The 144179-nt window shown below is 43.6% G+C and overlaps 3 protein-coding genes across 5 annotated transcripts; all 3 read right to left on the bottom strand.

The window, feature by feature from the left end:
* Positions 1 to 55379: 55379 nt before the first annotated feature.
* Positions 55380 to 76791, bottom strand: smek1 (SMEK homolog 1, suppressor of mek1 (Dictyostelium)). 2 transcript variants are annotated; one of them, XM_080744051.1, is made up of 15 exons: positions 75653 to 76791; positions 74491 to 74546; positions 74294 to 74392; positions 73012 to 73629; positions 70403 to 70480; positions 69644 to 69760; positions 68604 to 68720; positions 67362 to 67493; positions 66442 to 66544; positions 65704 to 65862; positions 64727 to 64896; positions 63991 to 64133; positions 61753 to 61943; positions 58266 to 58477; positions 55380 to 57193 (listed from the first exon to the last, which is right to left on the bottom strand). In XM_080744051.1, exons 1-15 carry the CDS (start codon positions 75792 to 75794, stop codon positions 57065 to 57067), a joined length of 2466 nt encoding a protein of 821 aa, XP_080600177.1. In that variant the 5' UTR covers positions 75795 to 76791; the 3' UTR covers positions 55380 to 57064. The 2 variants fall into 2 exon arrangements, with proteins under 2 accessions (XP_080600177.1, XP_080600178.1); XM_080744052.1 differs by having other exon boundaries at positions 63991 to 64130.
* Positions 76792 to 77332: 541 nt separating this feature from the next.
* erh (ERH mRNA splicing and mitosis factor) lies at positions 77333 to 80617 on the bottom strand. Its single transcript, XM_080744032.1, has 4 exons — positions 80490 to 80617; positions 79925 to 80012; positions 79575 to 79695; positions 77333 to 77756 (listed from the first exon to the last, which is right to left on the bottom strand). Exons 1-4 carry the CDS (start codon positions 80490 to 80492, stop codon positions 77654 to 77656), a joined length of 315 nt encoding a protein of 104 aa, XP_080600158.1. The 5' UTR covers positions 80493 to 80617; the 3' UTR covers positions 77333 to 77653.
* Positions 80618 to 104821: 24204 nt separating this feature from the next.
* LOC308300531 (uncharacterized protein) lies at positions 104822 to 111061 on the bottom strand. Of its 2 annotated transcripts, none has more exons than XM_080744382.1 (3): positions 111035 to 111061; positions 106213 to 106431; positions 104822 to 105259 (listed from the first exon to the last, which is right to left on the bottom strand). In XM_080744382.1, the coding sequence occupies exons 2-3, from the start codon at positions 106363 to 106365 to the stop codon at positions 105029 to 105031; spliced, it is 384 nt and encodes a 127-aa protein (XP_080600508.1). In that variant the 5' UTR covers positions 106366 to 106431; positions 111035 to 111061; the 3' UTR covers positions 104822 to 105028. The 2 variants fall into 2 exon arrangements, with proteins under 2 accessions (XP_080600508.1, XP_080600509.1); XM_080744383.1 differs by having other exon boundaries at positions 106213 to 106488; positions 111035 to 111052.
* Between the last annotated feature and the right edge of the window lie 33118 nt (positions 111062 to 144179).

Raw genomic sequence — 144179 nt, 5'->3', positions numbered from 1 at the left:
GAAAAAAAGGAAGTCTAGAGTTTACAGAGGAAAGTTCTCTTTCTTTTCCTGGACAGCTGAGTGTCTTATTATGGGATTAGATTTAACCAGTGGCCCCCCTCCCAGGAATGTGGAACAGAGGGCCTGGTGGTGAGGGGTGGAGGACGTCGGTGGGGTTTTTTGGGCGTGGATGTGAGCAGAGGGTGCTGAGGCATACGGCTTGGCCAGGCCAGGGCGGGGTGGAGGAGAGCGGTCGGGTTCGGGTGGGTGGGCGGTGGTCGGTGGTGGTGGTGGTAGTGGGGGGGGGGGGGTTCAGCGAGGCAGTGTGTGTGCGCAGGGGTGTCGCAACAAATTCTGGGCCCTGGGTACAAGGATTCACTCACATTTTGTGCTTTAGCTATTGAAAAATAGCAGATCTACAAGCTCGGCACCGAGTGCCGCGCTGCGAGTTTGTAGATCTATTTTTGAAAAATCATGAACATTTGTGCAAAGTCTTTGAATATTTCAAATCCTTCTAAGGTTTTTTGAAAAATATATGTTTCTATGTCAGTGGTGCCCAATCTTTTTCATGTCAAAGACCCCAAAATGATATGTATTTGGTCACGGACCCCCCCCCCCCCCCCCCCCCCCCCATCTCAAAATATTTAGTTCTAGGGACTCCCAGAAGCTAAATTTGAGTTGCACACATTTTCACAACTTTTCAAAAATAGCAGATCTACAAGCTCGCAGCGCAGCACTCGGTGCCACGCTGTGAGCTTGTATATCTGCTGTTTTTCAATATCTATAAAATAATTAAGGCCCCTCCACCTTGGGCCCTGGTAACTCAGTCCAACTCCCACCGCCCCCCTTTGTGACGCCCCTGTGTGTGCGGGAGGGCTTGGCAGCGTGCCCAGGCTCTGGGTGGAAGCTGCAGCCGTGGGGGCCCTTGTGGAGGCTTGCCAGCACTACAATTACTCCTCATTCCGAACAGCTGGCACATAATGGCCATTCAGGGCACTTGTAGGCCTTTTCGATAGGATAGGGACACAGAGTTCCCCACACCGAAGCCGGACCCTCCTCTCGCGTGCCTCGGTGCGGCAGCATGGCAACCGGAGATCACCCCACTACCACCAGCCGGGCAACGCCGTTCAATGCCACACAGAAAACCCCGGAAGGGAAGGCAGGCACACTGGGGGCGCAGTAATGGATGGACTCCAGGTGACACTGCTCAGTCTGTGGGCACTTGGGACCTAGGGATGGGACGATAAGCGATAGTATCGTTTATCGTAGGGGTGGGCGATATGGTGATAATTATCGTTGAGACGATACAATGTGTCCACGATATGCCTTTTCAGAGGTATCGTATATATCGTGATACAATTGAGGGAGCCTTGTAAAAAATCCTGTTTCATCGTTAATACAGAGATTCATTGCAGAATTCAATTAAACGTTTTTTCATATCGTCCACCCCTAGTTTACCGTGATAAAAAACACTCCGAATAATCGTTTCGTGGAGATTTAATTTATCGTGATATCGTCCTCCGTCATGCACTGCATGGGATCAATTCACCTTCTATTTACCGAGGTGCATATCCGGTACCACTTAAACCCTCTATTGGTAAAAAGCAATACAGTCTTTAATTCACACTCTACCAAATCTCTTTGCCAAAAAATAGCCGATCTGCAAGCTGATCTGCAATTTTTGGGCAAATGTTCCGCCCCAGGATAATGGCCGGTTGTTTGGGATATTTTGATTATCGTGATAATATTGTAAATGGCGATTTCTTTGGTCATAATTAATCGTTATATGACATTTTCATATCGTTCCATCCCTACGTGGACCGTGTTAAACAACACGCTGAAATGCCATGCGACCAAGAAGCAAACGCCGACACACAGCGCAATCACCGGCGCGCCCCCACACATACGCACACACGCTGTACCAACCGCGCGCGCACACATCCAGAACGCATCAAAGTACATAAGGATAGGCCGCTGTCTGCGTTTGATCCGCAGCGCTAACACACTAATATGCTAGCAGGCTGGGACTCGCGACTGGAGCGCGGGGGAATTCTGTGTTTATAAACCCCCGGTCCGTTTGAAACTGCGTCCAAGTTTATAATCCACCCACTGTGTGGCGGCTTTGTGCTTTTCCCCCCCTCAAAAGCACTCACACAACGTAAACACAACGTTTAAAGGGAGATCTCTTTTTTTTCTTTTTTTACTTTTTTTCTTCTTCACTAAGGCCTAAAACAAAGGGAGCACAGGAAATAGACTCCCCGTTCAAGAGGAAAACAAACAGGCTGCCTGTCAGTCAAACTCATATGGTGCTGTGATGTCACACACACAGAGAGACGGAGGGTCCACTATCAGCCCACCAGACGACACACATGATGTAGGGATGGGACGATACGCGATATTATCGTTTATCGGGATAAAAAACACTCACGATAATCCTATCGTGGATGTTACGGATTTCTATAGTATTGCTATAGAGCGAGTGTGTAACGGCACTCTTAAAGGGCCTACACCATGCTTTTAAAACTATATTTTTTGTATAAATATATGCTCAAAATTGAGTCTAAGACAGGTTTTAACCCTCAAAAAACACTCTGACCATTCTTTTTGTTTGTTCTAGCTCTACTATAATGAGGCTCTCCAGCTGCAATACCAAAACGGCCTCTGTTTGCTCAGGGGCGCATCTAGTGGGGTTTTTCCAGAAAAAAAAGAAGTTTTTTGAAAAAGAAAAAGTTTTTTGAAAAAGAAAAAGTTTTTTGAAAAAAAAAGTTTTTGAAAAAAAAAGTTTTTTGAAAAAAAAGTTTTTTGGAAAAAAAGTTTTTGAAAAAAATTTGAAAAAATTCTTTTTTTGAAAAGTTTTGAAAAAAAAATTTGAAAAAAAGTTTTTTTTGAAAAAAAAAGTTTTTTTTGACTGCATTGCATTTTTTTGAAAAAAAAAAAGTTTTGAAAAAAAAAAAATTGAAAAAAATTTTTTTTGAAAAAGAATTTTTTTGAAAAAAAAAATTTTTTTGACTCTGAAAAAAAACGGGAATCCGTGTGACGTCACACGGATCAACTCTCAGAACAGCACTGTTCTGAGAACCTGTGGAAAGCTTTTCATCTCTGTCTTCCCAAAACCAGAGAAAGACACAATGTACAGAAATAGGACTTTGTGAGGATAGAAGGTGCCAGTGGGACCCCAAAAAAAGGTTTTAAAATAGAAAAAGTGAAAATTCATGGTGTAGGTCCTTTAAAGGGTCGCTTGGTATCTTAGAGCTAGTCTTATGACTGATGTCCAGGGGGCCCAGGTCTTCGTCGACAAACTAACTAGATTTCTATCTAGTTTTAGCAGACTGACGTCCAGGGGGCCCACGTCTTCGTCGTCAAACTAACTAGATTTCTATCTAGTTTTAGCTGACGTCCTTGAGTCGCTAATGAATCTCTGAATCTCTTACGAATTCGGGGTGTTTGAGATCTATCTATACTGCTATACGCTTCGAGCACAAGCCTACTAAAAGCTTGCTCCGTCATGCACTGGGATCAATTCACCTTTTATTTGAAGAGCTCCATATCCGGTACCACTTAAACACTATAATTGGTAAAAGGTACTACTTATTAATATACGTACTTGATATAGTCTTTTGTCACTCAAAATAGCCGATCTACAAGCTCACAACGCGTCGCAGCGCAACGCATTGTGAGCTTGGCAAATGTTCCGCCTCAGGATAATGAAGTTTCATTATCGTGATAATAACGTAAATCGTGATTTCTTTTGTCACAATAATCGTGATATGAAACGCTCATATCGTCCCATCTCTAGATTCTCTACACACATGGTGACTGTATGTACATGGGACGCGCTACAGTGTAGCGCTGCATCCGTTAGCAATACAGCTGACTTCCTCTATAGGAATCCCTCTATTTGTCAGGTGATAATGATGATTGATGTCCCCGGGGTGCACTGCTGATGGAGCGCTGATTCAGATCGGCTCCTTCTTGCGGCTGTCGATGACTCCCCCCAACCCCAACCCAAAAAAGGGATCCTTTGTGACTTCTCTGAACACCGCAACCTCAATTCCACCCTCGGGAGCGTCGCGCACAGGACGTCGCGTAGACCATCAAAGGGGAACGTGTAGGATGAGACAATGTTATCGACACCATTGTGTGCACGCGCGAGAGTGTAGGCGCACACATTACGCCCTTATGCAACTTATGAGGGGGGGTAGGGGGGGTCGCGGTGGCAGATGAAGGCCTTATGCTGAACATTAGAAAACACTTAGGCCATCTGAGGCGGTTTAACCGGCGTTGTTCCACTCCACTTAGGCAGCGGCAAACAAGGGGATCTGCTATACGCCGCCGCTAAGTCAACACAGGCCTTTCTCCTTCTCCTCTTTAAATGTGATTAAACATTTTGTTTGTGTCAGTGTGGGGACCATCTCGCTCTGGTCTTGATTTGAGTCGCCCCGGTAATCCCCTCTCTGTCCTCCGAACTAATTCCCCCCACCTATCGCGGTCCCACGACGATCCGATCGCTCAGGATGTAAGTTGTTTCGTATTTTTGGGACAAAAATAAATAAATAAAGCGGGGAGAAATGGGGGGAGTTGCATGTGGGGTTTATTGCGACCGTCAGGTCGCAGCTACTATCAAAACCTCCACCAGCTGTTTGTCTGTCAGTCAGTCAGTCACGCCACATCACGTCATACTTTTCCTCAACATATATATCCGCCACCGTTGCCCCTATCCTTGCCAAACTTTGCACACACACTCATTGGCTGCCAAACCACAACCTCCACCCCTCATGTCTCACATGGCCCTCTTCTAGCGCCACCATGAGGCCGATTCTTGAAAAACACAAGAAATCACGCAAAGCGGTACACAGTATCTCTACAGTCATGTCATCAACATGGATCTGTCCCATTTCCCATATTCCCTATCTGATTGCCTTTTGCCTACCATTGCCTTCTAAAGTTTGTGTATGCGACCTGACGGGCACTTATCTCCCGATTTAGGGAGTCTTACTGGTTTGAATATCAGACATTATTAGTGTGGTTGCCTACAGGGCACAATATAGTTCTTGTCCAGCTTTCTTTGATCTAGAGCAAGTCAGTCCCTCCGGTCAGAATCACCGGCATAGGCGACCACTGATTCTGAGTGGCTAAAGAGTGCAAGTTGAAAGCTGTTTTGGGGTCTCTCGTTCTAAAGAGCTACTAACATCCCATCGCCAGGGGTCATCGCCATGCTGGCTTGTGGTGGGCATTTTTGTCAAAATTCTATTTTTGCCACAGACATACAAAATGAGTACATAACATAATACGTAACATACAGTAATAAAGAGCTAGCCCTAAATTACAATTACAGATCTCTGACAGAGATCTGTAGTGTACTGTTCCATTTGTACACTCTGAGTTAGGGTGGTCCTTGACATATAAAACGTTAAATTGAGAACCACTGTCTTAGTGGACTCCTAAACGTACCATACACGGTGTCATAGTAGATCAGTGTCATACATATTCTGAAGAAAGCCCAGGAGACGTTCAGTAATTGGGTCTTGCGATCAAAATAAGAACATTATAATGGTGCGTGAAAACACAATCAAACATTTGCCACAGACAAGGCCCAGTCTTGTCCGTGTATGGACACACTGAATGTCGCATGGCTGGAGAGCAAAATGCTCAGGATTCAGGAATCATCCTCCGGCGGCGCTCCAGGGCAGACCTGCTATAAGAGCTCTCTACCATGGGACCGTGCCAACAACATCAGCTTACGACCGACCGTAATGTGATTAGAAACACACAACATTAAGTCACCACTCGCCTGGAAGCAGAGCCATGACTCCGATGACTATGGGTGGGATTATGCTGATGTGTATGTGTAGGTGTGCACGTGTGTGTGTGTGTGTGTGTGTGTGTGTGTGTGTGTGTGTGTGTGTGTGTGTGTGTGTGTGTACATGTGTGTGTGTGATAGAGAGAGAGAGAGAGAGAGAGAGAGAGAGAGAGAGAGAGAGGGGGAGAGAGAGGCTGAAACAGAAAGGCAAGTAAGGTGTGAAGCCTGATTTATACCTCTATGTGAGTGTCTTCACACTGCGATGTGTTGTGGGCTTAAAGCAGAGGTCTTCAACAGGGGGTCTGGGACCCCTAGGGGGTCCTCAGGAGTTACTACAGGGGGTCCTCCAAATCTTCCAATCCAATATTTATATTAACAACTTGAACCCTTATGTCCCTATTCAGAGAACTGTAGCCAAAATAGCAGATCTACAAGCAGGCTATTTTCGGCAAAGAGGTTTGGTGTAGAGGGGGAAAAGAGCAGACTAAGTACAGAGTGAAAGGTCAAGTTTATCAAGTATTGGTATATCGGTTCAAGTGGTAACATATCTGAAAACACAAATTGTCATGAATCCAAAATACACTGATGATTGTGCTGTCAAACGATGAAACCATATTATGGAATCTATGAAAAGGTAGTGGGGGGTCCTCCCTGCTTCATTTCTCTCTCAACTAAGAGGTCCTTGACATGAAAACGTTGAAGACCCCTGGCTTAAACGAGTAAATATGTTCACTGCCTTTTTGCATTGAATGTCCTCTTTCCCCTTTACACTGTATCATTGTCCCCAATGATCTCCTATTGTCTTCTCAGATTTCTGCCTCTCTCTCTCTCTCTCCCTCTCTCTCTCTCTGGCTCTTTTCATCCTCTCCTCTGTATCAGGTGGCCAGGCCTCAGCATCTGCCCCGTTGGCAGTGCCCCCCGCCCGTGGCTGCCAGCCCAGCGCTCAGAAGAAGGCCTGCTGATGTCATAGAGAAGCTCTTTCATCTGGACCCGCTCCATTCAGCGACGCCACTCTATGCCCTGCATTTTAGTCCGAGGCTCCCTTTTGTGCACACGTACGTGTGCGACTGTGAGGGTCAGTGTGTTTGTGGGCCGTCTGCATGGCGAGTGATCTCTATGAGCGTGTTGTTTCTCCCCCGATACAAAACTGTATGCCACAAGCCACAAGCGCGCGCTCACACACACACACACACACACACACACACACACACACACACACACTCGGCTATTGTTGATGGCGTAGGGTATAAAGAGGACGTTCTGTTCACGCCGGACAGATGACACAGTCAGCGACAGGCATGTGACCATGCGGACAGACAGCAGCCCTCTTGGTGCTAGTATTCATTAGCGGTTGGGAGTTATTAGGCGATTTAGAAGACACGTTACGTTAGTGTACTGTGAGTGAATACAAATCGGAGAGAGAACAGAATGTCAGGAGGCGAGGAAATGCCAGCGTTGTGACATGTGATGGCTTGGCCCTGCGAGGACATCTCAGAGCTGAACATACATGAGACTCTAAAGACAGCGGCGTCAACCATGTGAACAGCCTCTGTGTTCCAAGAGTTAATCGACCTATAATTGACTTAATCGATTATTACAAAAAAATATTTATACAATAATCGATGAATAACTGATCCCGGCAAAACTATTGAAAAAATCACACCCAATGTGAAGTGAGCGGTGGTCGTGCTTGCATAACGTCTTTGAGTCTAGGATGTACAGGCTATGCTACACACACACGTTTTGCTATGGCAAAACGCTGAGGAAAAAGGCTACAGACATACGACATATGACATCACTAGACAAACATGATGCTACGTACAAACATTTTGCTATGGCAAAATGCTGAGGAAAAAGGCTACAGACATACGACATATGACATCACTAGACAAACATGATGCTACGTACAAACATTTTGCTATGGCAAAACGCTGAGGAAAAAGGCTACAGACATACGACATATGACATCACTAGACAAACATGATGCTACGTACACACATTTTGCTATGGCAAAACGCTGAGGAAAAAGGCTACAGACACACGCACAGCCACATATAGGAGCGGTTTGCACCGCTCCTATATTTGTGGAAATATTGTGAAAATATCAGATCTGCTGTACATCTACAAGCTCACAATGCGTTGCATAACATTTTATTGATCCAATATTTTCACTATAGTAAGACGCCTAAGGCCGATTCTGTTAGTGTGGTTCTCCTAACAGGGCATCATCTGGGATACAATCCCTTTTATGCCCATATATGTAGATCCTAACAGAATCCCTTTTATGCACATATATGGAGATCCCTGCTCTGAGTATCAGACATCACTGTGATGTCACCTGTTTATGCCCATGTATGGAGATCCCTGCCCTGAGTATCTGACATCACTGTGATGTCACCTGTGATGACACAGTGTCAGGCATTACCCTCTGTGTTGACACGGACGAGCTGTGATGGTTCTGATAGTAAACTACGACCTAAGGTCGCAATTATATGACACTGTTATCAGACAAAGTCTAAAATACTGCTAAAGTGGTTAATCGTAAAAGAAAACTAGAAAAGATGCAATTGGAAATTACAAGTGTGGTTGCTGACATGACTATATTCTACAATAAGCTAACTGTCATGTGAAGCTCAACCAATTGATTCCCTATTGATTCCCACTCCCATTGATTCCCTATTGATTCCCTATCCCAGACAGAGGTTTGTCTGTCTGTCAATTTCCAATGGCGGCTGAAAGGTTACCCTAGTAATAATGCGTTGCCCTGTTGGGCAACCACACTAACAAATAATCATCCAGGTCTTGGCCACTGCCCTCTGCCACATCATACCACTGTCCACATCCACCCATCCATCCATCCACCCACCCACCCACCCATCCATCCATCCATCCATCCATCCATCCATCCATCCATCCACCCACCAATCTATCCTACCCATCCGCCCGCTTACCCACCCACCCATCCATCCATCCATCCATCCACCCATCCATCCACTCATCCATCCAGCAGCTGCTGCTGTTCGCACCCTTCTCCCCCTCCCCCTTCTCATCAAGCCCTCCAGAGTCAGCAATCGGCCTCCAAAACAAAAGGGCCGGCCCTCTTTAAACAACAGTCTGCGGGACACTAAACAAAGAGCAACTTCAGGGCACGATGAATAATTAACCACTGCCGTTCTGGAGCTGAACTGAAACATGGGGAGGTCAAGCAAGGGCAAAAACCTAAACCTGGCTCTCTCTCTCTCCGTGTGTCTGGGGAGGTTTATGATGTCTGGGTCCCAGGGCAGGAGCATGACTGCCAGAGCTTACGGCACTAATCTAAGCGAGTTATTCAACCCCTTGGAGATTACGACCCGAACGGGGGCTTTGATGTCATATATTGTTATGGCTGTGAAGGCATCTGACCGCGTTCCACTGCTCCGTGCGTGTTGGTGTGATTATACGACGGCGTCGCTCGTTACGTCGACCGAGTTGTTTCCGGCCGCGGGCGTCTGTGTGTGTGTGTGTTGTTGTTTACCAGGCGGGATTAACCACATATGGCCCCATTTTCTACTGTCAGAAATGTGCAGATTGAAACAGCCCGTCTACTAGCTTGTGCTTGCAGACAGGCTATTTACATTATTCTTTGAGAGTTTATGAAAAATGTCAGCCGTAATGTCGAGTCCAAAATAGAGAGGCCAGGTTGAAAGTGGTTAATGGCTTTGCTAACCACAGTGCAGCTCAGATCTTTTTTTTTTATATCTTCTATTTTTGAATATGCCACATTTCATAAATTAAAGATGACTCTCAAGACAGACGGGTCGGACCCTCCTCTGCTGTATGAACATAAATGTGTCCATTTATGTTCTTCATTTTAAGAGGACAATGAACAGCAAGCCATGAGATCGAAATGGGTTGTTTAATTGTGCGGTGGAATCATAATGTACTGCTCAATCTACAGCAGGGGTCTTCAACAGGGGGTCCGGGACCCCTAGGGGGTCCTCAGAGTTACAACAGGGGGGCCGCCAAATCCTTGTGTGATAGGATAATTGTTTTAAATTAACAACTTTGAACCCTCACATCCCTATTCTGAGGAGAACTTTAGCCAAAAATAGCAGCTGCGCGAGGCGTTGAGAGCTTGTGGATCGGCTATTTACGGCAAATATGTTTGGTGTAGAGGTAAAAAATAGCAGACCAAGTACAGAGTGAAAGGTCAAGTTTACTTAGTAAGTACTTAAATGTCAGAAAAAACTCATTAACACGAATCCAACATGGACTGATGACAAACAAGTGCTGTCAAACAAGTCTATGAATCTATCTATGAAACACAATTTTATACAATATGTATTGGGGGTCCCTGCTTCATCTGTCTCTCAGCTAAGGGGTCCTTCGCCTGAAAACGTTGAAGAAAGACCCCTGATTTACAGGGCACAAAGCTCATTTGCACAGAGACAATGAAGAGGTCCATTCTTTTCTGTTCTATTCCAGTCCGGTCCATCTTATGCTCGTTACGCGGCATCCGATCCAAGTTAGTGTGTTTGTATATGTTCCCGGTAAACAGGAACATACTCAAACAACACCCACTTATGCATGAAGAAAGAAAACAAACACAACACAGACACACACACTTGCTTCATCTATTTCAAGGCAGCACAAAAAGCCCTGGGAGCTGCGTGGAGAGACCTTGTCATCGCTGTCACACAGGTGACATGTCACCGCCGTCGTCACATGGTCTGTGTCAACGCCGTCGTCAGTGTAACCACTTCCAGCTGTCACATAGGATGCTGGGTATTTCCACCAAGCATCCGCCTGGCAACATGGCAGAGCGCACAGGGAGCTCGCTTCCACAGCGAGCGCTCCCCGAGGAATTGTAATTAAATTTCATAATTACTTATGGGATCCTGTCAACCCCGTTGTTCGCTGTCGGAACAATGGGAACGCAACATAGCAGGCAACAGTATGTGGGGCATCTGTGTTGAGTGTGTCAGTCGGGTGTGTATAATATTGTGCGTGCGTGTGTGTGTGTGTGTGTGACACTACTTGTATTACTACGCTTATAGTAGAACTAGCCCTTACCCGTTCAAAGATATGAGCTCCAAAATGATGTGCAGTGTGTGGGTTATGGGATGTGCACTGTGCATACAGTATATGAGGGATGGAAAGTAACTTTAACTGGTGCTTGCATGATAATATGTAGGAGCATCAATGTAAGAAATACCCGTTTCGTTTAATGGCTACCCCCCCCCCATCTCCCCCCCGCCTGCCTGCACACACACACACACACACACACACACACACACACACACACACACACACACACACACACACACACACACACACACACACACACACACACACACACACACACACACACACACACACACACACACACACACACACACACACACACACAGCTGGTTAAACATGTTGCCTCATGCTAGATGCAGAATAGATTAGCCTCAAGCTAGATGCAGAATAGATAGTAGATACACCATAAAAATGCTAATATACAGCATACGATTTGTGAAAGTGACAAACGGGCTTCACAGTTATGTTAGGTGTGTTCATATGCTAATTGTGATGCGATTTCAGATCAATTGCTCCAGCCACTGAGGAGAAACGCTGTGACAGACACTCACTCAGACACTCACTCAGACACTCACTCAGACATTCGCAAAATTATAGTATAGATAGGGGTCTTCAACGTTTTCAGGCCAAGGTCCTAAGGATCACTTAGTTGAGAAATAGATGAAGCAGGGACCCTCACAACCTGTTCATAGATTCCATATAGTTTCACTGTCAATCATCAATGTATTTTGGATTCATGTCAATTTGTGTTTTCAGATATTTAACCATTTGAACCACTTGACCATTTGAAAAATAGCCGATCTACAAGCTCACAACGCCTCGCAGCGTGAGGCGTTGTGAGCTTGTAGATCGGCTATTTTTGGCTAAAGTTCTCAGAATAAGGACACTAGGGTTCACGTGGTTTATATAAAAAAGGAGAAAAAGGTTTCTATCACAAAAGGATTTGGAGGACCCCTTATACTTATAGTAACTCTGAGGACCCCCGGACCCCCTGTTGAAGACCCTTGTAGTAGAATTTGAGAAATTGTGAGGACCCCTTTCCTAGTCCTCAGAAGAAGAGAAAAGTCTGTTTTATGGTTAAAAAGGATTATTACAGTTAGGTTTTGGATGGGATCATTTCCAGGTCATGGTTTAAGGGTTTTAGTGCTGACGCCATGCTGATCTATACTTAGCAGGCTATTTTCGGGCCAATGCCGCGAGCTAGGGTTAAAAGTGGTAAAAATAGCGTTCATAAAATCGCAGTCGTACAATGATGCCCTCACAAGTAGTAGCAATACAAACATGTGTGTGTGTGTGCGTGTGTGCGCGCGCGTGCGTGCGCGTGCGTGCGTGCGTGCGTGCGTGCGTGCGTGCGTGCGTGTGTGCGTGCATGCGTGTGTGCGTGCGTGCGTGCGTGCGTGCGTGCGTGCGTGCGTGCGTGTACACACTAGGGATGGGACGATATGAACATTTCATATCACGATTATTGTGACCAAATAAATCGCGATTTACAATATTATTGCGATAATCAAAATCCATTCTCCTGGTTCGACACGTTGTGAGCTTGTAGATCTGCTATTTTTTGGCAAAAACATTTGATAGAGTGAAAAAAATTATGTATCAAGTACGTATATTATCAGTATATTTTACCATTTTCAGGGTTTAAGTGGTACTGTACATAAAAGATGAATGATGAATTGGTTCCAGTGCATGACGGAGGACGTCATCACGATAAATGAAATCTCCACAATAAGATTATCATGAGTGTTTTTTATCACGATAAACGATAATATCACGTATCGTCCCATCCCTACTCTATGCTTTAAGAAGAGCCACCATTTCCCTGGGGTAATAAATGTACTATTACCCCCCCCCCCCCCCACACACACACAAACACACACTATCTCTCTCTCTCTTCCCCATCTCCCCTCCTCTCCTCCTCTTTCCTCTCCTCTTGCCCTCTCTCTTTCTCTGGCCCATAAAAGTCATTGACCTTGGGGGAATTCTTCTGAGTTCCACCAGTTTACCGTATCCCTGGAGTTTCATTGGTCCCATTGTGCTTACACTCTGCGGGGTCAAAGTTCGCCGCCGGAGGTCAGCGTGCAGTGAAATCCCCCCCACCCACCCCACCTCTCCACCCCACCACCAGACAGATCACTCAGTCCTTGAGACCACTTGGCCCGCGGGGGCTAATGTCTGAAAATGGCACCTATCGCTTTTTGGATCAAATTGATTCTCTTCGAGCTATTACACAAACTCAAAGGAGCCGTTGTGTGGCAGTGATTTACAGAGGCGGTTACACGAGATAACAAAACAAACCTAGATTCACAGACGGCAAAACAAAACACACGAAAATCGTTATTTTGCCAAATAATAAGATGAATGTGCGATCTGTCCTCAAGGTGCTCTTGAGCAAGGCACGTATAATTGATCCAGTGAAGCTGCTCAATAGCCTACGATAGAAGACGGCTGTAGCTGAACGTACTTAGCGAGTCCCAGGTGTGAACGAACGTTCTGCTGAAGAAAGAGAATGAAAAGCCTGCATGCTCAGCAAAACTCTTCAGGGGGAAGAAAGAGAAATGTTACAGAAAGAGAGAAATTGATTGTTCTATTGTTTCAGATGGAGTTATGGGCTGGATACAGTTTGTTGTGTAAAGTGTTGTTGTCGTGGCACCGCAAAATAGCGCATCTACAAGCTCACTAGCCTCGCATGGCCAGACGAATGTGCCATTGCAAAGAAAAAATGCCCTTGGCAGATTAAGTCTGGCCCTGCTCAGTTATTCAAATATTTCACGGCTCACACGTCGTGAGGAACGAACCAGGGCCCGGTATGGAAATGTAGGGTGGATGTATCACCTTTGCGTTACTCTGATTGGTTGTGGGGGTGAATCTTTTTGTGACAAAAACTGAATAAAAACTAAACTATGATGACTAAAACTACGACTAAATATTGGTACTGTGGGAGCCAACACACGGGCACCGGCCGCGAGGACGTCCCACAAAAACATACGTGGACATACTCAAGGAAGACGTAGGGACACAGAACACCAATGAGCTGGCCAGATGTATGGAGAACCGAGATGACTGGAAACAACGATGGAGGGCTCGTCTGAGGACGACCTAGATAGATAAATATATTGACAATTCCGTCAACAAATGTTAGAGAGGGACTAGTGGAGAAGAGATCCAGTAGAACTAATGACAAGTCATTTCATGGGGGGGGTTGCGCTCTGAAAATAGTCAATCTACAAGGTCACAATGCGTTGAGCTTGTAGATCGGCTATTTTCAGCATGCAACTGAATGTAAAATGAGCCATTACGATGCCATCATGGCCAGCCAAAATAGATATGTCGACAAAATCAACTGCATATTTAGTAAAACTAAAACATTTCAGATGACTAAAATGTGACTCTAAGACTACGTGGAAAAAGACACTAAAACTAAATCAAATTTTTCTGTCAGAATCAACTCAACTAACCAGGCCACAGTAGAGGCTGCAGGCTACAGGAAAAGGGGGCCACAGTGTTGGCACAGTTGGCCTCCACTAGATTCCCCCTGTATTCAAGTTCAGCACAACAGGGAAGTGATATAATCCCTTTCTGGACACCGGCCAACGTCTACCATCCTGTGTACCTCCAACACCTTTCTGCGCCCGCCGCGTGGCGTGCGCGCGTGTGTGTGTGTGTGTGTGTGTGTGTGTGTGTGTGTGTGTGTGTGTGTGTGTGTGTGTGTGTGTGTGTGTGTGTGTGTGTGTGTGTGTGCGTGTGCGTGTGTGCGTGTGTGCGTGTGTGTGTGCGTGCGTGCGTGCGTGTATGAGAGCATTGTGTTGCTGTGCATGTGTGTGTGTGCATGTACTCACATCTAACTATTAATTTACAGAATGTCTGTCCGCCGTCTGACCGTCTGTCTGCATGCTGACATCACTGATACTAAACAGTGTCGCCACCATGGTAAAAATGCCCAACTGACATCACTGACTGACATCACTACAGTGCCCACATTTGTAGATCACAGACATCACAGACTGGCCTGTACACGGAACACCAAATATGGGCATAAAAGAGTGCCAGCCAGCCAGACTGTTACAACGGGTATTGCACAACTTGACATCGATGGTGACTATTCTGCCCAACGGGTCCTGGTCTGGGTTCTCCAACATTACTTCTGAGACTCCTACATTCAATCCCTCATCGCACAGCCCCGGGCACAGGACTATAGTTATGCATATTATGCATATCATCGCTGTCGGGTGGAAACCTCGTATCTCCAAAAAAACGAAATCATTACTATTCAGGAAACAGAAACGGTCAGAAATAGTGAAAATAGCCGATCTACAAGCTTACAATTAATGCATTGCTGTGAGATTGGCTACCGTGTCTCCTAGGGTAGGTACCCTCACAAAAAACATGCAGTAATCCTGATCTCTAAACTACTACCCCCTAGCCAGCCAGGGCGTCTGATGGAGGGGAAAGGAACTGGTTGGAATAACGTATTCCTTTCTCATGCTGCGTCCAGCTGGGGAAACTCCCCCCTGTCAGGTGAAAAGAAGTGGCATGGACTCATGCATAGAAGGAAGCATGAAGTCAGTCCGTTGCTCTCCCCAGGTTGGCAGAGGGAGTGTATCGCCCAGGACTTAATTTAAATAAAATAAATACAAAAGATTGAGATACAAGGTTTGTCCTTGATGATAGCGACGATAGAGTGTGTGTGTGTGTGTGTGTGTGTGTGTGTGTGTGTGTGTGTGTGTGTGTGTGCGTGCGTATGTCCTTGTGCACATGAGTGTCCCCCGCCTGTGCCTGCCTCTCACTCTCTTTAATATGACGTGTCGTGATCGTACTGTTATATAAGTGAGATGGATCATTGTGAGACTTGGGGGTGGGGGAGGGGGTGGGGGTCGCAGCCAGCAGTACCCCCGGGGAAGCAGGCTGCATTCCAGCGTGCCCCCCCCACCCCCACCCCACAGGAAAAGCCTCCCCGTGGGCCCTGCACGCGACAGGTGCCGACTTAAGAGCCCTCTCCTCCTCGCATGTCCACTTGTGCCCCCTTTAACACCCATTACCACCAGAACACACTGCCCACATTCTGCCCCCGCACCCAGCCTGAAGCCTCCTCCGGATTTTAGTAAGAAAGGAGAGAGAAAAAGAATTATACGTTCATACAAACAAACACGCATGCACAGACGTTTAGGCTGACAGACAGATGTATGCACACAGACACACACGCAATCATGTGCACGCGCACAGGGGTGTCGCACCAAATTCTGGGCCCTGGGTACAAAGATTCACTCCCATTTTGTGCTTTAACTATTGAAAAATAGCAGATCTACAAGCTCGCAGCACGTGCAAGTCGTTGAATATTTCAATTCCTTCTAAGGTTTACTGAAAAACCTATGTTTCTATGTCAGTGGTGCTCAAACTTCCCAAAATGATACGTATTTGGCTACGGACCCCATCTCAAAATAATTAGTTCCAGGGAACCCCCAGAAGCAGAATTTGAGTTACAAATGTTCGCTTTTCACGACTTTTCTACAAGCACGCAGCGCGGCACCAGCTTGTATATCTGCCATTTTTCAATAGCTAAAGTATTAAATAATTAAGGCCCCTCCACTTTGGGCCCTAGTAACTCAGTCCCACTCCCCCCCCCCCCTCCCTTGTGACGCCCCTGCGCACGCACACGCACACAGAAACACTGGCCCCTCTGTGGTACATCCGTGGCCAGCTGTTGTCAGATTGCTAGATTGATGTGCTCTGCATTGCAGATGAATTTCTGCCCAGACACATGATGCACAGTGAAACACCCTCAGTATTAATGTGTCCACTGGTAACGCAGAGACAAATGTTCAAATGTAACAATGTGTGACAATCGCGGGATTAAATTAACTCTCAGGATTATACAGTGGTAGGCTACAGGGCAGCTACGCCCCCCCCCCCCCCCCCCCCCCCCAAATACCCCAACACTGCGTCTTTCACTTTACTTCCCGTCCTGTTACTGTGTGTATTCTCTCCTCTTCCTATAGACCAGGGGTCTTCAACGTTTTCAGGCCGAGGACCCCTTAGTTGAGAGAGAGATGAAGCAGGGACCCCCACAACCGTTTCATAGATTCCATAGTTTCATTGTTTGACAGCACAATCATCAGTGTATTTTGGATTCCCATCATTACCTAATAAACTTGACGTTTTACTCTGTACTTGTCTGCTCTTTTTCTACACCAAACCTTTGCTGAAAATAGCCGATCTACAAGCTCACAACGCGTTGCAGCGCGAGGCGTTGTGAGCTTGTAGATCTGCTATTTTTGGCTACAGTTCTCAGGATATGGACACTATAGGGTTCAAGTGGTTAATATAAAAACGATTTGGAAGATTTGGAGGACCCCCTGTAGTAACTAGTCTGAGGACCCCCTAGTGGTCCCGGACCCCGTGTTGAAGACCCCAGCTATAGGCCCACTGCTGTTTTCATTGCTGTCGGGGCAGAAACATCCCCATATTTCAATTTTTTGAAACGCCCTACACTTTGTCATACTACGCTACGCAGTGTCGCCCAAAAGTAGCACAGATAGCCGATCTACCAATGGTAGTCCCGCTATTTCTGAATCAGAAAAAGTAAACAGTTTTGGACATAGGAGGTCTCCGCCCCGACAGCAACGATGTGCATTCTGTCCCAGGGACGTGCAGAGAATGTTAGAGAGGCAGGGGCTAAAATTTCTAAAAGGGCCTTTTGGTGAAATTATCGAAAATAGCAGACCTCCAAGCTCACAACGCGTCGCAGCGCGACGCGTTGTGAGCTTGGAGGTCGGCTATTTTCAATGCTTGATACCATGCTGAACTAAGCATAATCAAGTCAATAATGAAGATGTGGCGTAGAGCATGGATTTCTACACAGTGAGGGCAATTCTTTCAACAAAAGATGCTACATTCAAGTTCAGCAGAGTTTTGGACAAGGCAATTCTCTTGAACGCTGCCTTCAGGTATGGCATGGAAAGAGGGGCATTTGCATGTCTTTCACCATAGTAAAAAACTACATTCAAGGTCTGGAGAGGGCACTTTTCACAGAAGGGATAAAAGGGCAGGGGCTCAAGCCCCCTTTTATGTCTATGTGTGCACGTGCCTGTTCTGTCCTGATGCTGTACTCGTCTGTACTGTTTACTCTGTTACACCTCCTGCTCTCATCCTCTCTGCTCTGACAACTAGACTGCAGCCTCCAGCCTGGCTGCTCCTCTTTTCCTTCTCTCTCTCTCTCTCTCTCTTTCCAGCTCTTGCTCCAAGTCCCAACGCTCCCCATTGTCTCTCTCTCTTCCCTGTTCCTGTTCACTTCACCATTCTATACATTACCTCCACTGCATTAAAACCTCCCTCCCTGCCTTTTTTCTTTGTCCCTCTTTTTTCCACCGCAGTCTCTCTCTCTCCATCCCCTCCCTTCCTTACCCACTCTCTCTCTCTCTCTCTCTCTCTCTCTCTCCTGTCTCTGTCTGGTGTGTATGTATGTATGCCAGCCCGTTGTAGCGGGAGAGTGAGTGAGTGAGTGAGGGAGCTAGTCCCGAGACTCCAGGCGGTTGTGTGATGTTCTCGCCAGCCGCTGGGACGACGGCGGTGCACACCGTGTCAACGAGGACAGCGTGTCTTGTGGGCTAACCGTTCAGTCAGTCAGAACAGGGCGAGAGGGAATGGGAAGGAAAAGAAAGAAAGAAAGAAAGAAAAAAAAAGCAGGGCTGCGCTGCCACCCTGAGGCGGCCGGCGGTATTGCCGCGGCTGGGGTCAACAAGGGGAGGAAGAGAGCCACAGAGAGGCTGGGAGAAGATGATGAAATACTGGCAGCTTTTCAGCAATGGCTGAGCCTGAGCCCCCCCCCCCCCCCTTGCTAGCTATAACAGCGGCTGGGTTGGAGTGGGTGGGGCATGCGGCTGTGAGCTCATTGCTACTGCTACTAGCTCACAGCCGCGGCAAGCTATTATGCAAGAGAAAGCGAGGCAGCGAGGGAGGGAGGGAGGGGGGGGAGGGAGGGGAAAATGAGGAGGGGAGGGGAGGGGGAGGTAGAGAGGGAGGGAGGAAGAGAGGGAGAGAAGGAGAGAGGAGGAAAATATGAGGAGGTAGGGGAGGGGAGGGGAGGGAGGTAGAAGAGCGGGAGCAATGCGGACGACTGGAGGTATAATGAGGATAGCGAGGTGATGCACAGAATGTCCTTTCCATCGGAATCGCACACGCACGCAAGCACACGCACACACGTGCAGTCTGCGGTTCCTCTCTCTCTCACAGCTCTTTGTTTCTTCTGACTGCGTGCCAACGAGGGCAGGGCAAAAAGTAGTCCTTGCTGCCTGGAGCAGTAATCATCACAAAGACGAATGGCAACGTCCCCGAGGCACAGTGGGGACCTTTAGAGCAGATAAATGGCTTTAATTAATCTCCTTGAACATATAGCTCCGAGAGATGTTAATCGATGAAATATGATGAGAAGGAACATACTCGGGTTGCGAGAAATGGATATGCAAATTGTCAACTGCGAGGCAAATTCATTCAAATTCCTCTTTTTTTATTGTCTCCATCACGCCCCATTCACAGGGAGTTCAAAGGGGGGGAGTGCATCGCAAGCGAGGACACGCTCACAAAAACACACACAGACACACAGCCACACACACACACACACACACACACAGACACACAGCCCGAGACCCGGTGTAATTCAGTCTGAAGCGGGAGTGACAGTTCACCAGCACGGGATCCTCGCTCATGGCGGTCCCCCACTTGATTTTCATATTCATGGCATAGTGATGGAGAAGACGAGAGGCGACAGGTGCAGCAGGGGGTCTCGTGGGGCAGAACGGGGAGCTGGTGGAAGGTTCCCGGTTCGGTCCCACGGCTGTCAAAGTGTCCTTGAGCAAGACACTGACTGAACCCCCTCACTACTCCCGGTGAGCAGGTTGGTTGGTGCCTTTGCGCGGTTGCCTCCGCTGTCCGCATGTGAAGGAATGTGATTGGGTGTCGCATAAAAATGTAACGTGTGACGTGTTCTGTTATTGCGTTGAGTGTGAAAGGGTGACTGTGAGTACATTTGAGCGGTCTAAAAATACATATCGTCGTTGTCGGGTGGAAACCTCGTATCTCCAAGTTTCAAATGTGTACGTTCTTTTGTAAAGTAAAGCCCTGCTTCATCATACAAGGCCGTCACACAAAGGTAGTGAAAACAGAAGATCTACAAGCACACAACGCCTGCTTGTAGATCGGCTGTTTTCACTAGTTTAGTTCATTTTTAAAATGCTAAATGCAAAACGGTTTTGGACATACAAGGTTTCCACCCGACAACGGCGATATACAAGTTAAACGGACTAGGGGGATATGGAAAGGGACTGTCAGGTTCAGATGTCATTAGGCTGCTGTTACACAACATGGAGAGGGGACACAGGCGGGAGCGCAACGCCGCTAAACTGGGAGGTGAAGTGAGGTGAGGGGAAGGGGAAGGGGAGGGGGAGGTTGACGGAGGACAACGCACATCGCTTTACATCGCTTCCACTGCAGTGATGGCGCTCATAAACACATTTCCAGGTCAATTCAGTTCAGTTTATACAGCAAGTAAATTCCTTACTAAAGCCAGAAGTCTTTTCCCATTTAAGGTTCCTGTGTCTGATCGTACAATTATAGAAAAAAGAAGATGGGCTCCAGCATTATTAGGAGAGCTGCAGCTTAAGACCGTGAATGGTTCTTGATGTAAAGTGAACTGAGGTGACAGAGACAATCCATCTTTCTTAGCTTTTGTAAAGTTTCTGGAACGGAGTGACTCACTCCATCGCCTCATATGAACTACTGTAGTCACGTCCTCATCGATTCTGCCCCACTGCATCAGATAGTAAATTAAACCCAACGGCTCGATACACAATATCTTACATCTAACGCTTCACAAACATTTAATAAATTCAATTTTCCACTTGGCTTGTGTGCTCCTGTATATGTGCCTCCTACTGTGTGTGCGTGGATGTTAGCAGCTCTCCTGGGTTTGCATTGTATTGTATTGTTTCTCGGCTTTGTTTCTAATGTACTGCAGGTCATCCTTGAGTTTCAGACCCTGCTACCTCTCACACACAGGTGTCAAGAGGCTTCTGTGTTTGTGTCTACTCTGTGCTACCGCCTCTGCGGAGCCCTGTCCCTCCAATCAGCACTCGGCCCGTGAGGAGCATGGGAACGCTGGCGATGGCAATGGACAACATAGCACCATCAATTAGGAGACAATGTCTTCAAGGACTTCCAGGACAAAAAAGGGAAGACAATAAAAGGGGGTGAGGGGGAAACAAAACAAAGTTTCTTTCCACGGCCGTCCGCAAACGGCCGTTTAGATGTTCCCGGTTTCGTGGAATTGAGGCCGACAGGACTCCTTCGAGCCCAGTGGGGTATTTATAATTTGTTGAGGGAGTTTAGGGCTAAAGGAGGAGACTCGGAGAACAATGGCATTGTCCTTGTTGCACTACGAGGCCCAGGCCGCTGCTGTAGCTGCCTGCTAGCCTGCAGATTGTTAGTGGTAATTTGCTTTATGTTGAGCAGAGGGGGATCAGGAAGGAAGCGAGGCGTGTGTTAATTCCTCCGCGGGGATCACATGCCCTTATCATCCTCCAATCAAAACTCTGTCGGCGGGGCTTACATAACCCTTCCTCGGCCCGTCGTTGCCGACTGAGACCACCCAGGGATGGCCCGCACTGCCGTGCCAAGTGGGTCACCGGCGGCCAACTAACTTATGCGATCAATTGGCATCTTAGGTGGTGGCTTCGTCAAGTCTAGGCCTAACGGTAACGTCCAGGCTGCGCTCGAGCTCGACATTCGCTGACTGGCCCGAAGTGCACCAACGGCCCCAGTAGACGATCGATATGTTGTGAAGGGTCACCCAGGAACGCCTCCAACTTCACGTCTGGCCAGTTCTCAGCAAGCACTGGGATACCTATTAGTTCTCGCCCCTTAGGTAAGAAATACCCGATTGATTATGAGTAGCCGACTAGCCGTTGATCAATAGCAGACAAACAATGGTCAGCGTGGGGCGAGCCAAGCGAAAGAAAAAAGATGTCCTTATAATCTGAAGTCTGCACCAACGCACGCAAGATCAATAATCTGTTTAAGGCAGTTTGATCTTGTCCACATGTGCCCAGTTAGGTTTAATTAATATTCTCCAGTTTCATTCAATATGACAGCGGAGAATACAAAAGGAGGAAAAAAAGGGGACAGAGAGTGGGAGAGTGAGGGAATGGAAAATTAGACACAGCTAATGCGGTAGGACAGTAGCTTTGTACTAGTCATTGTGCTGTCCACTGTGTGATCACTCCCCTCGGGCCTCTGTGCCCTTCGTTGGCGGTAATTTGCCATTGTCACATTAGGTTCATATCAAGCGCTCCTCTACAAGCCGCAGCATATGAAAAGGCCCGCTACGCTTTCCCAATGCTTCTTCCCCGTGGCTCCTGGTCGGAGGCCCAGCGGTGGGGCTCGTTGGCTGAGGCGGCCCGAGGTGACAGCTCTCTGTTTGGGGTATGGAAAAGGCTGCAGGGTGGTGGTGGGGGGGGGGGTAGTTCTCCAGGAACCTCCAGGAGTTCCCAAGCCGTAGTACCCAGCTGTGAGGGGGGGAAGGGGGTGGGGGGGTAGAGAGGGGCAGGGTGAAGCGCCAGTGGAGAGGGGGCAGGTGGAGGATCTGTTGGAGGACGCATTGTCACCACCCATCATCTTTGATTATGCTCCGTCGAGGGTTGAAGGCCCTTGACTCCACCCCCCCCCCTCCCCCCCCCTCCCAAATTTGGTTCTCGGTCTTTTCTCTCACTGTTGGGCAGAAACCTTGTATCTCCAAGTTTCAAATATGTATGTTTTTTTTTTTTTCGTAAAGTGAAGCCCTGCTTCACCATACAAGGCCGTCTTACAAAAGTAGTGAAAACAGCCGATCTACAAGCACACAACGCCTCGCAGTGTGAGTTCATTTTTTAAATGATAAATACAAAATGAACGGTTTTGGACATACAAGGTTCCCACCAAACGACGACAGTATTGAGGAAACCCTCACAGTGAGAGCCTCTAAACCTCGTTCAAAAACAGGATTCCGGGGTGTGGCGAGCACGTGAAGCTTTTTGCTCCGCCGCCACAAAGACATGTTGGTGGGTGGGAAGCTGGTAGGGCAGAGGTTCTCAAAATGGGGTCCAGGCCGAGACCCATAAAGGATCTATGGGTTGTCAAGGCCAGAAAGTATGTATTTTTTGCCATTCGGGCCTTCCCGCATAACTTCCGGGTATGATGATGATGTCATGCCTCACGTGCATACCCTCTATAGACACATACAGGTCTGCAACTCTAAAAGCTATGCGGGTCCTTGAAATGAAAATGTCTGAAAACCACTGTAGGGGCAGTGGTTCTCAACCTGTGGGTCGGGAACGTTTTCTCACTCATCAGTAAACAAACCAACATAAAATGTAAGTTTATGGAGGGTATCACATTTCTAAAGTTGCAATTAAAGGGCTTTTAAGACCTTTTTAATACATCTAAAAAAGGCAGAAATTGTGAAAATAGCAGATCTACGTTGCGAGGTGTCGTGAGCATGTAGATCTGCTATTTTCACAATAGAACCGTGTTAAACAAAATGTAAGGCCTCAACTCCTCCAACTTTAGGGTGGGGGGGGGGGGGGGGTGTCTCCCAGTTAAAATATGATTATTTTGGGGGTCACAGCCTGAAAAGGTTGAGAACCACTGTGGTATAGGGGATCATCTGGACTAGTAGGGACCGGTTGGTCAGTGTGGAGAGGATCTGGGGACATAGCCTCCATGCCCACTGCCCATTACACTATCCCTTGGTCAGGAGAAAAGAAGCGGCTGGTGAAAGTGGGGGTCAGCAGCGACCGTAGTACACACAGGGACTAAACTCTACCGAACTAAACTAAAACACCAGAAGGGTAACGTGAAAGCATCTTGGACACATCACAGCAGTGGTTCTCAATGTGGGGTCCGGCCCGGGGACCCCCAGGAGTCCTTGAGGGTCTCCTGGAGGTTCCAGGGGGTCCCCAGCAAAATGAGGAACAGTTTAACCACTTTAACCATATTAAGAGTCGCGTTGAGAGATTTTATATTGTATATCTTTGAAATATTTTTGAAAAATCTTGAAGCTCCTTTGAAAGCTTTTAACCATACAAATGCCCTCTTATGGGGTACTTATCTAGCTGCCGCCGTTTTGTTTCAGTGGAGTTGAAACACAAAAGATGTAATGGAAAATATAAAGAAGTGAAAACAACACCAACATAAACCAGTTTGTGTTCCATATTTATAACGTCAAATATATATATTTTTTGGTTCATTATTTTTCTTTCTACTTTCTTTCGGCTTCCTACTTTTAGCAGTTTAACGGGTTGTCATTTTGAACAATTACCATTCTGCTGTACTATGGGAACATATTTTCAGATGGGGGTCTGTGGACAAATACTTGGGGGTCCTTGACATGACAATGTGTGAGAAGCACTGCATTACAGGGTGGGCAGCAGCAGAGAGGACAGCTCTCAACCAAGCGTTATGTATTATACACCAACGTTCTACTTGAGGAGTGGGGTGGGGGGGCGGTGGGGGGCCCCATTAGGAACTCCATGCCTTCTCTAAACACTTTGGAGGCTCATCCGTGGCAGCCGGAGCAGACCAGACACATTCATGCATGGCTTCCTTCTCCCGTATGTCACCGCTTTGATCTTCCATCCTCTTCTCCGGCAGTCCGGCGTGACTGATAATGTACAGTACATTACGAGAGAGAGGAGTGCTGCTCAAAACCCGAGGGGGGAACAACCATATGCGCCGGCCCGTACACACACACACACACACACACACACACAACCGTGCGCGCGCACCACGCGCACGCACATATGCCCCCATCACAGGCTGGTACTGACACCTCCCCGAGGGGTCCTGCTGTCGGGATGAGATCCTATACATCAGACCACATGGGTCATCATCATTAGACAGAGCTATATGGCACACAGAGTACACTCCATCACTCGTAAAAGGTATGTGTCTCACTGTCTCAGAGAGACACGTACAGGGGTGTCGCACGAAATTCTGGGCCCTGGGTGGGTACCAGGATTCACTGCAGTGAATGTTCTTCATATTTTGTGCTTTAACTATTGAAAAAAATCACACCCAATGTGAAGTGAGCGGTGGTCGTGCTTGCATAACGTCTTCAGACTAGGATTTGATTCTAGGATGTACAGGCTATGCTACACACACACATTTTGCTATGGCAAAACGCTGAGGAAAAAGGCTACAGACACACGCACAGCCACTCTATGGAGCGGTTTACCACCGCTCAAAAATAGCAGATATACAAGCTCACAGCACGGCACCGAGTGCCGCGCTGCGAGCTTGTAGATCTGCTATTTTTGAAAAATCGTGAACATTTGTGCAAGACAAGTCTTTGAATATTTCAAATCCATCTAACGTTTTTTGAAAAACCTGTTTCATGTGAAGGACCCCCAAAATGGTATGTATTTGGCCACGCCCATCTCAAAATATTTAGTTCCAAGGACCCCCCAGAAGCGAATATTTGAGTTACAAATGTCTGCTTAAAAAAATACATGTTTCAAAGATTTGCACACATTTTCACGACTTTTCAAAAAATAGCAGATCTTACAAGCTCACAGCGCGGCACTCTTGTAAATCTGCTATTTTTTCAATAGCTAAAGTATAAAATAATTCCAGGCTCCTCCACCTTGGGCCCTAGTAACTCAGTCCCCCCCCCCCCCTCCCCCCCACTTGTGACACCCCTGGACACATAGTGAAACAGTCTCTACCCCCTGTCACTGTGTCTCTCTGAGGGTGTATGGGAGAGAGAGAGAGAGAGAGAGAGAGAGAGACAAAGAGGAGAGAGAGAGAGAGAGAGAGAGAGAGAGAGAGAGAGAGAGAGAGAGAGAGAGAGGAGTGCTGAGTGAGAGAGCGTAACAAAGAAACAAAGAGAGAGAAATGCAAGCACAACAAAGAAAGGTAGGAGTCCAGACAAAGGCTCTCAGAGAGGCACTGCCAGGGAGACGGACGGACAGACAGTCGGACGGACGGACAAAGGGAGGTGATCCACCACTCCCTATGAAATCTACAGCAGTAAAAAATACAAAGAATTATTAAACTGTCTAGCCCTCCACCCCCACCAAGCAGAGCAAAGGCTATTACATTAATGACCGCAAGGCAAGCACAACAGTGATGTCATCCCATCTATATGTACTATTACGCATGCACCCAGATATGGCACAAAGAGAAATAGAGGGATGAGGAGAGAGAGAGAGGGGGGATGGGGGGGGGGAGAACAAGTGGTCGAGGGAAATAAAGATACAGGGTGAGAGAGGGGAGGGGGGCGAGGTGTGTGTGCTGTGCGTGTGTGTGCGTGCGTGCGTGCCTGTGTGTGTGTGCATGTGCACGGAAGAAAGGAGTGATTTAAAGGGAAACATTGACAAAAGAAAGAAACCTAAAGGGTCGTCAGAGACAAAGAGAGCCAAAGAAGACAATGCAAGGGAATTAATTTTGCGTAGGATTCCCCCCACCCCTGTTGCAACGCGCCGGGCCTTTGTTGTCACCTGGAGGCATGAAAAAAAAAAAGAAAACGCCATAACACAACACATTATTAGATAACACCCGCCCCAACCCCCCTCCCCCTTCTAATCCCTCCCCCTCTGGCCTGATTCACCAAAACAATGACGAAAACAACATGTATGCGGCGGCGCGTATGCATTTCCAGTGCCTCCTTCTTCCATCCCGCATTCATCATCAGAATAATAACAGCGCGCGCGACAAAGGGAGAGAGCGCCAATTAACACGTCCTCTAATCCTAATTGGCTAATTGGCGGCTGCCGATTGCTATCTCTATTTAATCTGTTGCATGGCGATGGTTGTGCGGGGAGGGGGGAGGGGGGAGGGGGGGAGGGGTTGTAGGCTTCTTCCAAGTGTGAATGGCTGAAATTAATTGAAAACGTCCATAGAATAGACCGCCGTTTCTCTACGTCTGGCCCGAATGGAAAGAAATCTGAAGCCCTGTATAGTACCATTTTCCGAACACTATTTTTATGGGTCATAGGTAAATAGCTTAAAATATACTAGCCTATATAATATAAATATATAATAAATATTTCATATTTATAACATTGTGTGTAACATTGTGTCCTACATTTAAAAAAAATATATATTATTTAAAAAAAAATATATGAATGCATAAAAGAAAACTAGTAAGACGCCCCAGGGCGACATGCAGGCGAGGTCACGCCATCTGGCCAGTGATGTATATTGGACCAGTTACCCATACATGGAGACCCCTGCATGATAGTCAACAATGCCAACCCATATACCGTAAATTCTCTTATGTGTCAAAGTTACTCCTGAAACGGGACAATTTTACTTTTGGTACTTTACTTGCATTTTGATGCCAACACTTTTGCACTTTTACTCAAGTACATTTTGAATTTCCGGACTTTTCTCTGTGGAACAGAACAAAAATGTGAGTACTTTTCCCTCCACTGTTTGGGGCAACCCGCGGGCCTGTGAAAACGGAGAGGCTCAGAGTGCGACCACCCCAGGGCAGCTCTCCGTGCCTCCACTGACACTGGGAGGGTGGTGAGAGGGTACACAGAGGAATGTACCGTGACAGAGGAAACAGCTTCTCCTCAGGTAGACCTTTATGAAGACAGCTAGAGAGGACCAGTGGTGTAAAGCAGTGGTTCTCAACCTGTGGGTCCGGACCACCAGGGGGGTCCCCAAATTATTTTGGGTGGTCCCCAGATGATTAGCTTAATGTGAAACATTGTTTGCTCACTCAACAGTAAACAAACCAACATAACGTGTAAGTGTAGGGTATCTCGTATCTGCACATTTCTAAAGTGACAATTTAAGGACTTTTTAATACCTCTAAAATGACAAATTAAACATTGGCCAAATTGTAAATTATTAGACGCAGAAATTGTGAAAATAGCAGCTCTACATGCTCACACCGCCTCGCGTCACAATAGAACCGTGTTATTGTAATGCCTCAACTCTTAGTGCTCTTCAGGGTGGGGGGGTCCCCAGTTAAAATATTATCTTGGGGGTCGCGGCCTGAAAAGGTTGAGAACCACTGGTGTAAAGTAACTAATTACATTTACTGTACTTGGGTGCAATTCTGAGGTATTTGTACTTTACTCGAGTATTTCCAAAGTTCAATACTTTTACTTCTGCTCCACTACATCTTTGAGGAAAATATTGTACTTTTACTCCACTACAATTATTTGAAACTTTTAGTTACTAGTTGCTTTGCAGATATACATTATTATAGGCCTATTAGAAAACTTACATTAATCACTTCAGCCCTGTTTTATACATAGGCTATTTGAAAATAGCCGATCTACAAGCTGCGACGCGTTGCGAGCTTGTAGATCTGCTATTCTCCAACATTTTAGGACTTTTGGTACATTGATTTGTTATATTTTGATGCCAATACTTTTGTACTTTATATCAAGTAACATTTTGAACACAGGACTTTTACTTGTAAGGCTGCGATATCCACTGATATCCAAACCAAGCTGATGAGATCAGAGACTAATTGAGTTACACACTACACAAGCGCACGCCGCACGCACACATGCTCACAGCCACACACACACACACACACACACACTTGCAGCTTACAGCACAGTCAGACAGAGCCAACTTGTAACACAGGCACCAACAACAATATAGCCTATAAAACGATCAATCCTCATAGCGAGTACAACATAATAGCCTATAAAGATCGATTAAACTCACCATGGCTGGTAATGTGTCCATCACTGCCAAGCTTTTCTTTAAGTCCTACTCGAAAAAGGTTTCCCAAACTGTCCAGTAAATCCACACCAAATCTGTTTATTCTCCTCCTTCAGCCATGTTTTGTTATTTGTGCATTTATTTGTGAGTTAATTTAGCGAACTGAACTCATCATCATCAGCTCAGAGTAAACAGAAGAACATGAAAACAAAGGTTTGGTTTGGAGGAAGTGCTTCCCGTTTCTCATTGGACAGTTCTTTGAAAGAACTGTCCAATAAGAAACGGGAACCACTTCCAGAGATGGGATCTATAGACTGTAGGGCTATGGGAAGCTAGCAACGCCAAAATAAAAGCCTTAGGTTTCTGAGGCAAGCAAGCAACCTCATCAGGGCCAGCAAGAAGGCTCTGCTATCTGAAAGAATACGCCTAGCAAGGCAAACTCGAGATCTGATTGGTTGGAAGAAGCTGACAATCTAAATATCATCCCCATTCTCCTGTACTGTGGCTGGTTTCAATGGACATTTTGAAGGCTCAGGGTGGAGATTTCTACCCGGAGACAACACAACAAAAACTCTGATTGGTTAAAAAAAAAAACAGGCTTTGTTTTTAGACCTGCAGGGAGTGGAAGCAGAGACCAGCCTGACTGAGTGAATGAGAGAGAATGATGGCAGCAAAATAAATACAATATGTTTGTGGAAAAATAATGATATATTATGAAATATAAATGTCTTTATCAGGCAAGTGCAGGGCCAGCAGAGAAGGCCTTGCACTTGCAGGCCCTGACGGCCCACCACTGGCGACAAGCGCCCTTGCCCTAAAGAGCAAGGTCGTGCCATGTCTTGGCCATCTGGCCAGTGATGTATATCGGACCAGTTACCCATAAATGGAGACCCCTGGAACCCATATATGGAGATCCATGTACTGTACTGTAGCCTATATGAAGATATGCTGTAAGAGCCCAAACATGCTTACTCAGTTATTCGTTATGTGAAAGTCCTATGATGTCTATGACATCATACCCTTTTATGCCCATACATGGAGATCCCTGTCAGTAGAACCAGCCACACAGATGGGCTGTCTTGGCCATATATGTGTTCAGTTAGTGTGGTTTGTGGCCGATGTGTCCTCCATATATGGGCATTCCCATATACAAGTCCTGGGCTTAATATTGATGACATCAGGGAACGTCATATATGGGCATAAAAGGGATTCTGTTAGTGTGACATCACAGTGATCTACAAGCTCACAACGCATCCTGATGCGACGCGTTGTGAGCTTGAAGATCTGCTATTTTCAAGCATTTTGTACTTTTACTTTTGGTACTTTAAGTGCATTTTGATGCCAATACTTTTGCACTTTTAGTCAAGTACATTTTACATTTTGGACTTTTACTTGTAATGGAGTATTTCTACATTGATACTTTTACTTATAATAAAACATTTGAGCACTTTTTCCACCACTGACACACAAACACGCAGGGACCTTGGTAGTGAACCGTGCCTATGCTCACCTCACTGTAACCTCAGGGGTGAGGAGGACTGTAGGAAAAATGCAGACCCCTTCCTATATCTGCGCTCACCTTTTGATCCTTCAAATGTTCCCAGGCTCTCTCACGCGGGGCGGCCGACACTGTCGACACCGTGTCAGATTAGCGCTCGCATTATCATATTTCACAAAGGCGCAAACTTTTGGACAAGCATTAAAACTGAAGTCTTCCTCCATTTTTGCTAAATCTTCAACGCTAAACGAGGCCCATTCTTTTTCTTGTCGGTGTCGGTGTGCCGACAGCCGCCTCCGACTTATGTATGTTTATGTATGAGCGCAACCAGCCAGTTCTTAGAATCCTCAGTTCCCGTGGGCATAATTACGGGGCGAAACACTTCCTGTTACTAGAACTAGCATCCCCAAAGCAGTGGTCCAGGGGTCCAGATGGGGGGTGGGGGGGGGGGGCTTACATGCATGGTGGCACCTTTATTATGGATCCAAAAGAGACTCAAACACAATCTTTACCTCAGTGGATCTCAAAGGTTTTTTGTGTGAAGGACGCCCCAAATTGATATGTATTTGGCCCGCGGACCCCCATCTGAAAAGGTTTTGTGTCAGGGAGAAGATTTTAGATGATTACTTTTTTTTTTCAATCTAAATGATAAAAAAATGAAGAGAAAAAAAGGCAGATGTACAAGCTCGCAGCGTGGCACAAGGTGTCGTGCTGTGAGCTTGTAGATCCGTTCTTTTTTTGGATAAAGTGGTTAAAATGAGTGTGATGCTACATTAACTACTTTTGCTGGGGACCCCCTGGGACTCCCCCCAAGGACCCCTGGTCTTTAAACACTATATTCTGGGCATGACATAAGAGCTCGTAGGTCTACTGGCAGCAAAGAGAGCTAGTATAGACCCCAGGGAAACCCCTGGGGAACCTGGTCAATGAAATGTATAGGGCAGCCCTTCTCAACCTGCGGGCCGTTAGTATGTGGGCCCCAAATATTTGGCAAAACACTAAGATTGTAATGATAATATAACACTAATATTACAAATATATTATAAAAAACATTTCCCGTATTATTTATCTTTAAAAAGGTGTTATAATTGTGATACTGATAAATATGAATTGAAAGTATATAATTTACTGTAGTTCCGTTGCTCCAAGCTGAAACACAATCGATTGATCATTAAAATAAACGAGAAAATAAAAAGAGAAATGCTTTCTAGATTTTTAAGAGGGCCCTGATGCATTAAAGGTTGATATATAGGTTTTTAAGTGGTGGCTTTTGTCAGCTTGCAGGCCGGGTCAGGTGCCAGGACAGAGCGTGCCTCCATCAGCAGAAACCACCTGGTTGTGCACAGTGGTTAAAAGTATCAATACTGCAGTGTAGAAGTACTCCGTTACAAGTAAAAGTCTGGAGTTCAATATGTACTTGAGTAAAAGTGCAAATGTATTGGCATCAAAATGTGCCTAAAGTACCAAAAGTAGAAAGTCCTCTTAATTCAGAATGGCCCATTTCACAAGTTTTAAAATGTCTAAAAATATTTTTAAAATAGCTTGAAAATATCTACAAGCTCACAATGCGTCACTTTGCGACGCATTGTGAGCTTGTAATCAAAATTTACAAAGTAACTAGTAACTAAAGTGTTCAAATAAATGTAGTGAAGTAAAAGTATCGGAAATTGGAAGTAATCAAAAAAAGTACAAATACCTCAAAATTGTACTTAACTCATTGAGTGCCTATCCCGAATTAGTTCGGGATATATGATCGTATCACAGGGTGCCTATCCCGAACAAGTTCGGGATATTAAAAAAAAAAAAAAAAAAAAAAAAAATTTTTTTTTTTTTTTTTTGAAAAAATTTTTTTTGAAATTTTTTTTTTTTTTTTTGGACCCCATCAAATCTGGTGAACATGATTTCAATCGCGATTTTGCATGTTCCACCCCCATACAACCCCATCTAACATACAGGGCAGCCATTTTTGTTTACATTACATGTAAAACATAAGGGCGATTATCTCAAGAATGCCTGAACGGATTTCCAATCGGATTTTCTTGTTTGAAAGCTGTGAACAAACTGCACAAATCCACTCTGGATTGCATTGGATTTTTCAGAGCTCATTCTTCTCTGTTTTTTTCCCATGCATGAGGTGTGCAAGGTTTAATCATGGCTAAGTTGACGAAAATAAGGCTTCTAAAATGCTTGGTAGCCAATAGCTAACTTCAAGCTAACTTCATCCTCTTCCTGTACATGCAGTCATGCACAAAGGAAAGTGTTCAGGCAAGTCATGGCTGCAGGGCTTCTGCATATACCAGCATATCTCTATGGGATTTTCTCTGGCCACTGGGCGCCCTCTAGTGGTGAAAGGGGTGGCACTAAATGAGTTAAGTACAGTACAGTTAACTACAGTAAATGTACTTAGTTACTTTACACCACTGGTTGTGCATTACGCCAGGCAGAAACATCTTGTATATTTCAGCTTGTAACGTTTTTTCAAGCCCTACTTCGGCGTACAAGATGACATGTCAAGCAAAGAGGGTCCAATCTACGAGCTCGTAGATCTCCCATTTCTGAACATTCTTGCTCCGTTGGCCTGAAAACAAGGGTTTCGGACGTGCGAGTTTTCCGCCCGACAGCAACGATTACCGACTCACCCGCGGCTACCCGGGGGCACAGCCTGGTAACCTGGTCCCCCCATTGGCTCCCGAGTCCCGACCAGATCAATCAAGAGAGTTATGCTTTGTGATGATGAAGGGCTGAGCTCATGGGCGACCCAGGAGAGCAGGATAAAACAACATGCATCGCCGGCTCCATTTCCAGGTATTTCCGGAGCGCTGCCGGTAACACACCTTGGGCCTATTTTACAGTGAACCTACGGATCGCCTTTCAGAGGCAGAGCGGCGTTATTTGTGCGCACGTGTGTGTGTGTGTGTGTGTGTGTGTGTGTGTGTGTGTGTGTGTGTGTGTGTGTGTGTGTGTGTGCAGGGGTGTCGCACCAAATTCTGGGCCCTGGGTACAAGGATTCACTGTGTGGCCCCTGTGCTTTAACAATTGAAAAATAGCAGATCTACAAGCTCACAATGTGGCACCGAGTGCCGCGCTGCAAGCTTGTAGATCTATTTTTTTAGCTATTTTACAAAAGCTAAATAGCTATAAAATAATGAAGGCCTCTCCACCTTGGGCCCTGGTAACTCAGTCCCACTTCTCCCCCCTCCCTTGTGACGCCCCTGTGTGTGTGTGTGTGTGTGTGTGTGTGTGTGTGTGTGTGTGTGTGTGTGTGTGTGTGTGTCTGTGTGTATACACACGTGCGTACGTACTTGTCCTCGCATACGCACGTGTGGCATGCCGGCTATACGACATATGTTTCTGATGAGTCAATATACCAGATCTGCATTTCAAATAACGTTAATGGGAAGCAGAAACGAGAGTGAACGAAAGAAAGAAAGAAAGGAAGAAAGAAAGGGAGAGAGAGAATAGCGGGGGAGAGAAACGAGAGAAGTATGGCATCCGTGGGCGGAGAGGGGGGGTGAGGGGGGGGGGGGTGTGTGTGTGCGTGAGGGGGGGGGGGGGGTGAGGGGCATTCCTGAGGCCTAGTGCTGGCGGGATGTGAAATTAAAAATATCCCCGGCCTGCTGGAGTCGTTCCAAGGAGGCTGGCTGGCTGGCTGACACACACACACACACACACATACATACACACACACACACACACACACACACACACACACCCGGAGAGCCCGTGCACCTCCGTACTCCCCGATCCCCGGTAAGCACTAACCTCACGGCCAATTATGCCTCCTGTGATGTGCTAGCGCTAAAGCCACTGCTTCCCCAAACACTGGGTCTGGGACCCGTATGTGGGTCGCGGACAGATTTTTTTTTTGTTTCCTACATTTTGTTTTGAATTATTATTTCAAAACATTTTCACAAAAACATTCTGAAAAAATTAATTAAAAACGAAATTCAGTATTTGTTTTCCTGCAGTAATTTCATGAAGAAATCAAAGAAAAATCAAGGAAATTCCATCAATTAGAACACAATAAGTAGTGAAATTAGCTGATCTAGTAGCTCGCGCAGCATTGTGAGCTTGTAGATCTGCTGTTTTCACTAGTTTGGGTCCTGGGCAAATGTCTCATTTCTGTTTTGAGTCTCGAGCATAAAAAGTGTGGGAACCCCTGCACTCCCACTACCTCACCCCACTGGCAAACCAAGCCAGGAGGGGGTGGGGGGGGGAGAGAGAGAGAGAGAGAGTGCTGTCAAAACGCTGGGATCAAACCACCTCCAAATCAAATGCCGGCTGTCACAATCACACACACACACACACACACACACACACACACACGCACGTGGAGGTGATGATTAATGGCTGGTATTCTCTGACCCAGAGAAGAAAGGGAAGGGAAACAGAGAGGAGGACGCCCAGATGGAGGAGTTTTCAACTCTTTACCTTACAGTACAGTAACACATGCTATGAAGACCAGGCGCTCTCCCAGGCGCTCACACACACACACACACACACACACACACACACACACTAGGGATGGGACGATATGAACATTTCATATCACGATTATTGTGACAAAAGAAATCGCGATTTACGATATTATCACGATAATCAAAATCCATTATCCTGGGGCGGAACATTTGCCAATGTTGCGACACGTTGTGAGCTTGTAGATCGGCTATTTTTTGGCGAGACATTTGATAGAGAGTGGAAAAAAAGACAGTAGAGTATCAAGTATATTATAAGTAACTTTTACCAATTATAGAGGGTTTGAGTGGTACCACATATGCAGCTCGGCAAATACAAGGTGAATTGATCCCAGTGCATGACGGAGGACGATATCACGATATATTAAATCTCCTCGATACGATTATCATGGGTGTTTTTTATCACAATAAACGATAATATCGCTTATCGTCCCATCCCTAACACACACACACTCAAAAATGTATCGTTGAGGGGGAGGGCAATTATGGCATAGTGAGAGATGAAAGCTTCGCTCCATTTAGAGAGCGAGGCTGTCTGTCTATTTTCTTTGCTTCCGTGCAAATTAACAGTGGATACAAGGGGTTAGCTATTCATGTGTGGCCCACTCGTTCTCTCGTTCTTCACACACACACACACACACACACACACACACACACACACACACACACACACACACACACACACACACACACACACACACACACACACACACACACACACACACACACACACACACACACACACACACACACACACACACACACACACACACACACACACACACACACACAGGGGTGTCGCACCAAATTCTGGGCCCTGGGTATAAGGATTCACTGTGGGCCCCCATGAATGTTCTTCATAGGGGGAGGGGGGTTTAACCCATTTAGACTGGGAACACATTATTTTGTGCTTTAACTATTGAAAAATAGCAGATCTACAAGTTCGCAGCGCATGTTCACGATTTTGAAAAATCGTGAACATAGGTTTAATGAAAAACCTTATGTTTGTATGTCAGTGGTGCTTAAACATTTTCATGTGAAGGACCCCCAAAATGATATGTATTTGGCCACGGACCCCTATCTCAAAATATTTAGTTCCAGGGACCCCACCAGAAGCAAAATTTGAGTTTCAAATGTCCGCTTAAAAAATACATATATTCAAAGATTTTGCACACATTTTCATGACTTTTCAAAAATAGCAGATCTATAAGCTCACAACGCGGCACTCGGTGCCGCGCTGTGAGATTGTATATCTGCTATTTTTCAATAGCTAAAGTATAAAATAATTAAGGCCCCTCCACCTTGGGCCCTAGTAACTCACTTCCCCCCCCTTGTGACGCCCCTGCACACACACACACACACAAAGAGAACAGAAAGCCTTTCTCCCACGCGCACACGCCACGCACGCTCACAGTGTGCGGGTCTCGCCACTGGCGTCCAACCGTGTTGTGCGGTGGAAACCAAACACTGGCCTATTTTGACTGGACGTGATCCGTGTTTCCGGGCGGAACGCTTGCCAGTGGCCGATTGATGGCTCTCACCCGGAGGGAGACATTTACAGGAAAAAGCCTCCTCCTGGTTGGAATTTGGACTTTTTTAGACTTTATTATATATATATTTATATGTTGGACTTGAACACTAGGGTCACACAGTCACGGCTACGCGAGGGCAAAGTGCTCCCCAAGTGATAATGAAGAGAATGTGTTCTGTGCATACCACACACACACACACACACACACACACACACACACACACACACACACACACACACACTAGTTGAATCCATATGAGTGGTAGAAGCTGTATAGTGTTGCATCTCAGTACTGTATCTTGCGTTCTCACACGCACGCACGCACACGCACACGTGCGCGCACACATGCACATGCACACACACACACATTCCTCCTTGGCATCAAGATGACAGGCCCACTGGCTTCCGGACTGGATCAATATAGGGATGGCTGGGGGGAGGATGGGGGGGGGGGGGGGGTGGACAGATAGATAGATACGGACGTGAAATAAAGACACCCAGATGAAAGCAGAACGCCGGTATTAGAAGAAAGCAACGACAAAAAGGGACGGGAAGGAATAGGGGAGACGAGAGAAAAGTGCAACAACGAAGGAGGAACAGAGAGAATGGACAAAAAGAAGAATGAGAGAAGAAGACAGAGGGAAAGATAGATGGAGAGAGGCAGGGGTGTCACACCAAATGCTGGGCCCCGGGTACGAGGATTCACTCACATTTAGTGCTTTAACTGTTGAAAAATCGCAGATATACAAGCTCACAGCTTGTATATCTTTTTGAAAACCTATTTTTGAAAACCTATGTTTCTATGTCAGTGGTGCTCAGACTTTTTCACGTGAAGGACCCCCAAAATGATATGTATTTGGCCACGGACCACCTTCTCAAAATATTTCGTTCCAGGGACCCCCCCAGAAGCAAAGTTTGAGTTACAAATGTTCTGTTAAAAAATACATAGCCCAGATTTGCACATATTTTCACGACTTTTCAAAAACAGCAGATCTACTGTTTTCAATAGCTAAGGTATAAAATAATAAGCCCCCTCCTCCACCTTAGGTCCTAGTAACCCGGTCCCACTTCTCCCCCCAACCCCTTGTGACACCCCTGGAGAGAGGGATAGAGATAGGTGCCAGCAGGGAGGGAGAGAGAGAGAGAGAGAGAGAGAGAGAGAGATCAGTCTCCAGGGACGGGCGTAGGGGTGAGTCCATCGATCCAGGACAGTGAGTGCTCTCACGTTTCACTTCCTCAGCAGTAACACAGGCGCTTGGCCGCGGAACTGAGCCCTATATCCCGTCTGGACAGGGTCACCTCCACTGCAATGGTGTGTGCACGTGCGCGCGCGCGTGTGTGTGTGTGTGTGTGTGTGAGTGGGAGAGAGAGAAAGGGAAGGGGCGTGGAAGAGGAAGACAGTAAGACCGAAAGGGGAGAAAGCATTATGACAAACCGAGTGGGAAACAATATGGAGGAATTGGCCCGTCGGTGACGAATCATGCGTTTCGACAAAAGAACAAGCGCGGCGCGTCGTTGTTTTGACACGCGGCGTCTCCGCTCGGCTCTCTCGTCTCTCCACACTTCTTGGCACACACACATCCTCGGTGTGCGGCGCGCACACGGAGCGCTCGTCACAGAGATCTGATATCCTGAATGAATCACAGTCGGCCCTCCGTGAGAGATGGGCCTGTAAAATAAGGAGGGGTGTGTGGGGGGGTTCTCCGCGTTTTCTCTGAAGCCGTCCACTGTCACCCGAGAGCCTGGGAGGAGACAGAAGGCCCCCGGTGGCTGTGTGACAGACGAGTGAGCATGTGGCATCTCTCTGACCCCTGGTCCCCAGAAACACCCCTCCAGCGCAACCCACCTCGCTCCCCACCCCACGCCACCCTGGTCGCTACCTATCTCTGGCCAACGGGCTGGCCCCGGGACCACGGTGGTCCGCCTAGGGCTGTCACGATTATGACAATTTACATGATGATTAATTGTCACTCAAATAATTGCGATTAACGATTTAATTGTGTTTTTGTCGTTGACAATTACATTGCTGTTTGGCTTGTAGGCTTTGAAGTTGCACATGATAGATAAAGATATGATGCATAACTTAAATATACAAAGGAATTAAGGACATATTTGACAACTTTACACTTAAAAAATAACATTGATAGTGGAAATAGCCGATCTACAAGCTCACAACGTGTTGCATCAAGATCACATGAGCATGTAGATCTGCCATGTCCACTATTTTTTAAATGTTTTTCAAAAACATTTTTCAACATGAAACGATTATGACGATTATCACAAAATAATTGCGATTATGTCTAGGGTTGGGTATCGTCTGCGATACTTTTAATGGTATCGGTTCAATGACGTCGATACTATCGGTATCTGTTCACGTAAAAACGAACGATACCTTGTTTCGATACTTTTGAATGCACCCCTTGCCGGTCGCATCTGTAACAGTTGGGCTTCTGAGAGTTTAATGACTGCTTTAGTAGGCTACACTTGTTACTGTGAAAATAGCCGAGAATAGCCTAACGTTTATCATTATGATAATGATCCAACGTCTATAAAATAGCCCATAGAAAAAGGCAAATAATAATTATAATAATAATAATAAATAAAAAGTATCGAAAATGGTATCGAAAAAGGTATCGTATCGATTCCCAGGTATCGAAAAAGGTATCGTAGGTGAACGATACCCATCCCTAATTATGTCAAATAATTGCGATTAGATGATTATGTAATAATTGTGACATCCCTAGGTCCGGCAGGCCACTGTGGGCCCCCTTTGTGCGAGTGGTCAAATCTGATCTGAAAAGGTCAGGTGGGGGTCAGATCGGAAACAGGTGAACTTTGACCCTGCGGAGCTGTGGTATTCTGAGAGAAAAAGGAGGAGGAGAACTTCAGAGATAGAGTCACAAAGGGTTGGCAGATAACAACCATATCGTCGTTGTCGGGTGGAAACCTTGTATCTCCAAAACCTTTGGTTTTGCATTTATCATTTTGAAAATGATTTAAACTAGTGAAAACAGACGATCTACAAGCACACAACGCCTTGTGTGCTTGTAGATCTGCTGTTTTCACTACTTTTGTGCGACAGCCTTGTATGATGAAGAAGGGCTTTACTTTGCGAAAGAACGTACACATTTTAAATTTGGAGATACAAGGTTTCCACCCGACAACAACAACCACATGACAAGCAGCGGTACGGCGATCTCAACGGACCACACCAAAAAAGACAAGAAACCCCTCCTTTGTCCGCCGAAGACAATCTCTACCAACATTTGTAGTCGCTCGCACGACACATTAAAGTAAACCACACCAGAGCAAGACGGGGGAAGACGGAAACGGAAAGCAGCGGAAAGAAAACTCTCCTTTGTCCATTGAAGACATTTTACCATGTTTTGTCACCGCAGGATGCATTATGGGACGAATGCCCTCAAGCCTGTCAGTTTGACAGTTATAGGCTGGGTCTGCATCACAAGCCGTCCCACCACCAGCTGGCTATATTCTCTCTGGTAGAACTAAGCACAAACTAGGTGTCACACTTTTAGATTTGTATTATATCGAAGTTCCTAAAAGCAAAATATGAATTACAAACTGTCAAACAGAAATGTATTGTGCGATTACAGCGGCAGCTGCAAACCAATTTCAATCAGTCTTCCAGACTACATGTTTCATTCAAATGAATGGTCTCCTGTTGTTTTAACCTCCTAGACACTAGAGGGCAGTGCTACGCTGCTGAATGTAATTAAACATGGCGGACCGCATTGCAAACAGTATTTCTTTCTTTCTTCCTAAAGCTGAAAAGTACCATATGATTCGGAAAACATTTGAAGGTTGATTTAGGCAATGCATTAACATAGACTTGATTTGAGACTGCCTTATTAATTATTTTATTTATTTATTTATTTATTTTTTTGCGGTGTCAGGCGCTCCAACAACTGACCGTGTGTGTATGTATGTCCGTATGAGGATTTCCTCAACTGCTGCAATACCGCTGGGTGACCTACCTTCAAGTGGCGCTATTGAGCAGCCTTGAAGCCTTACACACACACACAGCAACCCCTGTGCTTAAGTCAACAACTGTGCTTGGGCATGTCATTTCTCCTTCATACTGTATACTATACTTTCATACTGTAGCTTAATGAAATTCACTTAGCAAAGGCACCGTTCACTTCACACAGGGTGTGATTTTTACTTCGAGGACCAACATTACATTCAGTGTGGTCCTTATATAGCCGGAGAGGATACAAGATGTTCAACTCTGGTGACTTAACCCCGCCCCATTGCTGTGATTGGCTATAAGACACGCCTAGCCTACTGTATGTGCTATAGGAAATATGTCATGATATACTAAGCTGCAAAAACTAATTCTGGTCTTTAAACAGTTTAAAGCATTTGCTTCTCAATCTTTTTCATGTCAAGGACCCCCAAAGGGCCCAAATGAATACGCATCAGTCCACACAGACCCCCATCTGAAATCGTTTAGTGCCAGGGACCCCCCATACAAGATTTGTGTCGTTAAAACGTTCGAAAATAGCTTACATCCATGAGCTCACATACTCTCGAGACTTTTAGCACATGCCCATGCCCATAATACAGAGACGCCAGGTTGAAAGTGGCTGAAAAGAACAACTGGGTGGGTTTGAAAGCACATTACTCGCATCTCAGCTTATTTTAAAACATTTAGGCCTAGAATTATTGAATGCTTTAAATATTGAAAAATAGCAGATATGCAAGCTCACAGCGCAGCACCGAGTGCCGTGCTGCGAGCTTGTGGATATGCTATTTTTGAACAATCGAGATTGTTTTTGCAAGTCTTTGAATATATCTTTTTTAAAAGCGGACATTTGTAACTCAAATATTTGCTTCTGGGGGGACCCCTGGAACAACATATTTTGAGATGGAATGGGATGGGATGGGATGGGATGGGATGGGGACCCCCCCCCCCGATCTCAAAATATGTTGTTCCAGGGACCACCCAGAAGCAAATATTTGAGTTGCGGCCAAATAAATGTAATTTCGGGGGTCCTTGACATGAAAAAGTTTCAGAACCACTGATTTAGAAGAAGGATTTTTAGAAGACATTTATAGAATCCGGTCAAAAATATTCAAAGACTTGCACAAGAAAATCTCACGACAAAAATAGCAGATCTACAAGCTCGCGGCACCGAGTGCCGCGCTGTGAGCTTGTATATATGCTATTTTTCAACAGTTTAAGCATATAATTGTTAAAGTCGCTCACGTCTAAACCTTACACAAGATTCACGTTTAGGTCTAAACGGCTTAAAGGAAAGACTAAGTCTACATTCCCCCGCTGAGATCATTTCATATCCTTCCAGGAGGAGTCACGAGGGAAAGGCTGTGAGGAGGGAGGGATTGGTTTTGGACGCGGCCCAAAGCCCTTTCAGCACCAGTTGGGTCTATAACCCTGACTGACAAACATGGCCACCCAGGGGGGGCCCGGCGACATCCACAGTGAGCCGCTTCAGAGCCGTTTAGCACAGTCAGGGGCGTCACACCAAACTCTGGGCCCCGGGTACAAGGATTCACTGCGGGCCCCCCATGAATGTTAGCTATTGAAAAATAGCAGATATACAAGCTCACAGCGCGGCACCGAGTGCCGCGCTGCGAGCTTGTAGATCTGCTATTTTTGAAAAATCATGAAAATGTGTGCCAAGAAACCTATGTTTCCATGTCAGTGATGCTCAAACTCTTTCATGTGAAGGACCCCCCCATCTCAAAATATTTAGTTCCAGCTGGAACCCCCAGAAGCAAAATTTGAGTTACAAATGTTCACTTAAAAAATACACATATTCAAAGATTTGCGCACATTTTCACGACTTTTCAAAAATAGCAGATCTACAAGCTCGCAGCGCGGCACTCGGTGCCGCGCTGTGAGCTTGTATATCTGCTATTTTTCAATAGCTAAAGTTACTAGGGCCCCTCCACCTTGGGCCCTGGTAACTCAGTCCCACTTTCCTACCCCTTGTGACGCCCCTGAGCACAGTGTCAGATCCCAGTGCCAGTAGGACCCCGAGAGCAACACACAACCAGCGATGGAATTTATGAAGAAAAAACTACTATTGGAACAATTAAAGGCATGTAACAGGAAGAGGAAATCCAGTCCTCCCCCCTGCAGGATTCTCCACCATTCCTTGCTACTATTTCCCATAAATTCACACTCTAAATCAAGCCCGGCGAAATGATGACGGGACAGCAGCGTGGCTAACAGCTAACATCCTCTTTCTGTGTGTGTGTGTGTGTGTGTGTGTGTGTGTGTGTGTGTGTGTGTGTGTGTGTGTGTGTGTGTGTGTGCGTGTGTGTGAGAGAGAGAGAAAGGAGACCAGCTGTCAGAGCATAAATAAAAAAATGATGTGCCGTGTGTGTGTATTTGATACTTCTATATTTAGTATCCGAATCCTGAAAAACAATGGACATAGATAAAAAAGAAAAAAAAAGAAAAAAAAAACAACTTTGAGATGCAAATCAAAACCAAATGTTTCTAAAACGGTTTCAAAGACAGGCTAAAAAAAGCATGCTTTTTAGACATCGACCCCTCTGACAGCTTCATAGACAGCCCTTCATAACAACTTAAGAGCTGATGGTCTCAAATCTACATGCAATCTGCAAAGGGAGCCGTAGAAACTCAGCGTTCCCCTGCAACTAACATTACTAATCATGTTCAACCCAGATTTAACACTAAAAAAGGCTCTAATTCGTTCTCCAGCTATACCACCAATGTAGAACGCCCTCCCGCAGGCCTTAAAGGAATGCAAATCCCTAGCCTCCTTCAAAGTTGGTATGAAAAGTCACCTTCTGGCGGCTGCTACTCAAGACTTGTAAATAGACTATGCCCCCTCCTGTTTTTTTTGTTTTTCTTTTCACTTTTTTTCCTCCTTTTTTCTGCTTTTGTAACTGATGTTATCCTATGCAAAGTACTCTGTCTTTCAATGTTATATGAGATGCATAGTGTAAATAAGCTGTTAAGCTTACTAGGATCTCCTTTTAGTTGACCTTGCACCAGTGATTTGTGCTGTCATGAAACTGTACTTTTTCCTATGCAAACTTCTAATAAAGTCTTCAATCAATCAATCAATCAATCAATCCTGTTGTCCCAGGTCAGCTGAAGAGGGACAGAACTACGACGGCGTTCAACTGGTCTGAGGTCAGGTATTACACACAGGGAAACAAGCGTCTGAGTTCTGTTCTTGGAGTTGTGATGTGAACCAGTGGCTGACACTTCTCAGTGGGAGCTTATTTTTCTTTGGACCTATGGGACCCACGTGCAATCAAAACAATCTCATGCGTACACACCCACGATAGGCACCCACGTGTATACTATACACATGTGCATGTGCACACAGGCAGACTCACATACATACACACACAGACAGACATTCAAAGACACACACACACACATGGTTTAAGCATGCATGCATTACCAATTTTCTTACACAGTAATCTGAAATAAACATATTTTTTTACCCGTTCCTAGGCCAGTGGTTTTCAACCTTTTCAGGCCACAACCCCCAAAATAATCATATTTTAACTGGGGACCCCCCACCCTGACGAGCACTAAGAGTTGAGGTGTTACATTTTGTATAACACGGCTCTATTGTGGAAAAATAGCCGATCTACATGCACAGAGGCGTTGTGAGCATGTAGATCGGCTATTTTCACAATTTCTGCCTCAATCTTTGACAATTTCTCAGTGTTTAATTTGTCATTTTAGAGGTGCGAGGCGTTGTGTGCTTGTAGACCGGCTGTTTTCACTAGTTTAAATCATTTTAAAAATGATAAATACAAAACAAACTGTTTTGGACATACAAGGTTTCCACCCGACAACGACGATATTTGAACTTGGCTCTGCATAGAGAAGGGTTTGGTACGGTTCCTGCTCGCAAACTGTTGAAACTGCTGATAAAAAAAAGAAGGGGCATTTTACAGAAAATAAGATTGCAATTCGAGTCCTCCCTTTTTCTTTCACTGTCCCATTGTCCACATCCCACCCCCAATCTCTCTCTCTCCCTCTCTGGCCATCTGGCCGGTCAAATGTACGTCGCTCTCTAAGGTCAAGGCAGCGCTGGTCCATCATGACCCAGTCAATATAACTGCTGCACTTACGCGTAACAGAAGACAGTGATGCTACCACTAACCAGAACAGTCAGGTGGGGGGTCTTGGTCTGGGTGGCGTGTGCATGTGTGAGAGAGATATAGTTGTGACAAGATCAAACGATTCAATAACATGCAAGACTGTATCCATCGCTCCGACTGACTGTGCCCTTGAAATACTTTCTGGCTAAGGGAGTGTCTGTCTCTGTGGCTATGGCTGTGCGTGTGTGCGTGCGTGTTAGGGATGGGACGATACGCGATATTATCGTTTATCGTGATAAAAAACACTCACGATAATCATATTGTGGAGATTTAATTTATCGTGATATCGTCCTCCGTCATGCACTGGGATCAATTCAACTTCTATTGCCGAGCTGCTTATCCGGTACCACTTAAACCCTCTGTAATTGGTAAAAGGTAATTATAATATGTACTTGATAGTCTTTTTTTCCACTCTCTATCAAATGTCTTTGCCAAAAAATAGCTGATCTACAAGCTCACAACGTGTCGCGTTGCGAGCTTGTAAATCTACTATTTTTTGGCAAATGTTCCGCCCAAGGATAATGGATTTTGATTATCGCGATAATATCGTAAATCATGATTTCTTTGGTGACAATAATCGTGATATGAAATGTTCATATCGTTCCATCCCTAGAGCGTGTGCGCGCGTGCGTGTGTGTGCGTGTGCGTGTGTGAAACCATGAAAGGCTAACAGTAAAGTGTGTCACGACGACTCTGGGAGCCATTACGGCCCTGGCTCTTGACACACTGACTAACTAATGCAACGTATCCAGCAGGCAGCAGCGGTGGTGGCGGGGTTGGTGGGGTTGGGGTGCGGCGCGGCGGTCTATAAAAAGCGCAGTCAGAATGGGAGCAGAGCAGGGCTCCGCTGCCTGTAGCTTGGCTGTGATAGCGGAGCCTTTCCTGTGCCGGAGCCAGATAATAATGAAACGCTGGTGTCAAACAGGAGACAGGGGAAAGAATCGAGGGCCTGTGGAACAGAGGGCTAATAATAGCAGCTGAAAAACTGTGCTATTCCCCCAGCCCTGGCGCAGGAGGAACTATCATCGCACTTCCCAGCACACACGCCATGCGCGTGCATACACACACACACACACACACACACACACATGCTAGTGTGCACATCGTCACGGTCGGGCAGAAACCTTGTATCTCCAATTTTCAAATTTGTAAGTTTTTCGCAAAGTAAAGCCCTGGTTCATCATACAAGGCCGTCGCACAATAGTAGTGAAAACAGCCGATCTACAAGCACACAACGCCTCGCGGTGCGAGGCGTTGTGTGCTTGTAGATCGGCTGTTTTCGCTGGTTTAAATCGTTTAAAGAATGATAGGTACAAAACAAACGGTTTTGAACATACAAGGTTTCTTTCCACCCGACAACGACGACATGCACGTATACTGTACACGGTAAACACACACACACTCACGCACACAAGCTTGGCACAGAGTTTGAACAGTAACCTGATCGAGCCACCGCAGAAACCGAGGCAATCAAGAATCAAAGCAAATCCAGTGAGTGTGTGTACAGTACCGTGTGTGTGTGTGTGCGTGCGCGAGCGCGCCTGCCTGCTCGGTGAGTGAGGTGAAGATAAATGGAAGCAGAGAGGTTGGGAGAGAGGAAACCAGTCTTCCCTAAAAAGTGGAGCGTGCTCCTCTGATGTAGCCCTGCCAGAGAGAGACCAGAGGGAAGAGGAGAGAGAGAGAAAGCCCTTTTCATTCAGACAGAGGAGAATAGGGATGGGACGATACGTGATATTATCGTTTATCGTGATAAAAAAAAAAACACTTGCGATAATCGTATCGTGGGAGATTTCGTTTATCGTGATATATCGTCCTCCGTCATGCACTGGGGATCAATTCACCTTTTATTTGCCGAGCTGCATATCATTCCGGTACCACTTAAACCCTCTAAAATTGGTAAAAGGTACTTATAATATACGTACTTGATACAGTATTTTTTTTCACTCTCTATCAAAAGTCTTTGCCAAAAAATAGCAGATCTACAAGCTTTTAGATCGGCTATTTTTTGGCAAATGTCCCACCTCAGGGTAATGGACTTTGATTACCGCGATAATATCGTAAATCGTGATTTCTTTCGTCACAATAATCGTGACATGACATGTTCATATCGTCCCATCTCTAGAGAAGCTCTGTCTCTCCTCCCTCAGCCCCCCCGTCTTTCCTCAGACAGAGCATCTGAAGTCCATTCTCGTCCCCCTCTTCCCCTCTCCTTCAAATATAACAACATTTACCCCCCCATACCCCCACCCTTCCCCATCCTCCATGACAAGAGGGAAAGGCCTCTCTTCTTGCTCACTAATCGTACCCAGCCGCCGCGAAGACGAAAACGACGTGGAGAGAGGAGAGAACCAAAGGGAGGTAAAAAGAAGGAGCAGGGTGGAGGGAAGAAAGAGGAGGCCAAGGAAGAAGAAGGGAAAGAGAAGGGGAGAAATAAAAGAAGTGTTTGTTCAGTACCACAGGCTGACATATCTGTCTTATCTGCTGCCCAGCCAAACCATATGCCCCCAGGCCACAGAGACAGAGCGAGAGAGAGAGAGAGGGAGGGCAATGAGGTGTGTGTGTGTGTGTGTGTGTGTGTGTGTGTGTGTGTGTGTGTGTGTGTGTGTGTGTGTGTGTGTGTGTGTGTGCGTGCGTGCTTTATTTTGCTCGTTTGTTTATTTGCACACAACAAAGTCCTGGTTGTTACGTGTCCAGTTTTACACTCTCCAGAGGTAGTATAATATTAATAAGTATAATACTCAGGATTAGGGCTGTCACAATTATTACATAATCGTCTAATCGTGATTATCTGACATAATCGTAATAATCGTTTCCATGTTGAAAAATGTTCATACATTAAAAATAGAAAGTCAAAAATAATGGAAATGGCAGATCTACAAGCTTGTAGATCAGCTATTTCCACTATCAATGTTCTTTTTTATATAGTTTTTATGGTATAAGGTTGTCAAATATGTCAGTAATCTCTTTTTATATTAGGTTATGTGTCATATCTGCCATGTGCAACTTCAAAGCCTAAAAGCCAAACAGAAATGTGATTGTCAACGACAAAAACACAATTAAATCATTAATTGCAATTATTTGAGTGACGATTAATCGTCATGTAAAATGTCATAATCGTGACAGCCCTACTCAGGATTTGACTGCATATATAGAGTATAAAGGTAAAAGGAATAAGAGAGAGAGGAGGGGGCACACGCATGCCACACAGACAGTTATTCAAGGTCAGAACAGAAGCACAGGCCATTTTTTTGTTGTTGCTGAGGAAAGCGCGTGAGGTCAGTCAGAGCAAACAGCCAAGAGAGGGGATGAATCTGAAACCTGAGGATTTCTGCTCTGACCTGCTTCTTCCTCTTGCTTCAAAGCCCCTCTCCCCCCTCCTCCATCCCCTGTGGCCTACCAGTCGCCTGTTGACCACACACACCGCCCGGCACAGGGGCGTTGGGGGGGTGTGGGGGGGACTGGCACCGCTCGGGACGCCAAGCGCCACACGACACGAGAGTCGCCGTCCAAAAGGCACTCAGACACGGCAGCAGCGGGGGCTGTCAGGGTCTGGCGTGCGTGCAGACGGACACGGACGAAATGAAAAGAAAAGAAAGGGAAAATTAACAAAGCTGTTCGTGTGATCGTTTTGCGATTTCGTCCCTCCGGAGAGAAAAAAGGCAGAAATCGGGAGACAATAATACGTCAAAAGTCCCATAGCATAGTATTTTGACTGCTACTGTATTTAAGTAGAAGTTGGGGTATTTGGTTAGTTTTGTGTTACTGGTCCCGCCAAACGGTCTGAAGACTGCCAATACATATTGCTAGAGGTTTGATTTGTTAAGTCGAATGGGGAGTTTAAATGTACACACTGGTATCCTGTCTAGGTGACCGGGGCATTGTGTGTGTGTGTGTGTGTGTGTGTGTGTGTGTGTGTGTGTGTGTGTGTGTGTGTGTGTGTGTGTGTGTGTGTGTGTGTGTGTGTGTGTTTTGTGTGTGACTGGTCCCACATGTTCAACTCCGGCTGAACTATGCTTCTGATTCTCCTGTTTATTGACTGGAAACTGATACCTTTAAGGGCTCATTCATGCTACATTACGTGAGGTAAATTCAATAGGCCCAGCATCATGGCTGGCCGTTCACCCCTCTTGGGCCCTGGGTGATTTTACATGTCGGATGTCTGCCTCCCTCTCTCTCTCTCCCAGAGTAAAAAGTACTCACTCAGATATTTTACTTAAGTAAAAGTATCAAAACTGCAATGTAGAATTACTCCATTAGGGTGCCCTCACACCAAAATACCTAGAGTGGAATCCGCCAATGCATTTCAATGAGAATGGAGCGTTTTTTGCAGAAATCCTCTACTGGCAAAAAAACGCTCCATTCTCATTGAAATGCATTGGCGGATTCCACCCCATTGGTGGGCACCCTAAGGGTGCCCTCACACCAAAATACCTATGAGAGTGGAATACGCGTTCTGCCAATGCATTTCAATGAGAATGGAGCGGTTTCATGTCAGCAGAGGATTTCTGCAAAAAACGCTCCACTCTCATTGAAATGCATTGGCAGAACGCGGATTCCACTCTCATAGGTATTTTGGTGTGAGGGCACCCTTACAAGTAAAAGTCCGGAATTCAAAACGCACTTGAGTAAAAGTATGAAAGTATTGGCATCAAAATGTACTCGAAGTACCAAAAGTAAAAGTACAAAAATGTTTGAAAATAGCCGATCTACAAGCTCACAACGCGTCGCGATGCGACGCGCTGTGACGCGCTGTGAGCTTGTAGATAGCCATGGTATAAAATAGGGCTAAAGTGGCTTACGTATGTTTTATAATATTATAATTTATATCTGCAAAGTAAATAGAAACTAAAGTTGTCAAATAAATGTAGTGGACTAAAAGTACAATATTTGGATCAGAGATGCAGTGGAGTAGAAGTAGAAGTACTTAGTTACTTTACATCACTGCTCTCTCCCTCTCTCTCTCTCCCTGTTTTCACCATTGTGAGGCCGAACGGAGCCTGTCTCATTTCTCAGCAACACCTTTTTGGATCAAGCTGCTCTTATAGCAGATGCCCTGGAGGCCTGCGTGGAGACCGCTTCTTTTTTTTCTTTCTTCATTCGGTGTGAATTTTACACGCAACTTAATGAGTGTAGAAATTCACGCCGGCGGAGATTTTTTATCTGCCGGATCGTAATGTGTGACTCCACATGACCGGAGAGGCATTAAAACCTAACCCACTTGGAAACTACACCGTTACTAGAAATAGGTCTGCGTGTGTGCGCGTGTGTGCGTGCGTGCGTGTGTGTACGTGTGTGTGTGCATGCTTGCGTGCACACGCACGCTTGTTTTATGTCCAACTGGCTTTCTACAGCTCATGATGACCAGAAGGATTTACAGCATGCCTTCCCAGAACACCTCCTACCCATCTCTCTCTCTCTCACACTCACACACACTCTCTCCTGGGTGCAGAGGTGCGCTCTTTATCACTGTGACATTTACATTTAACACGCAGCCCAAACCCACTTAAGACTCACATCCGTGTTTCCTGAGCCCCCCTACCGAAAGCACAATACCAACCACTTAACATTTAGCCAAGGCCGATCGGCTCAGAATTCTTCTGCAACCCCCTAACCAACACTTTTTGACAGGAAAGCTCATCATCATATATCAGTGGTTCCCAAAGTTTTTTGTCTCAGGGAGGGCACCCCATAAATGTTTTTTTAATCCGAGGCACCCCTACATTACAATTTTCACTTCCAGGAGCACCTTATATTTATAGCATATCGTCGTTGTCGGGTGGAAACCTTGTATGTTCAAAACCGTTCGTTTTGTATTTATCATCTATAAAATGTACTAAACAAGTGAAAACAGCAGATCTACAAGCACACAACGGCTGTTTTCACTAGTTTTGTGCGATAGTCTTGTACGATGAAGCAGGGCTTTGCTTTACCAAAAGATGTACACATTTGAAACTTGGAGATACGAGGTTTCTGCCCGACAGTGACGATACTTTAGTGATTATGTTGCGAGGAAAACGTTGAGATAATTAGGCATTTTGGTTAGAACTGACTGAAAATTACTTTGTACTTCAAGTACTTCAAGTCTCGTGGCACCCCTGGACTGCCGTCACGGCACCCCAGGGTGCCCCGTCACCCACTTTGAAAACCCCTGTCATATACATCTCGGCTTGATTTATACTATCGTATGGTCGTGTGACGTGTCGCCCACCGATAGCAGAGCTATTAGTGCGACACCAATCTTACGACAGGACATAAAAATGAGGCATTAAGAGACAACAGGGTATAGTGCACAGGCCGCTTGCCTAATGCACGCCCAGAAAGACAAAGGAAGCAACGGCTTAGCTCTATATGGCATGTATGGAGAAACAGATGGATCTGATCTCAACTAAAGCCATTGCTGAGCTCCAATGAATGGAAGTTATGAGCCCCAGCGCTGAAAGGAATCCATGGACCCGCAAAAGATGTACTTTTTCCTTGTGTACAAAACCATATTTTTGTGTTATTGAATGTGTGCTTAAAAGCGGAGAGTCTCTGTAGAACTGACTGAGGTTTTCAGAGAGGTAAAGAAGAAAAAGAAAAACAGAGTTTGGACACACGTAAAAGAGGGCATGGATGGAAATGACAGTTTGGAAGGAAGGATTATAGCAGCATTGTTGATTTAAACACCAGGAAATACCTTAGTGTTGAAGCAGGAGGCAGGATCCAGTTCGCAGATGCACAACATATGGCATTTCTATTGGATAAGAAGAGATGGACATGATCAATGTGGGCCTGTATAGCGAAGGCGACAACTCCACATGCCCTTCAGGCCTACTTATGCCTGGATAAATTGAACCCTCTTATAGGCTATACCAAGGGTCTTCAACAGGGGGTCCGGGGCACCTAGGGGGTCCTCAGAGTTACTACAGGGGGTCCTCCAAATCTTTGTGTGATAGAAACCTTTTTTCTTTAACCACTTGAACCCTAGCATCCATATTCTGGGAACTTTAGCCAAAAATAGCCGATCTACAAGCTCACAACACCTCGCAGGCTATTTTTGGCAAATAGCTTTGGTGTAAAGGGAAAAAGAGCAGACTAAGTACAGAGTGAAAGGTCAAGTTCATTAAGCACTGACAGTTCAAGTGGTTAAATATCTGAAAACACAAATTGAATTCAAAATACACTGATGATTGTGCTGTCAAACGATGAAACTATTATGGAATCTATGAACGGGTCGTGGGGGTCCCTGCTTCATCTCTCTCTCAACTAAGGGGTCCTTGGCCTGAAAACGTTGAAGACCCCTGCACAAACAGGCCTACTTAGCCTATGCCTGGATAAATGGAACCCTATATACAGTAGGCTAGTACAGACGTCATACGTATGTGAAGTTAGCAGATGGGATGTGACTTAATTTATCTGTCACCCACCAATTAATCAACTGTATACAAATACAGCCTATATAGCTCGTGAGAAGTAGTTGTGGACTCTCTGTACTGTATGTGTGTAGGGCCCAATCTCACCCTTGCGTTAATGTAAAACACATGTGACGGATGATGACTTTTCTCTTCAGTCTTTCATTAGGCTACCGACGGATGCTGACCTGGGGCGTCATTGCTGCTTGAGGTCCTTGTCGAGCCGCCCGCCGCTCGGCTCTCTCTCTCTGCACCTTTGGGACGCCCAGCTCCAGCGTTTAACGCGGTGATTAATCACACACCGGGCGGACACGCTGTGCTGAACACACCGCCAATCACCTCCATTAAAATGCGGGGAGCCCTGTGAGGCTGTGCCGACACAGAGAGGACTTTGTGCAAGGGAGGGAGAGGAGAGAACACAGGTCATTGTCCGGTTGCGTGACGCCTAGTAGGCCAGTCGGGGGAACAACATGAAAGTAGACATTGTGCGGCCCTGTTTTGACAACCTCATCTCGAGGAAGGGATTTCCGAAACCGCGAAGCCCCCGGTTCACTTCCTATTTCATATCCAGGTCTGGTTTGGTTTGGGGAGCAACAAATTATATCGTGGAAATAACTTATAAGTAAGGCCCTTCTCGAAAAAGAAGACTTTACAGTAAATTATTGAAGAAAAAATTAAAATAAAAGGCTTGTGTTGGCCTTAAATGGGAAATTAAAGCTTGGTTACAAGTTAAAACACAAACATGTTTACTCAAGTTGACTTGGGGCCTGGGGGGAGAGGGGTACGCGTGCGCACAAAGGATCTCAATTTACCGTAAATACGTCATGTGCTTACTTGTGCTCATCCTTTTCCTTTAGTTGACCTTGTACCAGTGAACCCAAATGTACTGTCATGAAACTTTACCTTTTCCTATGCAAACTTCTAATACATTCTTCAATCAATCAAAATGGCGTGAACTAATATCCAAAACTAACGTTTAAAAGTTGTATAACTAGGCTATTGTTCTTCCTGTGAACTCCAGGAGGAAGAACAGTTGACATGGAGCTAATATGGGGATCCTAAATACAATCAAACGTAAAGCCGCCTAATCCGAATTATATTGATTTCTAGGCGACATTAATATAGATTTTACTATTGACTTCAATTACAGCCAGCCACTAATCTGTGCATAGGCCTATTAACCGACATTTTATAATCATTACTCTCACATAAGCGTTCAGTGGCCTGGCCTGGGCATTCGATGTGCCTTCATTCCCTTTCTTCCAGTTATTACAGAGATACACTTTTAAGGTCGGTAGAAGGTCAAACAAGTTTCATCAGTCGTCTGTACCAATAGTCTGTACTGATGTTATACTCACTCACTCACTCACTCACCTCCCAACAAGTGGACTATACCGCCCCCTAGAGGTTTCCTTGCTTTGTCTGCCAGAAGAGGTCCATTACACATCTCTGCAGCAGTTGACTGTTCTCGCCAATTCAGTGTTTATTTTATGTCAGTGTGTCCTGACTGAGCCTTCAGGGTAAAAATGTTTCCATAATAAATTGTTAGGTAGTTGTTTCCCCAATAAGGAATTATGTTGCACCGTGGAAACAGTAAAACTACTGTATCTATTTTACTATTAGTCCTGCTCGACCTCCACAGGGCATAGGAAACCCACCTTTTGTTTACTGTTGGTTTGATGGCCAGAAGCCAAGTAGGCCTTATTGGAAACATTAGCTGGGATACCATTCAGGCAATGAACATGCTTCCAGCATGCATGGCAAAATGGTTTAAAGAAAGAAAAGAAAAATAAGTTCTAACATTTCAAAGTATGTTCTCCACTACCTTATATCCTTGGCTATGCTTTGAACTGTTGAGGACATGTACTTGCCCAGATACATGAACTTGGTCCATCCAGAAAGAGTTGGTTTCCCTCTGTGAAAGAGGCAGGCTTGCTCGGGGAGCTATGCCAATCAAGAGAGCTGTCAAAGAGGCTTTTCAGTGGCCCAGCAGGAAGCTGGATGGCCATGCCCCTGTTGGGGATTCTTTAGGCTGGCAGACTCTCTGGCGGGCCCAGTTAAGCAGGGGCGAGCGTCTTGGCAGACACTGGGCCCCAGCATTCTGGTGGAGTAGGGGTTGGCTGGCACCAGGAGTATGCTGGCCTCTCCAGAGGCGAGGAGAGGGAGATCACACACTGCCACGCTCCTGCTGAGGAGCAAACGGAGGCTGGCAGGGAGGGCCGCCTCTTGAAAAGCCGCTGTTGTCTGGAGATGGCTTTCATGTGAATGGGAGCCTTAATAGGCGTTGTGCGACGGCTCTCGGAGCACGCTGAGCCCTGAGTGATCTGCCTCTGTCAGGGTTTTAATTAATAAGCAACGTTTGATGGCCGCAGCGCTTTCGATGGGACAACACACTGGCTCCTTGGTGGCCCTCGGTGCCGTTTGTTTTCTTGAATCGGACCCAAACGCCCACTGAGATGACCACATAAGCTGGGAGGTGCTGACATTTTTCATAAACTATTTTCAGTCATTAGCACTTTGGCCTACCCGAGGGCTGTCTGGTGAGGACAGATCATGTGGACCTGCAGCAGTTATCCTTTGACATAGGCACAAGTTTGTCATTAGGGTACCCATAGTGAATCTGAATACAATTAACTAGAGACCAACACCAAAACCATTTCAAAGCTACTATGAGATAGGCTACATTGTATTAAATACCAATAAACAAACTGTTTAGAAAATCAATGACAGCCACCCCGTTTAAAGTTCTTGAATTTTCCCCCAGGAAGCAATTGCTTAGACGAAAGTGTTTTTCTGAATTGAACTTGGATGTTGGTCCTTACCCACTTAAACCCTGTTTACTTTGTTGACCAGGGTTCCACGGGGGTCTGTATTTGGCCCCCTTTTTCCCCCCTTTACATATCTCTCGTGTAAAAATAGATGATCTACAAACACCTCATATTTTGACTTTGTAGATCTGTTATGCCCAGAAGGGCCGATATCATGTGCTATTACTACTACTATTATTACTATGTTTCCAAAGTATCAGGTAGCAAATACAGTATGGTTCATAAATGACTCCAATGATTGCTACTAGAACTGCACTCTGTCGAGGTGCCAACTTGCACCTTGCACACAAGTAGGCCATGTATGGCCAAGCAGAGCACGCCATGAGGTGCGCTCACCACTGGCATCACCAGGAATACTGGTCCCTCATTGGCTGTTAATGACGTTGCCAGAAATGCTGGTACCTGATTGGGCTATGGGCTTAAACAAGAGAGGACACCGATATACATATCCAGACAAGCGCAGTACTTGCGCGCTCTGCTTGCGCAAGTAATGAGTCATATTCTCCCTTTGTTCCAAAGACAGCAGACAATGATATTAAACATATTGGCAAATATACCAGTTAAAATGTAGTGATACCGTCATAATATAAAACTTGACTGGTGCCTGTTGGGCAGAATAGTCACCATTGATGTCCAATTGTGCAATAACACCCATGGTATCCATCTGTCTGTCTGTCTGTGTCCCTTTCATTCCCATATATTATATGGAGATCTCTTATCTCTGTCTGGCTCCCTTTTATGCCCATATATGGTGTTCCGTGTCCTATGATGTCAGAGTACAGACAGACTACATCAGACGGACAGACAGACATTGGGTAAATGAATAGTTAGATTATGCAGGCATGCATCCCAAGCAAAACTGCTCATACTGAAGCAAAGGCAACTTTGACATTCATGTGAAGAGCGATTGTGCCATCTGGTGGATCAGGAGTAGTACCAATAAAATCTATCACCAATCAAGTTAAAAAATTGTTTATCAAGTATAAAATTTGCCACTCACAATTCAACAGCATCAATGTCTTAAAGACTCCAAATTATTAGACACTCATTTGGAAAATCAGCCTAGAGAAAAGAGTAGAACACATACGATTGTCCTGGTGCCAAAACAATTCTGACCATTTGGAGCCTGCAGTGCACACCTACGACAGACTGGGGTTTAGCTGGTTTCACCATAGAACAGGGAAATGGTCAAAGGCAGGTAATGCATTAGTCATGAGACATTTCTGGCACTGTACTCAATTTTACTTAAATCTTTTGAATTGGTTAACAATCTAACACATGGAACCATCCTGTTTCCTGATCCCAGCTTATGGTTAACGCATCCAAATGGTCACCATTCCCCTGGCACCACAGAAACCTTAAAGAGACTTTCCCTGGTCTAGAACAGTAGTGTAGAAAAGATAAACATCAGTTAGCAGGACAAAGGGTGGTAGGACATCTTACAGCAAAGATCATTTTTAATGGTCCCAAATATTCTGAACAACTAAGTGTACACTCATGTAAAAGAAAAAAAGAAAAAAAAAATAGAAGATATGACAAAATTGATCACATCTAGAATTCCACTCAATCTTTAATCAAGACGGGATTACAAATTTTCCAAAAAATCTGCAGTTTCAAAGGGCAAAAAAGGGTAAAACTAGCTCACCTACTGAGGTCTTTTAAAAACCTGTTCAAGTGCGACTGAAAACGTCCTGAACATTTGAACATTTAAAGGCAGGTCTCTTTTGTTGTCGTTTACAAAAACAGAAGAGAACGAGAGAAAGTTAAATGGAGAAAAGAAAAACAGGTGGGGAGGGGTAGGGGTGGTTAAGAAACTGCTGGCTTTTTTTTTTCTCTTTAGAGAATGAACGTCCGCTGAACGGCGACGACGACACCGACCGATGACATCTTCAAATGACAACGACGACAGCTGTTTGCCCCATGCTGTCTCCCGTCTGGTCCTAGGAATTAACTTTAAAAAAAAAATTAAATAAAAAGAGAAACAAAAAGCTGAGAAAAATGGGGTGGGGGGGTGGGGGGGGGGTCAGGGAACAAAGCGGAGACAAAAATGGGGTGAAGGGAGAACAGAACAGAGGGTGGACTCTTGAGAAGGGGGGGAGGTAGGGGGGGGCAGGCAGCGGTTGAGTGGTGGTTCTGGGTCTGAATTGGCCGACCTTGGTGGGTCGCTGTGATGTCCTTCCCTGAGTGGGGCTGGGGGTGCGGGGGGCAGTGGGTCATGGTCCGAGCCCTCAAGCTCCGTGGGCCTTCAGTCAACTCGTGTGTGGTCTTTTCCTCCAGTTGCAGAACGACTCTTCGAAGGACTCTAGCGATGTCTAACTGCAATAACTGCCATCGTCTTGTCTGTTTGCCCCCCTCCCTCACTTTATCTCTTGTCCCGTTTGCTTGATGGCCGGTTTCTCGCTCCGTCATTCCAATTGGCACTTGTATGAACCGGGACGGCGCGAGGAGGCTTCGATTCCGTTCGCAGTCCGCTCCTCGGCCATCCCCCACCCTCTCTAACGGCGAGAGGGGATCATTCATTTGTTTTGTTTACAAGTTTTTTATCATTCCTGCGTGAAAGTCAATGGTGTTTGGTTGAAATATAGTCTGGCGAGCGGAGCGAGAGCTGAGACACCCAGTGTTTTTTTGTTTAGCTTTATTTTTAGGAATTCAGCTTGGACTTCTTCGAGGGAGGCAGGGGGTCCTCTTTACTCTCCCTGTCATCTTCTTCCTCCTCGTCCTCGTCCTCCTCGTCATCGTCAGGGTAGTCCACTAGCCCCACCAGACCCCCCTGGAGTAGACAACACAGAACATGAATCCATTCATTATCAGTCAAGGCTCCAATCTGCATGTTTAGCTCCACTCCCGGCTTGAATAGAGTAAAATCCATTCCTAGTCCCAGCCTAACACATATACAAAGACTCAAGGTAAAGAACAGTTATAAATTGCCCAAAGAAAAAGTGGAAAGGTGCTGGCCGTCAAGAACAGCAGCAATAACTTGAAGGAAGACACTGTATATTAATAGCTCCAAAGTATAACGTAGACCAGGGGTTTTCAAAGTGGGTGACGGGGCACTCTGGGGTGCCGTGACGGCAGTCCAGGGGTGCTGCGAGATAATTTGATTATATTTGGAATTTATTTGGACACTTAAATATTTAGTATAATTTTAAACTTGAAGTACAAAGTTATTTTCAGTCAGTTCTTTTTTTTTTTATATAATTTTTATCCCACGATTTTGCAACCCTTTTTCACCCAGTGCCAATTGCCTATGTAATCCTGGGCTCTGCTCTCCCTCTGCCGCGCCTGGGGAGACAACGGACTGACATCATGCTTCCTTCAATACATGAGTAGTCCAAGTTGTTTCTTTTCACCTGACAGGGGGGATTTTCCCCGGGATGGATGTAGCGCGTGAAAGGAACACGTTATTCCAACCAGTTCCTTTCCCCTCCATCAAGCGCCCCGGCTGGCCAGGGGGAGGCATTATTGAGACCAGGATTACTGCATGTTTTTGTGAGGGTATCAACCCTAGGAGACACGGGGAGAACATGCAAACTCCACACAGAAGTTTTCAGTAAATTTTCAGTCAGTTCTAACCAAAATGGCCATTATCTCAACGTTTTCAACGCGATGCGAGGCGTTGTGTGCTTGTAGATCTGCTGTTTTCACTAGTTTAGTATATTTTATAGATGATAAATACCCGACAACGACGATATGCTATAAATGTAAGGTGCTGGGAGTGAAAATTATAATGTAGGGGTGCCTCAGGTTAAAACAATATTCATGGGGTGCCCTGAGACAAATACGTTTGGGAGCCCCTGATGTAGACCCATTCCTCCTTACCCCCATGACAGACAAAAACACACCTTTGTGGTAATGGCCGTGGTGGGGGGCGAGCTCCGTGCCCCAGAGCCCGGGGACCCCGGTGATCCTGGAGAGCCGGGATTCAATGGGGCGGAGGAGGGAGGGCTAGACAGGCTGGTTTTGGTGGAACCGGAAAAGGAGAGCTTGAAGCTTGGGCTCTGTCTACCCGACAGGCTCGACTTGCCCAGTACCTCCTTGTCGTCCGTGTCTTTCACTGGTGAGAGGAGGGAAGAGGACAGGAAAATATGATTCTCCACATCCAGGTGCATACATACAACCATCTTTAACTCTTTTACCGCTTCGGACGTTCCCGTTCGCCCCAATTTTGAACCCAGCTCGTTTCCAATACGAACGCTCGTTCTTTTACCTTGTCTGATGACTGTAAGCTGATGAGAGGTCGCGTGGGTGTGTACAGTAAAAAATATCTCCCGCAATGCTGCTTTCAAATCTCCACCACACGTAAACATCAATGATGTCCAATTCACTTCCTGGCTGTTCTCTGTGGACCTGATCTAGATTATGCATTTCTATGCTCTGAACGACGGCAAGCGGAGCGGCCCAATTCACATCTATTCTTTGCATAAGGCTGCCCTCTGCCGCTAGCTTGGCTAAAGTACACATATATTAAATAAAAATAAAAGAAATTGTTTTGGAAAAAATGAATAGATCTTTTTCTATAACATCGCAAAGGTAAGCTGCTTTTTGCTGGCACCAGCCCCAATAAATAAATAATAAATCTGGCAGTAGAACTGTTAATTCCCCAGATATCCCAGCAAACCACAGGATATCTGCAGCTATCAGCACTTTAAATGTAAGACCTTTTTAATGCCACTGTGAGAGGCCATTTAAGAGCCCCCCTCCCCCATATCGGTGCTGTCCAAAGGGAGGGGAGATTTACCTGCTTCTTTCCTCATCTGTCCATTCTTACAACTTTTTCTTGGGCACCTTCTCAGAATTAATATCTGCATCTCCATCACTTGACACTCCTGTTCTGCTTCTGAATCCATTTGATCCTTCCCCATCAGATGCGGTCTCCTTCTCCTCCACCTTCTCTCCACCTGATCCTTCATCTGTCTCTCCAAAGACCCTGCCCTTCCTTCTCTCTCCTCATCTCTTCCTCCACTGTCTATGACTGAAATATCAGCCACAGTGTTAAAGTCTGACACAAGCTTAGGGTTAATTATTATTATTTATTAATTTTACATTTTTGAGTAGCCAATTATTTTTACCCCCTTTAATATCTACCCAAATTAGTCGTTATGCCAATATATTTCTCCCCAGACACATTTCTGAGTTGTCACTGTTGTTGTATCCTACTGACTCACCTGCCAGTGAGGAGCCCCCACCAGGAGACGTAGGGCTTTTGTCCTACTCCCGCCCAAAACTCCCTTGCTGGCAAGTGCCGCCCTCGCCCATAAGAGTATGTGCAATGGACAATATCACCCACCCTGCCTGGATGCACCACAGTGGATTTCAAACCCACAACCTCCGCGGTGGTGGGTTTCTCTCCATAGAGTTAATTAGTGTAGAGCAACCAGGGAGCGCTTCGCTGTTTCAATGTGTCATCTTTTCGACACCCAAACCTAACCCTAACCTCCGTGGGGTGAGTCGCTAACCCTCCCGACGCTCCGTTGTCGAAATGATGGTCGTTCAAAAGAGCGAGATTTCACAGGGCAACCGGACTATAGTACTCGTCTGACTTTCTCTTTCCGAATAAACTTTATTTTGCCGTGCCACTCCTCTCACAGTTTTGGTGGCACGCACATGTCAAATCTATAGCCTGCCTGCATTTTGCTAAGAGATATTAAAGTTATATAGTTTAATTTATATTTATATAGGGCAACCACACTTGAAATTTCCCTTTGCATCTTTCTAGTTATAACAACCATGGTCCAAGTATGAATGATCTGGTTTTCCATGGTATATTAAAGCAAGCTAAAAACTGCAGCGAGCAAATGTTCTTGATTAATTAGTAAAATGTATCTCAAACAACACTAGCTTCACATTTAGGCTGATAGCAACTTACTTGGTGCTTTTTTTCCTCAACTGTCAATCGTTTCTCAACTATCTGTCTCACTTGTCTGCCAGACACAGTCAGTGCTTGTGAAAGAAGCAAACACATTAGGGACTAGTGCTTGTTTTTCTCCCTGACAGACAATCACAAGTGGTGGTGGGTACATATGAACACAATTAGTCTACATTTACCCCCATTGATTCCGGATGGAGTCACAAATGCATTTGTGTCTCCATCCGGAATCAATGGTGGTACATTTATTATAATCAAATTCAATAAAAGTGATGCAGCTGGCCGGTGCCACCTAAGGTGGGAGAAATAACTCCTTTCAGTCACCTGAAAAGACACCATCTTAGCAACAACAGAGTATGAAAATGTGGGTTTTTTAACATTAACAGCATCAGACCGCCCGAAAGGTTTTGTCCAACGTGCGCCAACGGGGATGTATGAAAAATGTATTTTGTGGCCACTGCTTCATATGGAAAATGATCAAAAGTAAGCAAGGCTAACACAAGTGCACTTTATAGCAAAATACACTATGCCACTGAGCCCAGTAGAGAAACGAATGATTAAATTGCTGGAATTGATTCAAGTGCTGGACTATGGATGCGGCTAACGGTTCACTGTTAACTGATATTTTAACCTGTTAATACTAACTGTTACACAATTAATTTGACTTACTATTGACTGCCTCATCTTTACAAAGAGTGCTCTGGAAAGCTGACAATTCATGTTGACTTTGTCCAGTTGCCTGTAAACATATCCTGCAAGGTCCCCATTTCTCTCTTCCTTCACCAGTCCACCTCTAGCCTTAACACAATATATTCAAACCATGCCATGTGTACACAGTTAAAAACTGACAGCATTGACAAATTATATTGAGTGATGAATATTGGTATTGATCAATATGGAAAATAAGTATCATAATCGTATGTTTCTGCCATATTGCCCAGCCAGCTGTACTAGAGTACCACCAACCACTGTACACCACACGAAAACGCTCCAGCAGCAGTGCATGTTAAATACTCAAATAACGAGGTGGGTAAACAATGCTTACCCTCCAATACACCCTGCCCATTTAGCAATCACCGGGTCATGTCAACACCACATCATTGGAAATGGTCTGACCCCTCCAGTACGATTCACCTTACTCAACATCCACAATTAGTCACATTCCCTTGCTCGTGGAAAAATGCACAAACTATTTTTTGAACAATGCGAGACGACTGAAAATGTGGATCTCAAGACTCTCAAATATTCTAAATCCTTAACGTAGGCAAAATTAATGTAACGCTTTAAAACTTTTTGATAACCTACAGAAGCCCTGTCTAAAATAGAGAATTCGGTGGTTAAATAGTTTATCGTTTACCAAGAAATATCACTTGTTTCTGAAAAATGAAGAACAGAAATAATCTAGTTCCCTCCGTCATCAGAAGTTAAGTTACTACGACCAGGCCATTCTCACAGACACTCACGTTTCTTTCTCTCCATGAACTTGCTGATGGGGTCCATGAGGTCTTCCTCGCTCTTCATCTTGTCAGAGGGGTGGACCACCGCCTCGCCGTCCTCCAGGTCGTCCTCGTCCGTGTTGAACCACATCTCCTCCTCATCCTCCAGCGTCCGCGCGTCCCGCCGGAAGCGGTGGTTCCTCAGGATCGACCGCATGCTGGGGACAAGAGCACACACAGGTCAATGATAAGAGTTGCATTATGCAGGCCAAAAGAGAACACTCACAATGTTTATCTGGTAACCTTAGATTGCAGGAAAAAAATATGAATTGATTCGATTTTGTCACATGTATTAAAACTAGAATGTGCCCTGGTCTATTTTAAATGACAATCTGATACTATAGTTTCTATTACTATTTCTGTTTGTAGTTTTTCCCTCCATTTGTGATACATGGTATAAGAAAATAGACAATAGTTTCCACTGTATACTTAAATATATTATGGCTACTTTAAGACTTTAAAATACACTAGACCTCGGGGACCAAAGGAGTCAGGAATGTCATAGTGTTGATGACATACACAAGAAGAGGAAGACAGACAGATCCGCAGAGTTCCATTGTACCCGCTACCATTTATATTTGTGTAAAGGCAAAAGATTTAATGCGGCAAAGGTTGCCAATGGTTTGTGACTAAAGCATGAAATACATAGCTGGCCAGTATAAATGAAGGAGAATTGTGAAATAAAGATTAAAAGTAAAAAGAGGGGTAAGATAACACGGAATATTGTCTGATAGGCTGATCTGACGTTGTAGCACCATGCAACTTGCAGGTTGTCTGTAGAGCTTAGTTTCACTTTCAACAAATGGTGAAAGTACTGACAAACAAGCTCCACAAGTATCTGCCACCAATGATTGATCATAACAATCATTGTGAAGCCGTGAAACATACAATGAAAGCTTCACTTGGTCCAGCAGACATGGCATGAGTCCTATTGATTCAAAATAGGAGCACTTTCCAGTAGATGTGGCTTGCTACAAACCTTGCCAACACATGCTTTTTTATTTAATTTCTTATACAATTCCAGCAGTAAATGTATTTTAGACGCCCAAACATGTTCTCAGCACAGCTCTTGAAAAGAGAGGTACGCAGAATTAAAAGGCAGACGATATAACCTACATTTAGACTGTCTTTCAGAATACCAATCTTTTGAGTACAGAACTTTCCACCATAACAATTCTTTGTTGGTCTCAAGGTTTGCATATCCCATAAACAAACCAGCTCTGTTTACCGTGTTCCCATGGTAGCAGACATTATTCTAGCCGGCAAGGTATTAGAAGATCTTTCTATCAAAAGCTCTTGATGGCAGAAGAGTTACAGTAGCATAATACAGAGCTAAAAGAGCAGCTACTTTGAGCACTTTAACAAAATGACCAAAGATAAAATAAAATAAAACATAAAAGCTCTTCATTAATATGCAGTGATATGCACTGCTAATTTGACATAACAGCCTCTTAATATCCGACAAGACCACAAACATAATAATGCTTTAGCAGTGTCAAACACAGACATTAATTAAACAACCCAAGGGCATTCTGACAAGTTGACAAACAACTAATATACCACAGAGAATCTCTTTGGGCCTACCCATTTAGAATGGGTACACATTATTGTGTATCATTATTTTATGCTTTAACTATTGAAAAATAGCAGATATACAAGCCCACAGCGCGCTGCGAGCTTGTAGATCTGCTATTTTTGAAAAATCTTGAAATCGTCAAAGAAAAGGTCCTTTTCACTTAAATGGAGCTCAGTTAGTCTGTTCTTGAGAGACTATATGTCAGTGGTTCTCAAACATTTTCATGTGAAGGACCCCCAAAATGATATTTATTTGGCCACGGACCCACATCTCAAAATATTTAGTTCCAGGGACCACCCAGAAGCAAAATTTGAGTTACAAACGTTCGCTTTGAAAATACATATATTCAAAGATTTGCACACATTTTCACAACTTTTTTCAAAAATAGCAGATCTACAAGCTCGCAGCGCGGCACTCGGTGCCGCGCTGTGAGCTTGTATATCTGCTATTTTTCACTGGTTAAAGCATTCAATAATTCTAGGCCTAAATGGGTTAAATGACTACTAAGATAATGTTATTCTCAAACAGATGCTATCTAATGCAGCCATCAAACTGGCCTATTTGTTTTCCTCACACACACACCTTCCTCAATCCAGTTCAATCACCCACGGTGACGGTGCGTTTCTCACCTATCCAGTTTGGGGTTGTCCTGCCGCTCCCTCTGCTGTTCGTAGCGCAGCTTCAGGCCCTTGAAGGTCTGGACGTAGTCCACGTCCTCCAGAGCCTTCCAGTAGTTCTCTACTATATGAGCCGTCAGTGACTTTACATCCTCCTGGGAGCAATGGGAGGAGAGAGGGGACAGGGGACCGCGACGCAAGGGGTTGATACAGAGGGAGAAAGGAGAGACCAGTTAAGCGTGAAAACGACAACAAAGTTTGACCCATTTGAAAAATCGTGCAGATTTGTGCAAGTCTTTGAATATTTTCACCCGATTCTATAAATGTCTTCTAAATCCTTCTAGTGTTTTTTGAAAAACCTATGTTTCTTTGTCAGTGGTGCTCAAACTTTTTCATGTCAAGGACCCCCAAAATGATATGTATTTGGCTACGGACACCCATCTGAAAATATTTAGTTCCAGGGACTCCCCAGAAGCAATATTTGAGTTACAAATGTTCGCTTAAAGAAAATATATATATATTCAAAGATTTGCACACATTTTCACGAGTTTTCAAAAACAGCAGATCTACAAGCTCACAGCGAGCTTGTATATCTGCTATTTTTCAATAGTTAAAGCATTAAATTATTCTAGGCTTAAAAGGATTAAATGTGTTTGATTCATTGTGCACTGTGCGCGACACTCGAGAGAAAAGAAGAGAAGGGGGTGGGTGCATTGTCGGCGTTGACAGGCAAGCAGGCAACACTCACCACGCGGACATATTCGAACATCTCGATGATGGCCGAGTTCATGAGGTTGTAGCGCGAGCCGTTGTTGAGGAAGGCCTTGACTACTGGCTCAAACAGGAAGTTCCTCATGATATAGCGGTTGTAGAACTCGTCCTTCAGGCCAATGATCCTCCGCATGAAGCGCAGGGCACCTGTGAAGTGAAGTCGTTGTCAACTTGTGCCAGCATTCAAGTGACAGACAAAACAGTAATGTACCACGAGTACATTCCAACAGAATTTATATTTCAGGGCTTGAAAGGGCTCATTCTAGCTGATACTGTGACAATAAGCCTCTCCGACCTAATTATGTGATGTCAACAACAATAACAGTACGGTTTACTGAATGACTGAATGATGCATGGTAGGCCACCGCTGGCGGTGAGAACCAATGATTCTAATCACATCTTCATCTGTGTTTATTTATACACTTCAGCCCATTTGGTTTTGGTTCACTCTACGCCCTGTTTGCTCACACCAGAAGAAGAATTGACACTCGCACACATGCTTCCAATTATATTTTCAGGTTGCACGGATTACATTTCGGAAGCATATGCAACCAAGAACAGTCACAATTTCAAGCCCTGAATGTTATTTATTAACCACAACTTAGCCGTCGAAGTGTAATTGCATGAACCAAGAATTAACCATCAAATTACAAGCTATTAACCTGAACTAATACATGTTGAACTTAGTAGAAAACACAGGGGACAATTCAATTAATTTCTATGGCTATTGACGCCCAAATATATTTTTGATGCACCACTTGCGTTTATACAGTAAGTTAACCAGTTAACACGCTGACCACATAATTGTGACATCCTGGGTTTGAATCTGGCGAACACATTTACCCCCGCCCCATATACCCACTATTTCCTGTGTATCGCAGCTGTGTTGTCAGCAGAAGCACATTCAATAAGAAAGAGACACAGGGCATTTTGAGGTGCACGTTTGTGACTCACATAGTGCTAGGAAGGCGTGCTGAGAGGCGGTGAGCACCAGTACCCTCCTGAGAATGTCCTTGTTGATGATGTAGTTCTTGATGTGGTAGGTGTGGTGCTCCACGCAGAACGTCAGCAGCTCCAAGATCAGCGCCAGCAACTGGGACGTCTGGAAGTCATCTTGGGGGAGGGAGGGAGGGAGGACGGACGGACGGAAGGAAGGAACAAACGAACGAACAAAGGAAGGAAGGAACGAACAAAGAATGGTGTAAACATCAGCATGTGAACATAAAGTATTTGTGCATCAGCTGGTCCAAGTTAGGGATGGGACGATACGCGATATTATCGTTTATCGTGATAAAAAAAACACTCACGATAATTGTATCTTGGAGATTTCATTTATCGTGATATCGTCCTCCGTCATGCACTGGGATCAATTCACCTTTTATTTGCAGAGCTGCATATCTGGTACAATTTAAACCCTCTATAAATGGTAAAAAGTATTGAGTATATTTTTTTCACTATCAAATGTCTTTGCCAAAAAATAGCCGATCTACAAGCTCACAACACGTCACACAATGTTCCGCCCCAGGATAATGGATTTTGATTATTGTGATAATGTCGCAAATCGCGATTTCTTTTGTCACAATAATCGTGATATGAAATTTTCATATCGTCCCATTCCTTGTCCAAGTTGGTTCAACAGCACCCACAGTCAGACAAGGAATGCATGTACAGTACATCCCAGGTATGCCTCACCTTTACTGGGCTTTTCTTCCGTGGTGTTGGCCAATAGTGGGGCCGAAAGGACGTGCATGCAGTGCTTGTAGAAGAAGCTCAGGAACTCTGTCTTCTCCGTCTTCTGCAAATGGGAAGAGAGCCACACCATCAGCAGGCCAAGAATGACCAAGGAATTGTGAAGCTTTGCACTAATGACAGTCTCATATAGCAGAGAGACCAGGGTGGATGTTTAGCAGAGTGGACAAATGGAACTAGACGTTGCTTTTAGGTTTTGTGTGCATCAAAATGAAATGTACATTATAATTATTTTACGCAAGTATCCATACTATGGAAGAATTCTATTATTTCATTATGTCCTTTTATTTGTTAAAAAATAATGCTGTCAAAATGATTGTGTTAACGGTAGGAATACATTTTTTGAATTAATTGCGTTAAAATATTTGACGACAGAAAGGTCCACCCATACATCCCAGAATTGCACTGCACTTTGCATCCACTGTGCTGCTCGACACAGACACCGGACCACTCCGGATCACTCTCAGCACGTTGTTTCAGGCAGGAGACTCCTCTCCTCTCTCCCTTAAAGTTTCCCCCCATAAACTTTACTTGAAAGTTAAAGAAACTTAATTATGACAACAGCTAAGGTTTTATGTAACATTTGTCCGTATTGTCTGTAATGTAGAGGACTTATAGCTTCTCTGCTCCTCTCTTGTCTGGTCTCGAGTCGAAAGTGAGACGCTGTTGTCTTGTTGTGCCTCCTCCGCATGCAGTTGAGCTATAGCTCCGCCTCCGCCGATCTGCAAGCCCACAATGCATCACTGATGCAATGTGGTGTGGGCTTGTAGGTCAGATGTTTAACGCGACACGGACACGTTGCAGGCCTTAATGGGTCGAGACATACAGTAAGGCTAGGTCACAGCACCAGCCAGTCAACTCACATTAGCTGTAGCCAGCATGTTCTCCGGGTCCACCAGAGTCCGTAGCAGACCCATGAGTTGCACAGCTCCTCCCAGCTCTGGGTCAGTGTCACAGATCATGTGTTCTATGATCAGGTTGATCAGCAGGATGTCCTGGGGTGACAAACAAACAATCAATCAATCACACAACAATAACCAAGCCATCAGTCTATTTTCACTAGTTTGGGTTCCGGGCAATCGTCTCGAGCTAAATCACGCTTGGGAACCACTGCAATACACAACACATCAGTAACAACTAACATCGGTTGTTGCACAATGCACAACACATAACAAATCACATCAGTTGTTGCACAACACACAGCATTATCAGTCACAAACCAATCTTTGTTGCACAATGCACAACACTGAACCAGAGCCCTCTATGGGAGAGTCGCGCCCCCTCCGTTCACTTCATGGGGTCAGGTCTTCTACATACACATCTATTGGCGAATAGTGACAAAGATCTGAACCGGAGGTTTACAGAATGGAGTCCATGAGGGGAAAGTGACATTTCCAGTTACATGAACCACATGACCGGTGCGTTTTATTTATTTATTATTATTATTTTTTATCCCACGATTTTGCAAGCCATTTTTTCACACAGTGCCAATTGCCTATGTAATCCTGGGCTCTGCTCTCCCTCTGCTGCGCCTGGGGAGACAACAGACTGACCTCATGCTTCCTTCTATGCATGAGTAGTCCAAGTTGCTTCTTTTCACCTGACAGGGGGGATTTCCCTGGTTTGGACGTAGCGCATAGAAGGAACACGTTATTCCAACCAGTTCCTTTCCCCTCCATCAGGCACCACGGCTGGCCAGGGGGAGGCATTATAGAGACCAGGATTACTGCATGTTTTTGTGAGGGTGTCTACCCTAGGAGATACAGGGAGAACATGCAAACTCCACACAGAAAGGCCCTTTCGCCAACCCCACCTAGGGTGTGGGCGCTGATGACGTTGAGAAGAGAACACGCCCCCAGTGTCCCCCGGCGGGAATCGAACCCAGGACCTTCTAGCTGTGAGGCTACAGCGCTACCGACTGCGCCCGACCGGTGCGGTTTCTGACCCCGCATTGGCAGAACTCTCCACTACAAGGCTCTGCACTGAACATATTCCCGGTACCAAAACGCAGACTCCTGGGATGAGGCCTATAATCCTAGAGACGTTGGTTGTTTTACAATAACAACAACAAAGATTAGCCAGCTGCTTTTATTGGCTGTACTCACGTCGTCATTCTGCTGAGACTCCTGCATGACAAACTCTCGTACCATGGATGGGTTGTACTCCACCAGATAGGAGAAGATATCTGTGGCCGCCCCGCGCACTTGCACATCGTCCATCCCCTGGTTCACAAGGACACACTGGATTCATTTCTGAGGTCAAACTCAACCAATTCACATGAATAAGTTACAGTGCCTGTGGAGATTACTTTTTGTCTTGCATATTTTCTCTCTCCTCGCAGTGTACTTTTATGGGTATGTTGTGGACTCGGAGTGTTAGCGTTTATGTGATTACGTAACTTAACTGTGAACATATGTGCAGTAAATATAATTATGTAGGTGGCTATAGTGCTCTATTGTCTATGTTCATAGTTTTTTACTTCATCACGTGCAGGAAATGAACAATTCGTAGAATAAAGTATAATTATATGGGTTATCAAATATGGATGGTTTGATGACATGTTCATGGGGCAATCTGTGACCGGATGTGTTAATCGGTTATGACAATTGAAAAACAGTGACTGGTTCTGCAAAACAAAAAAAGAAAACCTTTCTTCTCTATATTTCTAACTCTACCTCTGTCCCTGACATGATTTTAAATGTCAAGGATACATAAGCATTCGGTCAGGTTTGTTTTGTTGTCTTGCACAGACAAAATGTTAATGAATTAAGTTAATGTTAACCTGAAATAATGCAACAAAGATATAGACAGGCTCCATGATTGCAAACAATGCCTGGAAACAGCTGTCAATTATGTTAATCATTATTATGATTTATAATTTACAATACAATGAAATTGCTTCAGATTTCACGTTTCCAAAACAATCAAAAAAAAGTATAACATCTCAATCAAAAATGGCATTCTGCATATTCAACAAATCAACAGCCACATTCAATAATACTCTAAATACCATTCTAAGCATCAATCTCAAACACCCTGAACACACGTTCAAACATTAACACACTGCCCCATAATTCACAGCAATCATATGGAATCGTATGGAAAGCATTCTTTTCCCTGAACAGCTGTGCTGTGGAACACTCACCAGTATCACCTCTAGTGCTGGTAGAATGCCCATGTTTGACAATGTCTTGAAAAAGGCGTCTCTGTTTTGAGGTTGTAACGTTTGTGAGAATGCACAAAATTCCTTTAGAAAGTTTACCTAGAGAAGAGGGAGTGGGGACAGAGACAGCTGTGTAAAAGTGAACACAAGGTTTAAATGGTGTACTGTTTGGTCTAGGGTTGGAAACAAATGCAGTAAATAAATAGAGTGCATCTCTCCACTCCGACATGTCTCCTTTCCGACATGTCTCCATTCCGACACTAACCCTATCTCTAACCCTAAACCGAACCCCCATGGGAGTGTCGCCACTCCGACAATAAGAAGTCAATTTCGGAGTGGCGACATGTCGGAATGGAGAGAGCCTCCCAAATTAATAATAGATTAATACAGTGGTTCTCAAACTGTGGTCCAGGGAATCTCATGGTTCCCTTGTGGGGGTTCCAAATGGACCCTTGCAGGTCTTTAACTCCGACAGTGTACATTTGTACACTGAGTTATGAGAGTCCTTGAAATTACAAAGTTTGAGAACCAATGGCTTAATAGATTAATTGGTTTAGTTATGCATTATGTAAATATAAGATTGTTGTATATTATAAAATGTTTCCAGGTAACCATATTAAGCCAATGTAATTTTCTATAAATCAAATAGTTTACCAGAGTAATAAAAAAACAAATCAATAGTACATTTTAATCAGTTTGCTTGGCCCCTTTGGGATAAGTGGAAATCTTGCTTTGGCGTACCAGTTCGTGTCTTTTGTCATCGTCTGTGGCCTCATCCGTGAGCTGTGCAAAGAGGTCCGTCAGAAACTTCTCGTCATCCTACCATCAAATAGGTGGACACAAAGGGGAGACAAGGATCAGGTACAGTAGGGGCCAGAGTACGGGAGGAGGAACTCGACTTTTGACACTCAAATTAGTCCAGGGTAGGGGTGGGCGATAAGGAAAAATACAATATCACGATATTCTTACAAGCTGTATCACGATACACAATTGTATCACACTTCTTTTTCATATTTTTATGGTTATTTTTCAAGTTACTTAACAGTACAACCACCTACAAGGTAACAAAAACTAAAAGAAAAAGGAGTAAGAGACCATTTAGACGAGTGGGCCTCAAAGTGGGGTCCATGGACACTATGGGTTCCTTTTGGGAGGTCTAAATAGACCCTTACAAGTATGTAAATCTGACAGTGTACACATGAAACCAAACTGAAACCAAATTTGGTTTCATTACTGTCAGAGTTAAAGTGAGACCTTGACATTTTAAAGTTTAACTTTGAGAACTACTGATTTAGACCAAAATGTAGGTTTAAACGCATTCTGTAATGAATCTCTGTATTAACAATCCAACAGGATTTTCTATAAGGCTATACTATATTTATCACCATATCGCCCATCCCTAGTCCAGGGTCAGAGCTTAAAAGGTGCGCTCCACAAATCTACTATAGAATAGAATTATAATAAACAAACAGAACAGAAGTCTAGTGAACATTGAGTGAAACCCTTTCAAACCAACTAAAGTCACTATACACAAAGCATTTTCAGTTATTGATTTTTAATGCATTACTGGTGGGAATATGTGCCTATATCAGCAAACAGAATGTGTGCTGCAGTATACCATTACCAAGCCTATGGTTCAAATCACCAGGACACTGGTTACTTTGTTGGTCTTCAAATCACAGGTTGCCAAGAAGACTCGTGCTCATGGCCAGAAGGGAAGCGTGTAAGAGACCAAGATCAGTGGTAGGGGTGGGCGATATGGAAAAATGCAATATCAAGATATTTTCCCAAGCTGTATCACAATACAGGATTTTATCACGATTCTTTTTCACGTTGGTTTCGATGGTTATTACTTATTTTTCAAGTTACTTGACAAAAACTAGACTCTCTGGGTTCCTTTTGGGAGGTCTAAATTGAACTTTACAAGTATGTAACTCTGACAGAGTTAAGTGGAGACCTTGACATTTTAAAGTTTGAGAACTACTGATTTAGACCAAAATGCAGGTTTAAATTGAATTCTGCAATGAATCTCTGTATTAACGATTAAACAGGAGTTTTTACAAGTCTCCCTCAATTGTATCACGATATATACTGTACGATATCTCTGAAAAGGCATATTGTGGAGACATTGTATCGTCTCAACGATAATTATCACCATATCGCCCACCCCTAATCAGTGGTGTACTGGTGTTTGACTGTAGAGTAGACCTTCATATAATACAGATCAGTGGTGTACTGGTGTTTGACTGTTAGACCTTCATATAATACAGGGCTGTGACCAATCATGACATTTTACTTGGCGATTAATTGTTATACCATTAGTTAGGTTCTGTCATTGACCATTGGAACATGTGAATTAAAAAATAAATACATTTGTTTTCCTTTTAGGCTTTGTAAACAAACATTGCACAGGGCAGATATGACAAATTAAATACTGTATATTAATATATGACTGATATGTAATTGAATACTTTCTAAATATTTTAACACAGGCCTATCAGAAATAGACGATCTACCAGCTCACAACGCGTAGTGGAAGATGTTTGGAAATGCATGAACATATTTCAGCATGGCAACATTGATGACAATTATGAAAAGAATACGTTTTTCTCAAATAGCCCAAATACGACTCTGGACGTAACATTGAGTTATAATATGTGTAATAATTGTGACAGGCTTAACAGTATCATCAGAGTCAACACCACACGCCAGTAGTAGTTTTCCTCTCGCACAGTGTAACTGATTTACACAACACTCCTCCTCCGTCTCTATGGAGACAGCCATACATAAACACTGCTGAGTTGACACAGTAGAAAAACAAAGGTCACGTGACTATAAAACACTAGCATAGAAGCCAAAAGGCTGTGTAAAGCACAATGAGCCATGAAACTATTTCATAATCATACGATCCTATAATCACTATATGTGCTGCTCTGCTTCATGGAAAATACATTTATATTCACAGTGGTTAAAGGTGCATTCACACATGCAATGGTGCATTCACACATGCAATGGTGCATTCACACATGCAATGGTGCATTCACACATGCAATTTTTGAGCAATGCAATTCAATATTAAGTCATTGTAAAGACATTACATTGCACGACATGTTGCATTTGTACCTAAAGGGTCTCAATAAGCCCAAACCTTATTGATTTTTGGGTCTCAATACCTTTGTAGCTAGGTCTGGGACAGAACCGTGTTTAAATCTCCACTCCATCCCTAATTATAACAGGCTAAGTCTCATGTGAAGAAAGAAATACAAATGCCTAGAAATACAAACAGCTGTACATCTTGTACACTCCTTCATAGACATTGTGCACCGACTGTACAGGTCAGCCCGTCTCACCTGAAGCATGCCGACGATCTCCACCTTGTTGAAGAAGATGAAGGAGTGCAGGGTGGACAGCATGTTCTCCTCGAACACCGAGGGCGTGGGCAGCACCATGTCCTGGATGTACTGCACGCGGTACGTCTGGTGGATCTTCTGCCGCAGCTCCGGGTCCGAGATGGGGATCACCTCCTTGAAGCGCGCCGTCTTGGTGAGGAACTCCCGGTGGCAGCGCGGCTGCGGCAGCGCCGGGTCGAACTCCAGGCAGCCGATGACGTCCATGATGCACTCCTCGGAGAACATGACCTCGAACAGGGCGGTGCGGTTCAGCAGGAAGATGCCCTTGATGATCTCGTAGAGGTGGTGCAGGCCCTCGCGGTTCTCCAGGTCCTCGCAGACGCGGAACAGCTCCAGGAGCTTGCGGATGTAGCCCTCGTTCTCCACGGCCAGCGCCAGCTTCTCGCGGCGCAGCGGCGACGGCAGCGAGGAGGCCACCAGCTCCGCCAGGTCCTCCAGCCGGTTCAGCTCGCACGGCGGCAGCTCCAGGCCCGGCGACGACATGTCGTCGAAGCGCTCCTCCTCCGACTCGTCCACCACGTCCTGGGTGATGTCCACCGACGGGTCCTTGCCCTGGACCTGGAGAGAGGGGTCACACAACAGCCGTCCGGGACCATAAGGTCAGTGACTGAGCTATGGCACCGTTTCCCAAAACAGTGGGTCGGGACCCTTTGTGGGTCACGGACCAATTTCTATGACTCAGGACTCAAGTAATAATCACATTTTAAATAATGTTAGACATTTTAAAATAAAAACAAACAAATAATTCTAAAGAAATTCCATAAATTGTGAATATGTTAACTATTAATTTACGGAATGTCTGTCCACCGTCTGTCTGCAGTACTCTGACGTAACACCATATATGGGCATAAAGTCCCCAATGGGCACTCCAACATTACTTCTGAGACTCCTACATTCAATCCCTCATATACAGTACATCATAGTACTGACGCCACATACTGGCCTGGACACGGAACACCATACATGGGCATAGGACACGGAACACGGTCCTAGTATATATAATTAATAAGTAGTGAAAATAGCTGATCTTCAAGCTCGCAACACGGCGTGAAGCGACGTGTTGTGTGCTTGTAGATCTGCTATTTTCACTAGTGTCCCGGGAAAAGGTCTAATCTCTCTTTGGGGTCAAAACCTGAAAGGTTTGGGAAGCACTGAGCTAAGGAGTGGTCACAGAGGCCCAGTGATGGTCAAATGCAGACAGTCAAACACAAAAACAAGTTACCTGGCAAATCTTCTCCCAAATCTCATCACAACCGGCTTTCTCCTGGAAGCTGAGAGCCAGATCATAATTCTCGGCCTCTGACCATACTATCAACGTGTCCTGTACAAACAGAATGAACTTGTTTACCATCAACAGTTAAGACACAAAAAACAAAGGCATCAGACTACTGTGTGCATTGTATGGAGCTATGGACTAACCTGTTGCTTCTGGTAGGCTGTGTTGGGGTTGATTTTGGACTCGAGCAGTAGCGACCCTGTAGAGAGAAGCAGATGTATATTATTCAATCATAGCTGGTATAGGTGCACATAAATACGCCCCAAATACTAATTACAGAAATAATATAAAATCACACCCGTGTGAACTGAGCGGTGGTTTACCCACCAACCCCCCCCCCCCCCCCCTGTGTGTGTGTGTGTGTGTGTGTGTGTGTGTGTGTGTGTGTGTGTGTGTGTGCCTGGCCTGGCCTGAGAACAGCGCCCCTCCCTTAACATGTGTGGTCATAAAAGGTACTACACCACAGGCTTGAGGCTACATACAGACCCACCCACATACAAACAAACATACATACCTACACACACGGCCACGCTATGGAGACGGTGTGACCACCGCTCAATAAAGGGTGATGTGAGTGCCTTAATGCCTTTGAGAGCCATGAATTTGGTGGTGGAGGTTATGACTAGATCAGACTGGCACCTAAATTCAACAAGATCAACTTGTAAAGCTAGCATGTTCAGTTTGCTGCAGGTTACTGCACGTGTGTCTGTCTATGCGTTTCCAGCTGATACAGCTATGCCACACTCATAAAGTATAGGTAGAAGGAATCATTGCCCTTTGTTACACTTTGGTGGCAACCAACAAAGTGGAGGAGTAGTTGACCCAAACTCAAGAGTTAAGAGCGTGAACTTGAGCTCTCCCTAATCTAGAAACCACCTATGATGAATTAAATAAAGTATGCTTTGTGATGTTCCATAGACAATTAACTATAGGCTGGCAAGATGGACTTGTTCTAGCCTTGGATATCCTGTAGGTCAGTGATTCTCAAAGTGGATTCCAGGGACTTTTTGGGTTCATTTATGGGGGTCTTACAAGTCTGTAACTCTAACAGTATACAAATGGAACCAAATGGACCCTAACAGGCCCATTTGGTTCCATATGTACACTGTAAGAGTTAAGGAGAGACCTTGAAATGTAAGAATTTGAGAAACACTCCTGTAGGTAACCTAAATACATAATTGACATGTTGGTGAGACAAACTTTAAGACAAACTTTCCAATTTTCCTGACAGCACAGTCACTTGTTCAATGAACCCAACACATCACATCTGATCTGAATACTGAAAACCCAGTCCCTTTCACCTACCATCACTCTCTGCTCGCACCAGCAGAGACGTGCCTTTCAACCTCTCCACGTAACCAGACGAGACGTGGCCGGTCCCACGGTCGTCCCACTGCCGGTCCTCATTGAGGGTATACACTTTGACTCGACGACGGGTGTCCGTCATCCTTGCAGGTGGTCGTGACCGCCGCCCCCCACCTCCTCCTCCTCCTCCTCCTCCTCCTCCTCCTCCTAGACCTCAGTCTAGGTTTGTGTCAACCGGTTTACCTCACGTAGAAATCGCGTCAACTCTTCAGATCCACTTGTTACGCTTGTCCAGTAATTGCAGTGTGCAGGTGATGCAATTCAAGTCAGCGGGAGCCAACGACTGTTTTGTTTTGAGGCGGATCAAAACACAGAACCTAGGTGTAATCTGTGGTTAAAGGGAATACAATCTGATTATTATTCTGCCCCCACAAACTCCCATCAAAACCAGCCTCGCGCCACCACCACAGTCTCTGGTTTAGATAACATTCTTCTTGCAATCTTGCTCAAACTATAATAAACAACACGTCAGGTAGATTGTGATTTATCAAAAAACAAATGTAGAGGGATCCAATCCTCTTGACAGCCACAAGTTGTGACGGGCGGACATTCAGAATAAGAGCATCTGCTTGTGTTCACTGACTCGAGGTACAGTCTGTACGCTGGCTGTTCTGTGACAATGTTAGCGATGTTAACGTTATGGTTAGCAAGCCCCGGCTAAGTCCGCTAGCTGCCTACTGCTAAACATGTTCAACGCTGAACAACGCGTTACATCAGAGAGACGCGGGTCGCGCGCCGATAACATCATTCCGCGTTTGCAAACCACTCGTTTTGAGATACAGACGGACGTGTGTTCTTTTATTTCGGATCACATATGTCAATAATGCACTGGCTCGGCTAACGTTAGCTGCTATTTCTTGCCCAAGTGTTCCGCCATGTTCTGGCTCGGGGCCGCGGAGAGAGACCCGTCCGTCTCTCCTTTATAGGGATCCCTGCATTCCGCACGAAAAACAACACTCGGATCGACACGCCGGAGTCATGTATTTCCCTTGAGGTTGCGCTTTACATTATAGTGCTATTTGCCATTCATTCCCCGAGGTGTTGCTTTCGATAATTGCCAACTGACCCCCCCTGTGAGTTTTCAGCCATCTTGGGTCCCTTCAGAGTCAGTACGGGGTTTCCAGCACAGCAACAACAGGGCAACCCGACACATTTAAAGACGCAGTACACTAGGCGAAACTCCACAAGAAACAAACTGTACATAAAATTATATAATGTAATCTACACTAGGCGAAACTCCACAAGAAACAAACTGTACAATAAAATTATATAATGTCATCTATATGTTAGTATATGTAGAAATAAACAATTGTTGCATTTAAGCTTGTTATGAACGTCTTTTTATGCATGAACGTCTTTTTATGCATAAACTAGATTTAATAAAGTGACATTCGATGTAACTTCAAGAGGCTGTCCATTCTTTATCACAATTACATAAATTCTAACATGGTTCAATTTGTTTTCACACAATTAACAATACCCCATTGCATTTGTAGTTTATTTTTGGGGCTTTGGGACTGGAGCTATGCTTTGAAAATTCACCTATTAAACCCCTGGTCTCATGACAAAGTATAAAACATTTTAACAACTGTGTGTACAAAGATTTAACACAGAAACCGGTTTGAAAACAATAGTTTATTCAACAATAACAATAGTTTAAATGTCAAGGAGGGGAAAATAACCTTTTTTGCACAATTTTGCCTCTTATATGGCCATGTTGGTATAGTAACATGAAGTATGGAAATGAGATCACTGAAATTCACCTTGTTGAATAAAAAAAAAGAATCACCCTCATCCATCAACAGTGGGTTCAATTCAAATCCAACTTTCCAGTAAAGGTACAAAACATAACATAACTGTTTTACAAAGTCAAAATGTGAAAGAAAAAAAAAAGAGATTGGTTAAAAAAAAAATTGGTCTGTCCCATCTATCCCATGCAGCTTACTTCCCCGCCTGCTGCGCCTGACGCCGCAGCAGCACGTATATTTTTTCCTTTATCCAGTCTTTGTTGTATGGCTGGTATGTTTGGGTGTCAGCCCTGTACCTGGAGGTAAAGAGAAAGGCATAATTACTAACATTGGTCATATTAGTCCCCCAGTAGTAGTCACGGTATGATCATTTCCTAGCCACAAGCAACTTAAAGATGCCATCTGCATACAAATTGCAACAAGCTCCATTGACATCGCAGTCATGAAGTCGTATCTGTCGTATTCTATTAGACCAGTGGTTCTCAACCTTTTCAGGCAGCGACCCCCCAAATAATGATATTTTAACTGGGGACCTCCCCACCCTACGAGCACTAAGAGTTGAGGCATTACATTTTGTATAACACTGTTCTATTGTGAAAATAGCCGATCTACATGTTCACAAAAATAGCCGATCTACATGCTCACAACAGGCGTTTTTTCCCCCGGCTATTTTCACCATCTGTCTCTAATATTTGTCAATTTGGCCAATGTTTAATTTGTCATTTTAGAGGTATTAAAAAGTCCTTAAATTGTCACTTTAGAAATGTGCAGACACCTAGTCTATACACTTAAACTTTATGTTGGTTTGTTTACTGTTGAGTGAGAAAACAGTGTTGCACATTAAGTTAATCATCTGGGGACCCCTAAAAATAATTTCTCAACCGACCCACAGGTTGAGAACAACTGTATTAGACGACGATAAACTCACCAAAAATGTAGCTGTATTGGGTTATGCTTTTTTTTTTAAATATATAATCCAATCCATATTGTGAGCAACCTTCCAGCAATCTGTGCAGCTAGCACTCGTTTTAAATCACTCTACACAGGGGTCTTCAACAGGGGGTCCGGGACCCCTAGGGGGTCCGCGGAGGTACTGCAGGGGCTTGAATACATGATTACTATGCAATTGACAGATTGTTGATATTATTGACATTGGTTCTCAGTTAATAAGTATGTTTAGAAATGGTAGTGGTACGGCGTAGTGGTGCTCGCTGTAACTTGTACTTGTTTAAAATAAAAAATATGTCGTAGCCCCGACCCCCCCACCCTACGAGGTGGTAGGGGGTCCCTGCTCCATCTCCCCATCAGTTTGGGGGTCCCCGGCCTGAAAACGTTGAAGACCCCTGCTCTACGACCACATCCTGCATCATTTTGTAATAAACTGATTTATAACGAACGTTTCCAAACTTAATCACAGAAATCATGACGGCACAGAGTTTATTGATAGAAAGTTGCTAATAACATGCCAACGGTGGATTTTTTCTTAAAAAAAAAAAAAAAAGAAAAAAAAAAGAAAAAAAAAAAAGTTCTTGAGATAAACAGGAACCCAAGCTGTCCATAGAGGTGCAATATTGTAGCGTTCATCACCATTTGATACAATCTGGTAGGACTGTTCTGTTCCGTTTCATGAATGTCAATGTTGTTGCAACTTAGTTGCAGAATGCAGATAGCATTCAAGTTGTTTGCAGGTAGTCATTTCCCAACAATCTGGCATTGTATTAGGACAAGAGTCTTCAACAGGGGGTCCGGGACCCCTAGGGGGTCCTCAGAGTTACTACAGGGGGTCCTCCAAATGGTGTGATAGAAACCTCACAACGCCTCGCAGCTTGAGGCGTTGTGAGCTTGTAGATCGGCTATTTTTGGCTAAAGAGAGGTTGGTGTACAGACTGAAAGGTCAAGTTTATTACTTATTGACGGTTCAAGTGGTTAAATATCTGAAAACACAAATTTACATGAATCCAAAATACACTGATGATTGTGCTGTTAAACAATGAAACTAGGCCTATATGGAAAAAGGTTGTGGGGGTCCCTGCTTCATCTCTCTCCACTAAGGGATCCTTGGCCTGAAAACGATTAGGACCCCTGTATTAGGACTAAAAATAACTGATACTTACACAAGGCAGCTCAGGTCTGCCAGGTCGTCAATGAAGTCAAACAACTGACTGATGTCATACGTGATGGAGGGACTGTTGGGATTCATCCTCTTCAAATGCTCCTCGTACATCTTGCAAACCCCTGTGTATGCAAACGCAGGGCATGATTCAATGAATGCTTCAGCAATGGCCACAGACAGAAAAAGATTACATCTTTTCTAAATCAAACAATGATCAAATATAATGAGCAGACCCCAACTTAAATGAAAGGACCTACCTAAGTAGGTTATGATACTAAAAGACGGGAAATACCATAGTTTTTCAAAATGGGTTACTAAGAGGATAATCCATCTTAAATGACTCAAACTCACCTTCCATACATTCATTCACCGACTCATAGTCAGCATATGTGCGGCCCTCTGGTCTCTTGGTTGGCTGGACAAGCAAGATTGTGTGAGACTGTAATGAAAGCACAAATTAATGGCAATGTCAACATTGCAGTATATAAATATGCTGTATTCTTCGAAAGATAGACGACACGTTCATTGACGCACTGCATTAACCTTTAACCAAGATAATCTGGCCCAATTGATTAAAAGGTAATTTATTGGAGAGGACAGTGACACCGAAACCAAGTATGCTAATCGATCTGGTTTGGTACGGTACCAAACAAAACGTTATTTGAGCAAGAAAGTGTCAAACATAATCGGTTAATTAATTATCCCAATCCATAGTTTAGATCAAATAAGTCGAAATAAAAGATTTAGATGCAGGAGTCTGGTGTGTCAAAAGGTAAAATGGGTCAAACAACACATTGGTTTGGCACAGTAAACGAGAGCCTCGTAGTTAGCTTAGCTGCATTAGCTCAGTAGCAACACAAACAATACCTGGAAAAGGAGCTTCCCAACTCCTGAAATGTAAAGGAACGACACTCACCATTTTTGTTCTGGTCGCAGACTTGGAACTTTCGTTTTTTGGGGTGTTCAACCGTGTATAATGAGTAAATATCGTAAAATCTTTGGACGCAGCAGCAACAGCCTCTAGCAGCAGCAGTGAAGATTCAACGGAAATGATAAAGCAATGTTGTTCCGGTTGGAACTTGAGGCCTCCTCTTCTTCTACGGCAGTTCCGGTTGGAAGCTGCTAGACCTTTTTCCAAAATAAAGGTGATTTAATAAATAAAATAAAAATAAAGAAGTCAAAACGACTATATTCCCCCACCCACCCCCTTTATTTAGCTGTATTTTTATTTTTGTATTTGTATTTATTTTTTAGGTTTGAGTTGGTGTTTTTATCCTATGACCCAAAAGAGAAATTATTTGCCAAGGAACCCAAACTAGAGAAAATAGCCGATCTCCAAGTTTGTGCTTGTAGATCGGCTATTTTCACTACTTCTTTAAACATTCGTTTTCTAATTTCTGGAATTTCTTTGAATTATATATATTTTTTAAAGTACGAGTTCGGTTCGAAGTGAAGCGGTGAACTTTTATTCTATGTGTTCTAGAGTTATGAACTCTGTGATCTATACATCTATACAGTTATGGACTCTGTGATCTATTCATTCTTTATATATTCTGAATTCTACATTCTTTATATATTCTGAATGAATATTATATAAAGAATGGAGGGCCGAATTATCATGTGAAGCTTGACCAATCCTCAAAGTATCCAATCATCAGACCGGGAGGGACACTAGTCACACTACACACATATTCTGGACGTACAGGACAGATAAAACCTGTTACTTCTGAACTGAAATGGCCATATATGGCCATGGGACAGGGACACACATTTTGCTTTTTGAAAAAGCCTATTCATTCTGGACTGATATTCTGGACGTACGGGACAGAAAAAACCTGTTCATTCTGGACTGGAGTGACCATATATGGACATGAGGTGACATACCTTTTGTTTTTGAAAAAGCCTGTTCATTCTGGACTGAGATGACCATATATGGACATGAAACACACATTTTATTTTTGAAAAGACCTGTTCATTCTGGACTGAAATGACCATATATGGGCGTGGGACACACAAAGCCACTCAAAATGTGTCTCTATTTCACGATTGATAGATATTTTTAAATCTGGAACAGATTTCAACATTTCGTTGTTGTTCTGGCGCGACATACAGGGGACCTTTTGCCTATTGGCTGTCGCGGCCCCCCAGACAATGGGGGAAGGGGGGAAAAGAACTGCATTAGAGCCAATCGCAGGCGAGTTTAACGCTCCTCCAGACTATGGGTTACAAACGGCAACGGGAGTAGAGATGGGATTTATGGCTCTTTGAAGTGAGCCGGATCTCTGGAATCCGTTCCTTTCAAAGAGCCGTTCAAAAGACTGGCTCATTCTAGTTACTATAGTTACTTACTTTGTAGATTTTGATTATAATTACAACAAATAACTTATACAACCCTGTATACATTTATTTCTGACATATATATAGGTACATACCTGCCATTTGAAAATAGCCGATCTACAAGCTCACAATGCGTCGCGTTGCGACGCATTGTGAGCTTGTAGATCGGCTATTTTCAAATGATTTTTCTACATTTTATTAATTGGGAAAACCTGTGAAACAGGACATTCTGCATAATGTGTACTTTCTACTATATTTTGATACCCATACTTTTGTACATTTACTCAAGTACATTAACATTCATAAATAAGGATAACGTGCCCACATAACCCCTCTTCTTTTTGTTGCGGTCCATTTTATGTTGTATTTTCCAAAAAAAGCCTCTTTATTTTATTTTTATTTTATTTCATGTTTTTTTTATTGTGTTATGTAGGTGGTGGGTGTTTGTGGTGGTGGTGTTTAAAAAAGATGTAAAAAATAAATAAAAAGAAAAGAAAATTATTGCAACTATGGACATAAAATGTGAATTATGAATTGAAATCATTGCAATAAAAAGTATATATATTTTTAAGCTGTGACATCATTTTGTAGGCAGAGGAGAATCTGCCCCCAGAGCATTTTCTGTCCCTCGCTATTTCAAAAAACGACTAAAAAATAACGACTAAAGTATTATTCTAACACTTTCCTTTCAACAACAAAGAGAAGAAAAATGTGTAAATAGTAAAAATAGTAATAAGATTCACGGAAACTGGGGGCAGAAATTCTCCTCCTACAAAATGATGTCATACTTAACAGCCCCTATATATATATATATATATATAAAAGTACGTTAACAATCCAAACTTCTACTGTGGCAGAGTATTTCCACATTGATTGCAGTATTGATATTTGTACTTATGTAAAGGAATTGCCTACTTTTCCCCACAACTGTTCATTTAGAAAGGAACGGCTCCTTACTGCGAACCGGATCCCATCGTTCATTTCAAAGAGCCGTTCAAAAGACTCGATTCGTTCTCGAACGTCCCATCTCTAAACGGGAGCCAGAGAGAAAAGACTCTGCAGCTGTACATCGGCTATCATTCTTTGTGTTATGCAACCAAATGTTTATTATACAGAGAGAATCATACACGTGTTGGACAATAAAAACATTGACAGCCAGGGGGAAAAAAATCCATGAAGGACACGGAATGCAATCGTTCACTCGCCGTTGGACTATTCTGGATGTGTGGCTAACGGCTAACGCTAACGTTAGCTAGCGCTAGCTGCAGGCTAACGCAGGCATGTTATACACAATTACTCATGGAATAAAACGGCGACCCAACTCTATGTTTGCTCTTCTACAAGCTCACAACGCGAGGAGGTTAAGTCTGTCAGAACCGTCAGATTATCTTCTGACTGAAGTTACACAAACACTGATTATGCTACATTTAGCACTGTTAGCCCGACCAATTTAGATAGGGCACGACACGAGTCACGGTGTTGCGCACGTTACGTAATAAATTCACTTCAACCTCGTGTTGAGCAGTTAAACCTATTTGCTACGTACGTCTACAAAAACGTTCATATTTCAAAGATAAAGTGCTTACTGAAGTCTCACAGATGTCACAGTATGGTACGCTCAAGCAGAATTACCCGTATCTTTCGTATTGTTTAATAAACAGCATTTTAATCCGATCAGACGTCATTTTCTGTTGTTTTTCAGCCATCATTTGACAGCCCTAAGATGGATACATAGATAAAGATAAAGATTGGAATCTCGGAATCTCCATATCAGTTGCATCACTAACAATAATTAAAAACTAACAATAGTCATAAGGGTAATAATAATAATATCTGAAATTTACATAATACTTTTACAGTTCACTACAGTAAGGCACAGAACAGTACCATAAAGCACAGTACACTACCATACAGTACAGTACAGAAGATACAGTACACTACAGTACAGTAAGGTACAGCACAATACAGTACAGTAAGGTACAGTACACTACAGCACAGTAAGGTACAGTACAGAACAGTACAGTAGATACAGTAAGGTACAGTACAATACAGCACAGTAAGATACAGTACACTACAATACAGTAAGGTACAGTACAATACAGTGCAGTAAGGTACAGCACAGTAAGGTACAGTACAGTGCAGTAAGGTACAGCACAGTACAATAAAATAAGGTACAGTACAGTAAGGTACAGTACAGCACAGTAAGGTACAGTACAGTACACTACAGTAAAGAAGCGGGGGTGGACTCTAGATGTGAGCGGCCCGAAGGGCCGCGAACCTCTAGTTTCATAAAAAGAGAAGAATATTGTGGCTACAAGCCATCAAAAGGGGGTTCCGGTGGTCCTAAAGTAGTGGTGTGAATGGCTCATTTCAGTCAGAGAACAGACTGTCTTCAACGATTAGTGATTACATTGTTGAATGTTCTGATCATGTATGCTTTACTTTACTTTACCTTTACCACTTTAGGTCCAAAAGTAACTGCAGACAAAGAATGCTGTGGAATAAGCGTAGTCTTTTCTAGGATCTCCTTTTAGTAGACCTTGTACCAGTGAACTGTACCGTCATGAAACTGTACCTTTTCCTATGCAAACATCTAATAAAGTCTTCAATCAATCAAAAAAGTCATACTAGTGACTTGTAAATAGACTAAGCCTCTTTTTGGTTGTTTTGTTGTTTTTGTTTGTTGTTGTTTAACCTCTTTTTTTTATTATTATTTTCTTTTCTGCTTTTGAAATGTTATCCAAAGGCTACTCGTTCTATCCGTTTTTCCTGTGGTGTGTGGTTCCTGTGTAAATAAGCCATAAAGCTAGGATCTCCTTTTAGTTGACCTTGTACCAGTAATTTGCGCTGTCATGAAACTACTTCTTCCTATTGCAAACTCTTCAATCAATCAATCAATACATTACAGAGGCTGCCTGTGTGTGCGTGCAGTGGTGTCAAGTAACTAAGTATATTTACTAAGTATACTTACTGTAAGTAGGCCTACAGCAGTTTTCAGATATTGTACTTTACTTGAGTATCTAATACTTTTACTTCTGCTCCACTTTATCTCAGATTCAAATGTTTACACCACTACATTTAGGTATTTGAACAATTTAGCCTACTACTTTGTAGTTATGATTACAAAATACTTTAGCTATTAAGTAGCATATATAGCTAAAGTATAAATAACTAAAGTAGGAATAATCAGGCTATCAAGGCCATTTGAAAATAGATTATCTACAAATAAAGCTCACAATGAGTCCTCTGCTATTTTCAAAAGATGTTTGTGAATTCCAGGATTTTATGTATTGATACTTTTACTTAAGTAAAACATTTGACGATTTGAGTAGGCTACTTTTCCCAACCACTGGCTGTGCTCGTGACAATGAGTGTGCTTGCATATCAATCAAAAACATTCACACAACAAAACCGGACGATCAGCGCGAATTAACATATTAATTACCCTGGCTGGACGCATAATTTCTCCTTTGTGAGACTTGTAGCCTATTGTATATTCTGAAGATATATGCCACACAGTCAAGAGCCCCTTAGTTTAAACCTTGTAGCATTTTAATTATAGAAATGAAAGACTAATCCAACTCTGAAACACCATTTTAAATCAGTGAACAAGTTATTACAAACAATGCATATTTAATCTACTTTGTTTAAAGTCGTGAAGACCAATTTTTATCATAGTCTTAACTTGACTAGAGCTGCTGCGCACATTAGCGCCCTCTATGTGCATCCCCGTTGATGCGTGCGCATCCTTTCTTGTTTACAAACAGGAAATTTGTCTATATGTATCCTGAGGTCATATTAGCTATCAACAACATGTTTTTGTACTCAACAATCTTCTAAGGTTAAATTAAGGTAGTGGATCAAAGCTCTTCTGTCATATCCCCAATGAGACTTCAACACAGAAGTTATGGCCAAAAAACATATTTTTGTTGCAAAGGATTGTGGGAAAAGCTTAAAAAGCGTTTTAAAGCGTTTTGACACCCATTTCTAAACATTTTACACCACAACACCAAATTTGAAAGTTGTAGAACGTTGCGAGTTCTATCAGAGAAAAATAATAATAATTTAAAAAAAAAATAATAATAATAACCGCGACCGACACTGATATGTGAATAGTATAGGTTGGAGCAGTCTCAATTTCTACACAAATATAAGAATTAGCTCAGCCTGCGAATGCCCTTGCCAAATTTTTCAAAAATTGCAAGACAAACCCAACCTTTTCCGACTTTTATTTGGCTTTTTTTTTTTTTTGGTCTTAAATTTATGTTTGTGCAGCGGGAGCCCTGTGCGTTTTTTTTGGGTCCTAAATTTATTTTTGGGCAGCGGGAGCCCTGTTCGTTTTTTTTTTGTCTTTGTAAAAACTTGTTGTAAAACACTCCTTGAGGAGAAAAAAAAATATTCAGAGGAGTTAGCACCCGGTGTTACCCAACTAGACCAGGTCACCTGGTCGTGCCAGACCCGCAATGAAAACTAGTATGGCACTGAACTAACACATGAACACACAGGATTTTATAGTCTCAGCAACAAAGCGTAGTGAGCTTGTAGATCGGCTGTTTTCACTAGTATGGCACTGAACTAACACATGAACACACAGGATTGTATAGGCTGAGCAGCTGGAAATGTTTGTGAGCTTGTAGATGGGCTGAGGAATTTATAGTGTCAGCAGCTCGTCAGCCAACTCAACTCAGCTGGTCCTGTACAGGTGACGGCACTCAAGGCAATCAGCCCAGCAAGGGAAGGGAGGGGCAGATGAGCAGGCACACTGAGGAAAAAAGGGACAGGCACACTGAGGAAAAGAGGGACCGACAGACCGACAGACCGACCGACAGACCGACAAAGCCTTATGTAGGCCGACCCCCTGGGTCTGGCAAAAAGGATGTTGCCAGTTTTGGGCATTTCCTGTTGGCGCAGCCAAATAAACGCTGTATCTTCAGACTTGGCGCACCTGATTTAGGGAGGGTAGGCAAAAAATAAAAAATAAAGAAACCAAACCTCCCCCCCAAAAAAAGTCCAGACCTTAGGGACCCCAACGAGGCGTTGTGTGCTTGTAGATCGGCTGTTTTCGCTAAATGTGGTACACACACTTTTATATGAGATACTTAAATGGTTTCCTGTTGAAATAAGCTTAGTCTTTTCATGGATCTCCTTTTAGTAGACCTTGTACCAGTGAACTGTACCGTCATGAATCTGTACATTTTCCTATGCAAACTTCTAATAAAGCCTTCAATCAATCAATCAATCAATGCGACCCCATCGGTTGCGAGGTGTACTGCACTTAGATACATTAATACCTTTTTAGGGAAACGACGACCGATCGGATTAAAATGCTCCTCTTTAAATAATACGATCATTACGGGACATTCTGCTGGAGCGTACCCTATGGTGACATCCGTGAGCCTTCACTAAGCAATTTATCTTTGTAATCTGACCGTTTGTGTAGACGTACGTAGCAAATTGGTTAAACTGCTCAACAGCAGATTGTGTTGAATTCACAATTGGCGCAGCGTAGCGTCCTTACTGCGAACCGGATCCCATCGTTCATTTCAAAGAGCCGTTCAAAAGACTCGATTCGTTCTCGAACGTCCCATCTCTAAACGGGAGCCAGAGAGAAAAGACTCTGCAGCTGTACATCGGCTATCATTCTTTGTGTTATGCAACCAAATGTTTATTATACAGAGAGAATCATACACGTGTTGGACAATAAAAACATTGACAGCCAGGGGGAAAAAAATCCATGAAGGACACGGAATGCAATCGTTCACTCGCCGTTGGACTATTCTGGATGTGTGGCTAACGGCTAACGCTAACGTTAGCTAGCGCTAGCTGCAGGCTAACGCAGGCATGTTATACACAATTACTCATGGAATAAAACGGCGACCCAACTCTATGTTTGCTCTTCTACAAGCTCACAACGCGAGGAGGTTAAGTCTGTCAGAACCGTCAGATTATCTTCTGACTGAAGTTACACAAACACTGATTATGCTACATTTAGCACTGTTAGCCCGACCAATTTAGATAGGGCACGACACGAGTCACGGTGTTGCGCACGTTACGTAATAAATTCACTTCAACCTCGTGTTGAGCAGTTAAACCTATTTGCTACGTACGTCTACAAAAACGTTCATATTTCAAAGATAAAGTGCTTACTGAAGTCTCACAGATGTCACAGTATGGTACGCTCAAGCAGAATTACCCGTATCTTTCGTATTGTTTAATAAACAGCATTTTAATCCGATCAGACGTCATTTTCTGTTGTTTTTCAGCCATCATTTGACAGCCCTAAGATGGATACATAGATAAAGATAAAGATTGGAATCTCGGAATCTCCATATCAGTTGCATCACTAACAATAATTAAAAACTAACAATAGTCATAAGGGTAATAATAATAATATCTGAAATTTACATAATACTTTTACAGTTCACTACAGTAAGGCACAGAACAGTACCATAAAGCACAGTACACTACCATACAGTACAGTACAGAAGATACAGTACACTACAGTACAGTAAGGTACAGCACAATACAGTACAGTAAGGTACAGTACACTACAGCACAGTAAGGTACAGTACAGAACAGTACAGTAGATACAGTAAGGTACAGTACAATACAGCACAGTAAGATACAGTACACTACAATACAGTAAGGTACAGTACAATACAGTGCAGTAAGGTACAGCACAGTAAGGTACAGTACAGTGCAGTAAGGTACAGCACAGTACAATAAAATAAGGTACAGTACAGTAAGGTACAGTACAGCACAGTAAGGTACAGTACAGTACACTACAGTAAAGAAGCGGGGGTGGACTCTAGATGTGAGCGGCCCGAAGGGCCGCGAACCTCTAGTTTCATAAAAAGAGAAGAATATTGTGGCTACAAGCCATCAAAAGGGGGTTCCGGTGGTCCTAAAGTAGTGGTGTGAATGGCTCATTTCAGTCAGAGAACAGACTGTCTTCAACGATTAGTGATTACATTGTTGAATGTTCTGATCATGTATGCTTTACTTTACTTTACCTTTACCACTTTAGGTCCAAAAGTAACTGCAGACAAAGAATGCTGTGGAATAAGCGTAGTCTTTTCTAGGATCTCCTTTTAGTAGACCTTGTACCAGTGAACTGTACCGTCATGAAACTGTACCTTTTCCTATGCAAACATCTAATAAAGTCTTCAATCAATCAAAAAAGTCATACTAGTGACTTGTAAATAGACTAAGCCTCTTTTTGGTTGTTTTGTTGTTTTTGTTTGTTGTTGTTTAACCTCTTTTTTTATTATTATTTTCTTTTCTGCTTTTGAAATGTTATCCAAAGGCTACTCGTTCTATCCGTTTTTCCTGTGGTGTGTGGTTCCTGTGTAAATAAGCCATAAAGCTAGGATCTCCTTTTAGTTGACCTTGTACCAGTAATTTGCGCTGTCATGAAACTACTTCTTCCTATTGCAAACTCTTCAATCAATCAATACATTACAGAGGCTGCCTGTGTGTGCGTGCAGTGGTGTCAAGTAACTAAGTATATTTACTAAGTATACTTACTGTAAGTAGGCCTACAGCAGTTTTCAGATATTGTACTTTACTTGAGTATCTAATACTTTTACTTCTGCTCCACTTTATCTCAGATTCAAATGTTTACACCACTACATTTAGGTATTTGAACAATTTAGCCTACTACTTTGTAGTTATGATTACAAAATACTTTAGCTATTAAGTAGCATATATAGCTAAAGTATAAATAACTAAAGTAGGAATAATCAGGCTATCAAGGCCATTTGAAAATAGATTATCTACAAATAAAGCTCACAATGAGTCCTCTGCTATTTTCAAAAGATGTTTGTGAATTCCAGGATTTTATGTATTGATACTTTTACTTAAGTAAAACATTTGACGATTTGAGTAGGCTACTTTTCCCAACCACTGGCTGTGCTCGTGACAATGAGTGTGCTTGCATATCAATCAAAAACATTCACACAACAAAACCGGACGATCAGCGCGAATTAACATATTAATTACCCTGGCTGGACGCATAATTTCTCCTTTGTGGGACTTGTAGCCTATTGTATATTCTGAAGATATATGCCACACAGTCAAGAGCCCCTTAGTTTAAACCTTGTAGCATTTTAATTATAGAAATGAAAGACTAATCCAACTCTGAAACACCATTTTAAATCAGTGAACAAGTTATTACAAACAATGCATATTTAATCTACTTTGTTTAAAGTCGTGAAGACCAATTTTTATCATAGTCTTAACTTGACTAGAGCTGCTGCGCACATTAGCGCCCTCTATGTGCATCCCCGTTGATGCGTGCGCATCCTTTCTTGTTTACAAACAGGAAATTTGTCTATATGTATCCTGAGGTCATATTAGCTATCAACAACATGTTTTTGTACTCAACAATCTTCTAAGGTTAAATTAAGGTAGTGGATCAAAGCTCTTCTGTCATATCCCCAATGAGACTTCAACACAGAAGTTATGGCCAAAAAACATATTTTTGTTGCAAAGGATTGTGGGAAAAGCTTAAAAAGCGTTTTAAAGCGTTTTGACACCCATTTCTAAACATTTTACACCACAACACCAAATTTGAAAGTTGTAGAACGTTGCGAGTTCTATCAGAGAAAAATAATAATAATTTAAAAAAAAAATAATAATAATAACCGCGACCGACACTGATATGTGAATAGTATAGGTTGGAGCAGTCTCAATTTCTACACAAATATAAGAATTAGCTCAGCCTGCGAATGCCCTTGCCAAATTTTTCAAAAATTGCAAGACAAACCCAACCTTTTCCGACTTTTATTTGGCTTTTTTTTTTTTTTGGTCTTAAATTTATGTTTGTGCAGCGGGAGCCCTGTGCGTTTTTTTTGGGTCCTAAATTTATTTTTGGGCAGCGGGAGCCCTGTTCGTTTTTTTTTTGTCTTTGTAAAAACTTGTTGTAAAACACTCCTTGAGGAGAAAAAAAAATATTCAGAGGAGTTAGCACCCGGTGTTACCCAACTAGACCAGGTCACCTGGTCGTGCCAGACCCGCAATGAAAACTAGTATGGCACTGAACTAACACATGAACACACAGGATTTTATAGTCTCAGCAACAAAGCGTAGTGAGCTTGTAGATCGGCTGTTTTCACTAGTATGGCACTGAACTAACACATGAACACACAGGATTGTATAGGCTGAGCAGCTGGAAATGTTTGTGAGCTTGTAGATGGGCTGAGGAATTTATAGTGTCAGCAGCTCGTCAGCCAACTCAACTCAGCTGGTCCTGTACAGGTGACGGCACTCAAGGCAATCAGCCCAGCAAGGGAAGGGAGGGGCAGATGAGCAGGCACACTGAGGAAAAAAGGGACAGGCACACTGAGGAAAAGAGGGACCGACAGACCGACAGACCGACCGACAGACCGACAAAGCCTTATGTAGGCCGACCCCCTGGGTCTGGCAAAAAGGATGTTGCCAGTTTTGGGCATTTCCTGTTGGCGCAGCCAAATAAACGCTGTATCTTCAGACTTGGCGCACCTGATTTAGGGAGGGTAGGCAAAAAATAAAAAATAAAGAAACCAAACCTCCCCCCCAAAAAAAGTCCAGACCTTAGGGACCCCAACGAGGCGTTGTGTGCTTGTAGATCGGCTGTTTTCGCTAAATGTGGTACACACACTTTTATATGAGATACTTAAATGGTTTCCTGTTGAAATAAGCTTAGTCTTTTCATGGATCTCCTTTTAGTAGACCGTGTACCAGTGAACTGTACCGTCATGAATCTGTACATTTTCCTATGCAAACTTCTAATAAAGCCTTCAATCAATCAATCAATCAATGCGACCCCATCGGTTGCGAGGTGTACTGCACTTAGATACATTAATACCTTTTTAGGGAAACGACGACCGATCGGATTAAAATGCTCCTCTTTAAATAATACGATCATTACGGGACATTCTGCTGGAGCGTACCCTATGGTGACATCCGTGAGCCTTCACTAAGCAATTTATCTTTGTAATCTGACCGTTTGTGTAGACGTACGTAGCAAATTGGTTAAACTGCTCAACAGCAGATTGTGTTGAATTCACAATTGGCGCAGCGTAGCGTCTTTACATTTAGTCCAATAATGCTAATCTACAAAGCAATCCATCATGAATGACAAGCCTATACTATTGTTGCATTTAGGCTCTTTATTAAACTATAAGCCTGTGTTTTATTGCTACACAATAATGGTAAATAAAGTAGCTTACTCTAAAATAATCCATCCATCCATCCATCCATCTTCAACCGCTTATCCAGCATCGGGTCACTGGGGTAACAGTTCCAACTGAGATTTCTAGAGTTCCTTAATAATAATAATTAAAATAAACAATACTAATGATTATAATTGCGACCGTCAGGTCGCAGTTACTATGAAAACCTCCACCGCCTGTCTGTCTGTCCGTCAGTCTGTCTGTCACGTCACATCACACTTTTTTGCCCCTATCCATGTGAAATTTTCCACACACAATCCTTGTCTGCCAATCCACAACCTCCACCCTTCCAGGGACCCCCGCAGCTCCAGGGACCCCCGCCAAATTTTTTAAAACACATTTTTGAATACTGCTCCTACAGTTTTTGCCCTAAAATCACACAAATCGCTACACAGTATGTCTACACTTATCTCATCGACATGGATCTGTCCCATATAGCGCCACCATCAGGTCGATTTTTTAACACATTTTTGGACCTAAACTTTTTTTTTTTCTAAATTTTTTTTTTCAAACTTTTTTTTTTTTTCAAAAACATTTTTTTTCAAACTTTTTTTACACTAACTTCAACACACCAATCCACCAGATTTTATATTGACTGTGTGTCAATTCTTGTTTTGTTTAAAAAAAGAAAACATAATTTTTTAAAAAAATGTATAGGAAATATTGATATTGACCCACAAATGGATCCCTGCCCAATGTTTAGGAAACAGTGCTCTATCTATCTATCTATCTATCTATACATACATACATACATACATACATACATACATACATACATACATACATACATATATATACATACATAAATACATAGGCCTACATATAGCCAATGAGGAAGGGAAGGGCGTGGCAGATGAGCAGGCACACTGAGGAAAAAAGGGACAGGCACACTGAGGAAAAGAGGGACCGACAGACCGACAGACCGACCGACAGACCGACAAAGCCTTATGTAGGCCGACCCCCTGGGTCTGGCAAAAAGGATGTTGCCAGTTTTGGGCATTTCCTGTTGGCGCAGCCAAATAAACGCTGTATCTTCAGACTTGGCGCACCTGATTTAGGGAGGGTAGGCAAAAAATAAAAAATAAAGAAACCAAACCTCCCCCCCAAAAAAAGTCCAGACCTTAGGGACCCCAACGAGGCGTTGTGTGCTTGTAGATCGGCTGTTTTCGCTAAATGTGGTACACACACTTTTATATGAGATACTTAAATGGTTTCCTGTTGAAATAAGCTTAGTCTTTTCATGGATCTCCTTTTAGTAGACCTTGTACCAGTGAACTGTACCGTCATGAATCTGTACATTTTCCTATGCAAACTTCTAATAAAGCCTTCAATCAATCAATCAATCAATGCGACCCCATCGGTTGCGAGGTGTACTGCACTTAGATACATTAATACCTTTTTAGGGAAACGACGACCGATCGGATTAAAATGCTCCTCTTTAAATAATACGATCATTACGGGACATTCTGCTGGAGCGTACCCTATGGTGACATCCGTGAGCCTTCACTAAGCAATTTATCTTTGTAATCTGACCGTTTGTGTAGACGTACGTAGCAAATTGGTTAAACTGCTCAACAGCAGATTGTGTTGAATTCACAATTGGCGCAGCGTAGCGTCTTTACATTTAGTCCAATAATGCTAATCTACAAAGCAATCCATCATGAATGACAAGCCTATACTATTGTTGCATTTAGGCTCTTTATTAAACTATAAGCCTGTGTTTTATTGCTACACAATAATGGTAAATAAAGTAGCTTACTCTAAAATAATCCATCCATCCATCCATCCATCTTCAACCGCTTATCCAGCATCGGGTCACTGGGGTAACAGTTCCAACTGAGATTTCTAGAGTTCCTTAATAATAATAATTAAAATAAACAATACTAATGATTATAATTGCGACCGTCAGGTCGCAGTTACTATGAAAACCTCCACCGCCTGTCTGTCCGTCAGTCTGTCTGTCACGTCACATCACACTTTTTTGCCCCTATCCATGTGAAATTTTCCACACACAATCCTTGTCTGCCAATCCACAACCTCCACCCTTCCAGGGACCCCCGCAGCTCCAGGGACCCCCGCCAAATTTTTTAAAACACATTTTTGAATACTGCTCCTACAGTTTTTGCCCTAAAATCACACAAATCGCTACACAGTATGTCTACACTTATCTCATCGACATGGATCTGTCCCATATAGCGCCACCATCAGGTCGATTTTTTAACACATTTTTGGACCTAAACTTTTTTTTTTTCTAAATCTTTTTTTTTCAAACTTTTTTTTTTTTTCAAAAACATTTTTTTTCAAACTTTTTTTACACTAACTTCAACACACCAATCCACCAGATTTTATATTGACTGTGTGTCAATTCTTGTTTTGTTTAAAAAAAGAAAACATAATTTTTTAAAAAAATGTATAGGAAATATTGATATTGACCCACAAATGGATCCCTGCCCAATGTTTAGGAAACAGTGCTCTATCTATCTATCTATCTATCTATCTATACATACATACATACATATACATACATACATACATACATACATATATATACATACATAAATACATAGGCCTACATACAGCCAATGAGGAAGCTACATAAAAGTGACGTCACGAGAATGCTGCTAAAAGTTCCTCCATAAATGATAATATAAGAACATCTCAACCTGATCCAGAAATGCTCAATATGGGCACCTGTCACTTCATAGAAAATAAAAGAAGGAAATGTCACACCGTATAGCCTATAATGCTCTGCCATGCTTTATTCAACAAACAAACATTTTCACTGTGAAGGGCTTCATCAGGTCTAGACTGAGACTCCCATTTCTATATTTGGTGTGCAGTAGGCCTACACCCTACAGTATGTGCTTGTGGTAGCGTGTTGTGGTGTGTTGTCAGTTCTATATGCACCCAGAGCTAAGTGCCTATGATGTTTAGTTGGTTTTCCACTTCCAGCTAAGTAGTACCTATGGCACTGGAGTGGCCATGAAATGCATTACTGCAAGGTAGGACAACCAACATGGACTATATTAAACTAAATATAAATTAAGCAACTTGTCAACAACAGAACAAACATGACATTATAATGTATTCCCCATTCACCATAGCCCAAAAGGACGTGATAGCAGACCTCAGCATAGTCGGTCTGTTTTGGCATGTCCGACTCCTACATCACATACACAACAGTGTTCACATATACTGGGGGAGCAGGTCTTTAATAATATTTCTGATAACTGAAACTAAAATGATGTAGGCTAACAAACCAGGCCAGGAAAAATAAATAAAACTCGGTGACATGTGACATTTGCAAGGAAGCTCATATGAAAATCTCTAGGCCTATAATCTTTTTTTTACTCATGCCTGTCTGTAGTTTTATCGACTGGTCAGAAGCAGAAGCAAAATCTAGAGATTTGGGCCGCTATATGCAGATCCTACTGGCAACTGACATGCCCAAGATCTCTGTACAGTATCTGTTAGTCCATCTGTCCATGCATGTCCCCTTTATGCCATACTGTATATGGAGATCTCTGATGTCATCAGTAAAGGCAATGTATGCCTTGCTTTGTGCCTATATGGAGCTGACTGATTTGTTTGTGCCTGATGCTTGAGGTTAGACAACACACTCCTTATTTGGGCATAGCTGCATTGGGAACGCCTTACTGTATGGTTATGGCTATGACATGACTGCTGGCTGCCATCCATCCTCCCTTACGGCAATTTTGATTTCCTTTTTATGGAACTCATTAGATAATTGCTTGAAGATGAAAGTTTGTCTCTCCTGAAGTTGAAATATTGTGAAGCTGGTTGGGGAACTGTCTACTCTTTGTTTATTCAAGATCTACAGTTTTTACCCCCATTTCTGATGGTTGGACCACTGATATTTTGGCAATATTTAACTCTACTTAAAATGTATTTGATATAACAGACAGATAGAAAGACAGACACACATTCTATGTTGTCATAACTTATAATGCACAAACAAACACACTGTTCATCAGTACAGAGTTAATGTATTTATTTTAATGAGGGTGGTCACTTTGAAGTAAGCAGTTGTTGTGGTTGTTTTTTCATACAGGATACATCGAACAGCACAGAACATTTTTTAGATGGTGACATAAGGCAAAATGGAGAAATGGAAAACACATACTGTATGAAACCAAGATGAGTTCTTACTTTGCAGTCACGGCTTACACGTGGGGCAAGGTTCGGCCTTCTAAAACTGTTATTATCTTCACTTTGTGTGTGTGTGTGTGTGTGTGTGTGTGTGTGTGTGCGTGTGTGTGTGTGTGTGTGTGTGTGTGTGTGTGTGTGTGTGTGTGGCGTATGTACTGTATGCAAACTCTGATTCATTCCATGCTAGGTATTAGTCAGGAGCAGCATTATGCTCGAGCTCGTGCCCTGTATGTGTAACCTCTTCTGCTTGACACTCTCCTTGAGCTCACTGGTTCCCTCACCACACCACCGCATTGCTTGTGGCATTCAGCCAGGGTCAAAAAGTTGTTGGCATTGCCGTGGCAACTTCCGTACCAGAACTCAGTACATTTGTGAGTGGCTGAATCAAAGTAGAACCTGACCTTCCATCTGTCGCAGGGACCCGCCTCGCGCCCCAGAGCGCAGACGTTGTGGGCAGGGGCTGGGTCCTAATGAGAAAGACATGATAAAATATGAGATGATAAATTAACAATTCAATACTAGTAAGACGCCTCAGGGCAACAAGCGGTCAGGGATCTTCATATTCGTATATGGGCATAAAAGGGATTTGTTCCCCTGGCATCACAGGGATCTCCATATCTCCATATATGGGCATACAAGGGATTTGTTCCCCCTGGCATCACAGGGATCTCTCTGAACTCCAAAGAGGGGACATAAAGCTAATTAGCTGTCTCGTCCAATGTAATTGCGATGTCCATGTTAAATAAAATAAATAAACATAACGTCAGGTAAGGAAAAGAACTGTAGACAGTTCTTACCACAGGAGCCACATATTCAGCACATCCTGCGAATCCAAATCCCTGAGCTGGAGTCACCCCATCCACACAACAGCCAAACCTTAAGAAGAAAGACTTGTCAATCCATAGATACAGATAGATTCTGTACACAATTATTGAACAATAAAAACGTGAATAGTGTATAGCAAAGAGACTAGTGGTATGGAGATTTTCAAAGTGACATGGAACTATCAATCATATTAGGAAATGGTTTGGAGGGGTTCAGGGAGTGGTCCGCACCTGGTATGAATACAGTCTCCATGGGAGCAGCCTTCATATCTGGCTCCAGTGGCGGCGGTATAGCCATCAGGACAGCAGCCATAGTATGTCTGTGTGCAGTGTGGGGCAATCACTGTGGGATAATGCTCATAGTTAGTGTTTGCATTTAAATGGGAAAGTAAACAGACATTCATATGGTCGAACCAACATATATGATGGTGTCATACACACCACAGACTTGTGCAAACACATGTAAGTTTTAGCTTGTTTTCTGTTGATATTTAGGATCATATGTGGTGGATAGATATTTCTGTCTGTTTTATTTTGTTATTTTAATTTGGCCTTTGGTCGTAAGGTTGAAATAGTTTCTTGTGTTTATTAGAAACCAGTGCAATCATGGTCTAGACAGAGAAAATTACAACATGCAGGTAGATGTTTCTTTTAGCCTGAGGATACATTTGTTCAAAAATGATTTATTTGGGGGAATGCTTAGTTCTACACGTGTATAAATTACACAGTAAAAGCCTCAACATTGATGATTTAGCTTTAGGTTCATGGCTGAAATTCCATGCCCATATTTACTTCTCCTTCACTTTTTATACTTCTCCATATACTGTAACTATATTGGGATACACACATGCCATGTGTATGATTAAATGTACATTGAGATGCACGTTCAAACATGAAAATAGAAAAGAAAGTACTTTGAACAATTAAAGCATGATGCCGTCTACATGCTCTGCATACCTGATGTCTCTCCTGGAACATAGGGTACAAATCCTCTCATGGTGCTCTCATGAGCCCGTGGGTCCTGAACACTTGGGACCACTGAAAAGAGACACATTCGATGAATAGACAAGCACATTTACGGACAAAAGAAAAGAGCGTTCGCCAGAGACGTGGCTCACTTTGAACTCCGGGACAAGGCTGTGTGTTGCAGGACTCCATGGTAACGGGTCTGTTATGGGCACCACACCTGTCCTCCTCATAGGGGTGGAGGTCCAGATCAAAACATGCCACCCTTCTCTCCCTCACACCACCGCCGCATTTCCTTGTGCACTGCAGAGAGAGTTAAAGAGAAATCCTTACGGAGGGGAAACCAGAGAAAATTTATTTGAGTCTTTGTTTCTTACTGTTTAATTTCATTCCACCTACCAGTCCATAGTCAGTTATGTGCCAGCTGACACTCAGGGTACAGGCAGGCCTGCGGCAAACCTGGGCATCAGCGGGACGCGCCAGATCACTACAGGCATGGTCACCCAGACGCTCTCCTCCGGCCCCGACACAGAACACCTCCCTGTGCTGCAGGCCTTCCCCGCAAGTCACCGAACACTGTCAAGGGAGAGCGAGAGAGAGCAAATATTTCTTATTTGAGTCACCAGCTATACCACAATGTCACAGTCACACAATTACTTAAAGTGGCTCAAACCAAATTGTTATTTCATTGCAGGTTTGCTGAGTTGTTCGTTTTTAATGAATGCAGAGATTCTCTGTTGAATCGTAATCACTATGGAGGTCCTAACAGAAAATCTTGGGTAATGGATTTCCATGTTTCATGTTATATGGGCAACTACATGGCACCAACCACGCTGAAGCTGCCGACGCTGTATTCGGCAACAACAGCACACGCGTGCATGTTGCAGGCCTGTTGACTGGCTGGCCTCAGCACGCGCTGGTGGATGCAGTAAGTCTCATCCACCACATGGGGAGCCACCGGGTCCTGAGCCACGCACTCCACGCCGCGGTACTGCATGCCTCCGTTGCACGCGGCAGAGCACTCGCCGAAGACGCCGGTGGTGTAGGCATAGGTCAGGGTGGACCTGGGGTGCGCCGCAACGGCTGCTGGGACATGATGGCGGGAACCTGAATCCGGTGCGTCATCTAAGCCCATGAACTCACTGTGGGTCAGCGTCTGCCAAAGACCAAAGGAGAAGCCACAGTGTGAACAGTTCATCTCAAGGCACACTTAACCCTGCAAGGCCTAGAATTATTGAATGCTTTAACCAGTGAAAAATAGCATGCGAGCTTGTAGATCTGCTATTTTTGGAAAAAGTCGTGAAAATGTGTGCAAATCTTTGAATATATGTATTTTCAAAGCGAACGTTAGTAACTCAAATTTTGCTTCTGGGTGGTCCCTGGAACTAGATATTTTGAAATGGGGGTCCGTGGCCAAATAAATATCAGTTTGTGGGCCCTTTACATGAAAAGGTTTGAGAACCTCTGACATAGTAGTCTCTCAAGAACAGGCTAACTGAGCTGAGTGAAAAGGACCTTTTCTTTGACGATGGCCAGCTAGATTGCTGACATAGAAACATAGGGTTTTCCAAAAATCTTAGAAGGATTCAAAAGACACTTATAAAATCGGGTCAAAATTCAAATTTTCAAGATTTTTCTAAAATAGCAGATCTACAAGCTCGCAGCGCGGCACTCGGTGCCGCGCTGTGAGCTTGTATATCTGCTATTTTTGTAATATTTAAAGCATAAAATATTGCGTCATATTGTGTTCAGGCCTAAATGGGGACCAAAGGAGAAGCCACAGTATGAACAGTTCATCTCAAGGCACACTTAAACAAGCACACTTCCTGAAACATCACTTGAAAGAAGCGTGCAGGCAGTAGTGAATGACATGGCACAGACCGTGGCCATGCATGTTATAAAATATCATAAAGTCCAAACTGTTTTTTCTCCTACCCTGCAGACGCCATCCACACAGATGTCAGAGCGACCCACATAGCATGGTGTTCCATCCACCACTATAGGTCTGTGTCGGTATGGGAAGTGCTCTCCACTGGGAACACAGTTCAGCTCGCATGGTTCGGCTGCTACCAAAAAGCAGGAGAATTATATTATACCTGATTAAAGACACATTCGATAGAGATGTATTGATATAATTTACGCTTTAAGCTTGTGATATTTGCAACACAGAGAATGCACACTTTACAAAATCTGAGGCATTGTTTATAGTAGACCTACTATGACTTGGTAAAGCCCACCCAACTGGTGTGCCAAGGGGATTAAAACAAATGTATTTACAACCATACTTTCACCAATGACTGAACAATAATGAATGAATGTTGGACTCTTTACCTCCATAGTAAGGCACCCAGGAATAGCGCTTTCCCTGGAAATCCATTCTGTTAAACTGATTGCATTGTTCCTCTCTGAAGTCTATGGATCCAGCAGGACATGCCTACAGAAAACAAAATATTACGTTAATGTCACATGTGCAATACGTGCATTGGTCTAATGATGTACTGCATTGTGTGTGGACGTGCATCAGGAAATGGCAGAGAATGAGTAAAAGTGTAATCTACCTGTGTATTACAGGTACGGAAGGCCTTGGAAGATCCCACACAGTTGTGTCCACCATCCGTCCTGTGAAGAAAAGAAAACAATATATAATCTGTTGTCTAGCTGTCTCTCTCTTTCAAATCAGCTCAGTTTAATCCATTTAATTTATTTGGCGGCATAATATCCTAATAATAATAAGAGGAAGCTTGCTTAAATCCCAGCTAACCTCTGGCTTTTCCATACATCTTGATCTGGGATGTCAACAAGCCACACTGTCCCCTTCCTCAATAACTATCAGTGGTGGGAAACGTACCCACATTTTGTACTTAAGTAAAACTATCAATACAGCAATGTAGAAATACTCTTAAAAGTCTGGAATTCAAAATGTACTTAAGAAAAAGTACAAAAGTATTGGCATCAAAATGTACTTAAAGTACCAAAAGTAAAAGTATTCATTATGCAGAATGTCCCATTTCAAGTTTTCAAATGTACAAAAATCTTTTGACAATAGCCGATCTACAAGCTCTCAATGTGTCGCGATGTGACGCATTGAGAGCTTGTAGATCGGCTATTTTCAAATGGCCGAAATGCATATGGTTGAAGTGGATCATTAACCACTTCAACCATATGCATTTCGGCATGTATGTTTTGTAATAATAATCTATCTACAAAGTAACTAGTAACTAAAGTTTTCAAATAAATGTAGTGGAGTAAAATTACAATATTTGGATTTGAGATGTAGTGGAGTAGTCCTAAAAGTAAAAGTATTGGAAATGGGAAATACTCAAGTAAAGTACAAATACCTCAAAATCGTCCTTACGTAGGTACAGTACTTAAGTTAATGTATTTAGTTACTTCCCACAACTGTCATTAAGATGCCCATGGGAAAGGAACTCATCTGTCATTTGCTTCAATGCAGATGAAAATAGTAAAAAGTCTATAAGTATAAAGCATAATATAGCTTTATAGCTCAACAAGTTCAACATGTGATAAATGTTTTGGAGGGGGGAATATATATATTTATATGAACATTAATAGTGCCCATGTTGGTATTTGTCCTACCTTGCAGTAATGCATCTCCTCGTCCTCATGGCCACTCCAATGCCACAGGTACGACTGCATGGTCCATAGGCTCCAAACTCTCCCCAGTAATCCTGAGTGGGCTGTGTTAGCTGCAAAACCAACAAAACGTCACAGGAACGTAGCCGTGGGTGCACATGGAACTGACAACACACCACAACACCACAAGCACATACTGTACTACACAAAAATAGAAATGGGAGTCTGGACGTGATGAAGCCCGCGACACTGTGTGCGGACATTTTCTGCCTTCATTTGTTTATGACGTGACATGTAAATGCGCACAATCCTGAGTGCATTTCTGTATCAGGTTGCGATTTTCTACATTCTCACCAGAACTACTAAGTTTGAACACATGATTTACACATGTTCTCAGATCCCTGCATTGACTCCATGTCAAGACTGGAATCAATTTTAAGATCATGTTACGAACAAAGAAAGTTCTGTGTACATTTCTTTGCGACTCAGTATAAAATTCTTAGGGGGCTCATTACATAGGAACCATAAGAAAAAAGACTGTGACACGTTAAGCACCTCTATAAAATCTAAAGCATGGGAGGCTGTGATCATACATGACTATTATTGCATAGGCAAACTAGTCATATTAAGTCTACAGACCTGAGAGAGGGTCCTAGACGAAACACCCCAACATTCTTTCTTTATTTTACTGCAGCATGAATAACAAAGCGGTGTGTGTGTGTGTGTGTGTGTGTGTGTGTGTGTGTGTGTGTGTGTGTGTGTGTGTTTTAGTTATTGCGAGATAAATACACTCTGCATGTATGTATACATTCTGCACTTTGCTTTTGATTGAATTGCTGCAAAGCACTTTGTGTTGCCCAATGTATATGACTTGTATATTGACTTGACTTGATTATTGTTTCCTTGGATGAAGTAATATGGTTTTCCTTACAGCAACTGTCAGAATAGTTCTTGATATGTGCATGGACTGGACTGTGATAGTTAACAATGGTGTGATGTGGCTCACCATGAATGCAGGCACAGCCAGCAGCTGCAGGAGACCCAGAATCGTCAGGATGTTCATGTCCGCCTCTGCACTACCACTGTTCGACAATAAGAATGTTACATTTTCTTACAAATGCCAGTTTGATGTGTAATTAATTTGTATATCCTTTATTTGTACAACTCTATATTTGGTAACATGCATACAACGTCTGAGTATATATGATGCATTCTATACTGCTTAAAAGTTATAATAACTAATATTTGCCATGCTTTATAACAATAATCATAACACATTATAAAGCATTCTATAATGACATGTCAAGTAATAAATGCATTGTGATATGCATATACTGGAACACTGCAATTACAGTTATAAGTACTCATGCAATCATAATACATTACAAACCATTTTTTATAATGAGATGAGTTATACTTTATTAATCCCCGAGGGGAAATGGAGGAAATTACACTTTCCATGACACTTTCTATGCAATCCATGTTAATTCTCATAGTAGTAAGACATTATAATCATGTTATAATGCTTTATAATCACGCTTATAATGCATTGTAAAATACATTATAAGTATGTTCATAATGCATTATAGACGCAGGATGCATAGCAAGTGTAAAATCAATTTCTCACCTGGATAGATAAAACAGGTAATAGGTATTAGCACAATGAAATTTAAAGTATTTCTCCTACTGTACCTTGTTGAAGTGAATCCCTCTGTGGATGAAACCCAGTTCAGGAGCCCAGTAGTCCAGTAGTGTAATGCACTTGAGAGGAGAACATATAGGCTCTGACACCCAACTTTCTGCCTCCTCGTCATCAACGCTCTCCTAAGCCACAACCCACAGGTGTCGGGTTTCACGTGCAGAAACCACGATTTTGCAAAGGTTTCACTCCGATCAGCATTTCCTCTTTTTTTTTTCTTCATTTCCCGGTGGATAATTTGCCACGAGATGGGCTTTGTTCTTTTGACATTGAATAAATTATATTGTTTCTTTGATCTAGTTTATGAACAGTGTCAGTAACTCATGTGTCTCAGTTCTGAAAATAGTTAAAAGTAGGCTACACTGTTATGCAACAACACTGATTGAGTCATCATCAATCATCATACTGTAGATGTGTTGTTGATGGGTGAGAACAGAGCTTAAGTTACTTAGAAATGTGACTCACATTTCTAAGTAACTTAAGCTCTGTGACAAATTAGACAATGGAAGAAGCAACAATGACAGGGTAGATTTAATTGATTTGTGCAGAAACAACACATATCATAAAATATCAATAAGATAAAAGCATTACATTAAGAACGCAAGAAACTATATTTGGCAAAAGAGATCCCTAAGTTTCTCTCAGTCGTTAGGTTGGTTCAGGATCCTGACCACTGAATGTCCCCTTCCACACATCCCACAACCACTAAACACATACAAATAAATCACAGCGGAGATGCTGGTGGGAGGTGCGACGCCTCAGAGGGGCAATTTTAGGCTTATTTTAGCATGCAACCACTCTTAAACATTGCCATGGTGGGAAGGAAACTAGAGGGACATACCCCAGCCACTTGTGAGGAACGGTACTCACATGCCAGCACAACAGGAGAGAGGAGACATCTGGGCTGGCCTGATGCACAACAACGCGCTGCTGGCAAAGTGGGAGGCTATAATTTTTCAACGCAGAGTGAGTGATAAAACACAAAAATCACAATGATCACAGGGAAGCAATGAGCCTATCATAAGTATCATTCATTGACACCGCACATGCAGGTCCAACAGGAACATGCCTGTACACTGTGTACAGTATAGAGCACAATGACTGTGACACACGCAATTTCTCACTAAGGGCCGATTCATACTCCACTTTTAGACCCAAATATATTTAGTTTCGGGGAGTCACAAAATCTTGGTGGCACCGAAAGAAGTGAATTAATGACGGTATCCCCCCCCCCCCGGAATATTGTTGTTTGGACAGAGCCGAACCGAAATAAAAGTGGAGTATGAATCGTCCCTATCTCCATGTCACTGAATAACTACACTAGAATAAATGTGTACAACGCAACGATAAAATACACCATTTGTGAAGCAGAAAAAAATACAAGTCTCATTCAAGCTTATTCTGTCAAAGCCATTCACACAATACACACACACACACACACACACACACACACACACACACACACACACACACACACACACACACACTGAAATACACACTCCGCCTCTCGTACCCAAACGCTGACAGTAACAACGCAATCCACAATCCACAAACCCCACCCACACCCACACACAGTCTTTGGTTTTTGCTACTCTGGGTGGGAAGTCTGTCACATTTCATTGTAGTCTTTTTCCATTGTCCCCCTCTCCTCTCAGAGGTGCCGGCTGAGCTTCTGCTCCTGCTTCTCCTTGGTGTCGAACGCGACCTTGGTGTTGAGCAGATCCTCCATGTTGTCCATGACCTCCTGCATGTCACTGGCCAGCTCTGCGTAGCTGTCCTTCAGGTCGCCCTGCTGCCGCTGCAGCTCCGAGGCCGTGCTCATCAGCTCGGTGGCCTGCCGGCTGCAGTTGGACCGGAGATGCTCCACGTCCGTCAGCAGCACCTCCATAGCAGGGACATGCAGAGAATGTTAGAGAGGCAGGGGCTGAACTTTCTAAAATGGCCTTTTTTGGTGGAAATATCGAAAATAGCAGACCTCCAAGCTCACAACGCGTCGCAGAGCTTGGAGGTCTGCTATTTTCTGGGCATTATACCACTAATAATCATTAGTGTGGTTGCCCAACAGGGCAACACACTGTAATGCAGTAGTCCTGAGGAAACTTTATTTATTCTAGTAAACTTTATGTGTGAGTGAAGGGGAGCACACACTGGACGCGGGCGGCTGCGCAGCGTCGCGTTGCGGTATCGACGCACTTGAAGTGCCCCGCAGTAAATAACCCCAACTTGATGCGGCGCGCTGCCACACAGCACATCCATTTCCCTCGGTGGGGAGAACCATGGGAGAACATGTTCACTTCGCGGCAACGCTGGAAAAATAGAACAGCGGCGTATCAGTGCGGCAGACGAAGCAGCAGACCCGCGTCTGACGCTGCCGGTGTGGGTTAGTTCATTGAAAATAATGGGGCCGTATTATTTGACGTGCCGCCTCCGCGTCCGTGCCACCTCCGCATCCGCGCCGCCTCCATGTCCGGTGTGTGTTCCCCTTAAGTCCATTGAGTCAAAGGGGGAGAGTTGCTAGCTTGAGGATTGGTCAGGCTGCACATGACAATTTGGCTACTCAGATAAATAGGCAACCACACTTGCAATTTCCAATTGCATCCTTCTAGTTTCTACACAGAAAAGGCAATTCTTTCAACAAAAGATGCTGCATTCAGGACAGGGCAATTCTCTTTAAATGCTGCCTTCAGGTATGGCATGGAAAGAGGGCATTTACATTTCTTTCACCATAGTGAAAACTGCATTCATGGTCTGGAGAGGGCACTTTTTTACAAATGGGTAAAAGGGCATGGGGCTTGAGCCCCCTTTGGTGTCTACGGTATGTGTGCACGTGCCTACCTCCATGCTCTTCATCAGCTGCTCCAGGCGGCCGGTCGTCGCCTCGAACCTGGCCTCCGCCGAGCCGCTGCCGCTGGCCTGGGCATCGGTGTCCTCGGGAGGTGGCTGCTGCTGCTGGCCGTCCGACTGTGAGGTCTGCGGGTCAGATTCCATTCTGACGATATTAATCAGCTCTCCCTCTTATGGCCGGCCGATGCCCTGGTGACAGCGGTGAGGCATCTGAGGGCAGAGGTGAAGAAGGAAGTACGATAATAACAGACGCGTAAAGAGAAGTATCTGAAAAGGTGTAAAAAACATCAACAACACATTAGCAATATACAGCGGAGACCCTTGCTCTTCCCTCGCCCTGTAAGGCGTTTAAGTTTCCAGCCAGGGTTGACGTACAGTAAACACACAATTACTGTAACAAATCCTTTCTGTGTGTGTGTGTGTGTGTGTGTGTGTGTGTGTGTGTGTGTGTGTGTGTGTGTGTGTGTGTGTGTGTGTGTGTGCGTGCGTGCCCTACAACCCTCTGACATGTGCTGCTGCCCTGTAATCCATTTACGGCAGCAATCCTGAGCTGTGACTCGGTCCAGAATGACCTCTCACTGGCCCGAGGTGAGTGGCAGGCAGGATATCGGATTACTGTACCTCCTGTAACCTATTCACTACAACTGGCTGTCTGAGTACAGATTTACCCTGTCTCCCTGAACTCTTCTGCTGCGGGTTGTCTAGACATGAATGTACACATGCATATACTGTAGGCTAAATATAACCTTTATTTAAAGAAGAAAGACACGTTGAGGTTAGAACCGCTTTTACAGACATATACATGCACAGACATATATGAACACAAACTCAAACATTTCCATGCCAAGGACCCTCAAATAGCCATAACCTTTGGCAGCAGCTTCCATATTGACCTGCTATTTTAAAAGTCTGAAAACATTTGACAATGACAACAACAACAACAACAACAATTTTCAACAATAATGACGTAGCCAACATAGGGACACCACTAGGTTGAAAGTGCATTGTTAGACTGACAAGACTGGGCCATGAGGCATCACATTATAATGCCATGGTCTTTAATAAAGCCCATAAGGGGACTTCTTTAAAGCAGGTCTGGGAAAATGACTTAAAAGCTTAATTTACAGATACAGATAAGGAATGGCATAGCATCTGTCAGAATATTAAGACATTTTCTCTGGACAAATAGACTTATTCAATTTAAAATACTCAATTGGTTTTACTGGACTCCTTCAAGGTTGCATACCTGAACGGTATGTCAAGTGTGGTGCTCGAATCTCCCCCGACACATAAAGCTGAGCCTATTCCACGCCACTGTGGAGTCTGTCCTCCTGTATGGCTGCGAAAGCTGGACCCTGACACCCACCCTGCAGAAGTCCCTGGATTGGTGTTACACCAGAATGCTACGAGCTGTTCTGAATGTGGACCAGAACATCCACATTACCAACAAGGACCTGTACAGGCAACTGCCGAGGCTCAGCAAGAAGGTAGCAGCTAGGAGGATGAAGATGGCCGGCCACTGCCACAGACATCGGGAGCTCCCGGCCTGCAGGCTGGTCCTGTGGGAACCAATGCGCGGGCATCGATCGCGAGGACGTTCCGCGTTAACGTATGTGGACGTCCTGAAGAAGGATGCGGAAGCTGAAAGCTCTTCGGAGCTGGCCAGAGAACCGGAAAGATTGGAGACTCCGATGGAAGCTTGTCTGAGGACAACCGAGAGAACAGGATCGGAATAAAAGACAAAGCAAATTGCTGGAGGTGTGGGAGGGAAAAGGGTACACTCTTCAGTATGGTCGTGTTCCATTATTCAAGAGTATTGGTCCCAAGTACACGAGAACATTTTCGACATTATGAACAGCGACTTTATTTTCAGCCGTAGGCTGTATTGTGTTGGGTGACCTTTGCTCCTTGTAAGGGACCTGCAGAATGGACCCAGACCAGTATTGTGGTGGGAAAGCAGATCATAATGAGGAGGTGGAAAATATCAGGGGGACCCTCTGTGTAGGAATCGCTGATTGAGCTGAGAAAGGTTGCAGCATATGAACGTCTATCCTACGGGATGCAAAACAGATCAGAGGCATTCACTGAAATGGGGTAAGTATTTAATTTATATTGTGGGAAGCGTGAGGCCTTGGGCTAGCACTTGGGTCCTTATGCTTAGGTAGGGGGGGGCCCAGGCTGGCCCGGTGTCTCAGCCCTCTTTGGGTATTGATAACCGAGGAGACCAGGCATGTAGGTTTGGCACATAAATGTAATGTCTTGATTGTCTTCTGTCACGCAAGCATGATATGGACTGAGGTTTCATTTTGGCAGAGAGGTGCAATGCAAACCCTGTATTTTGCATTTTTTGCTTGTTTGGGTGTGTGTATGTGTCACAAAAGTGTGTGGTTCCAGAATTGGACTCTTCAGCCGTCCCACAATAAGGACCCCCCGGTAGGACCATCATACTCGACTCTGAGTTATCGCCGATGATGATAGGTCTATGTGCGTATCACAGTATGCATGCGGTTATGCAGCACAGCACATACTGTAGACATACCTGTCTGCTTCATTTTGGTGTGCGTGATTTTGTTGTTTTTTGTGAAGAAATAAAGGTTTTGTACACAAATAAGTAATGGTTGATGAGCTGCTGGAATGCAGGCAAGATAACAATATGGACTTGGGAGTTTTACATTTTGAATACTGTATTTGACAATACTATCGGCACTAAGGCTGGGCAATATATCGAAAATGTACCTTCATCGAAGTATCAACATTCGAGGTATACAGTACATAGCGACGAAGACTGCTTGAAATGAGGTATTGGTGTATGTGTCAAATTAATTAACAGACACTCTCTGCATGCACGTACTGTAGCACATGCAGTCCATCTGTTACCACGTGTGGTTATTTCAATAAAATCATTGTTGGGAAATGGAAATAAGGCATTTCATTTCTTTATTCTATGTGTACTGTGCAATGTGCGTGCATGGATATGCTATTCGTTATCTGGGTTAGCTAGGCAGTGGACCTAAAGCAGAAAAACATTAAAAACTAATGCAATTGTTTTTACTAATATCGTGAGTAATATCGATATCGGGGTATTCAACAATATTAACGAATATGAAAGGTTTTCCTAATATCGCCCAGCCTTAATCGGTACCCACTTTATGATCTGACTGCATGTTCTTTAAAACAAGTGCAAAGTAATGCTAGCATTATACTGTAGTAGGTAATTGTATTGTGGTTACATTTGATTTACTGTAAGCGTACTACGATAGAGTGGGTGAAGACTAGGATAGAGCTGTTTGAATGACAGGCCCAAAATAGGAACGCCAGTGAAAAGTGTAATTTTGGAATGAAATGATAGCCTCCATCTTGGCATCACACAAAGCATAGTTCTGACCACTATCTTTACTTCAAAGACTCTTAGGAAAAGACAAATGACAATGTAACTTAATGTTATACATAATCATCCATCCGTCATACCCCTCCCACAGCCATTTTATTATTATAATAGGGCTGTGGGATTGTACTGTACAGTATGTGTTCAGATCATGCAGCACAGATGAACCAGGGACTACGCACAACTGCATTTCATTCATTATCTTAGTTCTTGTTTTATTCCTTTTGCATGTACCGGTATGTCATTTTCTCTTTCATTTTATTTTATTTCAGCTCAATGAGATATGGAGATTTGAAGTGTGTCACATAAACCATTGTATTAACTTTATACATGCCGAGAATGATGAATAATGAATATGCCCTGGACTGATATTCTGTGATAAACAAATGGTATTTTTCTTTGTCTTTATCAATAGAATATAAGAAGTCATATTGTTGCGCAGAGGTGATTAGATTGTTATATAACTATAAGCCCTATTTTATAAGCTATTCAAAATAGCTGATCCTACTGCGTTGCAATTGCGACATGTTGTGCCTTTTTCCCTGTTGAAAGACTTTTAATTTTTTTGGAAAGATTTTAAAAGAAACTCCTATTATGACATGCATACACAGGGTGGAAGTAGTTAATGGGCGTGAAGATAAGGTTTCAAAATGGACATGGGTGAATGTAGGCCTCGCCCTCCAATGCTTTTTTTCTTTTTTATCAAAACAAACCAAATAGCTCTTGTGGAACCACAGCCAAGAGAGATTTCTACTTTCTAATTGTCTCGTGTCTACTAGATATTATACATTGTGGAAGGGCAGTAAATATAATACAAGGGTGTGCCAAATAGGCTTTAAATCATCCATAATAGCACATCCTGATCAGAATAACTATTGTCCTACTTTGATCATTTGCAAAGCCAAGCAACTAGATAAATAAAATTGACAAAATGTTGGTTTAGTTTTTATGATATGTTATAACATATTAAGTCCAAAATAAAAGAGAGGCAATAAAGGCTCAGCTATAGAGAAGAAAAGGACTAAAGGTAGGCCTAATTAAACGGCAAATTGAAAGGGGACAAAACTGACATGATTAACATGATTAAAAGGCAAAGTAAGAATATCAGGGTTGCTCGAACTTGCTTCCTTCATGCATTGAAGGAAGCATGAGCTGAGCTCAGTTTGGGGCTCTCCCCAGGTTGGCAGAGGGAGAGTAACGCCCAGGATTACTGCTTAGGCAATTGGCACTAGGTGAAAAAAGAAGGGTTGGGCAATACTTTCCCGTGCATTTTTTCTTCCCAAAAGCCAAGCAGTAGGTTAATTACAGAACTAAATTAAGAACTAAATCACAGATATATGAGCTTGGCTAGTGGTCGATATAGTGAAAGATGTAATTGCAGTTACAACTCTACCATTTAAACGAAAAGGGAAAAACAACAGGACATACCAATGCGGTGGTCCAACCATTGGACGGTGATCCAGTCATCAGTAAATGCCTTCGTCTGCCAGCCTATTGGCAGTGTGAGAAAATGAGAGAGCTTAGACGTCATGTATTCAAACTCTTTAAAGGGTGCTAGCTAGTGCACTAATGTGCAGGCCAAAGATAAGGTAGACGCATGCTGAAAACTGCACCCTATCCAGATGAAGAGGGGGCGTGGGGGGGTTGCCCACTGCCAGGCCGGAATACCCACGTATTACTATGAGGGTTAGTCTTGTTATCTGAATTTAAAACACAGGAGCCAAAGCAGAGGAAGTTGACTAATTGTTGTGGTTTCATTACTTAATGCATATGTGAAAACATGGGTGTAGCTGCCCAGGGGGCTTTAATGATGTAATGGTGACAAAAAAGCTTGAGAATGACCCCCCCCCCTCCTGTTGACATGGGAATCCCCACCACTCTGAAGACCTCGCTTCTGGCTCAGAACAAGCCCCCAGAACCCTGGGGGCGCTTTGAAGCAAAAAGTACATGGTGGCCGTTTGAGGTACTGCAGTTGGGTCAACTATTCATACAGTTAGTTCAGTTGAGGCAGATAGCCCCCCGCTGCCCCCGCCTCCCCGTTTCTCGCTCCCCGACCGTCGTGATTGGCTCAGAAGCCAAACAGTTGGTCACTTTTCAGAGGCTTTTCAAACGCGGAAGTACGCTTCATGCGCTGGGTGAGCAACTCAATGCAAGTGGACGGGCGGGGATATCAGTTGCCCGCTCTATTATTATTATTATACCTTATACCTCTATGGCTCAGAAGCACCATGAGTCCAGTGGAAGACACTCAACCGCCTGAGAACATGGGATGATCAAAAGCTGCATTGTCTGAACTCTACTAGTACAGCTTAAAAGATCTCGATTTGTGAACTGTTGCGATAAAAGAATACTAGAGACTGGATCACAACCACCTACTAACCTGATTTCATAAAATGTTTTGTTTGTAGGCCTAGCTATGTGCCAAATCAATGCAATATGGTTAAAGTGATTATGATTTCGCTTGTCCTTGCCTAGTCATGGATCTGAACTGTGTGCTCATATACCTCCAATCTGTGGACAGACTGTTTAATACGTCTTCCTCTCGAGTTGTCTGCCACCCGGTTTTGATGTTATAAACAACATTGTGGTGATTGTGCATACATGTCACAACGAATACATGAAAGGTCGACGTTGACCTAAAACAAAGTCGACCCAAACTCGTTTCCCCAACGGGTCTGTGGCCTTAAGCTAGATGCAGAATAGACCGAAATCTAATCTTTGCTTCTGGGGGTCCCTGGAACAAAATATTTTGCGATAGGGGTCCATATCCGTGGAACAAAATATTTTGAGATGGGTCCGCGGCCAAAAACACATTTTGGGGGTCCATAACCACTGATAGGCACATTCTAAAAATGTCTTCTAAATCCTAACAGTTTTCCTGAAAAAAACATATGTTGCTATCATTGTTTCTCAAACTTTGTCATGTCAAGGACCCCCATAGTGATATGTATTTGGCCACGGACCCCCATCGCAAAATATTTTGTTCCAGGGACCCCCAGAAGCAAATATTTTGCATCTAGCTTAAGGCCACAGGTCACCAGCACTCACAGACCCGTTGGGAAACGAGTTTGGGTCGACTTTGTTTTAGGTCGGCATTGTAGTCTAGCCAAAATGTGAACCCGGACATTTTGAGTAGGCCTACCCTAAAGTTTTATGTTAGAAATGTTGAGTATGGGTCCCCAGCATGTAGAAACTGCCGGATGCTAACTTGTATATGTTGAGCAATTTGCATAATTTGCATAATAAGCTTTAATTAGCATAATCACCTATATGGATAATATGTCAAAAACTGATAGGACGATTTGAACAATATTGGAGTGGTTTTGGGGGTTATTGAAGATGCTGAATCCATTTCTGACATTTTCTAAATTCAAAATGTCCGCTTTAAACCGTAAATGGTCATATACCAACTTAAATTGGGATGATTTTGATACTTTTTTGTTGATTTTGATTATGAATTAAATTATAAATGTGGATATTTATATGCTTATACATTATCTGCATTTCAAAAGCCAAATATAGACAATCCACACAAAATGATTAGAACAATGACTGCCACAATAGCCTAGCAAAAATAGTCACTTCATCATTTGGAAAATCAACAAAAAATGATCAAAATCATCCCAATTTAAGTTGGTATATGGCCATTTCCGGTTTAAAACAGCCATTTTGAATTTAGAAGATTTCAGAAATGGATTCAGCATCCTCAATAACCCCCAAAACCACTCCAATATTGTTCAAATCAGCCAATCAGTTTTTGACATATTATCCATTATTATAGGTGATTATGCTAATTAAAGCTAATTATGCTAATTATGAAAATTGCTCAACATATACATATACATCCGGCAGTTTCTACATGCTGGGGACCCATACTCAACATTTCTAACATAAAACTTTAGGGTACTCAAAATGTCCGGGTTCACAATGGGGCTCTATGGGCTGGCTACTAGACTATTGTGGTGATTGTGCATAAATCATACATGTCACAACAACCCTGGTTGCCCTGGGAACAAAGCAAGATGGAGCCAGAGCTGACCCAACTCTATGGAGCTGACAGGCTGCGCTGACCTGACAAAGCTGCACTATTTACCATTTACAATATAATTGCTAAAATAAAACCCTAATCCCAAATGACTACTATAGGCCTATTTGATTTCATGCCAATCTGTCAAAAAATAAATAAAAATTAATAAAATGCGACCTCTGGAGTCACAGAATTCGATAGGTTTTCAATGACGGTGTAGCGAGGCTTGTTGTAGCAGTGTTTTTGTCCTTGGCAATGCCTCCGAACGAAGATGATTGGCTGCCTGATGCAAAGCATTATTCTCTACTGTACTGTCACGTGACACATCATCATCACACCGCAGAAAGTAAATACGCATTATTACAAAGTTCATAGTGTTATAAATAAATAATATATAGCCTAAATTCGATAAAAGTGTGATTTTATTAATAGACTACTTATATCGTAGGCCCTAATTATTATTCTTTCAGTTTGGTAAATTAGATTGAATCAGTTGTCTCATCATGGGTAAAAAAAAAATCATGCTCAGCAGCACCTTGGAGCTGAAATGTACAGTGGAGTAGAAGTAAAACGTATTGGAAATTGGAAATAAGTGAAGTACAAAGACCTCAAAATTGTGCTTAAGTACAGTACTTGAGTAAATGTAGGCCTACTTAGGTACTTTACACCACCGTCTATGGGCAATGAACGAGGTACCTGAGGCTGAGATGTGAGCTCGCTCCCTTATGCCCTTGTTCATACCTTGTTGTCATCTTATGTTGAACAAGTCTGCCCCCTGCTGGGCCATTGACGCCTCAGCACACCTATCAAGATGCCAAGGGCTTCTCTTGATCTGGATGACTATGAATTGGCTTCAACAATGACCTCTAAAAAGGCCATTATAATCATGTATATCCATGTATGTATGTATGTATGTATGTATGTATACTTATGCTGTTGTTCTTAGTCCATAACATCGGTTACATTGCATATGTGCAGTCCATTGACGGCACATGATACAAAAATGTGATTATTATATTTGCCCCCATTAAAGGACAACTTTATTATTAAGGGTTCATATTTTAGATAGTCATTAGAGAAAAGAAAAGATGAGTGTTAAACTGTTTTCATTTACTTCTTTCTATTGTATGCAAGTGGCTAAATATGTCTTTTTAGACCCAATAAGCCAACAATTTCATTGTTTCTATTTACACCAGCCCCCATACATCCCATCTGCCCATGAAAGATTGTGGTGCATCTTGGGTATGGGCTTATTGTGTCTAAATACATATAAATACATATTTAGCCACTTGCATGCATGCCCCCAACCTGGGGCATGCATGCAAATCAAAATCATTAAAATCACTAAAACGGTAGAAAGAAGTAAATTAATGAATGAATGAACCCTTGTTGTAAAAAAACAAAGTTGTCCTTTAATTACAGATGGGGACCCAAATGCATTTGGGTCATCCGAGGTCATCCGTAATCAAACTATTGTCTTAGGAATGTGACAAATAGCCTACAAAAACATATTATGGAATCATATTACATCTTGTAACTGAATAGACTCAAACAAAGTAAATATGTTTGTTTTCATATTTAATATTTCACTATTATTGTCTCTGCTAGGCCGAAGGGCATGGGGAGACTATGTTTTGCACCCTGTCCGTCCGTCCGTCCGTCCGTCCGTCCGTATGTCCGTCCTTCCGTCTGTGAACAGCTAATCTCCCTGTGTGCCAGCGCAGAACCTCTGCCCCCAATTTTCTACAGCACTACAGATTTTGACCAAAAAATCATGCGCATCGGTACACAGTACGTCTACAGTCGTTAAACGAAACTATCTAGCTTTTTCTATGAGGAAAGTTACATAGTGCAGCTTTAACAGTTGTGATGCTGTAAATGTCATACCAGAAGAGGAACACAGTAACTGAAATTAAAAGAAAAAGCTGTGTTTTGGGATCAAATGGACCAATAGTATGTCTTACTTACTCTAAAACCCACAAATGTAATTAAAACTAGAAACAGAGAATAACAATAAATAAGGTTTCCCCAGGACTATAGTCTGCTGGGCAACCACACTAATAAATAATAATTAAAAGTAAAAGGTAAAAAACAAGCTTTCCAATGGTATAATGTTGTTGCCAAGAAGCATTGTTAAAAGCGGAAAATAATCCACCAAACACAAAATTCAAAACCTTTTGTGCCATGTTCTTCATATACCAAAACACAACAACGTTTTCAGTTTCTTGATTAAGAACAAACCTGTGGTTTAAGATTATATTAGTTTTAGTTCAGTGATTCTCAGAGTGGGATCCAGGGGACCCCCTGGGGTCCCTGAGGAGGTTCCAGGGTGTTAAAGGCATCCCTGGCTAATACAACAAATATGCCTTAATACATTATAATTGTCCTCTATTACTACAATTTAAAATTAAAAACACCTACATTATTTTATTTCTTCTAGAAATAGCTAATCTTTCACTCAATAGGGGAAATACCCGCTGCAAGTTGATGTCATAAATGTCATGTGTCATCTTTCCCTATGGAATTTATGGCATGCATGTGCAAATAAAAACAAACATAATACTTCCTATGGTTAATATGAGCATCAAATCAATATTTCAAATGTGTTTGTGTGGGTTTTTTTTTGCACATGCATACCATAAATTCCATAGGGATAGATCACACATGACATCTTCAACTTGCGACGTGCATTTCCCCTATTGAGTGAAAGATTAGCTATTTCTAGAAGAAATAAAATATTTAAGGTGTTTTTAATTTTACATTGTAGTTATAGAGGACACTTATAATGTATTAAGGCATATTTGTCGTATTAGCCAGGGATCCTTTTAAAAATTAGCTAATCTGCTATCGACTACTTTAATGCGTTAACTTTTTATGGGTCAGCCATTCAAATGCTACAAATAAGTGTCAATTCGGGGCTCCTTGATTGTTTGAGAGCCCACAGTTTTTAGTTTACCAAGACACGACTCAACCCGAGCGATTGAATGATAACATGAATAAAACGTGGCCCTGCATTTTAGGCTAAATACATTTTTTATTTTTAAAAACCATACACATTACTCGACACGTTTCAAATGTAAATCCAATCACGATAACCATTTAAATTGCTCAAGATAAACAGACATTAAGTACTTATTATTTCCAAATGTTAAAAGATAAAAAAATAATAATCCATAGAACAGATGGATAAACATTCATTCCCGTTACAGGAAGAAGCTACAGAACAAACTCCTTTTTTCCCCTCCGTTCCCATTTTTCCGTTTGTATTTGCAATATCAAGCTGCTTTTTTCATCTGTAAAACACAAGGAAAAACCTACCCTCCCCAACCCCGTTCCAAAATGTAAATTATAGACAAATATTATTATGAACGAACTCATTCCACGTCAAGTTTCCTGCCCTTGTCCAATCCCTTAAACCAGTGGTTCTCAACGTTGGTTCGGTGGAACCCCCAAGGGGTCCTTGAAGGGGGTTCCAGAGGGTCCTCAGACGTGAGATTGATAATAATTAGGAACCAACTGGACCCTTACAGGTCTGTAACTCTTTGAGTGTTACATTTGCACACTCTCAGAGCTAAAATTCTACAATTAGTCAGGTCCACTATGTATTTTTGTTGGCTTTTTATGGAGATTAGTAAAACTATACTATATATATATTTCTGGAATCTTCAGACCATGGGGAATCCAAAAATCTTTGTTTGCATTTGCACAGACACCTGCAAAGCCGCCATTTTGGACGTTCAAAATGGCCGACATAAAATACATAATTTGTGCTATCTTGGCTTCTAGACAACCTAGAAACTTAATTAAACATGCCAATCCTATGTTTTCTGGGTCAAGGAATCGACTGAGTAAATGATGGGTGTAAAATGTTCCGGACCCCCACCCCCTTTCTTGGGGTTATCTATTTTGGGACCTCCCAGAACAGTACGCTAGCCAGTTAATGTCTTTTTCATAATATTAGAGTTTTGTAGGTTTTAAAACATCCTGAGTTGATTCATTAGACTTTTAAAGCAGCCAGAATAACCGTTCTGACTTTTGGTTGGGGTCTTTCCTCACCTGGGACCCCCTAGACAGACCCATGAGCCTATCACAGTAATCGCTCTGCTCCTGCTCCAGAACAATGTTAAATTAGATCATAATTGAAGCATAAAAGTTGTTGTAGCTGCGCTCTGAAAACAAATATGAGTAAGCAAAATACCAGAGGTCTTCCTCAGGGGGTCCGGGACCCTTGGGGGGTCCTCATAGTTACTACAGGGGGCCCACCAAATCTTAATGGGAAAGGATTTTATTTTTTATGTATGTTTTTATGTATCCTGGGTTTATGTATTGTACTTCGATGATTTATTAGTATTCTCAGTATTATTTATACAATTTTTGTGTTAGACAGTTATGGTTGACAGGTGTTACTGCAGGGATTAAGGTATTGCAACTTCTCACTTTGGGTGTGCAGACTAACGTGTCCATTTATTGCACTGCACTCACAACACACACACACACACACACACACACACACACACACACACACACACACACACACACACACACACACACACACACACACACACACACACACACACACACACACACACACCTCTTTGTTAATCGTCACCCCAAAACCCTCACCCTATCCTCTTAAAGAGCTCATGGTCAATTATGCCCAAAGAGATTCACTAAAATACTGTACATGTCCTCCCTAATTTGCAAGACATATGTGTTGACAGTCTCCACCATAGCATTTGCAGGGAGGAGTGCAACCTGCCTTGCAGCCAAATTTGATGGGCTCAAGTACTGCCTTTGGAGCAGGGAGGGCAAGACACCTGACTGGAACATTCCCTCCACTCTCTAAATGCCATCTATTTTCTTCGATTGATCGAAGCTTGGGGCAATTTGTCAGGTATGACAAAGTAGGCATCATAATACGATACCTTCATCAAGGGACATGATTTTGTGGAAGTGCACACACATATTCAAGCAAGTTCAAGTTATTGGATGTCACAAATGTCAAGGGTTCCTTGGCCTACATGATTTTTCTGGTGCTGGCTGGGGAAGAGAATTTCGTTGGAATCTCCAAAAAGACATGGGTCAATGCCTACTTGAAGCCTGGTGATGATGACCAAGTCATTAACCACTTCAAGGACCTTAAAGGGTTCCATTCCTCCTGAGCTTATTATTGGTGAGCTTCCATCAACATTGCAGTCATTAAAGCATTTTACATGCCATGTTTACAGTTCAAAAGGTCCAACAACCCTGCGATTACTCAGATGGTAACTATTTCTGTCAAAGAACTGAGGGTGAGATGCTACCTCCAACTCGTGCTGCACTGCTACCACATCCGTGCCAACTATGTCACAATGCAGGATAAATCATACCTGACAAATTGCCCTGAGCTTCCACCAATCGAAGAAAATAGATGGAATTCAGAGAGTGGAGGGTATTTTCCAGTCAGGTGTCTTGCCCTCCCTGCTCCAAAGGCAGTACTTGAGCTCATCAAATATGGCTGCAAGGGACGGTGCAGCTGCTCAAGTAACCTGCCTTTCACTCATGGTGGAGACTGTGTCAACACTATTAGGTTGGACATTGAAGATGACAATGATGAAGACAATAGATCCTGCATGTCTGAAATGACTGCATTGTAGTGAATCCTTTTGGGCATAATTGACCATGGGCTCTTTAACTCATTTTGTGCTCCAGAAATTAACGGATTAAAATGTCCAGCGTGCCTCCCGCAGGCTGCATCCACGACTGTTGTCTTATTTTGAAGGCCAGAAGTCCATAGCGTAAACACTTCCGGTTTGACGTCATTCACCGGAATCGCTCGTCGTCAACATGCTGTTGTGTAATGGCGGATCGGTGCTTTTCAACATGTGTTATATAAGCGAGAATCTACTGCCATCCTCCCTTTGAAAGTGATGTTTGGAGATAATGGACATAAAAGATGAGATTCCCGGTCTGCCTCAATGTTATGGGATTACTATTTTGTGCTCGTGGATCCGTGATGATGATGAATCGGCGAGGGCGATCGTGTCAGGACCTTCCGCGCAGCAACAGGGTAGGAGAACCGCCGTTACAGTAATAGAGTACTTTTCACGAGTATACTCGGGATCGGCACCATGTGATACTCGAGTATTTTTTACGAGTATTCTCGGGATTGGCACAAAATGAGTTAAGAGGATAGGGTGAGGGTTTTGGGGTGACAATAACAAAGAGGTGTGTATGTGTGTGTGTTGTGTTGTCAGTGTGAGTGCAGTGCAATAAATGGACACGTTAGTCTGCACAAGTGAGAAGTTGCAATACTTTCATTATGTCAAATTCTGGGTCTGGCCCTTGCCCTTCCCCTGTTCTACCACACTTTGCTCGCACCCTCCTCTCCTGTGAACCTGATTGTCAATCTGAACTCCTCCCGGCTTCACAGCTGTGAGCTGTTGCCGGATGACTACCTAGTTGTCCTTTTATGGTTCCCCTGGCATCACAGGGATCTCCATATATGGGCATAAAGGGGATTTGGTTCCCTGACATCACAGTGATGTCAGAGCGGGATGCCAGAGTGTGAGAGTCAATCAACAAAAAAGCGTTACCCGTCCAGACAGACAGATGGATACGGTCAAGATGTGACGGTTCTGATAGTAAACTGTGACCTATGGTCGCAAACTGCGACCTATGGCCGCAATAAACCCAGGATACATAAAAACATTCAAAGTTTCAGTTTCAAATGTGAAAAAAAAAAAGATCCCATCAAGATTGGCGGGCCCCCTGTAGTAACTCTGAGGACCCAGCAGGGGTTCCGGACCCCCTGTGGAAGACCCCTGGTATTTGCTACTTCTCATTTTTGTTTTCAGAGCCCAGCTACAACAGCTTTTATTCTTCAATTATGATCTAATTTAACATTGTTCTGGAACAGTAGCAGAGCGATTACTGAGACAGACCCCTAGACAGGGGTCTGTCTAGGGGGTCCCAGGTGAGGAAAGACCCCAACCAAAAGTCAGAAAGGTTATTCTGGCTGATTTAAAAGTCTAATAAATGAACTCGGGATGTTTTAAAACCTACAAAACAACTCTAATATTATGAAAATCGGTTATTAACTGGCTAGCGTACTGTTCTGGGAGGTCCCAAAATAGATAACCCCCAGAAAGGGGGTGGGGGTCCAGAACATTTTACATCCATCATTCATTCATTCGATTCCTTGACCCAGAAAACATAGGATTAGCATGTTTAATTACGTTTCTAGGTTGTCTAGAAGCCAAGATAGCACAAATTGTGTATTTTATGTCGGCCATTTTGAACGTCCAAAATGGAGGCTTTGCAGGTGTCTGTGCAAATGCAAACAAAGATTTTTGGATTCCCCATGCTCTGAAGATTCCAAAAATGTATAGTTTTACAAATCTCCAAAAAAATCCAACGAATAAACCTTTATTAACATAGCGGACCTGACTAAATGAGGAGTTTTGTAATTCGTGGGGTTCCAGAGATTGAAAATAAATACATAAAATCAAGCTTGGGGTCCTTGAAAACTGAAGACTGTTGAGAATCACTGCCCTTAAAGCCCTTCACTTCAGATGAGCACATCAGGGTATCAACCAGAGCATTCCTATAACAAAATACTTTGCAACCAATTAGGAAAAAGAAAATGTTGATATCTTCTTACTACAATCCTGCCATTCAAACCATTTGCACCCTGAGAAGAAAATCACACACACGTTTTGTTTTTTTAAACACTTAAACCCTGTACTTTGTTGACTGGCGTACCACAGGGCTCTACGCGAAGGCACAGGGCCCCCTCCTGTTTTCGCACCACATGAAAATATTCTTTGCCGATGAATAGCCAATCTACAAGATCGGCTATTTTCCACAAAAGATCGCCCCCCATGAATGGGGATGCTATAGGGTTCAAGTGCTTAAATTGAATTGGTGCCCGAAACGACCCCCCGCCCCACCCTAGATAATAGACTTTGAGATAAATCTTCCAAAACGGTTCAGTAGGATGAAAGTTTTCGTCATAAAAATACAAAGGTACAATTGTGTGGTTTGTATCAAAATGTTTTCCCAAGGGATTTTATGAAATAAAAGTACCCTGTACAGATACCAGTTGAGCCTAGGCTTTTATTCTTGAAAAAAAAGAAAAAAGAAATGGAGCGTCCAATCAAATCCTTTAGTGTTTCTTTTCCAGTACATCAGGTGTCAAAAATATTCTACAAACAAGTCATTTTATTAATTTATGATGGTGGTAAACTGTCCTCTCGAAGTTGCAGCATATCAGTCCCGCTGTACACCAGGCGTTCACCAGCAGCGCCGTACACCAGGCACTCCACGGCCCAGTTGCTGCTGGCCAGGATTAGCCATACCACGAGTAGGCACTGCATCCTCCGCCAGTTCATTCCTCTCGTCAACATTTCGTAGTCCAAAATAATACTACACGCTCTCATAGGTGCAGTGTATAAAGTAACAAAAAGTCACTTAGACAAAAAAAGAAAATAACGTTAACAAAAAAGAAAAACAAATGCAGCTGGGCTCCGCTCCGTGTCGCCGCAGTGCAGCGCCACCGGAAGTGTGAACACTAGGTAATACCAGAGCGTTCTATATGAGAGTGGCGTCACGCTTTGAACTCGCCGCAGACCGGAAGTGGCTTCGCATGGAGCCGTTCTCATTCCTAGCGAGCCTCTGCCCCGTCCGCCCCCATTCTAGCCGAGGCATTTAAAATCGCTGGAAGACCAAATCACGTCATTTTCACCATTGTAACGCATTCACGGGCCTATCTAAGGTAGATAACATTATTAAAAGAGTGAAAAAGACGTTAATTTAGTCTACTTACCAGCGAGTGAAAACTGAATGGGGGCGGACGGGGCAGAGGCTCGCTAAGAACAGGCTCCAGTAAGCTAGGCTAAGTTAGCTTCCCACCATAGAGTACACGCTTACTATGGGAGTCGACGTAAGTGACGTAACTCTCTCTTCTACAACTCTGGGTAATACATAGAAATAGTACTCCGGGACGGTGGTTCCCATCATTTTGGGGGTCCCCGTACCTGGAAGATGAAGGTGCCAAAGAAGTTGGAACAGAAGATCATGTTGTTGAAGATGCCCTCGAAGACGTTTCTCTCGCCGTGGATCTTGCGGGCTGCATGAGGACGAAGGTGTTGAAGACGATGGTGTAGTGCTCCGAGGGCGGGGCGTGGAGCGCACGCCCACTGTCGATGTCGAATATCCTCTCGCCTGCGGCGGGGGGGAAACAGAGATGATTATTAACACTTTAGACCAGGGGTCTTCATCAGGGGGTCCAGGACCCCTAGGGGGTCCTCAGAGTTACTACAGGGGATCCTTACATTTCCAGTTGGTTTTATTTCACACTCAGAATTATACAGAATTATAACAGCAGCATTACATTTTCAAGAAGTCTTCACAATTATAATGTAGAAAATGGTTTTGTTCAACGTCTCCATCTCTACTATGGTACAACAGCGTGTAATTTTGGACAAAATAAGTTTGGGGTCCGAGAGGCTAAATGCCTAATAATGGAAACTGATATGAAAAAGACTGCAAACCACCACAGATTTTGGTGCAGATAGGTATTAATCTTCAAATAAAGTTTATATTGGCATCTTTGAGCAATAGACAGAACACGACCTACAGCAGACCTACAGCAAATATGCTTTGTCTATTTATATGGCTCAATCTTAATGTAAGAATTTGAAGATGGAGTTCCCATATTATTTCATGGTTTGCAATAAACCTGGGGTGATTGACGTCAAAAGCAAGACCTCCTGTAATATTACTTTCCTAACTAATGAGCACCCATCAGATGGTTCTCAAACTTTTTGGGCTTCAATACCCCCTTTTCCTGATTGCTGAATCCGAGTGCCCCCTTAATCGACAACCTTTAGATTAGAAAACACATCAAAAGTGCAGTTTTTGTCATTATGCTGAAAATAGAGCCTGTTTTATATTCACAAACAGTTGTGCTAGACTAAATGCGTACTCGTTTAAAAAAAAATACAGAGCAGCACGCCCACAAACGTGTCAATGTTTATCATTAAGCAGTAAAAAAAAGAAATGATTACATTTTCTCTGAAGTACCTCTTTCTACCCCTAGATGTGCACGTTCCCCCATTAGAGAAACACTGAGAAGCCATCAGATCCAAAGCCTGGTGAACAATTCTTTTGTAAAGTTAGAGTTTACAATCTAAAGTACACATACTCAACTCAACTATGAAGTTGCTGTATCAACTCAATAGCGCTTTATGAAAAAGAATTACAAGTTGTGGTTGCAAGAATTTTTATTTGAGAAATAAACAAGTAATTATAATCTTCAAAATAACATTTACATGTGTACAAATAAAATAAATGTTTATGGACAAATGGCACTTCCTGAGCTGTGCATATCTACAGTATATGGCCCTGTACAAGCAGTTAAGCCATTAAAACTAGGAAAGCATCGGTCTTTCACCATTTTACATAGGACAATCAAAAATAGCAGTTATACAAACTCACAGTGTGTCACTTTGTGCTGCACTGCAAGCTTTTACATCTGCTATTTTTGAACAATTTGAAAATGAACTCCAGTTGCATTGGTTCAATATTATTTGAAACAACACACAAAGGGTGTTCAATAGCACATATTTATGAAGAAAAGAAAAAAAAAAGGATTGAGCTGGTTTGGCAGAAAGTGTGGAGTAAGGAGGTTTTGTCCCAAGCACTTTTTTACTTCTTTACACTCCATTTTGTTTCAATATTATTTTAACCAACACACAGACATAAAGGGTGTTCAATAGCACATATGAAAAAGAAACAGTTAGTTGGTTAGGCAGAAAGTGTGGAGTTGAGGTTTTGTCCCAAGCACTTTTTGCTATTTTCAATTTTGTTTAAAAATTATTTAACCCAACACTCAGCTGTAAAGTGCGGTCAATAGCCCTTATTTAGGCCAAAAAATCTAAACCTCGAAAATAGAGTTAAGAGGTTTTGGCCAGACAGGGACAACATGTGAAATGGGAGACAAAATAACTGGTTTCAAACTGGATTTTTTCTAAATTCGATCAGTTTAAGAAGCATCCACTCAACAAATTTGGCCCAATCTAATTTGGAATAGATGTTCTGGTCAAAACCAGGGAAGGCCTTGAATTCTCTGCCGGGATGACTTGCGAAGAGCTCTCCTTCCATTGCCACCTCTGCAAGTGTTAGGATTTCCTTGGTCTGGTCAGGTGTGCGATGCTTGCCACTTTGCCTTGCCACTCCCAGCTCCTTGTCTGTGGCATCCAGCAAGGGCTTGAGGACACTGATGGACCTACTGATTCTGTCAGCAGATCGCTCTTTCATGTTTGAACCAAGGCCCTTCAAAAATGACTTGAGGAAATTATTCAAATGTTCCAGATGCAAGTCTAGGCTCAGGTTATTTCCTTTTCCCCCCCTGGTGTTCCAGAACCGGTTCCATTTGAGGCTGTGGGCCAACTTGGGTGGAAGAGTGGCATTCACTTGGACTGATTGCAGGAAGACACTGTAGGCATAGTTGGTGTGCCCATATGCCTTATAAATAGGAAGAGCCACCCTATACAGCCTCAGTAGTCTCTCCCCATCTCCTTCCTTCACTGCATCTCGGAGGCTTAGCAATAAAAACCCAAAGCTTAATCTTGCCTCCGAATGCTCTTTTTTGTGGTCCCTGTTGGAGGTGGGTGAGGAGATGGGTAGATCTGGTTGTAGCTGGAGGTTGTGGGATGTGCGCTCATGTGTGTCACGGGCCTTGCTGTATTTGTAGGTCTTTGAGCATCCTTCAAAGCGGCACCTAAGCTGTTTCTGTGGAGACAACAGTGTGAGAATTAAAAGAGAGACATTGGACTACAGTGTACTGTGACTACTAAGACAGGTGGTGGGACAAATATGGTATTGTCAAACGGTGCATTTTCCTTTAGTTGTGTGATTTAAAAATAAGGAAGGTTGCAATAATATCTTAAAAAGTATGGTTAGCATATTTTTCAGGACAGTTTACATACATACATTAGCCTAGTAAAGCACTAACTTACGTAATTGAGGAGGATTCCAAAATATCTCTTGAGAATAAATGAGAATGTTTTCCAGAAGTGCGGTTTACGAGATATACATGCATGCATACATACATTCAGTCTACACAGCACAGCCTCATCTACAAAGGCGTACAAATAAAATACAATCATGCAAACGTTTAAATACCTTAGGTGGTGGTTTTTCGGCAAAAAGCTCAGTGGGAACGGCAAACTGGTCACTCATGTTGAAGCTGTCCACAACTAGAGCCACTGTATCGTGCAACCAGGTCCTCTGCTCCTCTGCATCCTCTGAGTTCCTTATGTGGTCCGGAATGAATCCCTCTGGGACTTCTGTTAACGGTAATGGTAAAAGGAAAAAACACTGTCTTTTGTTAATGCTTCAATGCATTGACATCAGAAAGACAATTTACTTTGCAATTTTTACTTTCGAATACTTACATTATTTCAAAAGCAAGTACTTGAGTCTTAACTCAAGTACAACTTTGACTGAGCGACTTGTACTTGTAGTTTTAGTAATATTTGACCAGGAGTATACATGAGTACTTTGTGTTTTAGTAATACTAGAAGCTCCCGTGTCATGCATGCCCCCAGTTTGGGGGCATGCATGCAAGTGACTAAATATGTATTTTTAGACACAATAAGCCCATTCCCAATATGCACCGCAATCTTCCATGGGCAGATGGCACTTGGTGGGGGGCTGGTGTAAATAGTAATAAAGAAATTGCCAGGTTATTGTGTCTATAAAGACATGTTTAGCCACTTGTACGCATGCCCCCACCCACTGAAATCAAAATACTAAAATCACTAAAACAATAAAAGCTAAAATGAAAGCAGTAAATGAAAACATTTTAACACATATTTTCTTTTCTCTAATTACAATCTAAAATATGAACCCATGTTGTAAAAAAACAAAGTTGTCCTTTAAATCCAGCGCGATTTACAGAAAGCAAGGACAACACTAGGTAATACATAGAAATAGTACTCCGGGACGGTGGTTCCCATCATTTTGGGGGTCCCCGTACCTGGATGATGAAGGTGCCAAAGAAAATGCAACAGAAGACCATGTTGTTGAAGATGCCCTCGAAGACATTCCTCTCGCCGTGGATCTTGCGGGCGTTTATCTCGTTGAAGAGCTGCATGAGGACAAAGGTGTTGAACACGATGGTGTAGTGCTCCGAGGGCGGGGCGTCCCACCCACTGTCGATGTCGAATATCCTCTCGCCTGCGGCGGGGGGGAAACAGAGATGATTATTTGTGCACAAACAAATGTGTCTGTGGCAAGACCCATTTTTAATATATAACATTATAATGTTAAAAAGGTAAATGTACTTGGTTAGTTTACACCACTGGTTCTCAACCTTTTCAGGCTGTGACCCCCAAAATAATCATATTTTAAATGGGGACCCCTCCCCCCCCCCACCCTACCCTGCCGAGCAGAGTTGAGGCATTGTTGCGAGGCGTTGTGAGCATGTAGATCTGCTATCTACAATTTGGCCTATGTTTAATTAGTCATTTTAGAAGTATTAAAAAGTCCTTAAATTGTCACTTTAGAAATGTGCAGATACCCTCTATACAAATAAACGTCATGGTGGTTTGTTTACTGACGAGTGAGAAAACAATGTTGCACGTTAAGTGAATCATCTGGGGACCCCTGGAGGTCCCGGAACCCACAGGTTGAGAACCACTGGGTTGAACACCACTGAACGCTGCTCTGCTGCGCTCCCTTACCGGCAAAGAACAGGGTGAAGATGACGATGAGCTGGTAGACGGCCTGGCCCAGGATGTTCTTCATCATGGTGCGGGAGATGAGCGGCTTGTTGCGGCCGTAGGGCGGGCGCAGCAGCAGGGCCTCCGTGGGGGGATCCATGGCCAGGGCCCACGACGCAAACGTGCCCATGATCAGGTTGACCCACAGCATCTGCACCGCTTTCAGCGGAGAGTCCTGGAGGGGAGAGAGACACGTGGGATTAATAAACATTATTGTGTATCATTATTTAATGCTTTAACCATTGAAAAATAGCAGATCTACAAGCTTGCAGCGCGGCACTCGGTGCCGTGCTGTGAGCGTGTATTTATTTTTGAATATTTTTGAAAATTTGAATTTTGACCCGATTCTATAAGTGTCTTTTGAATCTGTGTAGCGTATTGTTTTGGTGGTTGCAGATTTAAAATACATGCTGCACGGCAACAGGCAACTAAATCCTTCTTTAATGCATTTGACACAACAATGTCACGGTCTAATAAATAGCGTCTTAAATGAGGAACATTTAAATTATATTGGTCATCTGCGTCCGTCATCCTCCAAGACTATCATCAAACCCAATAGCGGCTCTGCGATGCGCCCCTAGCGTTGGATGCGCATGTTCCCAAACAATCCCAGAGACCTTTGCGAATACCCGGAATGCATTGCGCCATATCCAAGATGGCGCTATTTGCGTACTGGGTTATGGGCAGATGGCACTTGGTGGGGGGCTGGTGTAAATAGTAATAAAGAAATTGCCAGGTTATTGTGTCTATAAAGACATGTTTAGCCACTTGTACGCATGCCCCCACCCACTGAAATCAAAATACTAAAATCACTAAAACAATAAAAGCTAAAATGAAAGCAGTAAATGAAAACATTTTAACACATATTTTCTTTTCTCTAATTACAATCTAAAATATGAACCCATGTTGTAAAAAAACAAAGTTGTCCTTTAAATCCAGCGCGATTTACAGAAAGCAAGGACAACACTAGGTAATACATAGAAATAGTACTCCGGGACGGTGGTTCCCATCATTTTGGGGGTCCCCGTACCTGGATGATGAAGGTGCCAAAGAAAATGCAACAGAAGACCATGTTGTTGAAGATGCCCTCGAAGACATTCCTCTCGCCGTGGATCTTGCGGGCGTTTATCTCGTTGAAGAGCTGCATGAGGACAAAGGTGTTGAACACGATGGTGTAGTGCTCCGAGGGCGGGGCGTCCCACCCACTGTCGATGTCGAATATCCTCTCGCCTGCGGCGGGGGGGAAACAGAGATGATTATTTGTGCACAAACAAATGTGTCTGTGGCAAGACCCATTTTTAATATATAACATTATAATGTTAAAAAGGTAAATGTACTTGGTTAGTTTACACCACTGGTTCTCAACCTTTTCAGGCTGTGACCCCCAAAATAATCATATTTTAAATGGGGACCCCTCCCCCCCCCCCCACCCTACCCTGCCGAGCAGAGTTGAGGCATTGTTGCGAGGCGTTGTGAGCATGTAGATCTGCTATCTACAATTTGGCCTATGTTTAATTAGTCATTTTAGAAGTATTAAAAAGTCCTTAAATTGTCACTTTAGAAATGTGCAGATACCCTCTATACAAATAAACGTCATGGTGGTTTGTTTACTGACGAGTGAGAAAACAATGTTGCACGTTAAGTGAATCATCTGGGGACCCCTGGAGGTCCCGGAACCCACAGGTTGAGAACCACTGGGTTGAACACCACTGAACGCTGCTCTGCTGCGCTCCCTTACCGGCAAAGAACAGGGTGAAGATGACGATGAGCTGGTAGACGGCCTGGCCCAGGATGTTCTTCATCATGGTGCGGGAGATGAGCGGCTTGTTGCGGCCGTAGGGCGGGCGCAGCAGCAGGGCCTCCGTGGGGGGATCCATGGCCAGGGCCCACGACGCAAACGTGCCCATGATCAGGTTGACCCACAGCATCTGCACCGCTTTCAGCGGAGAGTCCTGGAGGGGAGAGAGACACGTGGGATTAATAAACATTATTGTGTATCATTATTTAATGCTTTAACCATTGAAAAATAGCAGATATACACGCTCACAGCGCGGCACCGAGTGCCGCGCTGCAAGCTTGTAGATCTGCTATTTTTGAATATTTTTGAAAATTTGAATTTTGACCCGATTCTATAAGTGTCTTTTGAATCTGTGTAGCGTATTGTTTTGGTGGTTGCAGATTTAAAATACATGCTGCACGGCAACAGGCAACTAAATCCTTCTTTAATGCATTTGACACAACAATGTCACGGTCTAATAAATAGCGTCTTAAATGAGGAACATTTAAATTATATTGGTCATCTGCGTCCGTCATCCTCCAAGACTATCATCAAACCCAATAGCGGCTCTGCGATGCGCCCCTAGCGTTGGATGCGCATGTTCCCAAACAATCCCAGAGACCTTTGCGAATACCCGGAATGCATTGCGCCATATCCAAGATGGCGCTATTTGCGTACTGGGTTATGGGCAGATGGCACTTGGTGGGGGGCTGGTGTAAATAGTAATAAAGAAATTGCCAGGTTATTGTGTCTATAAAGACATGTTTAGCCACTTGTACGCATGCCCCCACCCACTGAAATCAAAATACTAAAATCACTAAAACAATAAAAGCTAAAATGAAAGCAGTAAATGAAAACATTTTAACACATATTTTCTTTTCTCTAATTACAATCTAAAATATGAACCCATGTTGTAAAAAAACAAAGTTGTCCTTTAAATCCAGCGCGATTTACAGAAAGCAAGGACAACACTAGGTAATACATAGAAATAGTACTCCGGGACGGTGGTTCCCATCATTTTGGGGGTCCCCGTACCTGGATGATGAAGGTGCCAAAGAAAATGCAACAGAAGACCATGTTGTTGAAGATGCCCTCGAAGACATTCCTCTCGCCGTGGATCTTGCGGGCGTTTATCTCGTTGAAGAGCTGCATGAGGACAAAGGTGTTGAACACGATGGTGTAGTGCTCCGAGGGCGGGGCGTCCCACCCACTGTCGATGTCGAATATCCTCTCGCCTGCGGCGGGGGGGAAACAGAGATGATTATTTGTGCACAAACAAATGTGTCTGTGGCAAGACCCATTTTTAATATATAACATTATAATGTTAAAAAGGTAAATGTACTTGGTTAGTTTACACCACTGGTTCTCAACCTTTTCAGGCTGTGACCCCCAAAATAATCATATTTTAAATGGGGACCCCTCCCCCCCCCCCCACCCTACCCTGCCGAGCAGAGTTGAGGCATTGTTGCGAGGCGTTGTGAGCATGTAGATCTGCTATCTACAATTTGGCCTATGTTTAATTAGTCATTTTAGAAGTATTAAAAAGTCCTTAAATTGTCACTTTAGAAATGTGCAGATACCCTCTATACAAATAAACGTCATGGTGGTTTGTTTACTGACGAGTGAGAAAACAATGTTGCACGTTAAGTGAATCATCTGGGGACCCCTGGAGGTCCCGGAACCCACAGGTTGAGAACCACTGGGTTGAACACCACTGAACGCTGCTCTGCTGCGCTCCCTTACCGGCAAAGAACAGGGTGAAGATGACGATGAGCTGGTAGACGGCCTGGCCCAGGATGTTCTTCATCATGGTGCGGGAGATGAGCGGCTTGTTGCGGCCGTAGGGCGGGCGCAGCAGCAGGGCCTCCGTGGGGGGATCCATGGCCAGGGCCCACGACGCAAACGTGCCCATGATCAGGTTGACCCACAGCATCTGCACCGCTTTCAGCGGAGAGTCCTGGAGGGGAGAGAGACACGTGGGATTAATAAACATTATTGTGTATCATTATTTAATGCTTTAACCATTGAAAAATAGCAGATCTACAAGCTTGCAGCGCGGCACTCGGTGCCGTGCTGTGAGCGTGTATTTATTTTTGAATATTTTTGAAAATTTGAATTTTGACCCGATTCTATAAGTGTCTTTTGAATCTGTGTAGCGTATTGTTTTGGTGGTTGCAGATTTAAAATACATGCTGCACGGCAACAGGCAACTAAATCCTTCTTTAATGCATTTGACACAACAATGTCACGGTCTAATAAATAGCGTCTTAAATGAGGAACATTTAAATTATATTGGTCATCTGCGTCCGTCATCCTCCAAGACTATCATCAAACCCAATAGCGGCTCTGCGATGCGCCCCTAGCGTTGGATGCGCATGTTCCCAAACAATCCCAGAGACCTTTGCGAATACCCGGAATGCATTGCGCCATATCCAAGATGGCGCTATTTGCGTACTGGGTTATGGGCAGATGGCACTTGGTGGGGGGCTGGTGTAAATAGTAATAAAGAAATTGCCAGGTTATTGTGTCTATAAAGACATGTTTAGCCACTTGTACGCATGCCCCCACCCACTGAAATCAAAATACTAAAATCACTAAAACAATAAAAGCTAAAATGAAAGCAGTAAATGAAAACATTTTAACACATATTTTCTTTTCTCTAATTACAATCTAAAATATGAACCCATGTTGTAAAAAAACAAAGTTGTCCTTTAAATCCAGCGCGATTTACAGAAAGCAAGGACAACACTAGGTAATACATAGAAATAGTACTCCGGGACGGTGGTTCCCATCATTTTGGGGGTCCCCGTACCTGGATGATGAAGGTGCCAAAGAAAATGCAACAGAAGACCATGTTGTTGAAGATGCCCTCGAAGACATTCCTCTCGCCGTGGATCTTGCGGGCGTTTATCTCGTTGAAGAGCTGCATGAGGACAAAGGTGTTGAACACGATGGTGTAGTGCTCCGAGGGCGGGGCGTCCCACCCACTGTCGATGTCGAATATCCTCTCGCCTGCGGCGGGGGGGAAACAGAGATGATTATTTGTGCACAAACAAATGTGTCTGTGGCAAGACCCATTTTTAATATATAACATTATAATGTTAAAAAGGTAAATGTACTTGGTTAGTTTACACCACTGGTTCTCAACCTTTTCAGGCTGTGACCCCCAAAATAATCATATTTTAAATGGGGACCCCTCCCCCCCCCCCCACCCTACCCTGCCGAGCAGAGTTGAGGCATTGTTGCGAGGCGTTGTGAGCATGTAGATCTGCTATCTACAATTTGGCCTATGTTTAATTAGTCATTTTAGAAGTATTAAAAAGTCCTTAAATTGTCACTTTAGAAATGTGCAGATACCCTCTATACAAATAAACGTCATGGTGGTTTGTTTACTGACGAGTGAGAAAACAATGTTGCACGTTAAGTGAATCATCTGGGGACCCCTGGAGGTCCCGGAACCCACAGGTTGAGAACCACTGGGTTGAACACCACTGAACGCTGCTCTGCTGCGCTCCCTTACCGGCAAAGAACAGGGTGAAGATGACGATGAGCTGGTAGACGGCCTGGCCCAGGATGTTCTTCATCATGGTGCGGGAGATGAGCGGCTTGTTGCGGCCGTAGGGCGGGCGCAGCAGCAGGGCCTCCGTGGGGGGATCCATGGCCAGGGCCCACGACGCAAACGTGCCCATGATCAGGTTGACCCACAGCATCTGCACCGCTTTCAGCGGAGAGTCCTGGAGGGGAGAGAGACACGTGGGATTAATAAACATTATTGTGTATCATTATTTAATGCTTTAACCATTGAAAAATAGCAGATATACGCGCTGCAAGCTTGTAGATCTGCTATTTTTGAATATTTTTGAAAATTTGAATTTTGACCCGATTCTATAAGTGTCTTTTGAATCTGTGTAGCGTATTGTTTTGGTGGTTGCAGATTTAAAATACATGCTGCACGGCAACAGGCAACTAAATCCTTCTTTAATGCATTTGACACAACAATGTCACGGTCTAATAAATAGCGTCTTAAATGAGGAACATTTAAATTATATTGGTCATCTGCGTCCGTCATCCTCCAAGACTATCATCAAACCCAATAGCGGCTCTGCGATGCGCCCCTAGCGTTGGATGCGCATGTTCCCAAACAATCCCAGAGACCTTTGCGAATACCCGGAATGCATTGCGCCATATCCAAGATGGCGCTATTTGCGTACTGGGTTATGGGCAGATGGCACTTGGTGGGGGGCTGGTGTAAATAGTAATAAAGAAATTGCCAGGTTATTGTGTCTATAAAGACATGTTTAGCCACTTGTACGCATGCCCCCACCCACTGAAATCAAAATACTAAAATCACTAAAACAATAAAAGCTAAAATGAAAGCAGTAAATGAAAACATTTTAACACATATTTTCTTTTCTCTAATTACAATCTAAAATATGAACCCATGTTGTAAAAAAACAAAGTTGTCCTTTAAATCCAGCGCGATTTACAGAAAGCAAGGACAACACTAGGTAATACATAGAAATAGTACTCCGGGACGGTGGTTCCCATCATTTTGGGGGTCCCCGTACCTGGATGATGAAGGTGCCAAAGAAAATGCAACAGAAGACCATGTTGTTGAAGATGCCCTCGAAGACATTCCTCTCGCCGTGGATCTTGCGGGCGTTTATCTCGTTGAAGAGCTGCATGAGGACAAAGGTGTTGAACACGATGGTGTAGTGCTCCGAGGGCGGGGCGTCCCACCCACTGTCGATGTCGAATATCCTCTCGCCTGCGGCGGGGGGGAAACAGAGATGATTATTTGTGCACAAACAAATGTGTCTGTGGCAAGACCCATTTTTAATATATAACATTATAATGTTAAAAAGGTAAATGTACTTGGTTAGTTTACACCACTGGTTCTCAACCTTTTCAGGCTGTGACCCCCAAAATAATCATATTTTAAATGGGGACCCCTCCCCCCCCCCCCACCCTACCCTGCCGAGCAGAGTTGAGGCATTGTTGCGAGGCGTTGTGAGCATGTAGATCTGCTATCTACAATTTGGCCTATGTTTAATTAGTCATTTTAGAAGTATTAAAAAGTCCTTAAATTGTCACTTTAGAAATGTGCAGATACCCTCTATACAAATAAACGTCATGGTGGTTTGTTTACTGACGAGTGAGAAAACAATGTTGCACGTTAAGTGAATCATCTGGGGACCCCTGGAGGTCCCGGAACCCACAGGTTGAGAACCACTGGGTTGAACACCACTGAACGCTGCTCTGCTGCGCTCCCTTACCGGCAAAGAACAGGGTGAAGATGACGATGAGCTGGTAGACGGCCTGGCCCAGGATGTTCTTCATCATGGTGCGGGAGATGAGCGGCTTGTTGCGGCCGTAGGGCGGGCGCAGCAGCAGGGCCTCCGTGGGGGGATCCATGGCCAGGGCCCACGACGCAAACGTGCCCATGATCAGGTTGACCCACAGCATCTGCACCGCTTTCAGCGGAGAGTCCTGGAGGGGAGAGAGACACGTGGGATTAATAAACATTATTGTGTATCATTATTTAATGCTTTAACCATTGAAAAATAGCAGATATACACGCTCACAGCGCGGCACCGAGTGCCGCGCTGCAAGCTTGTAGATCTGCTATTTTTGAATATTTTTGAAAATTTGAATTTTGACCCGATTCTATAAGTGTCTTTTGAATCTGTGTAGCGTATTGTTTTGGTGGTTGCAGATTTAAAATACATGCTGCACGGCAACAGGCAACTAAATCCTTCTTTAATGCATTTGACACAACAATGTCACGGTCTAATAAATAGCGTCTTAAATGAGGAACATTTAAATTATATTGGTCATCTGCGTCCGTCATCCTCCAAGACTATCATCAAACCCAATAGCGGCTCTGCGATGCGCCCCTAGCGTTGGATGCGCATGTTCCCAAACAATCCCAGAGACCTTTGCGAATACCCGGAATGCATTGCGCCATATCCAAGATGGCGCTATTTGCGTACTGGGTTATGGGCAGATGGCACTTGGTGGGGGGCTGGTGTAAATAGTAATAAAGAAATTGCCAGGTTATTGTGTCTATAAAGACATGTTTAGCCACTTGTACGCATGCCCCCACCCACTGAAATCAAAATACTAAAATCACTAAAACAATAAAAGCTAAAATGAAAGCAGTAAATGAAAACATTTTAACACATATTTTCTTTTCTCTAATTACAATCTAAAATATGAACCCATGTTGTAAAAAAACAAAGTTGTCCTTTAAATCCAGCGCGATTTACAGAAAGCAAGGACAACACTAGGTAATACATAGAAATAGTACTCCGGGACGGTGGTTCCCATCATTTTGGGGTCCCCGTACCTGGATGATGAAGGTGCCAAAGAAAATGCAACAGAAGACCATGTTGTTGAAGATGCCCTCGAAGACATTCCTCTCGCCGTGGATCTTGCGGGCGTTTATCTCGTTGAAGAGCTGCATGAGGACAAAGGTGTTGAACACGATGGTGTAGTGCTCCGAGGGCGGGGCGTCCCACCCACTGTCGATGTCGAATATCCTCTCGCCTGCGGCGGGGGGGAAACAGAGATGATTATTTGTGCACAAACAAATGTGTCTGTGGCAAGACCCATTTTTAATATATAACATTATAATGTTAAAAAGGTAAATGTACTTGGTTAGTTTACACCACTGGTTCTCAACCTTTTCAGGCTGTGACCCCCAAAATAATCATATTTTAAATGGGGACCCCTCCCCCCCCCCCACCCTACCCTGCCGAGCAGAGTTGAGGCATTGTTGCGAGGCGTTGTGAGCATGTAGATCTGCTATCTACAATTTGGCCTATGTTTAATTAGTCATTTTAGAAGTATTAAAAAGTCCTTAAATTGTCACTTTAGAAATGTGCAGATACCCTCTATACAAATAAACGTCATGGTGGTTTGTTTACTGACGAGTGAGAAAACAATGTTGCACGTTAAGTGAATCATCTGGGGACCCCTGGAGGTCCCGGAACCCACAGGTTGAGAACCACTGGGTTGAACACCACTGAACGCTGCTCTGCTGCGCTCCCTTACCGGCAAAGAACAGGGTGAAGATGACGATGAGCTGGTAGACGGCCTGGCCCAGGATGTTCTTCATCATGGTGCGGGAGATGAGCGGCTTGTTGCGGCCGTAGGGCGGGCGCAGCAGCAGGGCCTCCGTGGGGGGATCCATGGCCAGGGCCCACGACGCAAACGTGCCCATGATCAGGTTGACCCACAGCATCTGCACCGCTTTCAGCGGAGAGTCCTGGAGGGGAGAGAGACACGTGGGATTAATAAACATTATTGTGTATCATTATTTAATGCTTTAACCATTGAAAAATAGCAGATATACACGCTCACAGCGCGGCACCGAGTGCCGCGCTGCAAGCTTGTAGATCTGCTATTTTTGAATATTTTTGAAAATTTGAATTTTGACCCGATTCTATAAGTGTCTTTTGAATCTGTGTAGCGTATTGTTTTGGTGGTTGCAGATTTAAAATACATGCTGCACGGCAACAGGCAACTAAATCCTTCTTTAATGCATTTGACACAACAATGTCACGGTCTAATAAATAGCGTCTTAAATGAGGAACATTTAAATTATATTGGTCATCTGCGTCCGTCATCCTCCAAGACTATCATCAAACCCAATAGCGGCTCTGCGATGCGCCCCTAGCGTTGGATGCGCATGTTCCCAAACAATCCCAGAGACCTTTGCGAATACCCGGAATGCATTGCGCCATATCCAAGATGGCGCTATTTGCGTACTGGGTTATGGGCAGATGGCACTTGGTGGGGGGCTGGTGTAAATAGTAATAAAGAAATTGCCAGGTTATTGTGTCTATAAAGACATGTTTAGCCACTTGTACGCATGCCCCCACCCACTGAAATCAAAATACTAAAATCACTAAAACAATAAAAGCTAAAATGAAAGCAGTAAATGAAAACATTTTAACACATATTTTCTTTTCTCTAATTACAATCTAAAATATGAACCCATGTTGTAAAAAAACAAAGTTGTCCTTTAAATCCAGCGCGATTTACAGAAAGCAAGGACAACACTAGGTAATACATAGAAATAGTACTCCGGGACGGTGGTTCCCATCATTTTGGGGGTCCCCGTACCTGGATGATGAAGGTGCCAAAGAAAATGCAACAGAAGACCATGTTGTTGAAGATGCCCTCGAAGACATTCCTCTCGCCGTGGATCTTGCGGGCGTTTATCTCGTTGAAGAGCTGCATGAGGACAAAGGTGTTGAACACGATGGTGTAGTGCTCCGAGGGCGGGGCGTCCCACCCACTGTCGATGTCGAATATCCTCTCGCCTGCGGCGGGGGGGAAACAGAGATGATTATTTGTGCACAAACAAATGTGTCTGTGGCAAGACCCATTTTTAATATATAACATTATAATGTTAAAAAGGTAAATGTACTTGGTTAGTTTACACCACTGGTTCTCAACCTTTTCAGGCTGTGACCCCCAAAATAATCATATTTTAAATGGGGACCCCTCCCCCCCCCCCCACCCTACCCTGCCGAGCAGAGTTGAGGCATTGTTGCGAGGCGTTGTGAGCATGTAGATCTGCTATCTACAATTTGGCCTATGTTTAATTAGTCATTTTAGAAGTATTAAAAAGTCCTTAAATTGTCACTTTAGAAATGTGCAGATACCCTCTATACAAATAAACGTCATGGTGGTTTGTTTACTGACGAGTGAGAAAACAATGTTGCACGTTAAGTGAATCATCTGGGGACCCCTGGAGGTCCCGGAACCCACAGGTTGAGAACCACTGGGTTGAACACCACTGAACGCTGCTCTGCTGCGCTCCCTTACCGGCAAAGAACAGGGTGAAGATGACGATGAGCTGGTAGACGGCCTGGCCCAGGATGTTCTTCATCATGGTGCGGGAGATGAGCGGCTTGTTGCGGCCGTAGGGCGGGCGCAGCAGCAGGGCCTCCGTGGGGGGATCCATGGCCAGGGCCCACGACGCAAACGTGCCCATGATCAGGTTGACCCACAGCATCTGCACCGCTTTCAGCGGAGAGTCCTGGAGGGGAGAGAGACACGTGGGATTAATAAACATTATTGTGTATCATTATTTAATGCTTTAACCATTGAAAAATAGCAGATATACACGCTCACAGCGCGGCACCGAGTGCCGCGCTGCAAGCTTGTAGATCTGCTATTTTTGAATATTTTTGAAAATTTGAATTTTGACCCGATTCTATAAGTGTCTTTTGAATCTGTGTAGCGTATTGTTTTGGTGGTTGCAGATTTAAAATACATGCTGCACGGCAACAGGCAACTAAATCCTTCTTTAATGCATTTGACACAACAATGTCACGGTCTAATAAATAGCGTCTTAAATGAGGAACATTTAAATTATATTGGTCATCTGCGTCCGTCATCCTCCAAGACTATCATCAAACCCAATAGCGGCTCTGCGATGCGCCCCTAGCGTTGGATGCGCATGTTCCCAAACAATCCCAGAGACCTTTGCGAATACCCGGAATGCATTGCGCCATATCCAAGATGGCGCTATTTGCGTACTGGGTTATGGGCAGATGGCACTTGGTGGGGGGCTGGTGTAAATAGTAATAAAGAAATTGCCAGGTTATTGTGTCTATAAAGACATGTTTAGCCACTTGTACGCATGCCCCCACCCACTGAAATCAAAATACTAAAATCACTAAAACAATAAAAGCTAAAATGAAAGCAGTAAATGAAAACATTTTAACACATATTTTCTTTTCTCTAATTACAATCTAAAATATGAACCCATGTTGTAAAAAAACAAAGTTGTCCTTTAAATCCAGCGCGATTTACAGAAAGCAAGGACAACACTAGGTAATACATAGAAATAGTACTCCGGGACGGTGGTTCCCATCATTTTGGGGGTCCCCGTACCTGGATGATGAAGGTGCCAAAGAAAATGCAACAGAAGACCATGTTGTTGAAGATGCCCTCGAAGACATTCCTCTCGCCGTGGATCTTGCGGGCGTTTATCTCGTTGAAGAGCTGCATGAGGACAAAGGTGTTGAACACGATGGTGTAGTGCTCCGAGGGCGGGGCGTCCCACCCACTGTCGATGTCGAATATCCTCTCGCCTGCGGCGGGGGGGAAACAGAGATGATTATTTGTGCACAAACAAATGTGTCTGTGGCAAGACCCATTTTTAATATATAACATTATAATGTTAAAAAGGTAAATGTACTTGGTTAGTTTACACCACTGGTTCTCAACCTTTTCAGGCTGTGACCCCCAAAATAATCATATTTTAAATGGGGACCCCTCCCCCCCCCCACCCTACCCTGCCGAGCAGAGTTGAGGCATTGTTGCGAGGCGTTGTGAGCATGTAGATCTGCTATCTACAATTTGGCCTATGTTTAATTAGTCATTTTAGAAGTATTAAAAAGTCCTTAAATTGTCACTTTAGAAATGTGCAGATACCCTCTATACAAATAAACGTCATGGTGGTTTGTTTACTGACGAGTGAGAAAACAATGTTGCACGTTAAGTGAATCATCTGGGGACCCCTGGAGGTCCCGGAACCCACAGGTTGAGAACCACTGGGTTGAACACCACTGAACGCTGCTCTGCTGCGCTCCCTTACCGGCAAAGAACAGGGTGAAGATGACGATGAGCTGGTAGACGGCCTGGCCCAGGATGTTCTTCATCATGGTGCGGGAGATGAGCGGCTTGTTGCGGCCGTAGGGCGGGCGCAGCAGCAGGGCCTCCGTGGGGGGATCCATGGCCAGGGCCCACGACGCAAACGTGCCCATGATCAGGTTGACCCACAGCATCTGCACCGCTTTCAGCGGAGAGTCCTGGAGGGGAGAGAGACACGTGGGATTAATAAACATTATTGTGTATCATTATTTAATGCTTTAACCATTGAAAAATAGCAGATATACACGCTCACAGCGCGGCACCGAGTGCCGCGCTGCAAGCTTGTAGATCTGCTATTTTTGAATATTTTTGAAAATTTGAATTTTGACCCGATTCTATAAGTGTCTTTTGAATCTGTGTAGCGTATTGTTTTGGTGGTTGCAGATTTAAAATACATGCTGCACGGCAACAGGCAACTAAATCCTTCTTTAATGCATTTGACACAACAATGTCACGGTCTAATAAATAGCGTCTTAAATGAGGAACATTTAAATTATATTGGTCATCTGCGTCCGTCATCCTCCAAGACTATCATCAAACCCAATAGCGGCTCTGCGATGCGCCCCTAGCGTTGGATGCGCATGTTCCCAAACAATCCCAGAGACCTTTGCGAATACCCGGAATGCATTGCGCCATATCCAAGATGGCGCTATTTGCGTACTGGGTTATGGGCAGATGGCACTTGGTGGGGGGCTGGTGTAAATAGTAATAAAGAAATTGCCAGGTTATTGTGTCTATAAAGACATGTTTAGCCACTTGTACGCATGCCCCCACCCACTGAAATCAAAATACTAAAATCACTAAAACAATAAAAGCTAAAATGAAAGCAGTAAATGAAAACATTTTAACACATATTTTCTTTTCTCTAATTACAATCTAAAATATGAACCCATGTTGTAAAAAAACAAAGTTGTCCTTTAAATCCAGCGCGATTTACAGAAAGCAAGGACAACACTAGGTAATACATAGAAATAGTACTCCGGGACGGTGGTTCCCATCATTTTGGGGGTCCCCGTACCTGGATGATGAAGGTGCCAAAGAAAATGCAACAGAAGACCATGTTGTTGAAGATGCCCTCGAAGACATTCCTCTCGCCGTGGATCTTGCGGGCGTTTATCTCGTTGAAGAGCTGCATGAGGACAAAGGTGTTGAACACGATGGTGTAGTGCTCCGAGGGCGGGGCGTCCCACCCACTGTCGATGTCGAATATCCTCTCGCCTGCGGCGGGGGGGAAACAGAGATGATTATTTGTGCACAAACAAATGTGTCTGTGGCAAGACCCATTTTTAATATATAACATTATAATGTTAAAAAGGTAAATGTACTTGGTTAGTTTACACCACTGGTTCTCAACCTTTTCAGGCTGTGACCCCCAAAATAATCATATTTTAAATGGGGACCCCTCCCCCCCCCCACCCTACCCTGCCGAGCAGAGTTGAGGCATTGTTGCGAGGCGTTGTGAGCATGTAGATCTGCTATCTACAATTTGGCCTATGTTTAATTAGTCATTTTAGAAGTATTAAAAAGTCCTTAAATTGTCACTTTAGAAATGTGCAGATACCCTCTATACAAATAAACGTCATGGTGGTTTGTTTACTGACGAGTGAGAAAACAATGTTGCACGTTAAGTGAATCATCTGGGGACCCCTGGAGGTCCCGGAACCCACAGGTTGAGAACCACTGGGTTGAACACCACTGAACGCTGCTCTGCTGCGCTCCCTTACCGGCAAAGAACAGGGTGAAGATGACGATGAGCTGGTAGACGGCCTGGCCCAGGATGTTCTTCATCATGGTGCGGGAGATGAGCGGCTTGTTGCGGCCGTAGGGCGGGCGCAGCAGCAGGGCCTCCGTGGGGGGATCCATGGCCAGGGCCCACGACGCAAACGTGCCCATGATCAGGTTGACCCACAGCATCTGCACCGCTTTCAGCGGAGAGTCCTGGAGGGGAGAGAGACACGTGGGATTAATAAACATTATTGTGTATCATTATTTAATGCTTTAACCATTGAAAAATAGCAGATATACACGCTCACAGCGCGGCACCGAGTGCCGCGCTGCAAGCTTGTAGATCTGCTATTTTTGAATATTTTTGAAAATTTGAATTTTGACCCGATTCTATAAGTGTCTTTTGAATCTGTGTAGCGTATTGTTTTGGTGGTTGCAGATTTAAAATACATGCTGCACGGCAACAGGCAACTAAATCCTTCTTTAATGCATTTGACACAACAATGTCACGGTCTAATAAATAGCGTCTTAAATGAGGAACATTTAAATTATATTGGTCATCTGCGTCCGTCATCCTCCAAGACTATCATCAAACCCAATAGCGGCTCTGCGATGCGCCCCTAGCGTTGGATGCGCATGTTCCCAAACAATCCCAGAGACCTTTGCGAATACCCGGAATGCATTGCGCCATATCCAAGATGGCGCTATTTGCGTACTGGGTTATGGGCAGATGGCACTTGGTGGGGGGCTGGTGTAAATAGTAATAAAGAAATTGCCAGGTTATTGTGTCTATAAAGACATGTTTAGCCACTTGTACGCATGCCCCCACCCACTGAAATCAAAATACTAAAATCACTAAAACAATAAAAGCTAAAATGAAAGCAGTAAATGAAAACATTTTAACACATATTTTCTTTTCTCTAATTACAATCTAAAATATGAACCCATGTTGTAAAAAAACAAAGTTGTCCTTTAAATCCAGCGCGATTTACAGAAAGCAAGGACAACACTAGGTAATACATAGAAATAGTACTCCGGGACGGTGGTTCCCATCATTTTGGGGGTCCCCGTACCTGGATGATGAAGGTGCCAAAGAAAATGCAACAGAAGACCATGTTGTTGAAGATGCCCTCGAAGACATTCCTCTCGCCGTGGATCTTGCGGGCGTTTATCTCGTTGAAGAGCTGCATGAGGACAAAGGTGTTGAACACGATGGTGTAGTGCTCCGAGGGCGGGGCGTCCCACCCACTGTCGATGTCGAATATCCTCTCGCCTGCGGCGGGGGGGAAACAGAGATGATTATTTGTGCACAAACAAATGTGTCTGTGGCAAGACCCATTTTTAATATATAACATTATAATGTTAAAAAGGTAAATGTACTTGGTTAGTTTACACCACTGGTTCTCAACCTTTTCAGGCTGTGACCCCCAAAATAATCATATTTTAAATGGGGACCCCTCCCCCCCCCCCCCACCCTACCCTGCCGAGCAGAGTTGAGGCATTGTTGCGAGGCGTTGTGAGCATGTAGATCTGCTATCTACAATTTGGCCTATGTTTAATTAGTCATTTTAGAAGTATTAAAAAGTCCTTAAATTGTCACTTTAGAAATGTGCAGATACCCTCTATACAAATAAACGTCATGGTGGTTTGTTTACTGACGAGTGAGAAAACAATGTTGCACGTTAAGTGAATCATCTGGGGACCCCTGGAGGTCCCGGAACCCACAGGTTGAGAACCACTGGGTTGAACACCACTGAACGCTGCTCTGCTGCGCTCCCTTACCGGCAAAGAACAGGGTGAAGATGACGATGAGCTGGTAGACGGCCTGGCCCAGGATGTTCTTCATCATGGTGCGGGAGATGAGCGGCTTGTTGCGGCCGTAGGGCGGGCGCAGCAGCAGGGCCTCCGTGGGGGGATCCATGGCCAGGGCCCACGACGCAAACGTGCCCATGATCAGGTTGACCCACAGCATCTGCACCGCTTTCAGCGGAGAGTCCTGGAGGGGAGAGAGACACGTGGGATTAATAAACATTATTGTGTATCATTATTTAATGCTTTAACCATTGAAAAATAGCAGATATACACGCTCACAGCGCGGCACCGAGTGCCGCGCTGCAAGCTTGTAGATCTGCTATTTTTGAATATTTTTGAAAATTTGAATTTTGACCCGATTCTATAAGTGTCTTTTGAATCTGTGTAGCGTATTGTTTTGGTGGTTGCAGATTTAAAATACATGCTGCACGGCAACAGGCAACTAAATCCTTCTTTAATGCATTTGACACAACAATGTCACGGTCTAATAAATAGCGTCTTAAATGAGGAACATTTAAATTATATTGGTCATCTGCGTCCGTCATCCTCCAAGACTATCATCAAACCCAATAGCGGCTCTGCGATGCGCCCCTAGCGTTGGATGCGCATGTTCCCAAACAATCCCAGAGACCTTTGCGAATACCCGGAATGCATTGCGCCATATCCAAGATGGCGCTATTTGCGTACTGGGTTATGGGCAGATGGCACTTGGTGGGGGGCTGGTGTAAATAGTAATAAAGAAATTGCCAGGTTATTGTGTCTATAAAGACATGTTTAGCCACTTGTACG

The sequence above is a fragment of the Nannobrachium achirus genome, assembly GCF_963921795.1.
Source record: "Nannobrachium achirus genome assembly, chromosome: 16".
Lineage (NCBI taxonomy): Eukaryota > Metazoa > Chordata > Actinopteri > Myctophiformes > Myctophidae > Nannobrachium > Nannobrachium achirus.
Note: the sequence above shows the minus strand (reverse complement) of the source record. Positions and strands in the feature narration are given on the sequence as shown.

Excerpts from the sequence above, each read along its gene's own strand:
- smek1 (XM_080744051.1), bottom strand. The coding sequence starts at position 75,794 with ATGACGGACACCCGTCGTCGAGTCAAAGTGTATACCCTCAATGAGGAC. Across the intron at positions 74,393-74,490 it reads CAGCCTACCAGAAGCAACAG|GACACGTTGATAGTATGGTC; the intron begins GTTAGTCCATAG and ends CTGTTTGTACAG. Across the intron at positions 61,944-63,990 it reads GACAACCCCAAACTGGATAG|CATGCGGTCGATCCTGAGGA; the intron begins GTGAGAAACGCA and ends TCTTGTCCCCAG.
- erh (XM_080744032.1), bottom strand. Across the intron at positions 79,696-79,924 it reads GGTGAATGAATGTATGGAAG|GGGTTTGCAAGATGTACGAG; the intron begins GTGAGTTTGAGT and ends TTGCATACACAG. Across the intron at positions 77,757-79,574 it reads GCAGACCTGAGCTGCCTTGT|GTACAGGGCTGACACCCAAA; the intron begins GTAAGTATCAGT and ends CTTTACCTCCAG.
- LOC308300531 (XM_080744382.1), bottom strand. The coding sequence starts at position 106,365 with ATGGAATCTGACCCGCAGACCTCACAGTCGGACGGCCAGCAGCAGCAG. Across the intron at positions 105,260-106,212 it reads AGCTGATGAAGAGCATGGAG|GTGCTGCTGACGGACGTGGA; the intron begins GTAGGCACGTGC and ends CCTGCTATGGAG.